General features: G+C 33.7%; 1 protein-coding gene across 4 annotated transcripts; it reads right to left on the bottom strand.

The window, feature by feature from the left end:
- Positions 1–13,044: 13,044 nt before the first annotated feature.
- Positions 13,045–114,985, bottom strand: Las (lipoyl synthase, mitochondrial). Of its 4 annotated transcripts, none has more exons than XR_013013702.1 (12): positions 114,300–114,985; positions 106,979–107,142; positions 100,007–100,100; positions 94,144–94,224; positions 84,804–84,960; positions 66,147–66,204; positions 55,065–55,193; positions 47,716–47,861; positions 30,096–30,166; positions 27,097–27,140; positions 23,692–23,803; positions 13,045–13,687 (listed from the first exon to the last, which is right to left on the bottom strand). XR_013013702.1 is itself a non-coding variant. In XM_076454275.1 (12 exons), exons 1-11 carry the CDS (start codon positions 114,414–114,416, stop codon positions 14,612–14,614), a joined length of 1,137 nt encoding a protein of 378 aa, XP_076310390.1. In that variant the 5' UTR covers positions 114,417–114,985; the 3' UTR covers positions 13,045–13,687; positions 14,585–14,611. The 4 variants fall into 4 exon arrangements, 3 of the variants coding, with proteins under 3 accessions (XP_076310390.1, XP_076310376.1, XP_076310381.1); XM_076454275.1 differs by lacking the exon at positions 27,097–27,140 and adding an exon at positions 14,585–14,619; XM_076454261.1 differs by lacking the exon at positions 27,097–27,140.
- Between the last annotated feature and the right edge of the window lie 11,499 nt (positions 114,986–126,484).

The following is a 126,484-nucleotide window of genomic DNA, read 5'->3' as shown; positions in this document are numbered from 1 at the left end:
GTCATTCAGAATCTATACTGTCACAATAATTGTATCAAATATTAGTTAATAAAGTATTTCTTTGTGTTGCAGATAAGAAATCAGAGACAGATATGCAAGCGAGTGTACATTCGAATCCTTTTAAATACGATAAGTTAGCGAAAAACACATAAAAAAGAAATAGTTCCTTATATAACAATTTGTAATATATAAGAACAGCTGTTTCGTTTTAGTAATAATGCGTTCCAACAATGGCTTTTATGTTGCTTTACAATAAAAGTATAACCTGATACAACTGTTTTTCTTTGTGTTGAAAGTATAAAATGAAATGTTTCAGCTACATTAAATATATATATATATATATATATATATATATATAATTGTTGGCTTCCACTTTAGAGTTTCTATTACCTTTTTTTATTACTCAAGTTTAAATTGAGTAGATAATTTTAAATTTAATATTAAATTTTTGGCACTTGGCCTGAGGTTGGGTTATCTCATACGTCACAAGAGAAATCAAACGTGACGTGACGCGATACAAACTAACTTTCTAATATGTTAGAGAAATTGACTATCGTGGTATATATAATTATCTTTAATAATTTTATTATTATCATCTTATTGGGCAGACAGTGATCGAGCTATTCTATCTAGATAAATGCATTTTAGTTTTACGACTCCTCTTATTTAGATAAATTAAGCGTGACGTGACTTTTCATATAGGTTAAATAACGTGACATATAGTGGCATCTACAATTAAATATATTAATTTTATTATTATTATCGTAATGGGCAGTCAATAATAGAACTAATCTAACTGGATAAATGCATTTTGGCTTTTCTGTCTCCTCGTATTTCGAGAAACAAGAGAGAGTGTGTTTGAATGTTTTGTTTTGTTTTTTCACAGTAAAGCCACATCGGACTATCAACTGTATCTACCAAGGGGAATCAAATCCCTGGTTGTAGCGTTGTAAATCCGAAGACGTGCTGCTGTCCCAGCGAAGGATTTTTGGTTTTGGAATTTCGCACAAAGCTACTCGAGGGCTATCTGTGCTCGCCGTCCCTAATTTAGCAGTGTAAGACTAGAGGGAAGGCAGCTAGTCATCACCACCCACCGCCAACTCTTGGGCTACTCTTCTACCAACGAATAGTGGGATTGACCGTAACATTATAACGCCCCCACGGCTGGGAGGGCGAGCATGTTTGGCACGACTCGGGCGCGAACCCGCGACCCTCAGATTACGAAGCGCACGCCTTAACGCGCTAGGCCATGCCAGGCCCGAAAACCCCAGCGAAGGATAAAACAAGGCTTTTTTATATGTTGGACAACGTGATGTCTACTGGCATATATGTAATTAATTATAATAATGTTATAAACATTCTAATAAGAGCGTCTCTGTGTGTGATCGCTACAGCTCCAACAAAATCACAAACAGACATACAGACACTCTCTATAATTGTAATATCCTAATTATTATAACATTACAGAAGTCTGATGAAAGTTGCCTCAATTACTTTGCAGGTGGCTAATATAAAAAAAAAAGTCTGAAAGCAGCCAACATAAAAGATGTCTTGTAATGGCTACAGCTCGTGCTCAAGAAACCCATGAACAACAAAAAAGAAGATAAGTGATAGCTGCTGAAAGAATAATTGAAACTGCAGAACAGTGAATAATTGCACAAACAACAAACATAGATGAAATGGCTGGTTTTAGAACAACTCAAAACGCAGAACACCGAACAGTTGAACAAGCTGCAAACAGAACAGCAAGGGCTGCTGCCAGAAACCATTCTTGGAGGGATAAAGAGAAGTCTGCTTTTGCTTACAATCTAGTCTTGGATTATGCTTCTTGTCCTTCAGTTTCAATTGGCTCCCCCCCAAGTGGCACACTATTAGAAACCTCGTGGTGGACAGAGAACAGAGAGCTCATTGTGGAGTTTTGTGCTTAAATCAAACAAACAAATCAATTGGATCCATGTCAGTTTTATGTAGTCACTACAATGCACTGAAATGGAAAGAAGAAACTCCACGGATCTGCTGCAAAAATCTTCTGCCTCCTTTCACATATTATAATTTATCTCGGACGAGTCTCCGATTTATCACGTTACGTATTACGATTTGAAATAAACGAAATTTGAATTTGTATTTACAAGTTAATTGAATGTTGATATGTATCAAATTTATTGTATTTGTCAACAATATTGATACTCACAATTTTCTTTCTTAACACAAACAAACATATTTTAATATACAAACAACAGTACAATTTATATTAATGTTTATTACAAATAATGATTTATATACAAAAGTTTTACAGACAATATCAAATTCCTCTATCTCGTCTGGAACTGAATACTCAGTCATAGATTCACAAAGCGCGAATTTCTTTTATGCTGATACACAGATACACTTCACTCAACGGGAATGCCAGCTAATCTTCACATGTGAGTCTTTCCGCTGAAGTTATGCGATGTCTTTGTAGAAATATTAACGTTCGAAGTTGATTCACTGAAGTTTGTAATGTCCTAAATCTATAAACGTTCCTGGTTTAATTTACGTAGTTTGCGTATTAACAACCATTTGTCACAATTATACCTTTCGAGGCTTATAGTATACTGACTGTAGTAGATCAACAGTATTATTAAATTCTCTCTTGGCGCGTCGATTTATTATTTTTAGGCGAAGTTCTTGAAAGTAGTCAACGATGTGAAACATATACACTGCTAGCCAAAATCTTAAGACTAATGAACATAAAGAAAAAATGTGATGTTAGACTCAACCACTTATTCGAGTAGAGCTTCGAAAGATGAAAATAAGAAAAGAGAAAATAAAAATACAAACTTTTTTAGCATTTAATAGGGAAAATGTGAACACTATGAAATTAGCTTAAATACTAGCTGGTCCAAAGTTTAAGACCATACTGAAACGAAGCGTTAAACGGTAACTACGTAACGAAATTTAGTCATTTGTGTTCAAGCATTAGCGTTGTCAACATCTCCCACTGACATTTCCTGTGTTATATTGGATAAAAACATGGCAAAGGCTGAAAAGTTGACAGAGTTTAAAGTGGCAGAATTGTCGAGCTGCAAAAGCAAGGTCTCTTTCAACTTGTCATCGCTGTTGAGATTGGGCGTAGTAAAACTGCTGTTGCAAATTTCTTAAAAGACTAAGGGAATTTCAAGTGGTCGACCCAAGAAAATTTCGCTGGCGTTGAGCAGAAGGATTCGACAGGTTGTCCAGCAAGACACCAGCCGATCGTCGAACCAGATTAAAGCCCTTAAAGACGCAGAATGCAGCTCAAGAACAATAAGACGGCATCTACGAGAGAAAGGCTTTTAAAACCGCAAACGTCTTCAAAGGCTATGCCTCCTTCCACGCCACGAAACAGGTCTGTTAAACTTTGCTGAGAAGCACCAAATATGGGACGTAGAAAAGTGGAAGAAGGTATTGTTCACTGATGAGAAAAAATTAACCTCGATGGTCCAGATGGCTTCTAACATTACTGGCACGATAAGGATATCCCACCGGAGACATTTTCTACACGACACAGTGGAGGAGGTTCCATCATGATCTGGGTGCTTTCTCCTTCCATGGAACAATGGAGCTTCAGGTTATACAGGTGCGTCAAACAGCAGCTGGCTGCATTAGCATATCGGAAAAAGCATCTTTATTAACGGAAGAGGACAACGACTGGAACTTTACTACAATTCACAATGCTCGCGAGACAAAGGACTTTTTCATGGCGAATAACATGATTTTTTTGGACCATCCAGCGTGTTCGCACGAACTGAACCCCATTGAAAATGTTTGGGGGTGGATGGCAAGGGAAGTGTATAGAAATGGACATCAATACCGAACAGTGCATGATCTTCGTGAAGCCTTCTTCACCGCTTGGAATAACATTTTAGCTAGTCTTCTGTAAACGCTTATATCGACTATGCCAAAGCGAATTTTATAGTGTTCACATTTTCCCTGTTAAATGTTTAAAACGTTTTTTATTTTTATTTTCATCTTTTAATACTCTACTCAAATAAGTGGTTGAGTCAAACAATGCAAAATGCATATTTTTTCTTTTTGTTCATTGGCCTTAAGATTTTGGTCAGAAGTGTATTATTTATTTTTACACTCAAGAATCGTCTAAATATTTAGTGAATAGGCGGGATTTTCACAATAAACATTTAACAATATATGTTACATACATTTATAAATATATAATCAACCGAACCAAACATAGATATGAACATAAATGTATGACAGTAAATCCATTAAACTCCCCTGGTTGATCTTTCTGAGACTATTACTACATTGTTGACAGGCAATAATCTAAATGTAAATCATTTCAAAAATACAATTCTTGTATCCAAAATTACATCTTTTGATACATGCCAACGTTTGAAGTGTACAGTCAGGTTAATCATCGGATTGGCAGCCTGTAGTTACTACTCAAAGAAGATTCCATATTTCTACGGATCTACTTTACTGGCGACAATATCAAGGAAGTAAAATAGCGCTGCAACAACATTATCCAAACAAAGTTGGAAATTGTTTTGCGTTTGCAAGAAATGTTACGCCAAGAAACAACTTGCAGAGCTTCAAGCACACAAAGGAAAATATGACCTCTGAGTATAAAATTGTCACTCAAGTGGGCAAGAATCCAGTTGATGAGCAAGAACGTTGGTTCAGTGTACCACAACATCAAAAGTGGCTCTCATACTGGCTGCAGAACAGCATGGCAATTGAGATGTTTTACTGCAGCTTAGTGACAACTCTCTCCAGAGAATTGCACAAACACGTTATTCACGTGATGTACTGCAGTATTCACTTATTTTATGGAAGGGTATAGATGTGTATCATTTTGAACTGCGACAAATATATATTGTTACAGGGCTTCTAACCCAAATTAAAGTCTTTGCCATGAATTTTTATGCATTCAGGAAGCTGCTGAGAAAAGGAAGTTTCAATTACCTACACTGATGCAAGGATCTCTTCCAACAATTTACTGCAGACATGTATGAAAACATTTGTAACAGAACAGCTGCAAATTATTCACAAAAATCAAAAGAAGGTCCGAGTTGAAGAAAATGTCTACCTGTGAGATGTTATGATCCATGATAAAGGCATTGCCAACATTGGCCAATTCTTCGCATTGTCTTCCAGTTTCATAGGTGGTCCTCGCTACCTGCATGAGCATACTCAGGATGCCATGATATATGAATTCATTATATTCACTTACAAACAAGCTTAGGGGAAGTGTCAAATGGACTGATGCTCAGCCAAAAACCTTATGATCGCCATGATTTGCTAGCAAGAGTATTTCGTCAAAACCTGAAATCACTGAGGGCAAAACTTTTAGAACTCATCACTGCTAGACGTATACCATTGAATGGCAAAAACGTGATCTCCCTTTTGCCCAAATCTGTTTGGGCTTCTAGAGAAACTTCATGTGCACGATGTGGATGACTTTATCAGTGCTGAATTACCTGACCCAAATGTTAATCTACTGCTCTTCAACAGTCAAAACAGATGGTGCGTGGTCCCTGTGGAAAAGCGCATTTGACAGTTGATTTTTCTACTGGAGACTTTGCAGCAAGCCTACTCTAACTATTAAATGGTGAAATGTTCTCAACAGAAATTATTGATAAAATAGCCACAACACTTCATGAGTTCAGACAATCAGTTTTCCTAAATGTTACTTATCATTTCCATGATCACAAGTGGCTGTGTGAGAAAGCCACCGTTGGCACCAAAGAATGACGCAGTCGATACAACAAATACAGTGCACTTTTCTTATTTACTGCAAAACTAAAAGTCATTTGACACTAACTAGGCTGTTGATAACCCCACATAATTCCTCAATTCTCTGGTACTATTAGATGTATCACCACACAATCTAGAGTTTAAAATTTGAGAAATAAAATTTCAAACCTTTACTTTTTATTTCATTTACCTTATTTTGTATAAACATCCTATTTATGAAGTATTTTATTGTAAATTAATTTTTTGTACAAGTTGCTTTAAAACAAATTAAGTGCGTAAGAGAATTGTGTTATATTTCAAGTAAGAAACATTTGTTTTGCAGATAAACTTTCTTTGATTAACATATCAAGGTTGGAATTGCCGTTACAAAAACAGGTGAATCTCGAGTGATCTATCAGATGTCTTGTTTCATGTCTGTGATTCCGGATTGCCAAATTGGGTGGACTTTAAAGCATCTCAGGTGACATCAGTGATATTCACATGTGCTTGTAGATGAGAACGGTAAAATGCTATTCAATTTTCCCCATATAGGCAGAATTAGTCACCAACACGTGTTTTTATATACAAAGTACAATCCAGAAGCAAGAGAGATATGTAGACGATCATTTGTGTTAAGGAAATGTGGGTAAAATTTCCTTATTAAAGATCTAAGTTCTTCAGAAAGTAAAACATTTTGTTTTCCTTAGAGGGGTGGGGTAAAGCGAAACCCTAAATCCCAATTTGAAATGGATCCCTGTTTAGTTTATTTCATTTATCATTAAGAGACCCATGCATAAACACACCTTCCATTTGCTTTAGTTTAAAGATCCTCTCATCATCGAAATGTTAATTAATACCACCAGGTTCATATTCCTGTTAGAACCATTGTTTATTACAGAATGGATACAGCTGTTTATAGGCACATGGTGCCATAATTCATTGATTAATTATCTAGCATTTCGGGTCACGTATACAATGGTACAAGGGTTTAAGTCATGGACAATGTGTCATTCATGATGTTTGGAAAAAATGAGGCAGTAAATGTGCTTACAGCAGCAACATATTCTTTTTCCTCCATTACTTTCTTTTGTTTATCGATGATAATAAAAGGGCCTGTATGTGAACATTTGTGTGCATGACTGCCACAGCTCTAAGAGGAAAGAACCTAGAAACTTGAAACTACATGCAAACTAAGGAGATTCTGAGTGTGTACTTGAGTACTACTTTCTTAGGTTTGACTCAAAATGGCTTTGGTCAATTTTTTTTGCCCTATGGCCCTTAAGTTCCACAATCGTGCTTCTTTAAGGTCTATAGAAAAGTACCATATTTTTTCTAATTCTCGCTTACTGAATGAGCAATATGTGGAGGTTTTCTGCCCAATTCTGTTATAAAAGAACAAAATGGTAAAAAACATACCCACCTGCCATGCCATTTCAATTCATGAAGCTTCATTTTCCAGTTCAACTCAGCTTTGCCATGAGTATCAACAGGGCAAAGGGGCAATCACTTAAGGTTGTCTGTCTCAATCTGCACCAATTTTGTGTTGGTTGCTCCAAGGGTGGTGGTGGCAAGAATCTTTTCAGCTTGACACCAGATGGGAAAACAGACAACACTGTTTATCCTAAGGCACTACAGTGATAAAATATTTGCAAAACACTGATAAAATGTGTTTTCTTAGAGCAAAGCCACATCAGGCTATCTGCTGTGTCCACTGAGAGGAATCAAACCAGTGATTTTAGCATTGTAAATCCAAAAACTTACTGCTGTTCCAGCAGAGGACAATAAAATGTGATAGAATTATGTAATATAGAATGTGATGTGAAATTCTCAGTGCAAGTTGTTTTATTCTACAGTAAAATTGATGACTACTATAGGTTTCTGGAAAAAAAAATCTTTGAAAATATTCTTGGCTGTATCTCATATCTAAAATATATTCAAAATACAGACACAGTCGACTAGTAAAATGTCAAGCAAAGCTGGGTACTTTGTTTAGTACATAATAAAATAAAATGATTCAACACACTATAAATATGGCAAAAAACTGTCTACTTATTTCTATTGAAACTTTCAGTCATTTATCATACTACAGAAGGCATGAAACTATTTTATAATTACAAAATTCTTTCTCACTTTCTAACTTCAAGTATATGTATAATGACATTTTATAGGAAGATTTATTCTGTATGAAACTGCAGTTATCATTTGCTACAAATGTTTGATGAATTTCCATATACAAACCTATTTTTATAATTATTTAAGAGCACCATCACATGTATTTTACATATACAATTTGAACAAAAGTTATCTATGGCAATATACCTATATGGTTATCAAAGATGTGTTCATTAAAGCTATTGGATGCAATAGTTTTAAAAGTGTGAATACCATGCAAGATGTTACCAAGAGCTTAGTTGGCATTAATACTCTAGATTCACTATATATTACCACACACACTGTTTTTTTAACCTAAAATTAGTTGAATGATACAAAATATTTGAAACATATTTTCTAATCCAAAAATCTACTTGATAAACACTAAAAGTTACAAATTCCTTTCAGTTTGCAGAGGTTTCTGAATTCTTAGCAATCATCTCCAGTAACACAATAATTTTAGTTACTGAGATTCATAACAGGAGTTGTCCTAAGTGTAAAAACCTGGTAAAAAATAGGCATATAAAAACAGTAGAAACTGAGCATCTTTTCATTATTAAGGTTGGAAAAGTAAAGGACAAAATGCACTTTCAGTCAATGAATTATAAATAAAATAACAATCCTAACTATTGGAAGGGTATATTAGTTCCAGTTTCTCCACTAACTGAAGGAGTGGTATCTCTGGAATGCCTCTGTTTCACAAAGCGTTACTTGTTCAGATGTATGTTGCTCCTGTTCCTCCATTTCCAATAAAGAGATATACTAAACAGTCCTCTCATCATTGTTCAAGATTTTGCCTTTTATCTCTTTGTTTCTGGATTAAGTCAGTGTTGCAGCAGTTTGTTGATTACATAATTTAGCTTTCTCAATATGTTTAATGCACTTTTTGTGCCAGGTAAATGCTGAACCTCAAAGTTGGATGAATTAAGTCATCAATAAACAATATAAGGTCCAGTTTAACCATATACAAGGAACTTATATGACAATGAAGTATATCACAACCACGTCTAATCTCCTTGCTCAACCATAGGTTCTTTATCATTCTTTTTACATCTTCCCTTTCATCACTTACCAGTTTCACTTTCCTCTTGTTGTCGAGTAGGCAATCATACTTTCTAGTCTTTAAAGAGCATAATGATCTCTGATCTACTCAAGTAGTAAATTCTTGGTCAAGCAAACAGTGGCAAAACTGCTAAACAAATGCATAATTACAAGCAGTTTTCCTTCCTCACATTATTCTTCAAATGGTAGTGGAAGGCTGGTGTAGGCTACTTTACATTCAGCACTGTGACAGCATTGATTTGATTTAACTGGCATCCATATCCAACATAAATGGAACAGCAGATGAGCTAAATTGGAGCATCAAAGAAGACAGATTTTATTAACTGAAATGATTTTACATATCTCCAGTCTGTGTAAAATAAGCCTTCAATTTATTTAATGTTCACAATAGTGTACTATTGTTGAAAGGTTTAGCACAATATACATCTTAGCTTCACACCACATGATAAAACTTTGAATTTCCTTCTTGGAACTTTATAATGAAGAACAAGCAATAATATAAATTTTCCAAAATTAATGATATTGTAGGGATGGCAATAACAAAAAGTACAGAAACACAGTAGGAATGAATACACAAAATCATACAAAAATTCCTACAGAAGTAGCAAGTAAGTATTATGTCAATCTTAAAACCTTATGGTTATTAGCCACTGTAAAACTGTACTGCAATATCCAATTTAAATGCTTTCATACAAACCTGAACTGGTACAACTAATATGAATTCAACATTCAGTTGCAGTAAAAGTTATTCATCAAATTATTTGGCTACTTATACTGTGATATTTGTATGGTTTTGTGTAGTAATTCCTACTTTGTTTCTGTACTTTTTGGCATTTCCATCCCTATATCATACTTAATTTTTGCAAATTTTTTATTACATCCCCATTTTTTAAAACAATTTCATTGAAGCAGTTTGATAAGTGATCATTTGTTTTATTTTCATAATTCAATGGTAATATATACCATTGCTATCATTTCAGTTTTATCAGATTCTCTAATTTTAGATTACACTGAGGGCCAGTGAAGCTGTAATGATTCTTCTATATCAAGGGAATATTTAAAGAACCCATATTTTACAACTTCACCCAAACTCATAGCACGTGCATACAATCAACTGCACGACATATTAGGCCTGGGTCATGTTGATTAATAAGGAAGACATCACAGAGATCCCAGTCCAATAAATACCATGCTTACACACACAGCTGCCAGGTTCAGCCCCACAGAAAATTTTAACAAAAGTAGACTATTTTATAATGTATTCTTTTGATAATTATGAAATTTGTGTTTTTAAACTCAGACATCAACAACATACAAATGTTTCCTTCAGTTTACTCATATTATGAGTAGACATAATATGAAAATTAACCTGAATTTTCCAGGTGCATAAATAATTGATACCTTGATTATTAATTTTGACCATTCTTTCTGTGTTGTAATCATGATCAGAAGTAAAACATTTATGTAAGATGGAAAAAATATATGATTGTGAATTGAACTCACTACTAATTAGTAGTTTTTTTCTTTTGTTATTTCCCCACAAAAATGCATGTGGTAGAAGAACAGATTATTATTATTTTAATATAAGCTACAAAATACTAGATAATGGCAATTATATGCATCAATAAAGCTAAAATCCAACTTTAGCAATTACTTGTAAGCATCATAGAGCAACAGACTGAATGTCACAGTCATTTTTCTTTCACTCTTTCCCTACATACAATCTGTACAAGTATTTTTCAGCAAATATGAAATAACTTCTATGGTTTGTTGTGAATGAACTCAACTGTTAGAACAAAAGTGCTAGATATGACAAATTAATGAAGACCTGAAATAAGTTGACAAATAAACAAGCTAAATGTTCATGTCACATACCTTGTAGCTCAGAAAAGTTATGAGTATAGTGAAGTTTAAGTATGACATAGTGTGAAATGGCAGCAAAACACACACAGGGAAGCTGTGTAATATCATTATAGAAAATCTTCAACAAAAGGGACTATACATCATGTTCTGCAAAACTGACACATAAAATAAAGCTTAATAGCAACTAGGCTAATACAGAATTTTGTAAACCTGTTTTTGTTGCATTACATGCAAAGCTACTTGAGGTCTATTTTGACAGAATCCTTAATTTGAAATGATACTCTAGAAGGAAAGCAACAAGCCAATACTATCCACTTTCAGACTTCTCTTTGTCAATAAATAATGGGATTGATCATCATATTATAATGCCATGTCTACACAACTGAAAGGCATACTTGATGATGAGATTTAAATCTACCCCCAAAGATTGTGAATCAAATGCCCCAACCATCAAGCTACAATTTTATAAGATACTAGGTAATGACCTCTCTTATGTTTCATTGGGAATGACCAGTCATGAGGGTTGTGCTAATCATTATGAGCAGGTCTGACATTAACAAGTTAATTAATATGAGGATTGTGCTAGTCATTATGAGCAGGTCTGACATTGACAAGTTAACTAATATGAGAAATGTGCTAGTCATTGTGGACAGGTAGACTATTTTATAACAAGTTAACTAATAATATAAAAAGTCTGACAGACAGTCTTGATTATAGTCTGATCTGAACAAGTTACAAAATCTTCAAATCAAATTCTCCAGTAAAGATGAATAATTTGTGATAAGTATCTTTAAATAAAATTTGTTTATTGTGATTATGCACTCATATTCAGTTTCTTTCTTTTATTCTTGCAAACTCAGATTAGAAAATAAAGAATACTTTTAGAGTATATATCTTGATGAATCTTGTAATATTCAGTGAATCCACTTTATCACTTTTAAGGGAAAATAAGTGCTATCCAAAAATTCATTTTCTATATAAAGTATGTTGTGCTATCCAAAAATACAGCAAAATGAACTATTTTCTATATAAAGTATGTTGTAAACCCCAGCAGTAATTACTTGGACTAACTGCCAGAATTTGAGAATTTTTTCCATGATTCATATCTTATTCACAATCCTGTAACTAATAAAGCCACAGACACACAAACAATTGGTTTATAAAAATGTGATTTCAAATGTAATAAGGTCAATGCGACTCTGTTAATAATTTTATTGTTATAGTTAAAATAATCTTGCAAATGAGTAGCATGTCTTTTTGTGAGAACCTACTCTCTTACTTCAGGAATATTCTAAACTACCTATGAAAAAGTGAAATTAGAAAGGTACTAAGCACTCTTGATTTGTAGAAATATTTCAATGATTTATACACAAGTGTGGTTCTTTAGAACAAAATGCCCTCTTTGGTTAGCTAAGAATAGACCAATGATATATCAGGTGTACGTGTCTAAATTTGTTCTACAAATTTTTGAATGATTACTGAGAATGCTAAGATAGTTATGATAGTTTTGGAGATTTTTTTTTCTGTTTAAGTCTCACACATTTCTATTTTGTGCACTAAATAATTTTAAATTAGCCAAAAAATTGAACAGACATAATAGAATATCAGTGGATTCAATTATAATTGTTGTAAATGAATTATATTTTTGAAATTGCTTGATGTGATTGCAAGAATATAGATAAAACCTAATAGCTAACAAAAATATCAAAATTAAATAATACGTTGAACAATCACCAAGTTTTTTGACATTTTTATTTAAAAAAAGATGATGTTTTGAGATAGTTGGAAACATCATCCGTCTTCAAACAAAAATATAAAGAATTGTTTGTTTGTTTGTTTTTCATTTTGCGCAAAATTACACGAGGATATTTGTAATAGCCGTCCCTAATTTATCAGTGTAAGACTAGAAAGAAAACAGCTAGTCATCATCACCCACTGCCAATTCTTGGGAGACTCTTTTTCCAACAAATAGTGGTACTGATCATAACATTATAATGCCCCCATGACTGAAAGGGCAAGCATGTTTGGTGTGATGGGGATTTAAACCAATGACCCTCAGATTCTAAGAAGAGTGCCTTAACCACCCGGCCATGCCGGGCCAAAAATATGACGAATATAGTGATTATTCAACCTGTTATTTAATTTTGATATGATTGCAAGCACTGTTGTCTTTGTGATTTAAGATTGCATCAATACTATTGAATTAAAATTCTGTTTCTTCACTTAGGTAAGCAAGCAGATCATATCAAAGGGTATCATTCTATTAATTTATTAATATAAACACTTCTTTGTTTCATTCCAAAACACTATCATAATAGCATATTTTTATATTGAAGTACTGATACTTGTATTTGAGAAAGAACATCTGGTGAAAAAAAATTTAATCCATCCATTACGCAATTTATATTTTAATTCAGAACAAATACTACTCCGACTAAAAAGCATTCTTATTTTCAGAGTCTTCAGTTATACTACATTCATAAATGCATCTTATAAAAGAACATGATGATCAAACCAATGTGTGTGAAAGTTCCTCATGTTTCAAACTGTTTTTAAACCTCAAAAGCTCTTGCTAAACTACACAACATAATCTTTCACTGCATTCTTACCTTTACAGAACTAAAAAGGTAAAAATTAGGGGAAATTATTTTTATTTTTATTAATACAGAATGTCATTCAATTACTGTTTTCTGTAACCTATCAGTTACACAAAATATATTATTCAAAACATCTACAAAATAATCCTGGCATACAAAATAACTAAGATATACATTAAATACTAGTTCAAGTTTCTCTTTTTTTATGCTATATTGTCTTTACCACACATTGCAAATCTTCCAATGTTAGTAACTTTGTTGTCTTCTTTTCTGGACAAGATTCTTCAAGTAAAATTCCCCTTAACAAGTAAGTAAATATGTTATGAATACATCAACTTAATTAAACACTGAAACTCAAACTAAATAAAATGTGCAATGCTCAAATTAAAGTTTTGTTGTTGAATTTGGTTTACAATGGTACAGAATGTTTTTTTTTCAAGAAGCTTTAATAAACTACTAACAATAGATTTAAAAATATACCAAAACTTAAACTTGATAAAAGAAAAATACATACAACTGTAGATTAAACAGAAAGTTACTTAGAGTATGACTGGAAAGATAAAAGTATAATCATTGCTCCAAGTATACAATATTTTTTATGTTTTCATACAACTCATAATAACAAATTCTATAAAAAGTTTTGATTTCTGAGCAAATATTTTCTGATAATTAAATAATCATTAATTTATAATATTCCACTTACATATGAAGAATTACAGTCTAATGTAACAAAACTATTGTTACAAAACTATGTAGCTCAGTTCAAGCTATAAAAAAACATGTGATAATTGATTGAATCACCAAGAGTTTACGTAATTATTTACCTTACTTTTAATATGAAAATGTATTCCAAGATTTAAAATATATTTTCATATTAAAAATAAAGTAAATTTTAGATTCTACTCTTACAATAACACCAACAAGTTTACTTTTACATTTTATAGACACATATAAGTTGGTCACAATAGCAATAGAATTATAAAGAAAATTATCAATTTATCTCATATTTCACAGGTATCAAGCTTTAAGATAAAAACTAAAAATATTTGGCACCAGATTGATGTTACTTGCAACACTGGAAACATGTTATATTCAATAACTGTTTATCAATAATCACCCTTTTATATGAAGTTCACATAAATATACTACTACAATGTTTTAATTTACTAAAATGTAAAATGCTATAAAATCTTTACCTTATGAACTAAACAGCTGGGACAACATCAGCCTACTATAATGAATAATAAAAACAAGGAAAACGTTACTAGCAACAAATATCTACCAATGTAGATTAGGTCAGATTTCTCAGAAATACTGTATGTAGAAAATTCCAAATTTCAAATTGGATAAAGATGCAAGACAATCTTGTGCTGGTAAAATTACAATGCTTCTGTTAATTCAGTGTCAACTGAAAAACATAAAAGAGGCAGCACTGGCTCACTTGCTTTAATCTCTCCTTTCAATGAATTTAATGTTTATTTATAAAATGTATGGGAATATCAAAATGTAACTTAGTAAAGAGGCTGTTATATTCAGTTACATTTTTATTGAGAAAAAAGTATAAATGTCTGGAAAATGCATATTCTAGAAATTGTATTAAGAGTATTAAAATGAAAACAGATAGAAATTTAAAATAAACTCAAATGAAAAATTATAGCTATTAATAATAATTTTATGTCTTCAAATATACTTGCTGGCTTCTGTATTCATTCTTACTCAAATTAGCTGTTGCAGCCAGAAAAAGTGTTTTCCATACATATAAGAATAGGATAAGAAGAGCAATGAATAATGAAAGTCTGTGCTAGACAAGGACAGAAGAATGAATAAAAGTAATGCTGCATTTTCAAGTCATATCACAATTCTACTGCAGTATTCCATATCCCATAATTACCTATATCAATGTCTATTCCAAAGAACAAATACATATTGCTGAGAGCACTGAATTCATACAAACTTGTAAATGTGTATGTGTCAGTTTTTGAGATGGAAACCCCAATTGAGAGAATACATAAGGATACATGATAAAACTGTCAGCTTCTATGGAATAGCTACTGTAGCACGTAATGTTTACCTTAGCAAACAAATTAGAGTGTGTCAACTGCCTTTGGATATCCAGTTTAGAAACAGCATTAACTATGTGCCAAAAACACAAAAAAAAAAAAAAATTCCTGACTATACCTTGCTACAGAAATATTCTAAACTAGCTATGAAAATGTGAAATTAGCAGTTATTTCATATGTCACAACTCCATCAACTGCTTTATCTCAAGACCATTGAAGGCTACTAGTAAAACGTCAACACATATGACTGCATCAAAAAGTTAACTATGAGGCTATAATTTGAAGAAATTGTCTTCCTCAGGTGACATGCAAGATGCCATAATACTAAACAAAGGCTCTAACAGCCAAATAACATGAAATAAAATGAGAAAAATTACAATACATAATCACAATACAAAAACTGTATTAAATGATCAAATGAATTTTACCAGTACTAATACTTGTTTTGTCATCACATAATAGTGACACAGGCTAAATACAATGTTCTACAATAAAATAAATCTACTGTGCTAGACAACAGCCAAACCCAGTAACCAAGTTGTCAAAATATTGCATCACTGTACATAAGCCTAAGCACATATTTTTTTAGAAAATAAAAATACATATATATAAAGAAATAAACTATTCTGCTCAGATTCATAATAACCCAATTTACAATGTGTGCTGAGAAAAAACACAACTATCTCTGTATACGCAAAGGAGTTACATGTGTACACTTACATGTACCAGGGAGAGTCTGATGAGTACCATAAGTGTTGGATATATAAGGCTGTTCAGTTCAAGACTTATTATCTAGTTTATTTAATGATTACTTAGTTTTTATAACAAGAGTGTTAAAAGTTAATCATTTTAAAAGTGATAGTCATGACATATTTCATTACAAAACTTAGAGTCATACATTGTGTACAGAGTTTGATTGTTATACTAAACTTTTGTAATATTGTTGCTGTCATCTTACTTGAGCTCCTTGGTCTCTCTCATTATATGTTATACTGTCGTCATTAGAGGGCTATGTATGTATAGATTTTTCTGTTGCATGTTATAAATATGTGCAGATATAAAGAGAATAATAAATTAGCCATAATGGGTGCACGTGCACTGCAACATTGTAACTTCTATCCTAGCCAGCAATAGCTGAAAGGTCAATATAATAAAAGTAATAAATATATATAAATATGTAATGTTATGATATTTAAGCTATTTTTGTTTTCAAGTTATAATTTGTTGTCATTCTAGAAAGCAAAAAGCAAAATTTATACTTATTTCTTAATTTTTTATTTTGTAATTACAATATTGGTCAAATCTATCGAACATGTACAGAGATTTTGATTTGCTAATGAAAATAACAGATAAAATAGAAAGTTTTTTCTAAAATAACATTTAATAATTATACAGAAGTTATAAAGATTTCACATATGAAATTCGATAGGTTTTTGTGTGTAAAAGTATATGTAATCTTAAAATTAAAATTACCCTGCATGTTGTCTGGTTAACATTCTGAAAGAAAAGATGTACAAGAAAATCTTCAATTAAAATACCTCAGTAGTTAATTTAAAGACCTGATATTTTGTGTAGAAAAATCCTTGTAATGTTATTAATAACCTGCAAAATTTTGTAAACCTGGGCATATATTATCAAATATCACAGTGTAATTATTCTCATGGGTACCTTGGTGGTTATGAGCTGGGTGGATTACACTCCACCTATAATGAAAGGGTTATAAATAATAATGCAATAAATTTCTGTGTATATGTTTGACTTGTTTTTAATATATATTTTGAAACAAGTAAACTGTATGCTGTTCATTTATTATTGAAATTTATCACCAACAAGTCACAGACACCTAACATAAAGAATCCTGGCCCCTATAAAAAAAAATTAACAATGCAGCCAATGTAGAGATATACAACCATTTAACTAGATATGGCAAGCAATTCTTATGAAATCTTCAATGAACACTTTGCCACAGAAAAATCATTTGATAGTTTGGATAGCAATAATTACAACACTCCTTGGTTGTGCAAAGTGATATTCTATGCATTACATCAAATGAAACCAGCTGTCCTAAGTAATAATTACCTAGTAGATCTTTTTCAATGAAATGCTATTATATCTTGGAAAATAAGGGTAGCAATGCCCTTTCAATTCGTTTTAGTAATCAAGTAGTAGTCACAATCTAATGTATACATTTTACAGTGAAACACCATTTTATAGCTTGGAAAGCAGGGAATACTGATTTCTTTCATCAGTAATCTAACAATTTGTGATTGTCCTAACTGGTGTCTGACAGTTAGTCCCAGCTGTAACAATATTATGAGATTGCCATTACCATCTTATGTCTCTTTTCTAGGCACTTTCTCATCTTGTAGAACCAGTTAAGTACTTTCAACATTTTAATCCTTATCAACTGAATCTTACAGAATAGGGAAAAATACTGTCATTATTCTGTAAGTCATTGGTCTTAACATTTGATTTCTGGACTTTAGCTTGTTATGTGTTAACATGTTTAAGCATGTCACATGACCATTCTAATTTATATGTCAATGAGTCACCAATTTGTTGAAATACATGATAAAACCTATCTCAGTAACAGCCAAGCTGTATCTGTGCTAATGGGATGTACCTAACAAAGCCATATCACCTCCATGTTAGAAGGACTGGCCTTAACTGTTTCATCATAATATCTCTTCTGTCATACAGATGTTTTTCCTAGTTTGGATGTAAAAATCTGTGCACATCAACCAATGAAAACCATGGGAATGAACCATACCTGACATCCACATAGAACAGTATTTCCTTATTAAACATGACTGTATTCTATTGGATCTACTCCATTGCAATGTTTAGCAGGTGTTAATCTGTTTAAAGGTATATTTATTACTTATGTTTGTTTCACTGTTATGTAATCTGCTTCCTCACTTACATCAACATATTCAACCAACATATGGCTTAGCTTTGTCTGCTGTGTTGAATGCAGATTACTTCCACAAATCCTCAACTAGCAACCTCAGATGTGTACGCAACATATATATTTGTTCTTGGACATATTATAACAGAAGCAAAATTAGTGACACTGTTAGTCTTGGTTACCCCCCCACTTTGCTCACAATGCTGATAACCATTTCAGCAGAAAGCCTGGTAGCCAAGTTCCCATAATTATTCATTTCTTCTCAAACAGATCTCTGTTCGAGTTAATGCATTCTGCTTTCTGAACAAGAAAAACTGTATTTCAAGCACTATCATTCATCTGCAGGAAGCCACACAACACAGTTTAGTACATGAAGGTTCGCTGATTTCCCCCACAACATAAACTTCTGCAGTCCACTGTTCTTGGGCTTATTCTGACTGGTACTGGATGGCTTTTCTACAGAAATGAGGTTCCTGTGTTTCCTAGGTAAAACTAATTGATAATTTTCACAATATTTCTATCTGTGTAATACCACTGCCAGTACCAAGGTAAGAGATGACATCCTTTGTTCTGCAGTTCACACCACCTAGATATAGTTAAATGAATGCCTCTATAGTAACATTTAGTAAATCTATTTTTCCATAATGAAGTCAATTTTATTTGGTCAGTTGTGATTTTATCCAAAGTGTCCTGTCATCTCTTTTATCTGAAGCATTTGTGGCACTCTTGGTATTTCAAATACTTCAAATATGGAGTAAGTATATGCAGTAAGAAGAAGCGTGATATATGTTCACAAAGGCATAAAACATAATTATATAACAATGATTGACTAAGAGAGTTAATTTGATAAACATTCCTGTTATGCTAACTACAAATGACACTATTAAGGTCATGAAAAGTGTTATAAAAGCCTCATTAAAGAGACTGGAAATTAGATTGAAATTTACAGTTTGGCATCACTACAGCAGTGAGGAAACTCCAGTGAATGCTTACATTATCTTGTAGAAAGTTGCCAAGAAAGGAAATAAGTCACAACTTTGATGTAGTATCCATTTCAAAAGTGTGTGTATGGATACAAGTAAGAAGGCTGTCAATTCACTGACTTTATTTGTAACCAATGAACAAATGGTTTTGGTTCTAGTTCTGAGTGCTGTGAAATGATCAAAGAAAAACAACCAATTAAGTGTCAGAACTACTTACAGGCAGTTATGTACACTACAGTGGTACCTCGATTCTCAAACTTAATCCGATCCAGAAGGCTGTTCAAAAACCAATTTGTTCGAAACCCGAATCAATTTTTCCCATAAGAAATACTGTAAATTAAATTAATCCATTATAGACCTCCAAAAATTATGCATTATGAAGCATTTTAAGTAAAAATATTGCTTATTTATACCTGCATAACAATACTTACATGCATAAAGTCAACCACAAAAACTATAAATCCAATAAAAAAAAACAACAAATGAAAATTTAACTGCACTTTACCTGTGCTGTAGGAGAGTTATTATTGTTTGGAAGGGGAGTCACCTTCCATAAAAACGTGAGGTAACTCTCCTTCTGGGGTTCTTTCTCTTTTCTGTCTCTTTGCACCACTACAACCTGCTTGAAACTCACTGGACCTATTTTTCTCTAAAAACTTGTCTGGTGAGGTTTGTTTCTGCCTGCATTTTAAAATGTTTCTGAAGTAAGACATGGCATTGTCATAGAAAAGGTTTATGCTGTGGTTTGCTACAGCTTTGTGAGGGTGAAATTATTCCACAAAACTTTGTAACTCTCCCCATTTTCCACACATTTCTTTGATTAGTGAACTAAGAACATCCTCCCTTCCCTCCTCCTCATCTGAAGACACTTCCTCAGTTGCCTTCTGTTGCTACTCCTTCTGAAGGTCTTGGAGTACTTCCGTGGTGAGCTCAGTGTTGTGGTCTTCCACCAACTCCACCACATCATCACCACTCACATTCAAGCCCATACACTTGCCTAGTGAGACAACATCCTTGACAACAGGCTCAGCCTCAAAACCTTCAAAGTATCTATCTGCTACTGAGTCTGGCCACAATTTCTTCCAGGCTGAGTTCATGGTCCTCAAAGACACTTCCCTCCAGGCTTTGTCTATGATCCTCAAGCAATGGAGCATATTAAAGTGATTTTTTCAGAACTCTCTGAGGGTTAACTCTGTGTCAGAGGTCACTTCAAAGCACTTTTGAAACAGTGCTTTGGTGTAGAGTTTCTTAAAGTTCGATATGATCTGCTGGTCCATAAGCTGAATGAGAGGAGTCGTGTTAGGGGGCAAGAGCTTCACCGTAATGAAACTGTACTCCTCCACCAACCCGTCCTTCAAGCTTGGTTGGTGAGCAGGTGCATTGTCCATCACAAGAAGGGCCTGGAGTGGCAACTGTTTTTCCATAAGGTAACTCTTTATACTTGGGGAAACATTTCAAATACCCACTCCATAAAAAATTGCCTGGTTACCCATGCTTTACTATTAGCCCTCCACATGACATTTAGTTCACTTTTCAGGACATTATTTTTCTTAAAAACCCTTGGGTTCTCAGAATGATACACAAGCAAAGGCTTAAGTTTTAAGTCCCCACTTGCATTACTACATAACAACAGAGTTAGCCTGTCCTTCATTGGCTTGTGTCCTAGCAGTGACTTCTCCTCCTTGGTGATGTAGGTCCTCTTTTGCATTTTCTTCCAAAAGAGGCCTGTCTCATCACAATTGAACACTTGTTGGGGAATAAAACCCTCAGCTTCAACATAGTCCTCAAATTCCCTAACAAATTTATCAGCAGCGTCTTTGTTAGAACTGGCACCCTCCCCATGTCTCACCACACTACATATGCCACTTTTCTTCCTAAACTTTTCAAACCACCCCTTACTAGCCTTAAATACATCACTTGTATCAGCACTCATTCTAGGATTGTTTTTCAGGAGGTCAGCATGCAACTGCTTTGCTTTCCCACAAATGATGGTCTCCGAAATGCTATCACCAGCTAACTGTTTTTTGTTTACCCAAATTGACAACAGTTTTTCTACCTCTTTCATTGTTTGTGATGTTTGTTTCATAAGCACTGTCACTTCTTTTGCAACATCAGCTCCTTTGATGACCTATTTATTTTTCAGTATGGTGCAGACTGTAGACTTCGCCATACCAAACTGTATAGCAAGGTCAGACACGAGAACACCACTCCCATACTTCGCTATGAGATCTTTTTTCACCTCTATTGTGGCTCTAACAACTTTTCTTTTTGGTTTCCTGCTTTCATTATCCTTCTTTGACCCCATGGTGGCTTATTTAATCAGAATATTTAAAAAACAACAACAAAGAAAAAAAAAAAGAGAACGTTCACAGCAGATTTTAGAGGGGGTGTGGAATGAGCAACAGGTGTGGGTAAAATGTTTTGGGCAAGCTGTCGTGGCCCAAACCCCTGAAATAACCTGACTGATGACCCGAACGACCCTTTGACCATTTTTGACAATATATTCGAAAACCGAATTGTTCGAGGGCTGAGGTACCACTGTATTTGGAAGACTGTTAAGATACTAGTAAAAGTTTGAATAGAAACTTATGTTTGAAGCCCAAAAATCAGTAGACAAGAAGTCATTGAGAAGTCACCATGAGTTGAACTGAAGTGATCATCGAGTTTTCAAGAAGTTGCAGCCTTTGGCAGCAAAGTCTTCAAGGCCAATAGAAGAATCAAGACTACCCTTAAGATTAATCTACCCAACATTTCTCAACTAAGCTCTCTGTGTGTAATTATTGCCATCTTTCCTAGAATCAAGTAACATGGTTAAAATACCTATATTTTATGACATCCACATATATACTCTGTTATACTGAGAGAGATTTGTTAGTTTATACAAAGTTATTCTACCAATTGATTGTAACATAGGATATTCTGAAAGACATATAAGGTATTTTATTGTGTGAATCTTAGTCTCAGAGTCAGATTCTTTACTTTAACTGTAAATTTCCTTGAGTTAGTGTTTGTGTGCTCCATTCACCACTGTATTCCTCAATTTAATATAAATAATTTGTAATTGGTAGTACTAATTGAAACTCCAATAGCTAGCCTACCAAGCCAGCCCATCATATATCAACTAGGGACTCATATCTCTTGTTCTTGTACCTTTATAGGGATCAACTGCCACCTAATTCTAAAAGAGCTAAACTGACCATAAACACTTTTGACATTAACTGTTCACTGGACTCTTTTCAGTCAGTGGATGAACCCAACTTGAACTATATTAGTTTATTGGAGCTGATATAACAAAATAACTGCTCATTGTCAGCTCTTCTGTGTCTGTTGTGCAGTTGTTTGAATCTATAATACTTGTCTACTTTATTGCATGGTTAGGTATTGGAAGTTCACTTTGAAGTGATCCAAATGTCAGTATTCAAAGATGTCTTGGTTTTCCCCTCCAGAGCAATGTCCAGGAGGAAATATTATTCATAACAGCATAAATAAGACCAAGTATGCTCTGTCCACTCACCAGAGAGGCTGTGTGTTAGCTACTAGAAATGAGTTTTAATTCATACTTACCTACAGGTACTTTATGTACAATACTTCATGTTTTAGTGCAAAACATTCTTCACACTGATCAAGATAATAAAAGTTCTGTTTTTTACATGGAAAGTAGTATTTAAGATATTAGCACAAAGCTATACATTAAGGACAAAATGGTTCTAACTATATGAAGCTGAGTGTAAAAAAATGTGGAGTGATGCCATAGCAAACCTCCATGACAAGCTGGAAATGTTTCAATTAGCTTTCAATGGATTGTTTCCAGTGTGCCTTATTCCTGTTGTTCAGTAAAAAAGGAAACTGGAATGTTTGTTAAAAACAAGATAGAAATAATTTCTTTCAAACTATCAAAAGAAACTATACTGAGAATTGTTAAAGTACTATAAATGTTAAGTTGATAGAACTAAAAAAATAAAAGTTAAAAATTATTCCAAGTAATTATTCCCATGTCATAAATATAGTTGTCTATATGGAATATAAAATTTTATTGGAGTTTTTCACTGGAAAGGGAATTTTTGATTATATAGCAGTTCCCTCTATTCAATAGACTGATATGGGTAAAACATTTTGTGTTAAAGGAGTGACATTAATCTCTGCTTTATTAAGATTCTTATTCTTTAAAGAGTTGATGAACAAAATTTAAATATAAATACAATCACAAAATGTGTAAATGGCAATTAAAAAAGTGAAAAATTGCAACAGTTAATATTCTGCTACTAAGAGTAGTAGGCAGTACAGATAAAACCAATCAGTGTAATAATTTTAATGTAAATATTTTATGAGAGGAAAAGAAATAAGATATCCACCTGCCCTATAGGAAGACCTCACCAGTGGTCCACTGGCTGTGTAGGCAAAGCCCATAGATTCTCCTACTTTTTCCCAATATTTAAACTTTTGAGGTGTGACATACTCTACAACCTAAAATAAAATTTTAAAAAATTATTATTTTAAATGAAAAGTTGAAATTCAACAATAATTCTTATTTTAATATATACACAAATATTTATAAATTTATTTTTAACTCAAATGTGCAACTACAAAAAGAAATGGCAAAAATTATAGTCAATGACCAGAGATACACTGAAATGAAACTACCTTATATTCTTTAGTTTATCTTATGTAACTCATTTAAACATGACTTTCTTGAACATCAATTTACATTTTATTTTCTATTTAAGAAAAAAAAAGAATTTACACAAGAGTAAATAAAATCAATATTGCAAAGTTTTTCAGTACTTGGAAACAATGTTTAGACAAAATTAAAGCACCAGAAACACACTGACATAAATTACATGCCCACTTTGTGCAATAAGACATTTTTAAAATTGTTTCAAGAACCTGTATTAAACAATATAATACCACAGCTGGCAAGATATAATATTTAGTAGTAATATATCTCTAAATGATAATTAATTTGATAATTACTTAATTCTCATTTACACACTTTACTAGACACATACAAGTTTGCTGTAAGTAGAATGTGTGCTAGAACTTCAATTACATCTTGTCACAAACCCTTTTGTAGTTGCTATAGTGGACAGTTCACAAGTGAAAGAAAAATTATTTCAGATATGTATATAGGATATAGCATTTTGTTGTTTTTCATTGGCAAGAGAAACAAAAAACATCAATTTTTGGTCATGTAAAATGTTAAGTTTTTAAAAATTTTTGTAGATGTGTTTAAAGCAGAAGCATTGTTATACAGTTAAAAGATCTGGGGCTTAAGTCCATAGGTGCAGGAATTTTTGATGTTTCATTATAATATTGTCCATAGTTTCTGTTCTGATTTTTCAAGATACCAACTGAAAATCTGGAACACTGTCATACAAAATCATGGCACAAACCCTGTGCCAGTGTCTAATGATGTTTTTGTTTGACAGTTCACTTCTGGCACATTAGATTTGAAACATAGTGAAAAATCACTATGCTACAATATGTGCTAATCTATGTTAAGAAAACACATTGGTTCAAAAAATGAAATAAAGATGAAAAGGACATAACCCTACATCCCAAGCTCTTTTGAAAGATGGACCTTTCTTCATCATCAATGGTTCTGACTATGTAAATATGTAAACCTAAGTGTGAAAAACGTGGAGTGATGGTTGTATAACGATTTGAATCATGCAATATTTATGAAACTTAACTTCATAACTAGAAGATATCATTTTTTATATACTTACTACTCTTTATTTACTGTTCTGTGTTTTAAGAAAAGTAACAGATATTTTAGAACTTGTTTGTAAATGCTAACAATGTATACATACATATATAATGTATTATAAGTTGAATGAGACTAGATTTCACAAAATACTACTCCACTAGAACACAGCTAAGATAGCATTCACTCTGTATAGGTCAATTTTATATTCTTGGATATGGTAACACAAGCAGAAGTGAGTCACAATATTGCAATTTCTGTAATGTTTGTCAGGTACAGCTGAAAGGTCAATAAAATAAAAATAATAAAGAAATATATATATATATTTATGTAATACATATAATGTATATCTATTTCCTAGTTTTTTATGGTTGTTATGAGGTCAGTCAAATTGACCAAGCTACTGTACAAAGATACAATAGTGAAAATAGCAGATATTGTATATAAAGTTTTTTAAAAAAAGGTTGATAATTATCTGGAGGATTATATAGATTTTACATGTGAAATCTGAATTTTTTTTAATATATAAAAGTATATTTAATCTTAAAATCAAAATTGCTTTGCATGTTGAACAGTCAACATTCCAAAAGAAAAAATGCACAAGATAAACATTTCTTTAAAACTCTTAGCACTTTATATAAAATCTGATATTCTATGTATGAAAGCTTTGCAATGTTTTCTGATAACCTGTAAAACTTTGTAAAGATACACATACTGTATTAAAAGTTATAGCATAAAAACAGTAAAAATAAAAGTTATGAGATTGTCCCCTTGGACCCAGCCTGTAACAAGAGAGTTAAGGGGGTACAGTGACAAATTCACATACTTTACTTCAAGAGGTACCACATTGGTGTAAAAAGCTTTAAATAATTCTCTTTTTACATCAAAAGTCCACATAGGCTGGTTCAATTATTTTAGAACCAAAATGACAAGATGAATTATTCTTCTCTTTCTCTGACTTCATAATACAAACTGTGAAACTTCACTTTAGGTTTAGTAGATCATTATATTTTATAACAAGGTCACTGTCTTCTGATTCTGCATCTGTAACATCTATATCTGGATGTCTATCTATGCCTCAACAGCTGCATCTGTTGGGTCAACTTTCCTCTCAAAGTACCTCTTCAATAGATTGGCAGAGTATATCATGGCCCTCCCATCTACTTTCATTTTATAGTCCATTCTGTTGTTCACTTTCTACATTTCAAAAATGTCCTTTCCACTGCAGGATGAGTTTGTTGTTATTTGTAGGTAGCAGAACCAAAACCTTCGGTCCAACTTTGAAATATCAATCTTTGGTCTTCTTGTCATACAATTACTTCTAATTGCTTCAAGGTGCATACAGGCTCTCTCAAGTGAGTTGACAAGTCTTCTTCTCTCTAGTTTTCTAGTAGATTGCTATCTTTCAGACCACACTGCTCATCTTTTTCTATCCATACATCAAAAGTAGTCAACACAGTTATGTAGCATTATTTTGAACTCTTCAATATTTTAGTAACCACTACAACTGCATGTACATATGCCTATTTCCTCTGTTGTTTACATCTTTTTTCACTGCCTTTTGCCATTGTATAATCCTGACTAGTTTGCCAAATGTATGTTTTAAAGAGGCCATGATTTTTTACAATAGGTATCTGTGATTTGTTGGCAATAAATGTCAACAATAAAAACACAACACACAATCCACTTACTTTAAAATAATAACACAAAACAAGTAAAATGTATATACAAAAACAGATTGTTTACACTATAGGTTACCACAGTTGTATCTCAAGCATTAAATATTTTTTTTCTTGTCAAAAGTCCACACAGGCTGGATCAGTTACATCGGAAACCAAATGACTAGACATTATTTCTTCTTTTCTCTGTTATCACAATACAGTCAGTGATAAATCCAGTTATTTTACTCTGACAAAGAAAACTTCTCACTCCACTTCTCCTTCTTGTTTTGTTCATAATGATTATAGACACAATTTTTTACAAATTTAATTAAGATAAAGGAGTGTATTTTCATTAAACTTCAATAAATACATTATGCTTCTAAACTTCTCACCATGAGAAATAAACCTGGAAAGTGTATTACCATAATCCTGAAACCTGAAAAAAAAGAAAATTATACAGCCTTTTTTAATATTACATAATTACAACCCAAGAAAATGATATCACATTTAGGACTAAAGTTCTTGGCAGATGTGTCCCTAATACATTTGTAACAAAACTGAGAACTAACTTTAATATTGACATTTTCCTCTCCACAGCAGAAGACTCTCTTAATTAATAAATTTTACATACTTCAATTTACTTACTGATTATTATATTGAACTATTATTAGAGTGAAAATTGTAATGCAGACAGTGTTATTAAGAACATTATGAAATGTATTTGCCACTTGCATTATTACTTTCCTAATAGAGCAATTTATAGTGAAGCAAATGAGCAAATTCTACTCCTTGAATAACTGTAAGACTGAAAAATGTATGGAGGAGCTGCAGTTACAATTGAATTTGGTAATAAGTTGAGAAAACATATACACTATGAATTTTCACCAGAAAGGAATGATTTTATATGTTATATAAAGCTGCTACATGTATTAGTTTGAAAGAGTAAACAAATCTTCAGACAGTTGCATATTAACAAATGGTACATGAATTTTTATTATATTTACTTATATTTCTCTTTTAAATTGTGCTATGGACCTCTTTCCACAGAAATGTATATAGAGGAAGAGCTCACTTTCTTATGCAACATACAGCTGGTTGCATTAAGCATAGGATGAATAGAAATTTCATCTCACTTCAAAAGTTGTTGCTCAGCATATTGCCATGCACGAATTGTCAGACATGATAATATTAATATGCTTTCTGATTATGCATTTTATATGCTTATGAATGAATATTATCAATATCACAGGATGAAGTATTTTGAAAAGCATGTAGTTTTTCAGAATATTTCAAAATAGTATAAGGTGCAATTGAAATACATGAAAATGCTGACAGTGAGTTTATAACCAGAGGCAAGAAGTAAGTTCCAAATTTGGATATGAAAGGAATCTCACAGAATATGATATGTTAGTGTTAAGAATTTCTGTCAAAAAGTGTACAAAATTGGCAAATATCATGCAAGAAATGTCAGACATGGTACTATTAGTAAGCTTTTTGACTACTTGTTTAAAGTTCAGTATTTTAAATAAATTATATGAAAACTGTGAGAGTATAATATTGAACTTGGAGAATTTATGAAACCTAATACAGCAACAAACATGTATACTTCTGCCAATATTTTTTATGTCTCCAGCTCTTGAGAAACAGGGCAGAACTAGTTAGACAAAAAACACAATTACTATACAATATACTATAGATAAGCATTACGCTATTAAAATAAATAATTGTGGTTTCTGCTTACAATCTGTATCATTCTAGAAATATAAAAAAAGAAATTTAGATTTATTTTCTAATTTTTTATGGTTATCATGAGGTTAGTCAAGTTGCCCAACATAGTATGGAATTAGGATAGAGAAAATAACAAATAAATTACAAAGTTTTTCTTAAAAAAATAACAAAAAACAGTTGATATTAATTTAGGAGGTTTTAGAGATCAGGCAAACAAAACTTCATAATGTTTAGATGAGGAAAACTATTTTTAATCTTGATATACAAATCACTTTACACTTTGAGCAGTCAACACTCTGACTCTATATAATTGCAGAAAAAGTTTTAGTAAAAATACTTTATTAAAAATTCTGATTTTTTGTTTACAACAAGACTTTTAATGTTAAATGAAAGCTTGCCAAATTTTATGAAAATACATAAGTACTTTCAAAGTTATACTGTGTATACAACCATGTAACCATGGTGGTTACAAGTTGGTGTAAAATACAGGAGCCTGTTGCAATAGGGTTAACAATTTTTAAGGGACTGTTGTTATTCATGATAAATTGCAATATTTTTCTTTTGATAAATGATTCATAACAAGTAAGTCATTTGATCTTTACTGTCAAATAGTTTAAAATTACACAGTTTACAAAACCTCATTTGATCATAAAATGAGGTACACATGCTTATGTTTACATATTTTCCAAGTTTACATGAAAAATAAACATTTCACATCACATAACATTTAAGAATTGTTTTACACCCCACAGTTAATGCTATACTAGTTATCAAATTATCAAAGGTACCCAGTAACACCAGCTTAAAAACTAATGCCATAAATAAGGAGCACAGGCTATCTACTTTTACCATTGTGAGCTGTAGCATGTGAACCATTCATCTACTTGTGCCATTTGGAGAATCAGCATAACTTTTATTTAGTTTCACCTTCATGCATTTTGCTATCAAACTCCTCACTGATTTCTGCTTGCATTTATGGCATTGAGGCAGTAAACTGAAATGGTTGATAAACCTATTCATTCATTTAGTGGCCCGTCTATTTAAATCTGATCTTTTAGGGATATCCACTCTAGTTTTTCTACCAAACTTCATGATAATTGATTCAGCCAGTTACTATCAACAATTTGTGATACCAGAGAGATGGACAGCTGTGTTTTAGATGTAGATATGTCAGGACATAATTATCCTAATTTTGTGAATAAACAAAAGTTTAAAAATATATTAAATATCAAAATGGAAGAAACAAATACATTCATATCATAATTGTTAACTGTATTATTTAAATTAAGCAACAACAGCAAAAAAAACAAACAGTTCTTTATTTCTGTAATTGTTTAATATTGTTATATTTAGATCTTCCAGTGTATCCAAATAAAAAAGTCTAAAAATATATTAAATACCAAAAGGGAAAAAAACAATGATTGGTTGTTTGAAGTTAAGCACAAAGTTATACAATAGGCGATCTGTGTTCTGCTCATTATGGGTATAAAAACTTGGTTTCTAGCATTTTAAGTTCACAGACATACTGCTGTGCTACTAGGTTGTGGAAAGAAACAAATTAATTCAAAAGGATGTTTTCAATTGTTTTATGTTATATTAAGCAAAAAAACACTTTACACTTTTTTATAACCATTAAATATTGTTATATTTAGGTCTTCCTTACCTTCAAGTGTCTCTTTGTTGGTTGCATGTACTGGCCAAGAGTAAGACAATCAACTTCTACAGCTCGAAGATCTAGTGAAAACAAAGAATTACATTGTAAAATGTTAAAATGTTTTTCTACGTTATACAAATTTAATGTGAGAAATAAATAATTTTTCAATGCCCAAGTTCATTAATGAACAAAGTCAAAAAGTATTAACTGATTTTTAGGGAGAGTCAATTTTGTAGCCTGAATTATACTAAAATCATGACAGCTTAATATATTATGTGTGTATTTGAAGTAATTCATAAAAATTACAAAACTAACAAAGAGCATACAATACTTTTGCCATAAGTATATGTTTCTGTTGTGTTAAAAAGCAGATGAGTTACACATTGATTAACTCTACATAAGTCATTATAATTGGAAAATATAGCCCACTTAATTTTGACACAACAGAATAATCAGATATAAAAGACATGGAACTGAGAAAACACTCAGTCACCCTCTCAAGCCATCTAAATTTTGGAAAGAAAAGAGGATTCAGGAAAAGATCATCTTGTTTATATAGTTATATCCACAACAAAATTAAGAGCAACAGTTCCCACAAGTGGGAGTGAAAAGTAATATGCCAGAAGAACAGAAAAATAACACTGAGCCACTTCTTTCAAAGCTGTACAATCTTAAATTCAAGACCACAGAAGTAAAACCAATGAAATGAGTCAGAAATATAGTGATGACAAAATTCCAATAGTGTGAGCAATTCCAATAAAATAACAACAGAGGAATGGTCCACTATACATGAGATAGCTAATCCATCACCATGGCCTGAGTTCCAAAGACATAACAGACTGAACACTGAATGTGATAGTAGTGGGCCTGAGAAAGAAGGCCAAGGACTATGAAAAACAAAAAAACAGGAGTGAGTACCACCCTATCAGGGGATGGACAATACAACAAAAGTGTTATCTACATGAATCATGATAATAATAATAAAAAAAAGAGGCCATAATGACAACAGTCAGGAAAATAATAACACGCCTATGGAGTAGTTAACATTTTCAGAACAAAGATACAGAAACCTCTCCCCTGGAAACCAGATGAACACGCATTCAAAAACATACCCTACCTGAACACAGGCAGTGGTAAAAATATTAGTATGGTAAGGCTCTTGCCTTCAAATGCAAGGCAACACAATGTGCCACCTGTGCTTCACTCATCATGGATATGGAAATCCATGTATGTAAGTAGAATGAGCCCATCAACTTACTTCAAAGCCCTCAAGGGCTCCCAAAAGATACAGGACTAAGTAAGGTAGAGAAGAGTGATGTCTAGGGTTGTGTTAGATCAAGTGAGTCATCATTACCACAAGAGGGAACAAAAAAAGACAGTGAATTCCGAGGCATGCCTACAGTCACAGGCCAGAAACTATTGAAAAGGTATTATGGACATATCCAGGAGAATCAAGCATGAAATGAAGAAGACACAAAAGTCACAGTATAAAAAACTACATGTCTCAAAGATATAAAGAAGTAGGCTGAACCTGCCACACATACAGAAAGACCCCAAATTGAATGACATACAGGGGAGTGTATGTGTTAAGACTGAATTGGTGAACTTAATCATCTACCCCAAATGTGAAGACTCTTGAAAGAGAAGGTAAGTCACGGGTTAGAAAGCTTCACTGGAAAAGACAAACAGAGGCCAAATGCCTGTAAAAAACAGAACAATTTGTGATGACATAAAATCCACTTGAAGTAAAAATGTATCTCACAATGTCTGGTATAAACATTAAAACTTTTATTAAAATAGGGAACAACATTTTGATCTTCTTAAGTCATCTTCAGGTTAACCTAAGAAGGTCAAAACGTTATTCTCTACTTTATTTTGATTTCAGTTTTAATACCAATATCAGCCATCTTGAGATACTATAGAACAATCCACCTAAGAATGTAACTGCTGAGTGAAAGACCCAAAGAAAATTGATAGGGCCATAGTCAATTCAAAGAAAAGGGCTGAGAACTGAAGAATTGATCAATGTGAAATAAAACAAGGAAAAGTGGAGAAAGTGTCTGAGACCTCAAACTGGATTATTCACCTCAAAGTAAGAAAAAATGTTAATCAGGAACTGAGGGAAGACCAAAGATTGGTCAAATGGACAAAACAATGACTAATCACTAATTACATATCTCTTTGGGAATGACAAAGGGATGGGAGTAAATACCCAGAGTGACGTAAAGAAATTATCCTATGGAATTTAATACAGTTAAGATAGGGAGTAGACAAACAAGAAAAAAAAGAAACAAACAAAAAACAACAAAAAATGAGAATGCATCTGGGAAACTCCATGGGTTGTATCAAAAGAATTCCATAGCTGTAAACAAAGGGAGAGCAGAGCTCCCATATGACTGAAGCTAAGAGGTGGCACCAGAAAATAAATTGCCTCCAAAACCTGCAATAGCTAGCTCTCCAAGACAGAAACCTTAACAGTAACCAGGAGAGGGGATGATTACAAGGTGCTGTGAAACCCGATGGATCACCTGTTCTCAAAAGCCTAACATCAAAGGATTACTGCTGATAGGCTGCATCATCAAGATACCAAAGATACCCCTAAAACAAACATATCATAAAGAAAAAGTGCAAGACAGAGGGCCTGAAGATTTGATTGGTAGAGGAAAATGTCAGAAAGTAAGGCAACCTAATGAAATACATTAACCTAAGTTAACAAGAATAAAATAAAAGAAAATCAAGAGCAAGGTGGAAAAATGCATATACACAAATTGCACCAACCAAACTGCTAGAGTCAAAATGAAAAACCTCTGAAAAAAACAGAAACTGTGGGACTGATCAAAGAAGTTGAGAGAGAGAGAAAGAAAAAAGATGAAAAATAGAAGATATTAAAAGTGAAAGAAAAGCTTCAAGTGATGAAGGCTCATGCAACATGGGAGCTCAAGGATCAGCAAAAAATAACTAGAGAAAACAAAAGACTTATACCTGTGGAATTCAAACAGTGAAGAATGACGGTGAGAACACCTGATCCTCAACAAAATAAAGGAAACAAAAACAATTATGGAAACAAGTGAGGTAAGACATGTTACCACATAGGACAGTTGGTTGGTTGATTGATTTAGTGTTTTGTGGCACAAAGCAGCTATGCTATTGATATCTGGTAAAAAAGGTAAAAGTAAATTCAGTAAAATTCATAAAAGAAATTAAGGTAAAACAAAACAAAGTTTTAAAAAAAAGCATAAAACCAATGTTTACATCTAGTCTACAATGTCAAGAGAAAAACAACAGTAATTTAAGTTGTAAAGGACTTTCTGTAGTGTGACTGTAATAATCATAAGTCACCAGGAAGACTAACAGGTAAGGACAAAAACCACCGTCAGTCACCTGAAGTTTGCCTTTCCAGTCCTGGTTTCGAGTTATTTAATGTTATGACCAGTTTCTAATTTCAAATTGAACAAGATGAATTGTGATTTTTAAAAGGGAGCCACATTAAAAAGGTGTTATGTATAAATTAAAAAACTTAAATGGCACGAAAAAGAACAATGGGCTTTAAAAAAACTAAAAACATTACCAAGGTGGACAGTGTCACCATCACTAATAACACTGTCTAACGTTATGAACAAACTTTGGGACAGAACAGGCTTAAAATAGTACCACCATTGTGAATTGTAACGATGACAGGAAAGTAAAATGTGGTTTATTGTGATCTGAGTGTTACACAAACTACACACTGGTGCATCAGTTCCAGATAAAAGAAAACAAGGAGTTAAAAAACTGTGACCAATGCATAGTCTAGTTAAATCAACTTCCTCTTTCTGATCCTTACAGTAGCAAGACAGCCAGAGTCCAATACAGGGTTTAATTTGGAAAAGCTTGTTTTTTACGTTGCTCACTCCAAGTCGACTGCCAACTGGCACGGAGCCGAGCCTTGAATACAGGACCATAGTCTATGTATGGGACAGGCACAACGGTGATAGTGCCAGAGCAGATAAACTTAGCTGCAGTGTCCGCGAGCTTGTTCCTGCTAAAATATACGTGGCACAGTAAAACTAGATAGAAGTAGATGTTAAAGAGAAATGGGACAGTTGGTTTTGAATATCAGCAAAAACAGGGTGTGAACCAATGTGAAGCAATTCCAGGGCCAGTAGAGAACTAAGTGAGTCAGTATACATTGTTCAATTTCAGTACTGCTTAGCTTCTACGTGATCCAGGGCAAGAGAAATAGCATACAGTTCAGCAGTGAACACAGAAGCTGTAGAGGAGATTCTGCATGCAACCACTGAACCACAACAAACCATAGCAGAGCCCATACAGTCACCTGATTTCAAACCATATGTATAAATAGGAATGGAAGGATGGTTTGAAAGATGTTCAGCAAATAGCAGACAGTATTTCCAATCAGGAGTGTCTACTTTTCTCAGATGACTTAAAGATAGGTCACAATTGGGTACTGTAAGAAGCCATGGTGGGATGGGCTGACCAGTGGATACAGCAATGTTATCCAAGGACAGACCTAATTCATCCAACTGTGCCTGGATACGAAAGGCCAAAAGCAGCAATAGCAGACCATCTGGTCTGAAAGAGCATGGCCGACCAAGGAAGGAAAACACAACCCCAGGTGGAATGCTTTCGTAAGGAATAAAGTTTTGAAGTATACAGTAAAGATAATTGCAAATGGCAGATGTGAAAAGAAGGTTCATGAGACTCTATGTATAAGCTCTGAACTGGGGGAAGTGCGGAAAGCCCCAGTACAGAGCAGAAGTCCTTGATCCTGAATATGGTCTAGCATTTCAGGCCAATGGTCTGGCAGAGCCATACACCAGTGATCCATAGTCGAGTTTCGATCAAATAAGAGCACAATATATCTTTAGCATAGAACGTTGATCCTCTCCCAAAGTGGTGGAAGAAAGGACACGGAGGATGTTCAGTGCACTTGTACATTTGACCTGTAGCTGCTTGATGTGTGGTATAAAGGTTAGCTTACGGTCAAAGATAAGCCCCAAAAGATTAGTCTAAGAGACCACAGGCAGCATAACTTCACCCATACAGAGTTCAGGATAAGGGTGAATACCCTGTTGGTGGTAAAAGTGCATGCAAACGGTTTTAGAGAGAGAGAAGGTAAAGCCATTTGCTGTGGTCCACTTCAGTAAACAATTGAGGACAGTCTGTAGCTGCCGCTCAATATACCTCATGTTCGACGACTGACATGCAATGTGTAAGTCGTCAACATAGAGCCTGTTTGTAACAATGAGAGGGAGTTGTTCAGTGATGGCATTAATTTTTATACTAAAAAGTGTGACACTCAAAACACAGCCCTGAGGGACTCCAAGTTCCTGTAGAAAAGAACGGGAAAGTGTTGAACACACACAAACTCAGAATTTCCTGTCCATAAAAATTTTTTAAATAAAAATGGGCAAATGGCCACGTAACCCATGTATAAGGACGTCTCACAAAATTCCATACCTCGATATTGTATCATAAGCCTTCTCAATGTCAAAGAATATTGACACAAGATGTTGTCATTTGAGAAAGGCTTCTCTGATTGAAGTTTCAAGTCAAATCAGATGGTCTGTGGTGGAGCGCTGTCGTCAGAACACACGCTGAGTGGGCGAGAGGAGATTGTTTGATTCGAGGAACCAAACAAGATGAGCATTAACCATCCTCTCTAAGGTCTTACAGAGACAGCTCGTCAAAGCAATTAGATGGTAGTTTGAAGGAATCTTGGTATCCTTTCAAGGCTTGGAGAAAGGTAGGACAATAGCCTAGCACCAGGCATGAGGAAAAACATTCTTCTGCCAGATCCAGTTAAAAACAACCAGAAGGATAGTAAGAGAAGCAGGAGATAGATGGTGCAGCATGTCATAGTGTATATCATCAAGTCCAACTTATGTACTGCCAGACCGATGAAGGGCCAGTATGAATTCCACCAGTGTAAAGGGACAATTATAATCATAAAGATAATCAGCTCAAAAGAAAAGAGGTGATTGCTCTACCTGAGTTTTGATGGCTAAGAAGGTGGAAGAAGAAGCAGAAGTGCTAGATAACCAGCAAAAGCTTTCATCTAGTGTATCGGCAATGCTCTGGATATCAGCCACTTCCTGGCCACCAGACAGCAAGATCGAGAGGGGGACAGAGTGATATTGCCCACTGACCTTTCAAATTTTGTCCCAAATGACCAACTTAATCCAAGATTCCTTCTGGCTTTGACATCTTACCCATCGAGCATGTGCATGGGCCCACTGGAAAGCGATGCAGTTCAAGAGTGTTGGATATTTATGTAAAGTATCCCATGCCCATTTTTGAGCCTTCCATGCATTGTGGCAGGCAGGATTCCAACATGGACAAGGATATGGTGGAAAATGTGTAGAGGTTTTAGGAATACACTGAGCAGCTACTTCTATAATACAGTCATTTACTGCCGCCACACAGTCGTCTATTGATGGCTTACAGACAATGGCAGGATCAAATTCTGCAAGAGCAGTGAAAGACGGCCAGTTTGCCTGATCCAGCTTCCACCGGGACACGCGAATCGGGTGGCATTGACCACAGCCAGTCTCTCTCAAGGTTATAGGAAAATGATCACTGCCTCGTGGATTATTGTCAACCGTCCATAAGAAATGGGAAAATAATGAAAGGGAGCAAATTGAGAGATCAATAGCAGTAAAGAACTGAATAGGTGCATGGAAATAAGTAGAAGAACCAGTATTGAAAAGAGGAAAGTTGTGATAAGAGAGCATACGTTCTACAGAGCAACCCCTCCTATCAATATCAGCACTTCCCCAGAGGGGATGATGTCCATTATGGTCCCCCAGGATGAAAAAGGGAGATGGCAACTGTTCAATGAGAGCATCAAGGTCTGATTGATCATATGTCTCTCCAGGTGACAGGTAGAGAGAACAAATGGTATGACCCAAGGAAACACGGGTGGCTGTGGCCTCCAAGGGTGTGTTGAGTGGCAAAGACCAAGTGGACACATGCTGATCAACAAACAGTGATGTCGAGAAAACACTTGTAGAGAAATATATATGTAAAAACGGCTCGTTTGGGTTGAGAAAATATTTTACATAGAAGAGCGAACAACGTTTCGACCTTCTTCGGTCATCGTCAGGTTCACAAAGAGAGAGGTAACTGACCGAAAGCTGGCCACATGTTTGAAAGGGGTTGTGTAACTGAGTGTCGGAATGTAGAGGGCGAGCTTAGATGTTTGAATAATTTTATATTATTATTATATTATTTTTTAATATAGATATAAAGGTGTTCCTTTGTATTGGTTTATTTTGGGCTTAAGTTACTGTAAGGCTTCTTTAATTTTCGTTTGTTTATGTTTGTTTCTTTATTTAGTATTTGAGTGTTTTCTATGGTTATGTTATGTTTATTTGTCTTGCAGTGTTCAAAAATGTGTGAAGGTGTTTTTTTATGTTCTTCAAATCTGGTTTTCATTTTTCTACTTGTTTCTCCAATATAGAAGTTGTGGCAGTTATCACATTGTATTTTACAAATAATGTTGGTGTGATATTTGTGATTGTAGTTTTTACATTGTATAGATCTCAGTTTTATGTCTGGTTTTTGAATAAATTTGGTATTAACTGGAATGTCATATTTTGTTACTAGTTTTTGCCAAATGTTGGTTATTTTTTTGCTGATAAACACATCATTACACCCACCACTATACTGATACAGATATGTAGAAGACACGATTGAGGGATTCACATCTACAGAACACACACTTAATTTTTTCAATTACGTTACCGTTATACATCCCAACATCAACTTCACACGTGAACAAGAAGGAAGCAATCAAATATCATTTCTTAACCTCAAAATTACAAGAACCGATACACAATTTAAAACAGAAATCCACCAAAAAATCATCCATACTGGACTATACATTCCTTGGGACCGGGCACATGAAACAAAACAAAAACTCAACATACTAAGAAACCAAATAAACACAGCCATAAAACTATGCTCACCAGATAAAATTAACGATGAATTAGACAAAATAAAACAATACTTCATCAACATCAATAAGTTTCCACCACAAACAGTAGAAAACATTATATGCACACACCTGGACAGAAAGAAACAAAAGTATATATATCTGACAAATCAAAAATTCACAAAACCATATACTGCTGCATACCATATATTCCCAACATCAGCAAAAAAATAACCAACATTTGGCAAAAACTAGTAACAAAATATGACATTCCAGTTAATACCAAATTTATTCAAAAACCAGGCACAAAACTGAGGTCTATACTATGTAAAAACTACAATGACAAACATCACACCAACATTATTTATAAAATACAATGTGATAACTGCCACGACTTCTATATTGGAGAAACAAGTAGAAAAATGGAAACCAGATTTAAAGAACATAAAAAGACATCTTCACACGTTTTTGAACACTGCAAGTCAAATAAACACAACATAACCATAGAAAACACTCAAATACTAAATAAAGAAACAAACATAAACAAATGCAAAATTAAAGAAGCCTTACTTATACGACAACTTAAGCCCAAAATAAACCAATACAAAGGAACACCTTTATATGTATATTAAAAAATAATATAATAAATAATAATAATAAAATAAATAATATAAAATTATTCAAACATCTAAGCTCGCCCTCTACATTCCGACACTCAGTTACACAACCCCTTTCAAACATGTGGCCAGCTTCCGGTCAGTTATCTCTCTCTTTCTTTGTGAACATGACGATAACCAAAGAAGATCAAAACGTTGTTCACTCCTCTGCGTAAAAAAATTTTCTCAACCCAAAGGAGCCGTTTTTACATATATATTGATCCACAAACAGTTCCATCCCTCTATGCACTTATTCACCACACAGCCTGTCATTTCTGAACAAAGAAAACTGCTGAAAGGTGACTGTATCAGCAGGTTTCAAAAATGTTCCCTGTAAGGAGAGACAAACAGGATGGTAGGAAGCAATCAGTGTTTTGATGTCATCTTGAACAGAACATAAACCCTGACAGTTCCATTGTTTCAGGGTGGCCATTTTTATTTATGTGTAGGCAAATTGGGCAGAGAACCCTTCTGTTTATGACCACATCTTTTTTCCTTATTTGAGGGAGGTCTATCGACCTCCATGGATCCTGCCCTGGGTCGATTGGGCAGGTCTTTGTTATTGGAAGAGGATTCCAGAGACTGAGGACATGAACGAATGATTGTTTTGCATCTTGGGGTGAGAGAGGAAGATGGATTCGAGGAAATGCCTGTACCTAGAACCAAAGGATTTGGATCTTTGGGTTTTGTGGAATGTACATAAGGGACAGAGATAGGTCTCAAAGTTAGTTCATCAACTTTTTTAACCATGGAAGTCAAAAGACTTTTCATTTGTTTGGAGAATGATTCTTTAGGAGGCACAGAGAGATTCGTCTGCATTCCCACTGTAGTAGTAAAACGAAGTGCAAGCATACGTCCGAGATGAGGTGGTGGACAGCAATTTTTGAGCCTCAGGGTAGGTTATGTTATGAATCCTTTTCAACCACTGCACCTCTTTTTCTTCTAACCATTTAGGGCAAGAACAAACATAGGACAGGTGAGTGCCATTGCAATTGACACAACGAAGGTCCGTTTCAAACTCATAGGCATCATGGTCCTTGCCACTGCAATGAGCAAGACATGACGTCTTTGAATGACCAAATCAATGACACTGGAAACTTCAGAGAGGGTTTGGAATGTATGGCTGTACTCTGCAATTAAGTTAACCTGCCTTGATGGTGGCAGGCAGAATTGGAGACATAAATGTCAGAATGAGGACATTGGTCAGCACCATAATTCCATCTTTGCGAGTGGAGATACACCTCACTGCAGAAACTCCTTGGGTGGAGAAACCAGCAAGAATCTCCAACTCTGGGATGTTCTTCAAATCCCTCTCAACAATAACTCCTCATGATTAATTCAAAGTAGCATGAGATTTTGCTGCATTCATTTGCCTTTGAATGCAAGAGGAGTTCACTGTGTTGAGATGTGGACGTTTCCACCAATATGTCACCAGATCGAAGCTTTTTTACTGACTTTGGAGAGCCAGCAAGTCCCTCTAGTCCCTTCAGAATGAAAAAGGGAGACATTTGCACCTGAAGGTTTGTCTGAAAGTGAGTACAATGTAAGAAAATGAAGTACAACAGGTGTTGAAGATTCCTTCTCAGAATCTTCAAGATGTGGTAATTTACCTATGAATTGTTTCTTCACTATATTATTTAAGTTCTTATTTGGAGATTCATAATAAAAAAAGGAACATTTCAGTGCCCACTGTTCCCACCCACCATGGAGCCTTATAAGAGGACACACTACAATGTCAAACAAGGAAACTGCAGCAACACCAGGGTTTCATAAGCACTATACTCAAACACCAGCATCAGATATAATGTCCACAACACCTGTTGAAAACATCCAACACTGGTACATGGTTGACCCTAGCCCGAGTGGACCAGCTGATTGACCCAAGGGGGGCCACTTCAAGGCCGCCTGTCTTCAGGAATTCAAGGCCATAGTGGTGTGTTAGGGTTGGACCCTTCAACCACCAGGATCCTCTCCTACCCTTCACGAGTTGCCACACACGGCAAACACGTGGGTGGATGTTTAGATCCCAGAGGAGGTAAACTGAAAGAATAGGACTTTCCCTCGAAGGTCCCCTCACCACATACAGGAATCCACATCAAGGGGTATAGGACAGACTCAGCTGAAGTAACAGAAGCAAATGCTGGGAATCACATCAAAAACCAGAATGGAACTAACCACATGGTGCATGACAATGATAATACCACTCAATGCCTGATGTTTCCAGTCATAATTATAGTGCTGGATGACAACTGAGAGGGAATGTCCAATATCAGATGTCAAAAACATGGAAACTTGAATACATGATTTAGTTTAACTATGAAACTGATTTTGTTGGAGTTTATTATGCTGAAATATCAAATATATCACAGACTACAAGTTGTTTTTTTCTTTTTTTCCAGAAATGAGCCAAGTATGCTGACAGTGCATAAGCCTAACGATGGCTGTGAATATAACAGGACAAAACCCAAAACAACAGGAACAAATAATTGGAACATATGTCCCAAAAAAATAAATTTAAGTAAAAGAAAATCAAATTGAAGATGATGAAAATGTGGTATCATTCTTACATATAATCAAGAAACTTATGGAAAGACATTAAAAGGTAACAAAATTTTAATATAATAAATGCAGATCTACAATAATTCCTAAATAGATACATTTGCAGACAAGCAGTGCCAATAAAAGAATGAGCCTTTGTTCAAATGATAGCACATGAAGGACGAGCTGTCTTCACAGTAATGGAAGTCTACACTCTAATGATGATTACATCCACAGTCTGGCACAATACAAACTGAAATGTGTAGGGACAGAAACTTTGTTCCAGGCTTGTGGCATGTACAGAAATTTACACATTAGTGCACATCTTTGTTGTGCAGAGATGTTGTAATGGTCTAAAACACAAACAGTCACTTCAACCAGGGTTGAAAAACAAAAACAAATTTATAAATTTTATAATGCACTTGTTTGAAAGTTCATCTTGAATTTCTTTGATTCTCAAATTTAATAAATTAGTTTTTTGTGTTTTAATCCTGATTGTAGTGGTTGTTCATGTTTTGGACCTCTACACTGGCACCCAAACAGGGACCCTTTCATGTTGGTTATTTGAATTTTGCCTTTTGAGTGGATTGTTTTCAGTTCAGGACAAAAGAAACACCATGCAATTTGACAGTGAACATGGTAATTAGCCATGGCAGGATGGGCTGATCATCGGATTCAGAAAGATCATCCAATTACAGGCCTGATTCAGCCAACTGTGCCTAGATATAAAGATCAAAAGGAGATTTGGCACACTGTCTATTCTGAAAAAGCACAACCCAAAAACCCACGAGTTAAAGTCTTACCTTAAAATTAAATATTAAAAAATACATCTAAATATAGATTTTAGTGAGTCACATGGTATGTTGAATGCAGACTGTTTAAAATTAGATGTTTGTAATGTCAAAATACTAAGTCTATATTTTTGTACAAATTAGGAACTTAAATTGCTAATATTCACAAGCTAGAATATAAAATAAGAAACTCGTATCTTTTTATTTTGCTGAGGTATGGCTTATGTACTGAATCATACACAATGGCATCATTCAACTCTTTCCATTTTTTAAAGCAGTCCTTTATAATATACTTATTTGAAAAGATAGCACGTGGATAACTAATCAACAAATTAAAATGTCCACAGAGTGGCTTTTCCCATTATTTTAACCTTTGAAAACTATACAATGTTCTTTTGATCCAAGTTTTCAAGAAGACAGATTGTTTTCAGTCTGCTTGAAGTGTCATTGTTTTTTTAATCTAAATACATCTTACTTACTTAGCTTAATAAGTTGTAAGGAATTCTATGCTATCAGTATAATTGTGATTTTTTAGTTACTTTGGTCTAACTTACACTGTGGTACTCGCTTCAGGTGGCACTGACCATGACTAATCTACCTCAAACTTATGATAAAATGATCAGTGCCCCATGGTTCACTGGGTTCACTGTCAATCTTCCACGAAAAATGAGAAAAGAAAGTGAAGAGGAACAGATAGTTCAATGCCAGTAAAGTACTAACTAGGACAATGAAAACAGGTAAATGAGCCAGTATTGAGGAGAAATAGGTTGTGATCTGAGAGCATATGCTTTAAAGAATGACCACTCACACAAATATTTGCACCACCCTAAAAGAGATTGAATTCATTAAGTTTTTCAAGATGAAAAAGGGAAGACAGCAACTGTCTGAGCATCAAGGTTGTTATATCATAAGTCTATCTGGAAGACAAGTAGAGAGAACAATGATGGAACAACCCACTGAGATATGGACAGCTACAGCTTCCAAGGAAATGGCAAAGACAACATGCTGGTTAGCCTCCAATGCTCCATCTCCACTGACTTGTCTATCACACAACCTGTCATTCCAGGATAATGATGAGAGAAATTGACCAAGGCCTTAATATCATCCAAATTAGAATAAAGTCCTTGACATTTTCACTGTATCTTTCTGTTTGTAACCATGACATTTTCCTTTAATAGAAATAAGTCTGCTGATCTTCATGGAATCTGCCTTGGGTTTACTGGACAGATCTCTGTTAAAAGAAAGAGACTCCAGTGACTAAGGGTGTATGTGATTTTGGAGCCAAAGGAGATGGACCCAATCAGTCACTGAAAGCAATGGTGAGGACAGAGACAGAAGTATACACAGACTTGTTAACATGTGCAACCATGAAGGACAAATAACTTTTCACATGGTGTGAGAAAGATTGATACATCTGTCCATACTCCCTTTGTAGCTGTGGGATGGAGAGAAGCAGGATATGTCCAAGATAGAAAATGGGGCAACAATTTCTGTGCCTCAGGATAAGACTTTGTTTATAGTATATGTTTACACTATACCTCTTTCTCCTCCACCCACCTAGGGGAAGATCAAATGCAAGAGGAGTGGGAATCATAACAAATAATGCAGTGAAAGTCCAGTTGACACACATAATATCATGGTCTTTTTCACTGCAGTGAGCACATGTCAGAGAACCATAATAAGATGCCTTCAAATGTCTGAACCACTGTCATTGGAAACACTTGAGAGAATTATGCATATAAGGTGGTACCTTACAGTTCAGATAACCTGCCTTCAGGCTCATGTAAATGTCAACATAAGAACACTGGTAAGCAGCATAATTCCTTCTTTACAAGTGAAGATATGTCACACAGCAAAATCTCCTTGGCTGGAGAAACCAGCAATAATCTCCATCTTGGAAATGTTTCTTACAGCCTTCTCAACAATCACTCTTTGGAAGGAATTCAAAGTTGCATGGTAAGTAGCCTCAATAGGTATATTCTAAATGATCTTTGAATTCAGGAGGAGTTCACTGTGTTTTGATATAGATTATTTCAACAAGATGCCCCCAAAATGTAGCTTCTTTACTGACTCTGGAGAACAAGTAAGCCTGTGTAACCCATTCTGAATAAACAGAGTAGAAATTTGCTCTAAAGGTTTGTCTGGAAAAATGAGGTACTAGTGCAGAAGGGAGTGGAAACTGTTTTTCAAAGTCTTACAAACAGTTATTTTTCTTTATTTTTCAAGCACAGCATTATGGAGATGCCAGTTTCATGGGAACTACAGATAAATATCAGTATTAGAAACAATTTCCACAACACCCAGTGAGAATGTGCAACATAAGTAGTTCACTGGGTATGTTTACCTGGTATAATCAGTTCATTCCATACTCTGCCATAATTGCTGAAACTTTATATTAATTATGAAAGAAGTGTATCAAGTATAAATGGACCTTTCAGTGTGAAAATGCATTTCAAAAAAAATAAAAATAAAGTAAGCTTCATGTACATCCCTTGTCTTACAACTTTCCAAAAATGAGCAAACATTTTTTTTTTATCTAAAACTTTGGATTGGGAGCAGTTCTGCATCATAAAATTACCATAGCATAACATAATGTTTTGGGACAACATGGAACATATTGGTCCATCTCAGCTGTTCTATTTTATAGAATAAAATAATTTTTAAAGAATCTCAAAACAAGCTCTTATAATTCATATATTTATCAAGTTTTTCTTTAATTCATTTAAATTCTAAAGGCCAACCACTCTGAAATAATTTATACTTTTGTCCCCTAATCCTACTATTCTTACTGTTAAATATGAAGAAAGATGATGCATCAACACAATCAATTCCCTTTACAATCTTAAATATCTCAGTCAGATTCTTCCCTTCTTTTTTTCAAGAGAAAGCAATATGAGACATTTCAGCCTCTCCTCATTTGACAACCCCTCCATTCTAAGCACCATTCTAGCAACCATTCTCTGAACCATTTCAAACAAATCAATGTATTTCCTAGGGTAAGGAGACCAAGAATGAACATAATATTCCAAATGGGATCTGACCAGTTATCTATACAATGAAATTATAACCTCTTTAGAATTGCATTCAATATTTCTGTAGATACAACCTAAAATCCTATTTGCCTTGCCACTAGCAACAACACACTGCTTGGATGGTTTAAGAGATTTATCAACTATTACACCAATATCCTTTTCTTTCTTGATACTGTTCAGGTTATTCCCATCTAAATTATGCCTGTAATTCAAATTATGATAACCCACATGCATTTTCTTGCATTTATCATAATTTAAACACATTTGCCATTTATTTGACCAAAATCAATAAATGATCTAAATCCTTTTGTGAATCAGCTGCATCCTCTCTGCAGCTAGCAACAACCAAGACCTTAATATCATCTGCAAATGTAAGTTATTGACTATTCCGCCTTTGTCTATGTCATTGATGTAAATGAAAAAGAGCAAAGATCCTATGACTGAGCCTTGAGATACTCCACTTGTGATATTAATCCAATTTGACTTAACTCCATTTTTAACAACCCTCTGCTTTCTTTCATCCAGCCAATCTTCTATTCAAACTGTTTATCTCCCACACTTTTAAACATAATTCTTTTTATAAGCCTTGTATGTGACACTTTGTAAAATGCTTTCTGAAAATCCAGATACACGAAATTTACACCCTTACCTCATCTACATAAGCAGTAACCTTTTCAAATAACTTCAAAACATTTGTGAGGCAAAATTTCCCCTTTATATAAATCATGTTGGCAATCCAATAAAACTCTACACTTTGTTAAATGACTTTGTAAAGCATATTTTAACAGACTTTCCAAAACTATTCACACAACTGATGCAAGACTAATGGGAAGATAATTATTGGGAATATTTTTATTACCTCCCTTGAATAAAGGAGTTACATTAGCTAACTTCCAATCATGTGGTACCCACTGCCTACCATTCAAAGACTGTCAAAAAATAGAAGTAAATGGCTCAAACATCTAATCTTAAACCTCCTTTAAAAACTCTTGAGAAACTATTATCTGTTCCAAGAGAGGTATCATTTTTTAAACTTTGCAATTTTTTCTTAACCAGCTCAGAATAAATGTAGTCATCTTGTTTGATCTCATTTTCATTTATCAGCTGCTCAAGATGTGAAATACTGCTCAAATCTTTGTTAGTAAAAACTGAAGAAAAAACAAAATTTAACAACCCAACCATCTCATAATTTTCAGCTAATAGTTTTCCTTTATCATCCCTTAAGGGTTCTACCTTTATTCTATTTTTTTTTTTTTTTTTTTTTTGCCTTTAATGTATTTAAAGAAATCTAACTGTTAATTTTTACATTTTGAGTCAAACTTTTTTGATAATTCCTTTTTGATGTCTTTATTTCCTGTTTCACCCACTTTCTTGATAATCTATAATCTTTTTAAGTCTCCAGTCATACCTGCTTTTCTTCAATTTTATCCCTTAAACTCTTTGTGAGGCAACCTGATTTTTTACTTGTCTTGCCAAACCCAGTAAAATCATCAGAAATATATGACTTAATGATAAAATTTAGAGAAAATTTCTTAAAAGAGAAGTTCATACATTAAATTCTATAAGATTTGCACAGAATACTTCATTAAAAATGCCACATCCTATACAAAAAAATATACAATAATATGTTCTTAAACTACAATGTAATATACATGTAAAAATGCAGGAAAATTTGCCAGAACTTGCTACCCAATGTTAGGTAACCTTGAAAGATAGAAAAATAATCATGTATTTCCTTACCTACAGGCAATTTGTATAAATAAGAAACCATCAGAATCAGAGTGAAAAAAAATCTGCTTTGACAAACCATAACTACCAAATTAAACATTTAATTTAGAGTAAAAAAATGCCAGGTATATTTCAAAAAAGAAAATAAAACATTAAAAACACAAGCAAACATAACCTGAAACAGTCCTATGAAATGCAGCTAAAGATTACCTAGCTAAGGAGAAAGTCCTAGCTCTACAGTGAAAATACATTAATCTTCTGTGTGAGATTAATTACAAAAATGGTACTGAAAAAAATATTTTCACTGGACACTTGTATTTATCTATGAAGAAAACAAACATATTTGCTTATACTGGTATCATGACTATCCAAGATATCAGTGGAAAAAAACATCAGTGTTTCTCTAAATGGGTAGTTAGTACAAATATTTTTTTGAATTTTAGTCATTTTTGTAACATACAACAAGTTGTGATCTTAAGTGACACTCTTATTTCAAATACAAAAAGCTTACATTTATATTTGTAATTTGTTTATTGGCAATGTATATGGATCTCAATACAACAAATGACTAGTTAGTTTCATTAAATCCTTTTTAAATACAGTATTTGAAATCATTTTTTAATTCTTATAATATTAATACCCCAATTATGAAATTTATTTTGTATTGTTGGCTTAGTATATGAACTTGACACTGACTTCAACCTATTGAGCTTGTTAAATATTTTAAAACATACTGAAATTGTAGCTAAATGTATTTTAATCATGAGGTTACAACTGATTACATAATACATTTCAGTTTTAGTGTACTTGTTTATGACTTTAACTTTTCCACTATTAGTTTATTTATTTATTACAGCTATCTTCTTACCATAACAGCTGCAATAAAATTGAAATACTAACACATGACTGAGCTCTAAATATTGTAGCAAGAATATGAATATAGATCACCTTCCATAGTTTTTTTTATTTGCTCATCATTTTCTCCAAAACCTAGCATGAGTGAGGTCTTTGTAACAATATCAGGCCGAACTTGCTTTGCTTGATGCAAGACCCCAAGAGACTGGTGATAGTTAGCTCGTGGATCTCTCACGTACCTGTTCAAATAAAATGTTTTAACTTTTTATAAGCATTGTTTAATGTGGATGTTACTCAGTTATGCAACCAATGCATTATAAGCTCAGGAATAAATTTTATTTATCATCAAAATTACAAAAAAAAAGAGAAACAGTTACAAACTGAGTGATAATAAAAACAAATAATGTAACCTTTAACTCTAACTCTGTAGTCTTAAGTACTATATTAACATTTAATCACTTAGGTACAAAAGTTAATTAGTCCTCACAGTAGTCAAATATACAAATAAAGGGAGAGAAAACAAATTTTCAGCTGAAGACCTCAATTAGTTCTTCAGACAGCTAAGGCTACATGTTCATAAAATCTTTTGGTTAGAATAACTGGGAATTTGAAAATAATGGATAAGAAAATATTAAAATATACACAAAAATAATAGAAAATGGATACTGTACTTTATCAAAGATATTTAAATTACAAAAATCTTTCATTTCTTTCTGTATATATTTACAATTCATCAATTTAAATATTAATTAGATAATTAAAACTTGTAATCATACTTTAATGACTGTTTTCCATTTACAAGTTTTTAGTAAAAAATAACATAAAATGTAATGTTATAAACACTGAGACCTGAACATAAAACCAATGATTCACAATGAAAAGGAAACCTTCATATTCTACTTCTGAGTTTAACATTTGTTCAATAACCCTACATTAAAGTTTGAATGTTAACACTTATCTATGTTTAGTGACCAATAGTGTACAAAATCATGCATTCAGAGAGCCTCCATTGTTTTGGTACAAATTACGATTAATTTATTTTGTTTTCCTGTTATAAATTCTCATGTATGTGTGCGAGCGCAGATAATAATATGTATCAAAATACCAGAATATGGATTTTGGTATTTGCAACAAAGATACAGTAATTAGAATTTAATTTTTATTATCAGTACTTACATAAATATATATTAAAGATTTGATTTCTGATTTTGCTAAATTAACATTAAATTGAGATAATTTTCTATTATAACATTCAAGCAGTTTGTTACTACCAACACTGATAAAGTAGATTAGTTTTGGATTCACATGTAGTCAATGTTTATGCACAAATTTTATTTAATGAAATGAAAAATACATAATAAATAAATATAATTATACTAAATATGAAAGGAAACAATTAAAAATAGTAGTATACTTTCTAAGTATATATATTTCAAAATTATCTGTTTACACAGCATCAGTTATTTAAAACTCTTATTGCATTGAAATTTTTATTCATTTAGTAAATAAATTTACTAACATGTAGCTACTATTTAATTTATCAGCTTCTGAATTTTCATGCAATTATTTATAAATATATTTTCACTAAATTATGGAGGCTAACTTTTCCACAAAATACTTTTTAGTATCAGTTAATAATACTTATGTATTTTTATATTCTGCTACATTGATTACTTTATTTCTATTAGCAAATGAAATTATGAACTCTCTAAAATCTGTTTAGTAGGGCCTTAGGAAGAATAAAATAATAACAGTAATTATTAAGTACATTATTTAGATCTTAATATTTTTTTACTGAAAGAAGAATCAATTTCCTCTTTTTTTTAAGAATAAAAATTTAAGTTTCCCATATTTGGTCTATCCTTTCTCAGTATTATAGTTTCTTATATGTTTTTGAAGAAATGATTATCTAACAATTGTAAAGATAAACAACTATGTTTCAATAACAGTATTTGATTCTAGATAAATGTGATTTACTAATACATTAATATTTAATGAATATCAGAACTAGAAAAGTATGAAAGTCTGTAAACTCTTAATAACATTAAAAATGTCAATGTTTTAAATAAGGAATCCTTTAGTCTTTCAAAATTTGTAGTGCATACTGGAGGGATTTACACATTTTGATAAAAGTTATGAAAAAATGACATTCACACTCCACATAAATATAAACGAATACACCTTTATTTAAACCAACATTTCATCTTTGTGAAGATTTTCCACTTGCATCAGCACACTTCTGTGAAAGATGAATGTGTAAAAGTAGCTAACAAGGAGGGTACTCTGCATGTGAAACTGGATGCTTTTGCCAAGAATCAAACAAAATCAGACATAAAGATGCAGGATGGGAAGATTGGGATGTAGAATATGGAATCAAGGTTAATGAAGAAAGGAGGAAGAAAGCTGAAAAGATACAGGTAATGACAGGAGCATACATTGTAATCGTAGAAACCAAGGCTGCACTGGATCACTGGGTGTATTCAGAAGGATGTGACAAGGAGTGGAATGGTCAAAAGAAACAATCCAATGAAGTAACTGGATTAGAGGGTGCACATAAAGTTATTTGTGTGACCAATTCTGGCTGAACATATCAAATGCAAAAGCCTATGGATGCAGTACAGGTGACCAAAAGAGGGGAAACTTGGTATTGAGGCTCATGAAAAAAACATTCACTTGGAGAGAAGTTTATTGGTGGGAAAGGTCCCTGACAATGAACAGATCTTATGACCACTCTGTGGAATACATCCAGTCTGGGCAAACAAAATGATCCACAGCTAAATTGAAAGTACCCAGCACCTGATACATGATAAGGCATTGGTCCAGCACAAAAGATTTAATGCCTGTAAACAAAGATCTCTCGTAAAGCACTCCAAGATGGGCAAACTGAAGGTAAGGTGAAGACTACAGTGCTATCAGGATATGGAAATAAGCACAGGAAACATCCATTTTTGTCATTTATTGTGGATAAAGCCATCTTAGCAGATGGAAATAAAACCTCTAGAAGGATGTTGAACTGGTTCAGTTGCTTACTGCAAAAGTAAATCTTGAATTACTTCTGGCATGTCACAGGATCTTGGGGAGGAGGAGAGAAAACCAGGTGAAGAGAGACAGAAGGGGAGATTATACTGCACCCAAGTTTAATCAGTGATTTGTATAGAGAAATAACCATCCCTTTGAATATGTAATAAATATATCTACAAATACTCCATATAATTCTATTAGCTTTATTACTAGTAACAGAGCACTGCCTTGAAGATTTGAGTGATGTATTCACTATTTGTGAGTACTCTTTTATTCAGCTGTGATATTCAGTAGGCTCCAATGAACAGGGCTTTGAATACATTATAATAAAAATATTTTGAATGTTATATCAACATATCACATGTCAATCACAGCTAATATAAAGTTGCAGCAGAACATAATACATTAGAACCACTGATTATAAAGATATGTTCAGATGCAAGATTTAGAATTTTGAAAATGGGGATATTTCTTCTACTTAATGACACTGGAAAACAAAAGAATATGGATCAACTGATGAATCAGGACCATCCAGAAAGAGATCTGCAATAAGTTGCATCTAAACAAGTGCATCATCTTGTAAGAGATGAAAATTTGAGAACACAAAGGTCAGTAACAGAAGCCACCCACATGCCCAAGAGAAACGTATACAAAACATAATCAAGAATATCTGTTTGTAAATGAGACAAAAAAAGTGTAGGTTCACCATAATAAAGCTTATAATCGTATCTCCCATATATAGACCTTGAAATAGACAGTCCAAAGAAACCAAAAATGTTTTCAAAGAGAAAATAAGATCTTAACATATCCCCATAAGATAAACCTCACATTCTTAGAATCATCTTAGTAGTCCTCTATTGAACCCTTTTCAATAAGTCAATATTATTTCTCAGGTAAGAGGAACAGAAACGACCACAGCATTTAAAATTAAGACCAATTAGTGATCTATATTAAAATAATTACCTCCATGGAGTTGTAATAAATACTTATAAACACAATCTAAAATTTCTGTGAGATTGAACTCTTGAAATAAGCAAAAGGAAACTGATGTTCATGTACTCTGAATGTGATGAGCTCTGCAGAAGACAGTCTTGTGACATAGCCCTTTGAAATGGAAACTATGCTGCAGAGCTATTATGAAGAAGCACGGTTGTCACACAGAACATGACTAAACATGGTGGCATGGACTATAATGATATAGTGAAGGCCCAGAATTGTTTTCATATAACATAAGCAATCTCTGCATATTAAATGTGTGAACCACATTATAACCATCTAAATGTATATTATATTACCAATATTTGTCCAGTTACTTCTGCATCATTCTGTAGTACCTCAACATCCTCAATATAGGTAGAAATACTCAACAGTTCAAATTCACCCCAAAACTTTGTTGTATAACTTACCAATTAAGCCTCTATTAATACAATCGATTTAAATAAAAAAAATATTACAGCTTTATTTAATTCCAGTATAAACGGAATAGTAAGTAGTTTCCAAAACCAATAACAACAGATTTCAAGTTTTTTACTTTAAATAACTAACTTAAAAGCAAGAAATTCCCTCTTGTATCTGTCTGTTACTCTATTCACCACCTGCCTATCTTAAGGATGATTCTAATTAGTGCATATACAAAACATATTCCAATCTGTGATGATGAGAAAACCCACTTGAAGAGAAAATTATATATTTAATAATGGCTGAAATGAGTAGAGAGGCACTAATAGAGGAGTGAACAAATTTTCGACCTTCATCAGTCATCATCAGGTTCACAAAGAAAGAAAGGGTTACTGACCAGTAGCTGATCACATGTTTGAAGGCGGTTTTGTAATTGAGTGTAGGAATGTAGAGGGCGTGCTTAGATGTGGGATATATTTATTAATGTATGTATAAAGGTGTTCCTTTGTATTGGTTTATTTTGGGTGTGAGGTGTTGTATAAGTAAGGCTTCTTTAATTTTGTGTTTGTTTATGTTTGTTTCTTTGTGAACCTGACAATGACCAAAGAAGGTCAAAACGTTTTTTGCTGCTCTATTAGTGCTTTCTCTACACATTCTAGCCATTTTTAAATATACAAAACATATTCCACTAAAATTTTCTTGTATCAGGAACAATTTACCAACTAAGTGTCCACAATAATGGACTGTACTAAAAAAAAAGAAAAGATGTTATCTATTTACTATCTATGCTTGACACTTCTACTTTTATAGGATTTAAATTTTATTACTTTAAATATTATAAATTTGTCATAAATTCATAAATTTTCAAGGGACAAAAGAGTCTATTAGCCCATCAAGGATATCTATTCCAGCTCTCAACTATAACCACCCCAAAGTACTTATGTATTCATCCAAACTTTTCTTGAACTCAGTTAAATCTTCTACTTTTACTGATGGCAGCTCATTCCAAAAACCAACCACCATGTTTGAAAAATAATACTGCCTAAACTGCCAAAATTTGAATTTATGATCCAATGCCCTATCGTTTTCACTACTAGACATAAAAGCGTTTGATAGGCCTATATCATAAACACCCTTAATAACCTTAACCATAATGAAATTCCATATGATTTTCTCCTTTCCAGAGAAAAACACATTTAGAGATTTAAGTCTTTCCTTATAGAACAATTCCACCATCCAAGCTATCATCTTCCCAGGCTCTACTATGAACCTTTTCAAAATATGTAATGTCCTTTTTGAGAAAAGAACCTCAAAACTGTACAGAGTACTTTAAAAGACCTCATAAGTGATCTATCTGTACAGTTAAACAATAATATCTCTTGTCTTGTATTCAATATTTCTATAGATGCAAAATCCTGCTAGTCCTACTACTAGCTACAATACACTGTTTAGACGACTTAAGTGATTTTTTTGATCAACCACAGTATTTAACGTATTCCCATTTAAACTGTAAAAATAATTTGATTTGTGAAAAACCTATATGCGTCAAATGATTTAAATCTCCCTACAACATCTCTGATACAGTTAGCTATCTCAAAAATCTTAATGTCATTTGCAAAATTCAAAATTTTGTTAATCATTCCAAAGTCAATAACACTAATATAAATCAAAAACAGCAGATGACCCAGCACAGAGCCCTAAGGTACACCACTTGTTAAGTGTGACCAAGTCTGATCTAAATCCATTTGTTACTACTCTTTGCTTTTTATTCTCTGAACAATTTTCTATCCAATTATTAACATATCTTCCACACCCATATATTTAATTTTTGTAAAAAAAATTTTGGTGGGCATCTTATCAAATACTTTCTGAAAATCAAGGTAAACCAAATCCACAGTATTTCCTTCATCAACTCTTGCAGAAATATCTTCAAAGAATATTAGAATGTTGTTAAATACATTCCTTTAGTGAAACCATGCTGACTCTTTGATACAATATCACACTGCATTACAACTGTAAAACCATAGAAATGAAATATATTTATTGTTTTTGATGTAGAACTATAACAACTTCCAAAAGTAAATCTGGCTGGATAACTTTGACTTGTATTACATTTATAAAGACAAAATCATTTCTAAATGTATGCAGTTCAAATTGTTTCATAATTTTTTGATCATCCATTTTACTTAGCTAAAAAAATGTTTTACATTGGGCATAAAATTTATAAATTTCTGATAATGGAATGTTTTATATTTTCTTTCCAATGAAAATTATTAATACAATCAGTTGCATCCATCCTGTCAAATATCAAACACTAATTGGTAGTTTTATTCCACTGTAAGTCTAATGATAAGCAAATGGACATAAATACAGTAAAAAACCAACTCATTTAAATCATATTTTCCATTGGGATGCAAATATCATTGAAAACCTTTTAAATAGTTCTACCAGGGTTGATTGCTAATTTACGACATGCCAATCCTAGTAACTAAAGTTGAACTTAACACTAAACTTTCTGGTAAATGGCTCTGGGAACATACTCTTGTAAAAAAAAAAAAAACAACATATGATATGATACTCTCAAATTCAAATGCCAAAGCAAATGACATACTTCCACTGTAATGTAATACCTTAAAACTATCAAACATTCTCATTACACAACCTTACTTGTATATGCAGAAACAAGCTCTGTAAGGAACACAAAAAAGTGACTTCAAACACACATTAATTATATAATGTTTATATTAGTACATATGTGAGAGAACAGCACTGCCAGAAAAAAAATCTTGACTTGAGGTATAACTGTACATTTAATAAAACTATATGTACACATAACAGAGGCTTTGAAATACAAAAATAATATGAGTAATCTTACAAAAACAAAAATGTTCCTAGATGAAAAGTAATTTTTACATTCAAATATCATAAATCTTGATATCAGCACATTGAAAATTTATCTTATGCTACGGGAAAAATTCAACTGAATAAAAATATTCACTAATTTTTTCTATGCTAAAACATACTTTTGGTATTCTTCAACTGTTTCAATATTGTGAGCAAAAACATCCAACCCAGACAGAACAACTGTTTTAATAGCTTCTGTATTTCCTTGAAAATCAGGTGTTAGACACTCCACTAATAAAGAGGCTTTCCTAGAAAAATAAAGATTCATTTTACCATATTTCTCAACAAGAATGTAAATTAAATTTTTTTCTACATCTTGCCATAGTGAATATGGATAAATTTTGATCTTAAAAGTACATGATGTACAGGATGTCTCAGAAGTCTGAACCCATAGAAAAAAATAGACATAATATTTTTAAAATTCAACAACCATATTTCTAATGCCACTTGTACATCTTTCACAAAAAAATACCCCAATGGCACAGTGTACTAAGAACTGATATGTTAATTGCATTCAATTTAATAAACAAATAGTGTATTTCTCCCTATGGATCCAGACTTCTAGGACACCATGTATATTGTAAATATGCTTGTTTTTAATCACAGAGTTGGATGAGCTATAACACAAACAAGAGGAAAATTTTTTTTTTTCAGATTTAGGTCATTAATCTTTTTATGATAATGAAAAAATATATTTTTTCCACCACATGATGAAAGCATATACACACTAATCATTTAGTCTGAGAACATAATTTTGTAAGACATGTCACAGAACTAATCCACTAAACATTTTCTCTATTATTATGTATTATGAAATAGACTTTCATAAAAACAAAATACTTTATCTTCACAATTATTGTACTTGATTTAGCATGATGTATAAAATTATCATTAGAAAAGAAAAAAATGCTACAGATACTGTTTTCAGCAGAAATCCAACAGCACTGGTTTTGTGTTATACTTCAACTTGTAAAAAAATTTATCAAAATCTACAAATGTTATGTGAACTCTTTCATTATCTTCATGAACTTTTTTTAAACAATTAATATCATTAGTATATGAGATGTCTCAATATAAAATAGAGATAAGTCCAATGACTTCTACAGTTATTTTATATAAACCTTTCTGCTCTTTGAACTAGTTATTAACACCTTATAATCTGCATTGTTTTAATCTTATTTTAATATTATGCATTTCTTTGATGACAGTTAAACACTTGAAAGTAAAGCTTATGATTTAAAAGATTCACTAGATGATATAAAGTAGTGAAATAAAACATGTAAAGTGTGAACAGTAAGTTTCCTTGTTTACAAAAACTAAAGAGAAATTCTGATAGGTAAAGATGAAAGAGACACAGTGTAGATATATGCTTGCAATTAAAAAGTGTATATAAATTCTCATAAGAATTCCTTAGAAACTATTCAAATACAAATGAAACTAAAACATTCATAAACATGTCTGTAAATGAGTATGAGAAAATGAGGGAACACTAACTCTTTAAGCTTCAGATTTATAAAAACAAATTACAGCTTGTGATGATAAATAGTGTACATACCATATTACGCTGATGACACAAACCATAAGGTTACAAGCTCATCTATTCATTTTAAAATGTAATTTTCAAGTAATACATAAGTAGATTTTTATCAAATTACTAAGCACAAGGTGATTGTTGACACTGGCTAAATATTTCAATAAGAGTGACAAATTTTGATCAGTTTTTTTGTTTACAAAGGATAATTCTGATAAAAATATGATCTTGAGATTAGCACCTTTCTATTCAGAATTAAGTGGATATATGAGCATATATATTTATTATTTTTTATTATATTGACCTTCCAGTCATGCCTAGCTAACATTACATATTTTGCATTGACATGGTGTATGTGCACTTATGTTAGGTATCCAGTATTATAGAACTGACCTTTAGTTTTCCCTGTCTTGGTTGCATATTAGTGGACTAGTATTTTCCATTATACAGTCATATTTCTATTATTATACATTATATATGAATATAGATTAATACTATTTATAAATATGTTGTTAAACTTATTTTTCTTAAACTATAGAACAACAAATTAAGAAGTAAAGCAAACAATTATTTTTCTTATTATGACTTTTGTACTTGGCTGCTGCTGGACATAGCTGCTAAGCCTTTCAAAATTTTGCATGTGAAGAATATAAATAAACAATTTTTTTGAAATGTGATATATATATACACACGTAAATAACCAGAAAATCATAAGTAACTACACTGATACCACATAATTTCACTATAATTTATTTAAATTTTAAAAATATGAAACTTCAAGAAGACTAAAGAAAGCACTTAACTCATTGAAATCTTGGATTGACATAAAGTTGTAGCATTTTCAAAGATTAAATTGATGGGAAAACTACTCTGGAAGTATTCTAAACTATTGTTTGGATATTCAAATGTCAAATATCAAAGTAAGAGTATATAAGGGGCCATTTCAAAACATGGAAAAAGTTGAATGGGGCCTCAATGTTTGAAACAGTACATAACCCATATCTCAGCAAAATAAAAATTTATGAGGTTCTTATTTTATATTTTAGCCTGCAAATATTAATAATTTGAGTTCCTAATTTGTACAAAACTACAGACTTAGTATTTTGACATCACAAACATCTAATTTAAAACAGTGCTGCATTAAACATAACTTGTGATTTACTAAAACCTCTATTTAAATGTGTGCTTTTAATATTTATTTTTAAATTAAAAAATTAACTCACATATAATATTAAAGTTTGAATTATAATCTACAATTTGATTCCAAACTTACTGATATAAATTCATTGAATAGTAGCTTAATAAAAGTAAACAAAAGCAATGACGTGGTCTTTGAATCCCGACCTGTTGCAAAAGGGTTAAGTTACATTCAAAACAAAAAATCAGCTGGAATTTCAGCTCAGTTGTTTATGTTTATTGATGAAAGAAATGCACACAGGAGACCATCAAATCCTATTCTGAAATGCAGACTGATCTTAATTCAGTCAAACAAAAATGGCAGGGAAGAGCAGCAATCCCCTTCTTCTTTACTCATGTTAGTCTAGGGTAAACATGTTTAACGTTCAAAACACTGCAAAAAAAAAACCTACAAACAGTGATGCTGAACACCTCATCTCTATAGGAGGCATTATTGACTTTAACAGCTGCACAGTGCAGGCTTAAAAATAAATATACCTTGTCAGATAACACTTGATACTCAGTAGGATCTGTATATCTGAAAATGTCCATGTAAAGAAAAGGGGAATCTACTCACTAACAGGATAAACTGGAAATCAAGGTGGTGAAGGGATGTAGATAGTAACCTGCAGAGTAGCAAACAGCCATATAATAAAGGATATGTGAAATAAATGCATGGAGAATAGTCTACACACCAGCACGAACTTTATCTTCCAATGGAGAACAGACTTCATGATAACAAGAAATCCACTTGAAGGAAAAATGTATTCTCAAGATGGCTGGTATGGGTATTAAAACTTTAATTAAAATAAAGTACAGAACAATGTTTTGACCTTCTTCTGTCATCTTCAGGTTAACCTCGTTGTATTCTCAAGATAGCTAGTATAGATATCAAAACTTTAATTAAAATAAAGTACAGAACAACATTTCGACCTTCTTAGGTCATCTTTGTTAACGTGAAGATGACTTAAGAAGCTCAAAACATTACTTAACAATTACAAATATTTTCAATAGTATAAAACATTCAATTTAACTAATACTGTTAATATACTGTGAAGAATATGATGTATTTGACTGTATTTACTCAGTAGGTTGAAAAAAAACAAGACTGCATCAAGGTGTTTGTTCCAGAGTCAAAATATTTGTTCTTAGAATTGTCTTTTCAAAATTAGGGTGCATTCTCCACAACGTAGTGTCTCACAAGGCATAAAATACAGTAAGTGGTGCAGAAAAAGAGCTTCTGCACCTTGAGCAGCAAACCTTCCTATGCAGCCTTAAAAGAAAAAATCAAATGTGAAGAGAATAGCTCATATGCAAAGGAACCAGAAGCAGCCAGTCATCCATGTAATGGTGGAAATGAAGGCTGGTGGAATGGAAAAAAACAGGTGAATACCTTGACTATACAAGAAGAAACACAGGGAGCCAAAGCCAACCCCAATAGAAAAGCCTGGAGTTCATAGGCAAAACATTGGTGAACAAAGTGAAGAAAATGCTGTGATTTTGGGACAATGGGAATAGGTAGAGGTCAGCCTCTGAAAGATACAAATTTGTCAAACAAAGACAAGGAGTGAAAAATCCATCAAAGAGATAAGCAGGGCTCCAGAGTTAATCAAGAAAATGGCTCACAGAAGAGAGACTGATGACAAAGCACTAGTCCCCGATCTCTGTGGGAGCTATGAACAAATAGGAAAAGAAACCAGACTGCAAAGAATCCCTCAGCACCCTTGTGAAGCAGATCTAGAATTGTCTCAGAAAGATGCGAGCAGGAAAACAGATGAGGGGAAATGAAACAAAGAACTAGTCTTTCATAAAGAACCCTCAGAACCCAAGGGTCTATGGTGAAGGAATCTGAAATAGTAGCAAAATATAAAAGCCTGATCCAAACTGGACCTATTCCCCACATATTCCCCAGGAGTGCCAAATCCATCGATGAACAAACCATTGGGTAACCTCATAGAGCTGTGTAACTGGCATTGGTAAAAGACAGAAAGAATGGGGAAGAGATATGAAAACAGTTCAGGAAGAGATTGAAGCAAATAGCAAGTCAATGAAGACAAACTAACTGCAGTTGAAACAGCAGTGGCAGTAGTAATGTGAAAATTAAAATGCATTTAAGTTAAGAGTGGAAGGAGAAAATTGAAACAGAGAGCTCCAAAAAACCTCATAGTGAAATAAAAGACATATAATGCTACCACTCACAAATGAAAATTTCAGAACTCAAGTGTAGCAAGCATAAAGAAATTTAAGTTCTCTAAAAAAAAAAAAAAAAGAAACTGATTGAAAATTCCATAAATAAAAGTGCAAGTGGAAAATGTCTTAACACACCACAAGTGCCAATCAAGAAGTGATTTTTGGCTAAACTGCATAGTGGGGTTTGTGTCATGCTGCTATTGGTTGAGAGTTGTTGCATGCTATCATGCAGTTACTTCACATGAAAGCAATGTGCACATATTTACACATAAATAGTGCAATATAAGTCAGGAAAGGCTACTGTGTGAAAAGAAGTAAGAATATGTTGAATATACATTTCCAGTGGTTGTTTGGTGTTTATTGAGACAAAGCAACTAGGCTATTTGTGCCAAACAACCAGTAAAATCCATAAAAATGTTTTAAAATGTAAGAACAAATAACATTTAAACTAAACAATGTCTAAAATCCAAATAAAAGATTTAAATAGAATTTACAAAAGCCTAGGCTTGTAAGACTTTAAAAGTACCATCAAATTGGACAGTGTCACCATTATCAATGACGCCATCCTACATCAGGACTAAACCCTCAGAAAACATATCTAAAATGGTACTGCTGCTGAGAGTTGTAATAACAGCATGACAGTAAAATGTGAGGTACTATGACTTAAGTGTCATAAAGGCCACACCTTAGTAGATCAGTCCCAGATAAAATAAAACAATAGGTTAAAAAAACTGTGACCAATGTGTACATAGTTAGAACAGTTTCCTCCTCCTGATTTTCATGAAAACAAGACTGCCAACTGGTGTGAAGCCAAGTCTTCAATAAAGAACCATAGTCCATATATGGAACAGACATGGCCACAATGACATCAGAACAAACCAATTTAGATGCAGTGACAGCAAGCTCATTCCTGTGAATAACAACACAAACTAGGTATCCAGAAAAACTGGACAGAAACAACAGAAATATCATGAGTAAGTTGTTTTTTTGAATATAAACAAAAACATGGAGAGAACTAACATGAAGTGATTCCAGAGCCAGTAGAAAGTTAATACATTCAGTAAAAATAATATAATTGTTGTACTTCATAGCTTCTAAGTGATGTAGAGGAAGAGAAATGGCATACATTTTCACTGTAGGAAAATGTTAACTTTCAAGATAGTGCTGAAAAAGTTTTGTTTTCCATTGAAGGACAAATTAATACAAATTTGAATACTCCAATGAATACCAAATAAATAGAAGAGAGTAATATTTATAATTAAACATTCAAGAAGAAATTAACACCCAGTTCACTTGAAGACAAAATTAAAAATCACAATAATGTAAGATCTTTCACTTGGTGGATCTTTTTTTCTTTCTGTGAATGATTAAGTAACATGAAGTGTAAGAAAAAGTGATGTCATGGTACACCAAAGCAACAACCTGCAACTGTTTTTAATGAGTAGTTGCAGTTGTGTGTTTCATTTCTATTGTGAAAGACAAGAAATGAAAATAATAGAAACAAAAAGATAAGAAAGGGTTTGTTTAAAACAAATGTCAAGGAAAACTATACTGAATATTGGTAAAGTAAATTATAAATATAATATACAGATCAGTTAAAGAGAAAACGATAATCAGATAGAACTAAAATATAAACAAGTATTGAAAATTATCATAAATAAATTATGTTAAGAGGGATTATGAGTAAAAATATATGTTTCAATTTTCCTATATGAAAATGTATTTCCAACAGATTCAAGCTTACTCTCACGTAAGTATTCTCATTCATAGCTGCTTTCTATATGCTCCCATCCATCTGTAATTGACTATTATGAAAACACCAGTTTCCAGTGGGAAGGAAGGGTGAGAAGTGTGAATTAAGGTAATTATCTATTGGATATACTTTTCCAGTATGAGAAAATTATATCTTCTGATATGACACTTTATCTATCTCATATAAACAGCTGGAATCCCACACTGAATGGGCAGAAAGACCAGTGTTATGGAAAGAAAGAAACATGCTTTGAAAGGGTCTGAAGAACAGTGCCAAAGAGATCTCTGGAGTTGAAGATCATACATGGGAGACTGCACCACTTCTGCACTAGGTATGCTCTTTGCCCAGTGTCGAAAAAGGTGTTGCAGATATGGGTTAAAATAGGCAGTAGCAAATCCAAAAGAAAAAGAACTACACTTGGATAGTGGTTTGAATTACACTATACATGAATCTTAATCCCATAATACACAAATATGGATGTGTGTAAAAGCATGTCCTCCAGATGCATAGCAGCTAGGGTGTGATGAACCATACACAACAAGTCAACTACATTCAAAACCCAGGCTGCCAAGAACTAACATCCACACAGCAGCAGGATGAAAATCATACCATCAGTAAGTCAACTACAATCCAAAACCCAGCCACAAGAGAACCAACATCAATGTGAGAGTAAGAAAAAAAGAAAAATGATTATATCACTGGCAAGTTGACTTTGAACCAAAACCCTGGCAACCAGCAGCTGAAATCTGTGTGAGATTAGGAAATAAGATCATACCTGTGGCAATCTTGTACCTTCTGGTCTGTTAACAGGGCACATGATACCAATGTGAAAAAACTGATAAATCAATCCAGGAACTTGACATCCAGCACCAAAAAAAGAATTCTGTGTCATGCAAACCATCTTATTCAAAAATCACAGGAACTACTTAAAGTGCAGTAACATCCTAGAAATAACAAGAACATCATTGAATTGTGGAAAGGGAAGAACAGTGGTAACCTGCAAACACTGCCACTGTGACCCACAATACACACAATGTAACAATAATATAAATGGATGAAGTAATAGAGACACCTGTAATATACATGTGAGGACTTATGTTGATTAATTCATTTCTAAATCCAAAATTCATCAACTATGAACTGACATCTACGTGGAGGTAGAATGAGGAATCCAAAATGAAGGAGTAAACTACAATTTTGATGACTCACTCCAATGTTAAATAGTGGAGGATGTTCCATCTCCTACAGTAACAGAACACCACTGGCCTATTCTCATCTGAAAGGTTTCTGTCATCATTTAGGAAAATATTTTATTAACACATTCAGAATGATGCCTCCACAGACCACCACTCCAGAAACCTGGAACTGGAAAATGAATAAGGATTCTAAAACTCCAATGGAAGAAAAGAGGGGAGAAAGTGTGGTGAAGAATCAGGAGAAATGATAACACCCGAGACAGTGCAATGGGTGACCATAAAATCCTACTTTGAAAAGCAGACCATACTGATTTATTAAACAGAAGGCATGGCAAGGATGAGCAGGTATACCTTTCTGCTTTACCCATGAAGTCCATGAGTGAGTACAGTCCAGGATGAATATATATATATATATTAATTAAGCAAGTACATCACAAAGTTAACCCTGGAACACGTCATCTCAGCAGTGTGGTTTAAGTAGCTGTAGAACTGTAAGTCATCACGGCCTTACAGTGCAACTTTTATTGGTTTAAGTACATATTGACTACAGAGCAGAATTGATAAAGAAAAAAATAAAGAGAAAAATATATATGTTACATGGTAACTTACCCAATGATGGTCTCACAAAAGCAAAAGAGTGAAGGCTGGCAAGGGGTACATGATAGTATCTTGACAAGGAAAAAACAGCTTCAAAGTAGAAAATGGAAGAAGAATACATGAGGTGTAGTTCCAATGATCAACAGATGAAGTACCTCCAAAGGAAGACAGGTTTGATATGCAGGGAAAAGGAAAAAGATATACAACTGGAGTGATGACAATAGGAAGTGATGATGGGAAAAAGGATACAAGAATAAAAAAAATCAAATCATAATCCATATCCAATAAGTCAGGGAAAAAGGGAAAACAAATCACAGACCAAGCAGTGGATTAAGTAATGAAAAATTAGGAAATGGATTCAATGGAAAACAAAGAAGCTACCCAAAGCATGAACTGGACTGACAAGGTCATCTGGAAGTGACTGAGAAAAAACATGGAAGATAGCAAAAAATGAAACAGTCAAAAAAGAAGGCAAGTAATAATTGGGATCAGATAGCATGGACTCCATGGGCCCAAACAAAATAAATTATGGATAAGAAGTATAAATCATAAAGTAATAAAAAATTAATGGTTGAAAATTTGGAAGTGAAAGAAAAAGACGTAATACACATTATGTGTGTTGAAGATCAACAAAATAGTTAACTGAGCTAATGAGCAATCCATAAGTATTGTCACAGGTAAATTAAAATTTAAGACACTTATGAAGCCTAAGCTAACAAGATATTTAACTTTATTAATGATTATTCCACAAGTAGAACTACAAGTAAGCCAAAAATAACAGACACATGTTAAACCTAATCAAACAGTGCAGGATAAAGGATATCATTAAGCTAACAAAAAAAAAAACAATGAAAATGAAATAAAGAGTAATTTAGTAAATGAAATAAGTGTATTTTAACAACAACCTATGTATGAGATATGATGTATGGAAGAAAACCAATATAGTTAATAAAATGATTTATAATATAGTTAGATGAATTACATGCAATCCTAAAAATAACAGACCCCTAGTATACTTTGAATAGAAGAGAGAGAATACAACCAAGTCTAATTTCTAACTTGAACTGGACTATGAGTATTGCCAATCTAACAAAACTTATGTTATAAAACTCAAAGAATTACAGATAATATTAAAAATAAAATTATTCAAAAAGCATAACAATGTAACATCTTTCCAAAGTTGGGAGACTGTATGTCCAAATGTGCAGGCTCCAAAAATTTTCTTAGGAGTATCACAAGCTGAAACCTGTGTAAATGTGCTAATAGAACACAATACCTTTGAAGTGGTAGCATACAATTCATGATGTAAAACAAATAACCAAATGCAACTGTGTTAGCAGAAACAAATAACAATGTTTTATAATGAAGTAACAATTTTCATAACCATGTAAAAATATAAAATAATTCCATTTCAGAATAAATCAATAAGTTATAAATATCACTATTGTATGATAAAAGAGTAAACCTGTTGAGAAAAACTAAAATAAAAACTTGAAGAGACCATAAATTAAATGCTACAACAGAAGTACTGCTAAACAAGTGTTTTCTTATGGCAAAGCCACATCGGGCTATCTGTTGAGCCCACTGAGAGGAATCAAACTCCTGATTTTAGCGTTGTAAATCTGGAGACATACTGCTGTACCAGTGGGAGGTACTGCTAAACAAGAAGTGACAGTTTAGTAGAACTGAACACAGGGAGTCAAATGCATCAAGAGAGTATGTCACACTCTTATTGGTGGAGGGTTGTACGATGATTTGCATGCAAGATGCATTAGAATAACCAATTGCTGATGGATGAGAGCATCAAAGCTTGTGACATGTATAAAAGATTTTGTTTGCATATAGAGGGCAGCAATGAATGAAAATATCTATTTAAGTGATTGAAGGTAAAGTACTGTATCATAATTACACCACATATGAGAAAGAAATAAGAAATTTTGATTTATCAAACAAGGAATTAATTAATGGTCAATGATGACTTATTCAAGAATCTATGTTTACTCCACAAAGTTGGACTGTATTTACTTGGGTATGACCCATATTCTATGAGATAATACAAAAACATAACCAAGTAAGTTCTCTTGAATAACCACTGTAGTACGTATCTTTTAGTCTCCTTCAACTTCAGTTTTAACAACAAGATCCTGTGAACAGAATGAACATCTTTTACTCTTATAATGCTATGCACACATCACATACTGTCCTACAAACACAATTAGCAAGAGGATAAAGCACTCTTTGTTGCATAGTAAGAAATTGACAAGCCTCTTACAAATGTGTACATTTTAAACACACAATACACCTGTAAAATGAATTATTTTAAATGCTTCAACACTATACTCATGTTTCTAGTAACTATGTGACACATAAAAACTGACAACTGCTTCTAAGATTGGGTAGTCACACAGTGCCTGACTCCAGCTTCTGAAAGAAAGTGAAAGTATGTGTGGTGTACTGAACAGATAAAGAGGGCTTTGCCAAGAGAAATGGGGGACAACTAGCAATCAGTATCTTCTAACCATCTGAGAGTGTGGTTAAGAAGGGTATTTTTTTTCAAGTGTATAATGAATAACTTATTCTTTATGTGCATATTTTTAGTTTTTGAAGTGATAGAATTCAGATCCTATTTTGTTTCAGAGTGGTATTTCAAATTTAACTTAAGTACAACAGTTATGACTGAAAGCTTTATTTCAACTTAAAAAGAGCACAAGTTGTTTCATTGCAGATAAGGAAAATATGTATGCCTATAATTACAAACCTCATTTTGATTTTTTTTACTGTTTCGGCAAAATGTGCTGAACCCCCATCAAGAAGATCTGAAAGTAGAATTATATGTGTTATTAAAGAATTATTACAATAAAGTTACCATCATTTCTTTAAGTGGTGTATCTTATTAAATTTGTTTTTACTTTAAGCAAAATCATCATATGGCATTTAAGCTTAAGAATACCATGATTAAAAGATTAATAATGTATAATGCAACTTGAGCTTAAAATGAGAAGCTTTCTAACTTCCAAAACCTGGAAGTCTGCAAAAATTTCAAGCTCCTGAGGCAAGTCTGGCTCTATACATGAAAAACAATAATACACACAAAGAAAAATTTGCATATATCTTCTAAAGTCAACAAGTTGGTGTGTTTGTAGCATACCAAATGCAAAGAGTGTAGCTACCCCCAGCTACTATCTGATTTGTCAACAAGGAAAACAGGCTTCTCAAGGTACAAATTATCTTTGTCATAAGAAGACATGAATAACAATCAATTATTAACAAACTTACAGCATGCTCTAGTACGTGTTTAGTTATTTCCTTGTACATCCACATTAGGACTAATTAAAAAAACAGAGTGTAGCTCCATTTCACTATTTTTTCCAGGCTGATCCAGTCATCCTTAATAATAAAACTACCAAACAAGAAAATCTACTTTAATCTTATAGTGTTTGAGAAATATAAATAATTCACCCTTGTATCAGTGAAGCTAATTACCCTATAACTACCCCCTTTCATGATGAGATAGCCTATGAAACATAACACACGTTTAACAAAAATAAACATTAAACAAATCCCTTTAACATGACATACAAAAAATGATTATGTAACAAAGACAAACTTGTATCCCTTAGACCAAAAATAATACCCAATTTTAAGACATATAACATAAAATACATAACAAACAAAAACAATATTAAGCTTAAATCTTTGTGCATGAGCAAGGTTCAAAATGTGTATGCCATGACCTTTAACAGCATGTCATTCATCACTTTATTATAATGTCAGAATAAACAACTATTCACTTTACCATACACTACTAATTTAGCAACAGCATTGTAGAGGAGGGTAAATACCAAATACACTATACAAGGAGACTGAAAAAGCCAAAGATGACAGAGTAATGTCATCAATTCACAGATATATCTTGAACACTGAATAACAAGGAGGATCCCATGTAGGCTGGCTCCAAATAACAGTTGATCATTAGCTTTATTATATGAAGTACTCTCAGGCAAAAAATTTCTGGGAGGAAATATTGGAAGGGAACCAGCTCTGCTCTCTTCTCCTGAGAGGATAAACAAGAATAAGTATAGAAACACTCAGGAGTAAGTTTCCATGGTCCATCACTCCAGTGACCGAGAACTGAGATTAGTAAGTATTCTCATGCTCCACTTGAAAAAAAATAAGGGATGTTTGAAAACCAAGATGGAGAGTCTAGAGGAAAGTCACACAGGAGGCAATGCAATGGGTGACTGTACTTTCCTATTTTGAAAAGCAGACAAAATCTGATTATGAGTTCAAAGATTCAGCAGGAATGAAGTTCACGAGTTATGGTCCACTAAAGATATAATTATAATATATAGATAAACACACGAACAACCAGAACAGTGCCCACTGGTCTTACAGAAACACCCCATCTCAACTGTAAACATTTTATAATTACTGTGTTTAGTATGGGTTTGAGATGAAATTTACCTGACCAGAAAACATCCACCATGGGGCAAGACCTGTAAAAAAAAAAAAACTTAAAAGAAGCCAAAAAGAAACATTAAAGAAAGGAAATGAACACTTACCTTAGTTATAGGTAAATTGATCTTTTCAGAATCATCAAAGGAGGAAGATGATATCCACCAGAGGAAGAAACAGTCAGATCACGTAGATAATAAGTGACAAACAAACTGGAAGTTGTACACATACAAGAACAGACAATTTCTTCCAAGAGAAGATAAATGCAAGTAACTAAAGACATGGTAATGTGATGAATTAATGTTAAGAGATATTGTTGAGATGGGAAACTTCAATGAACAAGTCTGAATATACTATCCTGATGAGTTGATGAACCCAACCAGTGAGAGTTAATGGAGATAGATTGTGAGAAACAGAAGGTTTACAAAGAACAAACAGTCAAAAATGTAAACCTAGAAGAAAACAATACTAGCCAAATAACACTTCAAGAATCAAACCAAAATCATCTTCCTGGGCTGCATACATCTTAGGCAGCAAACACTGTTCAGGGTAGAGAATCACACAAGAGTAATGGTAACTGAAGCAAGAGAGATTAATAGAATAAATATTAGAATGACTGCATCCATAGGTAAGGAGAAAAGATAATATGTCTTAATCCTCTCTCTATGGGCATTCTTTACAATTAAGGTTTTTAATGACTTATATTCAAAATTTAATTAAAACTTTTTGTTTATGTTATACCAATTAATATAGCATAAAATCATACCTACTAATCCATATTTTAATAGGATATAAGTTTTAAGTTTTTAATTTTAAAAGGAAATAATTCAAAAAATCCTGAATTTCCACTTGTATGAAAAATGACATCTTTTCTCTAGACATTTTCTCTAATTTATCCATCACCCTTCCAATAAGTATGAAATATAACATAAATTACTCATTATCAAAATATCAGACAAACCATACTTTTTATAGCCTTCAATTCTGTTTGGTTATACAGCCATCAAGTAGAAAATCAGAGCCCTCTTGCCACACTCATCTGTCACAGCCTCACTTTCTGTGTTTGTTAATATTCCTATGTTACATTTAATAATATATTATTTATAACAAACAGAAAGTCAAGGATTTCATCTATAAAATGACATGTTATGTTATGCTGTTTCCTGAACAGAAAACTACGAATTTCTTTTTTATTATAAGCTTTGTTGGCATGGAAAACACGTTGACTAGCTTGAATGAGAATGTACGTTTCTTTTCATAGTTAGAAAACAAAAATATTATAGAATAATCAGGAGGTACTGTCTCCTTTTTGTATGTTCTTACTATATGTTCTTTGGTGCATTATTTAACTAAATAAAAATTATTTAGTACAATAATACTGCTAGTATAAAAACAATAGGGCTAATTATCCCTGACAGTCAACAGCAAAAAAAAAAAAAAAAAAAAAAAAAAAGATGATGATGACCCAGTTAAGTACTTTTTTGGTTGTTTCTCATGTTTATTCATTATTTGATATCATAAAAGAAACTAAAATGTAAATACAGTCAAACATCGATATAAGGCGCTAGTTGGGGTCCAAAAAATTCGACCACGTTGTATCTGATTGCGCCTTATACCGATTTGATTATATATTTTTTTTACCCTTGGGGTGAGTGATAATGCAAAATTTACGCGTTCTGTAGTGAAATAAAGAAAAACAAACAAAACTACTTACACCAATGATATAGCATTTTTTTTATTTATTTTTATTTATTAAACTCAATTTAAGACTGAAATTAAATGTAAAAGCAGAATTCTAAAGAAATTTATCGAATTCATTACTTTGATGGGGGCTGATATTCTAAAAGTAGTTCCGTCAGAGCAATCATGTGATCGTTTTTACGATTAGATGCTGATTAAAATTAGTTCAATTTTAAAAGTTAATACATATAGTAATTAATTTTGATAATTTATTTACTAATTATTAAAATCTAAGTACAAACTTGAGTCAAATAATTACCAGATAAAAAAATGTCATGGCAAAGTTTAAAATATGAATTCAGTACTGAAACAAAAACGGGCAGGCCGGGGTTTGATCACAATATGCGGCGTGAAAACCATACAAAAAGATTGAAGTGGATTTGGTTTTTGATTTTTGATCACATTAACTGGCTGATTACATTAAGCAGTGGTAATATTAAGCGGCGGCCTCTGTAGAAACCCCAAAAAATTTGGGGCCTAAGAACCCATCGAGCCCAACTGATTATCGCGCTTTATCGATGCATTTTATATCGATGTTTACTTGTATATGGATATTTCTCAGTTAGGTAGCATTACATTTGGATGGTTGGTTGATTTAGTATTTAATGGCACAAAGCAGCTTGGCTATCTGCACCAAACAACCAGTAAGAAGTTAAATGTAAATTTAGTAAAATTCATAAAAGGAAATTTAGGTAAAATAAACAAAGTTTAAAAAAAACAAACATAAATAGCATAAAACCAATGTTTACATCTAGACTACAATGTCAAGAGAAAAGCTACAATAATTCAAGTTGTAAAGGACTTACTATTGCATAACTGTAATAATAATAACTTGCCAGTGAGACAAACAGGTAAGTACAAAAACCACCATCAGTCACCTGAAGTTGGCCTTTCCAGTCCCAGTTCTGAGTTATTTGACATTATGGCCATTTTCAGAAAGGAAAGTAATAAAAAGGTTTTAAAAGACCTGTAGAAAAATTATAATAATAACTCACCAGAATGACTAACGGATAGTTCAAACAGCAGTGTTAGTAACCCACAATTGGCCTTTCCAGTCCTGGTTTTGAGTTATTTAATGTTACGGCCTGTTTCTAGCTTCAAATAAAACTAGATGAACTGTAATTTTTAAAAGGGAGCCACACTAAAAAGGTGTTATGTATAAATTAAAAAACTTAAATGGTATTAAAAACATTAATGGCCTTTAAAAAACTAAAAACATTATCAAGGTGGGTAATGTCACTATCATTAATAACACTGTCTAACATTATGGACAAACCTTGGGACAGAATATGTTTAAAATGGTGTCGTCGTTGAGAGTCATAACGATGACAAGAAAGTAAAATTGGCTTTTTGTGATCTGAGTGTTACACAAACTACACACTGGTGCATCAGTTCCAGATAAAAGAAAATGATGAGTTATAAAACTGTGACCAATGTGTAGTTTAGTTAGAACAACTTCCTCATTCCAATCCAAGATGGCCAAAGTTCAATATAGGATTTTATTTGGAAAAGTTTTTTTTGCATTGCTCACTCCAAGTTGACTGCCAGCTGGCACAGAGCCAAGCCTTGAATACAGGACCAAAAGGAATATGAAGGCCAAAATGAGCAATGGCAGACCGTCCGTTATGAAAAAGTATGGCCCACCAAGGAAGGAAAACACAACTCCAGGTGGGATTCTTTGGTAAGAAATGAAGTTTTGAAGCATATAGTAAAGACAGTTGCAAACAGTGGGGGTGCAAAAAAGGTTCATGAGACTATGTATAAGCTCTTAAATGGGAAAATGCAGAAAGCCCCAGTGCAGAGCCAAAGTCCTTGATGATGAATGGGGTCCAACATCTTTAAGGCTGATGGTCTGGCAGAGCCATAGACCAGTGATCCATAGTCAAGCTTCAATCGAATAAGAGCACAATATATCTTTAGCACAGAATATCCATCCCCTCCCCAAGTGGTGGAAGAGTGGACACAGAGGATGTTCAGTGCTCTTGTACATTTGACCCACAGATGCTTGATGTGTGGTAGAAAGGTTAGTTTATGGTCAAAGATAAGCCTCAAGAAGTCTCAGAGACCACAGGCAGCACAACTTCACCAATACTGAGTTCAGGATCAGGGTGAATACCCCATTGGCAGCAAAAGTGCATGCAAACAGTTTTAGAGAGAGAGAAGTTAAAGCCATTTTCTGGGGTTCACTTCAGCAAACAATTGAAAGCAGTCTGTAGCTGCCACTCAATATACCTCATGTTTAACGACTGACATAAGATGTGAAAGTCGTCCACATAGAGCCCGTTTGTAACAATGAGAGGGAGTTGTTCAGTGATGGCATTAATGTCCTGTTCATTAAAAAATTTTAATAAAAATGGGCAAATGGCCTCATAACCCATATACCTTGAGGTTTCACAAAATGCCATACCTCCATGTTGTATCATAAGCCTTCTAAATGTCAAAGAATGTAGATAAAAGATGTCATTTGAGAAAAGCTTCTCTGACTGACGTTTCAAGTCAAATCAGGTAGTCCATGGTGGAGCACTGTTGTTGGAACCTACACTGAGTGGGCAAGATTAGGTTGTTTTATTCGATGAACCAAACAAGACGAGCATTAACCATCCTCTCTAAGGTCTTACAGAGACAGCTCGTCAAAACATCTGGACAGTAGTTTGAAGGAATCTTGGAATCCTTCCCAGGCTTAAGAAAGGTAGGACAATAGCCTGGCACCAGACATCAGGAAAAACATTCTTCTGCCAGATACGGTTAAAAAAAATTAGAAGAACAGCAAGAGAAACAGAAGATAGATGGCATAGCATGTCATAGTGTATGTCATCAGGTTCAACCGATGTACTGCCAGACCGATTATGGGCCAGTTTGAGTTCCACCAGTGTAAAGGAACGATTACAGTCATAGAGACAATCAGCTTGAAAGGAAAGAGGTGTTTGCTCTGCCCGAGTATTGATGGCTAAGAAGGTGGAAGAAGAAGCAGAAGTCCTAGATACCTGGCAAAAGCTTTCATCTAGAGTATCAGCAATGCTATGGGTATCAGCTGCTTCCTGGCAAGATTGAGAGGGGGACAAAATTATATTGCCCACTGACCTATCGAATTTTGTCCCATATGAATTTGGAACTGGTGGTTGTGAACTTAACCTAAGATTCCTACTCACTTTGACGTCTTACCCACAGAGCATGTGCACGAGCCCACTGGAAGAATGTTTTTTTTGGAGGCACAGAGAGATTTGGCTGCACTCCCACTGTAGTTGTGTAGCGAAATACAGCAGCATATGTCTGAAGTGTGGTGGTGGACAGCAATTTTCGAGCCTCAGTATAAGTAATGTTATGAATCATTTTCAAATGCTGCACCTCTTTTTCTTCCAACCATTAGGGCAAGAACAAAAGTACGATGGGTGAGATCCATTGCAATTGATGCAATGAGGGTCCATTTTACACTCATAGGCATCATGTTCCTTGCCATTGCAACATGCACATGTCAAGGAACCAAGACATGATGTCTTCTCGTGACTAAACCACTGGCACTAGAAACATCGGAGATGGTTTGGAATGTATGGCTGTTCTCTGCAATTAAGATAACCTGCCTTGATGGTGGCAGGTAGATGTGGTGATGTAAATGTGAGAATGAGGACATTGGTTGGCACCATAATTCCATCTGTGCGAGTGGATATACGCTCCACTGCGGAAACTCCTTAGGTGGAGAAACCAGAAAGAATCTCCGACTCTGGAATGTTCTTCAAATCCCTCTCAACAATAACCCCTCATGATGAATTCAAAGCAGCATGAGGTCTAACCTCAATAGGTATATCCCAAATTGCCTTTGAATGCAAAAGTTCACTGTGTTGAGATGTGAATATTTCAACCAATATGTCACAAGATCGAAGTTTCTTTACTGACTTTGGAGAGCCAGCAAGTCCCTCCTGAATGAAAAATGGAGACATTTACCCTATAGGTTTATCTGAAAGTGAATGCAATATAAGAAAATGAGGTATAACAGGTGGTACAGATGGTGAGGAATGCTGCTCAGAATCTTCAAGATGAGGTTGTTTACCTATAGACTATTTTTTCACTATTTTATTGAGATTTCTAATGGAGTATCCATAATAAAGAAGGAGAAATTTTGGTGCCCAATGACCACACCCACCATGGAGCCCTATGAGGGGATGCACTACAATGCCAAACAAGTACGCTGCACCAACACCAGGGTTTCATGAGCACTATACTAAAACACCAGCATCAGATACAATATCCACAACACCTGTTGAAAAGATTCAACACTGGTACTTAGTTGGCCCTAGCCCTATTAAACCAGCCAATTGAACAAAGGGGGGCCACCCCAAGGCTGCCCATCTACAGGAATTTAAGGTCAAAGTGGTGTGTTACGGTTAGACCCCTCAACCACCAGGATCCTCTCCTCCCGTTCACAGGTTGCTATGCATGGAAAACACATGGGTGGATGTTTAGATCCAAGAGGAGGTAAACTGAAAGAACAGAACCTTCTCTGGGAGGTCCCCTCACCACTTACAGGAAACCACACTGAGGGAAGTAACATTAGATTAGGTAGAATAAATAATAATAATATAATAAAGATATTTCATGAAGTACACACATAAGCAGCTAAGAGTACCTCATGGGTAATGTAATTCTACAGCACTGAGCTCCACATTCCCCAAGTGATTTACAACTAATAATGGCATGAATAGTAGTAGTTAAATGTACTTAAAAGTGTAATAAAACAATAAAATTTAAGCATAAATAGATGAATACTGCTACAAGATAAATGAATGTAGGGTCTTTATACCTGTCCTAAAAGACAAAAAAAAGGATAACTTAGATTTATTTGAATTTCTTTTTTTGTTGGTGTTTGCCAGTTTTGTTAAGCAGACCAATCTTGCATAAAACTATAATAGAGAAAATATTCAGTTTTACTGAAAAGCATTTTAAATGTAATTAGGAGGTTTTAGAGATTATCCAAATGAAATTTGAGATTTCTGAGATGAAGTAAAATATTTTAATCTTAACATGAAAAATCACTTTGCACTTGGACTCGTAGAAACAAAATATTTTATATATTAACTGACAATTTTTTAGTTTATTAAAAATACTTTGTTAAAAAATCAGATTTTTTGTATGTGAAAGACTAAATGACTGAAATTCTGTCAAATTTTGTGAAGATATGTATACTACATATATTAGTAGTATCAAAACTGTGATGACTAAATTATCACAAAGTGGTCACATAGTAGGTCGAGCATATGTCGAAAGAGGTAAGGGAAAGATAGTATAAGAAACACATAGTAAGATGTTCAAAGGGAGAATATGAAAGAGCACAGACGACCACATTATGCTTCTAATCTGATACAACAAAGAAATGTGGAGGACAAGCAACATGGAAGGAGTGGAAAAACAGAAGATGTTCAACAGGGCAATTTGATAATTGAATAAATTCAAAACACACAAGCCTTAGTCAAACAACCAGATGATGAACTGGGAAAGCTGATAACAGAAATGGACAGAAGCTACAGTGAAGAGACCAATATTGTTGATAAATGGTCAAGGAAGAAGGACATAGGTTCAAGATAGGAAAGTTACTATATGAAAAATCAGCCCTTGAGGTGAGGTAAGGGAGTGGACAAAAGCCAAGCATGAAAATAAAATTTGGAGATGTCAGAATGAACAATGTCTGATCTAGTTTGATGGAGAAGAGATTAAAATAGAGGTAATAGCAAGGAATGTTGCACAAATAAAGGCCAAAACAAAAGAAACTAAGTCCTTGCAGGTCAATATGAATCAAATATCAAAAAGAGATAAGGAGTGTTTTGGAGGAGGGACAAAACTTTGGATAGGTGTCACATTAGAAGATAAGCATAGATGTGAAGAAAGGTCTAATCCTCACTAAGTGTGTCTACATCCAGTTCTGATGGGTGTGGAAAGAGAGACCCCAAGAAATGAAGTATTTTGTTCTGATGAGTGGCAAAGGCATGGATAAGCAGTGTCTTCAACTGAGGACATATCCACTAAAAAAAAACTATGGATGAAGGGACCTCTTCATATGGAGAACCTGGTTGGGACAAAATAAACAATCTGAAACAAGATTCATGGTTCCAGAAATTTGTCAGCTATTTCAGGTATAAGCAGGTTTCTTAAAAAAAGTGGTCAAGAAAGGTCATAAGATTTCTTTCACTCTAGCTTTCTTATTTCATTCTCACTGCCTTAAGACAACATCTAGTCTGTCCATGAAAGGTATGGGTATAAAGCTGTAACCTTTGCATGAATATAGACACATAAACAGCAGTTTTCTTCCAATGGTAGGTCAGGTAATATCTTGCAGTTACAGCTTTCCATATTTTTAAATGCAAACAACTCGTCACAGGGGCAGCACTAACCACTTGGGATACATCTGAAGCTACCATTTTACTAAGTAATGCAAGGCACAATAGGATCTCAATCAGATAAATCAGTTTTGCATTTAGTTCTCTTGTAAAAGCAAACATCTGTTATTGAAAAGTAGATAAAAATATAGTTTTTGAGCATACTGAGTAAAGAACATTCCTTTGGATATGTCATGATTTCAATAACTCAAAGATCTCAGAAGTACTTTTGGATAAATATCTTGGACAAAATCTGTTTTTCAATGAACCCAAATTCTTCCTCTATGGAAATTTAGTTCAACCTGAAAATACCACAGTATTCTGACATAATACATTACATGAAGCACATGGTCTGCATGAACTACTATCCATAGAGAGGGTTATCAGTAAGCAGCAATCCTTTACCTACAATAACATGGTTTTTACCATTTTAATGCACTCACAGCATGGAAGCATTGTTCAGTAGCATATCACAGGAGGTGCACTGGATTTTCTAATTTGAAATCTGGCACACTAACTGCTAGTCTATGTCTAGATATATATGCAAAAGTAACCATGCTGACACAATTTTTCACAAAGCCATATTTTACATTTATAAATACACATAGATTTGTACAGACACACCAAAGGCATTAAAGAAAATATCTGCCTAAATTAAATCAGATATCATTATTATTATGGAGAAATATGATAAAATAACAGTTGCTAATTTTATGAAGATAACAAGTTACAATTTTTAAAACCCTGTAGAAAATAAAAATCATAATTAAAAAGAAACTGCTAGTAAAATAACAGAGTCAAATTAATTCTGTGTTTACCACAATAAATATTTAACACACTACTGTAAGCAAAATTTGAAACATATATGTCAGGAATTATTTTACTTATGCACTAAACCATAATATTTATAAACTATAACCCCTACAGACTATACATATTGGCATTCTTCAGTCTTACATATAAATTCTCTTTTAACTGTAAATATTTGAAGTTTATGAATTGTAAATTTACATTTTTTAACATATTTCTTCTACAGTTTCTCACATTTTATAACTTTAAAAATACACTTTTCCAATTTTATTATAATTTTTGTTTCAAAATTTTGCTATGTCCATCACTTCTCAGACCATATTCAGACAAACTAAAAATTGGAAGCATATGACTTTATCTCAGCAAAATAATTTGCCCTTATTTGATAGATGTTACTACACTAACACTTATAATCACCCAGAAAATAAGTTTTCATCTGACTTATTAAAAGTTCCCATCAAGCCTGACATAATGCCTGCAGTTTTGGGTCCACCCCTGATCTTTTTATTTTTACCAGGAAATAAATACTTTTGAAATAATATCCTGTTTTTATTTGTCATGCCATTGGCCAAGCAATCTGATCTTGTTTTTATAGATAGATAATCTCAAAATAATTTTGTGTGACTCTGTTTGTTGCCTTGACTGTGGTACTGAATTTTAATTGGCCTAGATTACTTATGTTACATGGACAGTAATAAAGACATTTTCAAACTAAATTCCCATAAACAGACATAAATATTTGTAACTGGGAAACAAAATAATATTTCAAAGTTTAAATTACAAAATAGAATGTAAATTATTAGCAAATTCAGAAAGAAGAGCTTTAGTAAATTTGATTGTGACCAATATATGCATGATGAACTACTTTTTGCATGAAACAAGTTTGCATTGGTTGCCATAGAGATTGTCATTGTTTAGTGGCACACTGTGAACATGTCTCAGTTTGCCCAATTAAAAGAAAAACAGTACAATTCAGTCACTACAAGTAAACTTTTATTGTCTAATTCTGTACACAGAAAACCAAAATAAAGCATCACCAGCCAATAACCCTTGTAGATTATTTAGCTGTTAACATTCCATGTACATTTTTCAAATATAAAGGACTGACAATGGTGATATTAAAAAATACTCATGTTCTGATCCTAGCTGACCAACTTTATAAACTTGTTTACTAGAAAATTCTAGTCAACTAAGAACAGTGGCTAGAGCAATTTGACCTGATTCTTGGTAGTGATAATTAAACATGTATCACATAATGTGATCCTAAGTCGTATGTAAATGTAATGTAATTAACTTAAGGCCTCTTTATCTTTATCACATTTTCTTGAATCTTTAAAAAGATTTTAAAACATTGGTGTTTTCGATCTGAACAGTATCCAATTTACATTTTGCCTGAGTATATTAATTCTGAATTATCAATAAAATCTGGTAGTACCCAATACCTAAAAGGGTTTATTTAGCTGCTGGAATCAAATAATGAGATTGTTGATACTTTTAAAATGAACCTATGATGGAGTATGTTCATTATCAGCATATTAATACCCTGGACCCTGTTATCTGTATACTGACATGCTAACTACCTAACTATGCCCAGTCCCTTATTAACCCACTGACTGCTGACAAGGATTAACAAACATTCAAAATTTACATTACTGCATAGTATTGTGGGATGAGCAATCATCACTCTACTTTGGGTAGAAACCAGAGATGTCATTAAAAGTGATTCAGAATTCTTAAAAGTAAACTTCGGAAGGTGTAGATTTATGCTGTCTTGCCAAGTAATTTTGCAAAATGTTTCTGAAAAAAGAAACTTTACTGACTCAAGACATGTTTCAACAAAAATTACGTATCTCTACGTGCAATAAGTAAGTATCAGCTTCCCACTGTAAAAAATAAAATTCAAACAATACAAAATCTGAAAAACACATGAAGGCTATACACAGTCTCCATCATGCATAGAAGCTGTTAGTGGGCTAAAGCCATGTCTCTATTATTTGTTTATAAAACTGGATAAAAAAAGTTACTAAAAAAGTTACTTTGTATTAACAAATTTGTACCATGAGTCTATTACATGAACACATGGTTATGTTTCAAGAACAAAGAAAGGTAAGAGGTAAATATAAAGCTTAGCTATATTAACTTGATGAATAGAGTAACAATCCATACAATTTGTATATACAGTAAAATTAGAAAAATTATAATGTTATAACCTTTTTAAAGTATGGCACAGGACATTTGTACTAGAATCTTATGATAATTACTCGTTTGTAATTTACAAACAAGAGTAAAATAGTACTGAATTTTTTTACCAGGAAATAAAACACCAGTTTCACTATTTGTTAAAAAATTAAGTCACAAATTTGCATAAACATAAGTGTGGTCAGTATGGTCTTAAACATTTGACCAACTAGAATGTAGGCTAATTTCATAGTGTTCACATTTTCCCTATTAAATGCTAATAAAAATTTATTTTTATTTTCCCTTTTCTTATTGTCATCTTTCGAAGCTCTACTCAAATAAGTGGTTGAGTCTAACAATGCAAAATGCATATTTTTTCTTTATGTTCATTGGCCTTAAGATTTTGGCCAGCAGTGTATATATATTTCTCCAACTCTTTCTAACTGTACCATTTCATTCCTTTTTGAATCTTCTCAATGTTTTTTAAAAACCAAGTTTACATCAAATTTTTGTTACAATGTCTCTTCCTAAGGTGTTCTTTCATAAGGAAAATCCAACTTCTTCACTGAGATTCCAATTGTTGAATGTTGGCAACAAACCAGTTTTGTTGGATAAACTGGGGTATGTTTATAACATAAAGTGAAATCAAACAGAACTATGATTATTTCTGATCAATAAGACAGCTTTTGTAGTCTTGTGTCATGCACACAAAATCAAAGTAGTTCATCAAATGCAATTTATGTCACAATCAAATTTCTTAAAGTTCTTCTTGATGTTCTAAATTTACTTATAATCAATAACCAATTCTGTAATTTAAACTTTGTCATATCAATTTAACTTTTCAGTTACAAGTATTGAATGTCTATATAATACAACAATATAGTTTGAAAACATTGTATTACTGTGTATGTAACATTGCTAACCTTGTCCAATTAACTTAAAGTACTGGAGCCACAGCAGTCATCATATCACATGAAGTTACCTGTGAGCTTCTCCTGTGTAAACAAACAACAGATGATCACATGAACAGCAAAACTATGAGGGCTTTAATAAATCATAATAAAATAAATTTTATGGGCACTTATGAGTGTCAGTGTAATGTTGCCCATCAACTGTTTATAAAATAAAATAAAAACACTACAATCCAATCCCACATTCAAATTATCAACCAAATACACAGTAAAGTGGTTTTTATTTGTTTTTAAAGACAAAATAATTTACACATATGCACTATAACAATTACTACTTTTCCTTAACCAGTGGTAAAAAGACGTGGAAAAGTCTTATTTCATTTATTACAATAGTTATAACTTTCCTATGATGAAAACGTATTTCCAATAAGTGCTTAACAACTCTCACATACATACAAAGCTATTTTTGTTCAGTGCTACCCTCTATTTGCAACATTTTTTTACATGCTACAAGCCTATCATTCACGTGGTTTAACTGATTTTTGCATGTAAATTATCATGCAATAGACCTCCACCAATAGAAGTGCTACATACCCAAATGACTCTTGACTAACTCTATGCTATTCTACCTATCACTTAGAATTTAGGCAGAAATTTAAGTTCTGGTTGACAGTGGGGAGAAAGGGTGGGAAGTGTGAACACAATTAAGTACCTGTTGGAAATATTTTTTCAGTGTTAGGAAAACTGTAACTTCCACAAGATACCTCACTTCCACTCACATACCGAGCTAGCACCCTACATTGAATAGGTGAAAGGACCAGTGTGAGGGAGAAAGTAAAAGCATCTGAAAGATATCATAAAGAAGGAACCCTTGAATTATAGGGCTATACATGGAAGACTGCACCACTTCTATACCAAATATACTCTCTGCCCAGGCATGACAAAACTGAGGCAGATCTGGGCAGAATACTGAGGAGAACATCTCAATGGGAGAGAACATAGATTGGACAGTAACTCTAACATCAATATATAATATTTTTAATCTCACTTAGGGACAGAAGGTAGGTAAATTAAGAGATGTGCCCCATGTGCCCAAGACAACTACATCCAAAACTTGACTGCCAGGAGTTAACATGTATGTGGAGGAACATAGTGTCAGTAAGTCAATTACAATTCAAAACTCAACCACTAGGAACCAATATCCATGAAGAGATAGGAAAGAGAATTATACCAACTTCACCTAAAGTTTAGTGGACCAGAGGGATAAATCCTACCAGCAATCTATACACAGATTGACTGTGCATATACTATTAAATATATAATGGAGTGATATATCATATATATATATATATATACACACATTTATGAACAGAAGCAAGAATTATGTCCCTGTAATGTGCTATGTCCCATTCAAATCAAACAGAGTAAACTCACCCATATGCAGAAATGTCCATGGCATAAAGACATTAAGATGTAGCGCAAAAATAAGAAGCACAGCAAACAATATGTGCACCTACTGTGACCCATAAGACTGGAGTAGTGCACTTGAGTCAAATTGATTGAGGGACCAGGGACACTCTGAACACATGTGAGGACTTATGTGGATTGTTCATCTCCAAATCCAACACTCAATTGCTAAGAAACAATTTCCATGCAGGTATAGAACAAGGGATCAGAGTCAAACGGGTAGACTGCACTCATGCCAGCATACTACATGTTTTAGTACATTATGTTGATTGGTTCAGCTGCAAATCCAGTGGTCTTGGACAGGCATGTTTATGAAACAAGTATATCATGAGGAATAACCCAAGAATGATCTTATGGAACACTCTATCTCTAGTTTATGTGATTATAATGAATAGTGTGCATTTTGTGGCCATGAAAAGTTTGAAAGTTAAGTCAACATGGACTTACAGTGCAGGTTTTGTTCATATAATTCTAAGAGAGCAAAGTATATCTGAACAAGCACACTCACTACAGAATGAGATCCTGTTCGAAATATGAGACAGGCCCCTGAAAATAATATAAATAATAAAAGAAAGAAAGCATACCCAGTTACAATCACAATGAAGTTTGAAGAATGGCAAAAGGTGGAAAATGATAACCCAATAGTGACAAAACAGTACCACAATGCAAAGAGTGAAAATAAAAGTATATGGAGTGGTCCACATATTCGCTTGAAGAATTTTCTGAAAAGACAGTGGAGATGAGATGCTGGAGAAAAATTAAGGTGCCTAATCTAATGTAAAGACACATGAAACAAATTAAAGGAAGAAAGAAACAAAGATGAATTGAACAATCAAATTAAAAGCTATATCTAATTGGTAAGGGTGGAAGGAGAGAGATCATGAACAGAGGAAAGCTGATGGAAAAAAGTTGTGTGGGTAATGTTAACAACAAAGAACACAAACAGGACACAGAGGTCTATATGGATCAGACTGAGAATCGAGATTGAAAATGGTAGGAAGAGAAATTGGCAAGAAGGTGGAATTACCCTTCCACACTGCTGAAGGTTTGAGAAGAAAAGATTGATCCAGGTAAAAAAGAATGTTAGTAGAATGGTACAAAATTTGTGAAATGTCAACAAAGAACCACAATAGGAAACAAATCTGACTGGCAACATCTACAGGCCAAAAGAAGAAGGAAATATTCATCAAGGAATAGAAACATGAAACAAGATGAAAAAGATTCAAACAGAGGTAAAGTAAGCCAATGCAGCACCACACTAACATCCCAGTCACAAAACTGCATGCCTTGAAGGTCAACTAATCTGGAAAGAATGCAACAATAGTGATAAGGTATAAGAGGTAAAAACTTTATGGTACTAAATAAAGAGGGATAAGGTAGTCTCATTAACTCACAATCAAAGACCCAGAAGTCCCCAAGTCCAAATAACCAAGTGAAGAAATTCATAATAATAGAAATATTGGGATGAGCAGGAGAAAACCCATGATCCAAATGACAACAGCAGAAAACATTCCATTTACAAATGATAAACCTCCATGAAGAAAGGCAAACAGAACAAGCTAAAAAAAGAACTACTTCACTGTGAAATACTGGATTTCTTGCCAAGGAGCATATAAAAACCAGATGTGAAGATGAAATGTTGGAAGGACTAGATGAGCTCCCTGGGACTGAAATTGCCATAGAAGGGATGGAGTTAGGGTAAGAAGCAATGGTGAAAGAGATTGGACTTGAAACAGCTGTGGAAACCAGGGCTGGGTTAGCCAGTAAGGGGCAAATGGAGTGGATGACAGAAATCACTCTGAAAAGGAGCTGAATGGGAGGATACTCATAAATGAATTTCCCTATCCAATCTTGACTGCATGTATTAACAGCCAGTGCAAGTGGATGAGGTACAGGAAGCCAACACCGAGGTAACTTTGTATTGAGTATTGTGGCAAATGCATCCAGATGTGGAGTACCCTACTGACTGCATAGCCACTGGAAAACTTGAAAATCTAGAGACCACTTCTTTGGATAAATTTAGTCCAAGTGGGAAAGATGATTCATGACAAGGATGAAAGCACCTTATACATGACACACAAGGAGATAAATACCATAAGTTTGGGCCTCAAAAAAAGAGAAGATCCAACATTTAACCACATAGGGAATGAGAACTGGTGCTTCCCTTGTGATTGATATACACTTTCATCATAGAATTATTAGAATGGATCATAACAAGATGACTAATGGTGAGCAAGATGAAGAAAATGCTCCAAAGCTTGATCCTGGATATAATTATGGTAAGACTGCTCAGTTAGCAACCACTGACCTGAAGCAACTCAACCGACAACCCCATCCGTGAAGCAAAGTGTGAAAATATGTAAATCCAGACAAAGAGAAGGAAGTGAAACACTCATGATGTATTAATCTTGTCCAACCACCAATGCAGATAAATAATCTACAATGGAAGGAGAAATAGCTAGATGAACATCCAAGGGATCCCACACAAGGTTCCTCTGATTCTAGAGAATCCATTAAAGAGATCTCATATGAGCATGACCCATGAGAATAAGTGCTGCCATAGAAGACCACATCCCCGAAAGAACAAGGACCTTCCAAGCAGTAACGGGGTTGAGAACTGTCAGCTCCACTGAATGGAGTCAAAGAGGAGAAGGTCAGGCATGTCTGAGATGAGAGGAAATGAATAGTGGAATATTAGGATAAATGTGAGGGTAAGATGAAGATTAAAAAATTGGGCATAGAATAAACAAACAGGATAATTAAAGTCTACCTCCCCCAAATGGACAAAACTGGTGAGATTTAAGGAACAGAAAATCAGCCTGATGGTAGGTTAAAGCAAGCTAATCCAAAACTCATAGAAGACAAGTCATGTTAGTGCCTTCATGCAACTGAAATATAAAATGTTCAGCATGGGCTCCAATATCAAAGGAAAGAAAAACATAATGTACCGAGAGAAAGACTTGTCATGGAACAAGGAAGGGAAAGAATTACAGGAAATCAGGAAGAGGGATAAAACAGAATACAAATGTGAATTCATGTCCAACAAAGCCGTATGAGGTCTAGTTGATCCTGCACTGTGGACTCAGGAAGACAAGGCAAATTCAGGTTGAGGAAAAGGCTGTCCTATATTTAGTCATCTAAAACAGGTTTGATATGTTCAGAAGGAAAATGAACAACATCAGTTATCATACTGTACACTCAATAACAGTAAAATGGTACCAGGATTAAGAAAAAAAAGAGAGCAAATCTAAACATCCATATACAAGCATTGTCAAATGAGAAGCAATAGTTAGTTAGAATAGCACAAAGGCAGTAACAAGTCAGGTGGGTTTGCAGCATTTGAAAAATATTTTGCAAATTGAGGTAAGTATTGAACAAGAATACCTATGTATCTGAGCAGAAGTAAAGTATGTTGTTGGAACATGAATGCATCACAAAGTTGTTAGAATGATCAGTAAGTAAATCTGACGACAAATTAATTTCTCTTACCATCTCTATCAACAGATGTTAATACCACATAGTCAAGATCTAATGCTACAATTGCCTTTGCAGTATTCTCAGGTTCCTTCTTATCAAGTGGAGGGAGATTTTTTGATGTCTTCACAGAGCAAAACCGACAACCACGGGTACATGTATCACCCATCAACTATGGTGACATGAAATAATATGAATTTAAAAAATACTATCAGAATTTTGAAACAAAATTAACAACATTATTTAAAAGTATGTTAATATTTAGCTTGGTAATGTGAGTACAGAAAGACAATGTTATACAATTTACATAATGTTACTCTTGCAGAAAAATATTCAATACAATATTCTAAAATGTAGAATGATAAACTTTCCAAAGAAAGCAGTAAAGGTAATAATATACATGAACTTTTGAATGTTATTACAAATACATTTTTCAATAAATAATAATCCTGGACAATGTAATAATTGTATTAACTGAATGTTATCAATTAATGAGGCTGTCAATACAACAATGAGCAAATATTGCTAACTGCCCTATAATCAGCTATGACTCTATGGGTCAATGAGTAAAAATTAATAACATCACTGTTTGATGAATTGCAAACAACACAAAATTAGATATATCAGACAAAATGTACAATAAATATATTTTGAAAAAGAAATATGATACATTCAGTACTTTAATACTTAAGAACTTTAATCTGAAAAATGAAAAAAAAAACTTGTTATGCTTCTTATACTTTATATCAAGACAAAACTTTCATTTAAAAGTTTTAACAATTTATTCTAAAGCAGCCTTACATTTCTCTTCTTCAGTATTTTTAACAGATACTTACCAAATACTGATTTCATTTGACATCAAGAAAGCATTTGAATTTAACCATTTATAAACTAACTTTGGAAGAAGAAAAGTGAGTAATGCATGACATGAATAAAAACTTAAACAGACTTAAAGGAGAAATTGAGTTTTTATTTTGTAAAGGTGGTCAATTAGAGGAATTCACAAAGTGATTACATTCAGATGATGGATTATTCTTCCTACTTTCAGCTTGTTTTTGTTAAATACTTTTCAACTACCCTTCATCTAATATGATAGGTGGCTTTAGATATAAAAATTTAGGAGTTAATTTTTAAATCCACATTGTTATATATATTTTATATATATTTGACAGAATATTATATTTGAAAATATATATTTGACAGAAATATATATTTCTTATGCTACATGTTTGATTCTGCCCGTGGTACACAAACAGTAATCAGAAAAAACCTGACTTTTGTCAAACCAACATATGGTCCGTATCAAAGTGGAAATCCCAAGTTTCATTTGACGTGTCTGAATTGAGATCATGACAACTCCTAGATCAGATAAAAAAATGTCTAAACAGTTATATATATATATATATCAAGTTTTTTTCAAAAGAAGGTCAAAGCAACAACATCAACTGATGGTGGGAAATCCACTTCCAAAAGAAAAGACAGCTCTGAAGAAACTGAAGCTTGCAGCAGTAATCAGACTGTTGGTGTGAAAAAATATATACCCGTGATTTTCACAGAATTGTTAAAGAAACTTAGTTTTCACAGTTTCCTTGGCTAGAACATGTTTCCCAACAAAATACATTTCATTGCAAATTATGCAGGGACAACAAGAAGATAAATATTTATGCTACCACTGGGAAAACTGCTACTAAGCCTAAAAAAGACAACTTGGTGAAGCATGCACAGTCAGAAGATCATTGCAGTGCAGTAGCATCACAAGTTTTAAGAAAGACATGTCAACTGCTGCTGTGAATGTATATGTGGGGTGTAAAGGTGGCATTCAGGCACAGATGGCCACATTACTTGTACAAGCAAAGGAAGCCATCCCAACTGTGAAGTTTCATTCCCTCCTTTCACGACAAGTATTCAATGTAAGAATATTCTTCATTCTAGTATTAATAAGATATTTTGTTTTCTACAGTATTTTCTTAAAACAAAAGGCAATTTGACAATTTTCTAAAAGTGAAACATTTTGAAAATATCTATAAAAATTAAGTAGCTAGTCAACTATTCCAAATATCTTTGTTTATTACTTTAATTGGTGATCTTATTTCAAAACACAAGTTCTTGTATATATTTTTAACAGGGAGTGGACTCTCTTAGGAAACTACAGACTCAGTCACAAAGTGGAACAGGGAGCTTCATATACACCCACAGCCAGTTTCTGGATGATATGTACAGTGCCCTAAATCATGTAGTTCAGGATGAAATGCAGGCAGACTTTCGAGCATCGCCTTTCCCATTTTTTGCTCTTGAAGCACATAAAGCAACTGATGCAGGAAACATCTCTATACTGATAATTTATACCAGGTATATTTTATCATTAGGTGAGGTTACAAGTCAATTCCTTGCTGTGCGTGAGCTGACCAACACTGGGGCTGATTCTATCTACAACACAATGCGCTCAGTCATGGCAGATCGAGGATTGTTTGATGTTGACTTGGTTGGACTTGCAACTTATGGTGCAAATATCATGGTGGGAATAAAAACAGGTGTTGCTACAAAATTTGAGGAGGAATGCTCCTGGATAATAACAAGTCATTGTTTGGCACACAGATTACAGTTGGCAGCTGAAAAGGCAGCAAACCAGGTGCCATACCTTGTGAAGAACATTTAAGTTTTAACCAGTCTGCAAAAAGTCTGAAATATTCTCCCAAGTTGTGTCGGGTTCTGGAAGAAAACAAAGCATTGTATGGAAAGTAAAGCAACAAAATCAAGCAAGTGTTCTTCACACGATGGCTCTCTTTAAATGATTCCATCCAAGCACTAGTCAACTGTATTGCAACTGTGATAAGCTGCCCGCAGATCGCAGCAATGGAACGTGGTACTCCAGGCCGAACCTTGCTACATGGTCTAGTCCAGCAAATGTCAGGTTACAGCTTTGTCATGATGACACATTTTTTGGGTGACAATGTTGGCATTCTTGGACTTTTGTCAAGATCTCTACAGAGAGCTGATTTATCTTATGATCAGGCTAAAGCAATTATTCATGTTAATTCAGTCACTGGTACACATCCCTGGTCTTTACACACAGACTGTACTGAAGGAACTCCCACAAGCTCCTGATGCCAGTGGTTACACTTCTTACAGAAGCCATGACATCAAAGATATTGATAAACAAAGTGAAAAGTACAGATCTGCTGCTGAGTCATTTGTTGAAAAGACCACATGTTGCATTCCCGGACACTAACATTATATCATTTTTTTCAATATTTAGCCCATGTCACAGCAGAGCAGTATCTGATGAGGATGATCTGAAGGAACTCATTCAGCACTTCTCTCCTTTCATCAATGAGGATGAGGCACTGACTGAATGGCTGCTATTAAGGAACATAATGGAACAGAATGCTAACAAAAAGAGAAACATGAAGAGCTTCCACAAGGAATACATCCACCAGACCCATCAAACTTTTCCAAATCTGTCTCAGCTTGCAGCAATTGGATTAATAATTCCAGTTACATCTGTTGACTGTGAGCAGGGAATTAGCAGGTACAACAGCATGAAAACAGATGCCAGGAGCAGTCTGTCTGTGACCAAAACAGAAATGTTACTGAACTTATCCATGGAGTCCAAACCTTTAGATCATTTTAACTTCGACTCTGCATTCAGATACTGGGTCACTCACAAAGACAGACGTGGGTACCATTCCCTGTTGAAGAAATGTGCTTCGGAACCTCAGGTGTCAACTTCTACCACATCTTCTGTTGAGAATGATTTGGCTGAAGAGCTGCCATTGGATTTATCTACTTACTAGTCATGCTACCGTATTCTAGTTTTAAGATATTTTTTTTTGTTTCTGTGTTATTTTGAGAAATGTAACTCTTTATTTTCCTCTTTATCATGTTTATTTTGGTATTTTGTTTTTTTGGTGGGGAAGATTGCTGGGGAATAAAAAAATAGTACAAAGCTTAATGTCTTGTAGATTTTCACATAATTACAACTATTTTTTACTGGATGAAATTGATGCATATTAAAGTCACACACCCCACAGTTTTGGCAACTCAAAATTGTGGCTAAACAACTGTCACTGTGGCTGAAAGAAAATTACTTTGTTTAGCCACAGTGGCTAAGAGAGTTATTTTTCTAGTGGAAGCCCAGCAATAGAATTACTGGTGATTATGAATTAACTAATACTAGATCTCTCAATGATAACACTATAGTCTTTATTTAAATGTTCTTTAATGGATTTCAGACAATAACTTACTTTAGCTTATAAATCCAGCAATAAATCTGTATTTTGTATGGTGTTTTGTCATTTAGAAATACTAAAAAACTTAGTTATAATACTGTTTGATTTACTTGAAAGTACAACAGAATATGATAGAACTGAAATGTCTTTATTTATAATACATGCTGTATTGGTTTTAAAATTATTTATTAATCACATTACCCAAACATTTTAATGTATTCAAATTAAACCTTAGTTCATGATGTAAAGCCAAATGTAGAACTTTTTTTTTTTTTAAGGATGTGTGAAATATCTACAACATAAATAATCTACAGTCATGTGAACAACTTATGAGACCCTATGAAAGCCTGTGTATTTTTGTGACATTTTTGGATATATAGATATGTAATCTTAATTTGAACAATACTGAGAGATTATAGGAATATAACTAAACAATTAACACTGAAGAAATGACTTTTCAAGATCTTCTGTAAATGTAATTCTACAAAAATGCATATTCTAACTGAGGAAAAGTTAGGACACCCCCACATTTATTCCCACTTAAAATGGCTCAAATCACACACAGATGTATCACACCAGGTGCTCATTATTAGAAGATCATTACTCAGCATTTTGAATGAGGCTTGTCCTATTTAAACCTCAGACATTTAGTTTGGTGTGCTCCTGACTGTTGAAGTGAGAGTGAGTACCATGGTGAGAGCAAATGAGCTGTCTGAGGCCTTCAGAAAGAAAATTGTAGCAGTGTATGAGTCTGGTAATGGATATAAAAAGATCTCAAAAGATTTTGAAATCAGCCATTTCACTGTTCAGAAAATAGTCAACAAGTGGAGGGCTTTCAAAACAACTGCCAACATATCCAGGTATGGTCGTCCAAGCAAGTTCACCCCAAGAGCAGACCACAAGATGCTAAAAGAGGTCTCCAAAAACCCTAACATATCATCACAGGACCTACAACAGGCTCTGGCTACTGTTGATGTGAAAGTGCATGCCTCTACAATCAGAAAGAGACTGCACAAGTTTAACTTGCATGGGAGGTGTGCAAGGAGGAAACCTTTGCTCTCTATGAGACACATCAAGTCCAGACTGAAGTTTGCCAGAGAGAATGTAGACAAAGACCAGGACTTCTGGAATAATGTTCTTTGGACAGATGAGTCCAAAATTGAATTATTTGGACACCAGGACAGAGAACATGTTTGGTGTAAACCAAATACAGTGGAGCGCCGTTAAGCCACGATATTTGGGGGGTCAACCTGTTTAACTGTGGCTTAAGTGGTCTGGGGCTTAAACCTTTGTGGAAAATTGAGGAAACTACTGGTACATCATCATCAATGGAGTGATTTCTATTGGGTTTGTGGCCAATATTTATACAATTCCACAAAAATATCGGATTATCGAATTAAAAATAATACTTTAATTATTGATCACTTTTTTCATGGATTTACCGCTGATTAACTTTAATGTATGGAGAGGTGTGATTCGATAACAATGGCAGCCTCCATAAAGCTGGCATAGAGAGTGGATAAGGTAGATTAACGGTCGATTTCTATTGTAATATATTTTATTTATTTCCCAAATTAAAGCAAATCCTTTTTAAATATCCCCTTGAAGTTATAAAGCCAGGATTAAATTCGTAAGCTGTGTTCTTAAATTCACACGAGTTCACACGTTCTTAAATTAGTGGTGACAAGACTTACTACAGCGGCTTAAGCGATTTCTCAGTTTACTGGTTCGTGGCTTAATGGCGCTCCACTGTACAGCATTCCAGGAAAAGAACCTCATACCAACTGTGAAGCATGGAGGTGGAAGTGTCATGGTTTGAAGCTGCTTTGCTACAGCAGGACCTGGACAGCTCACAACCATAGAATCCATCATGAATTCTACTGTGTATCAGAGGGTGCTTGAGGAACATGTGAGACCATCTGTATGAAAATTAAAGCTAAAGCAGAACTGGACCCTGCAACATGACAATGACCCAAAACATACCAGTAAATCCACCAAGGACTGGCTGAGAACAAAGAAATGGCAAGTCCTGGAATGGCCGAGTCAAAGTCCAGATCTCAATCCCATTGAGATGATGTGGGGTGACTTGAAACGGGCTGTACATGCAAGAAACCCCTCAAACATCTCACAGCTGAAAGAAATACCAACTGTGGCCAAAACAAAAATGTTACTGAACTTATCCATGGAGTCCAAACCTTTAGATCATTTTAACTTTGACTCTGCATTCAGATACTGAGTCACTTCTCATACTGAGGAGTGGGGTAAACTTTCTTCAGACCAATGTCAGAGACTGGTAGATGGCTACAAGAAGCATCTCACTGCAGTTATTTCAGCCAAAGGGAGTCACACTAGCTATTAGGGGGTAGGGTGTCCTAACTTTTTCCTCAGTTAGAATATGCATTTTTGTAGAATTACATTTACAGAAGATCTTGAAAAGTCTTTTCTTCAGTTTTTATTGTTTAGTTATATTCCTATAATCTCTCAGTACTGTTCAAATTGAGATTAAATATCTATATATCCAAAAATGTTACAAAAATACACAGGCTTTCATAGGGTGTCCTAATTTTTTCACATGACTGTGAAAAATAACTTTTTCTTACTCAGAGCATGTTCATTGTTGCTATTACTGAATTTCTTTGAGTAAGTAATTTACCTAGTTCATAAACAGAATTTCTTTTAAATTTTCCCTTTTACTTTATTTATGTAAAACTTTAAAGTGTGAAGTAATAATTTGCATTGTTGGTATATTTCCAATTAATTTTTGAATATTCAAGGAATTTTAGACCTTTACTAATTAACAGCTGTATATCTTTATCAGTGATTACACCAAAATTACCAGTGAGTACATGATTAATGGATGAATAAATGTAAATGGATAAATTACATTCATATTTACAGGACAAAATGTTTTGTAGTAGCACTTAAAAACAAATTTAATGATAAATTATTAATTTCTACACCTATTTAATTTTGATAATTAATTTAATAAATGCAAGTATAGAGATGAAATAAACACTCCCCAAATCTGTTAACTTTTGTATTATCTATGAACTGTTAAGCTTTACCAAAATAACTTTGTAAGTAAGTCAATCAACTTACCTCCTGAAGTTAGCATTCCAGACCCCAAATGATAGTGTTTTACTTTTTTATGTATCTTTTCATTTACTTTTTCTTTACTTTGGAGAACAGTCACCTTCCCAGAACTGTCTGCTGGCAGTGAAGGTACAATATAAATGTGAGACATTAGGGGCTTGAGCACTCACATATCATTCTCCTAATTTCTATTATTTTAATTTCTATTGCTGTTCCTTTACTTTATTCCATTACTTTATTTCTTTATATGAGACTGATGAACAGAGGCCAAGACTGATAGACAGTATCCCCATTGCAATGTGGGTCCTATTTCTTCAGTCATCTCCAAAACCTCGAGTATATTTTATATCCCATATTATAGCCTGTACCTTGAGGATCTTTTCAATTGGTGCAGCATTTTTCATTTGGCTCTTTGAACCAAATAGTAGGATTCACTATCACTCTTATTATATATACCTACAGCAAAGTGTATTCTGCTGCATCATATTTTGAACCTTGTAAGCTATGCTCTGTACCCTGACACACCACTAGGGTATGCCTGAAAACATAAACTTACCTAAATACTGTTAATAGTTGAAGTTGTTCCTCCCTTGACAGATCTCAACATTATTTTAAAAACCAAAGAAATATACTTATTCTAACGGTTATTTTGTAATATAAATTATGTATACTTGTAGTTTAATAGTAGATATTATGTACGTCAAAAAAGAAAAAGAAAGACTGCAATACTTTATGGCATAGTTAGGTGTCAAACTATTAAAAATCCATATGTATGAACAAGTGTGCACGTTACCCACTAACAAAATAAAACACATAATTACAGCTGAAATTTAAGATATCAAAACCTCCATAAATATTATGTAAGATATATATATATGTATATTTATATATATTTGATTCTCCACTGGCTTACAGGGTTGATGATGTTCTTTTAGGGACACCATAAAGGCAGAGTCAAAATCAGTAAACTATATCTTAGCAGATATTCTAGCCTACCAATTTTCTTGTTACAGTACATACACATAAAGGGAGCAAACTACCATAATATAGCATAATTTTTTTTCGTTCTTGGCCATCACTGATTAAACCAAACTTATAACTTACATAGTAGTATATTTATTCTTATGCAGGATTACATAAGATTATGTTTAGTGTTCCTAGTCTTCCTAAAAACAATGAAATAGATTATGTATAGCTAAACTATTTTTCCCACAGCACAGAACCACATAAAATTAGATTTAACATATTTATAAAAGTCAGAAACAACAGATACATGGATTAAACTCTCCAATGTACACAGTGCAAAGGACTTAGTTTCATACATCTCCATCCTTCTTTATAAACAGAAGAGTATACATTTAAGTATACATGTGAACATTTCAGTTTTTCGTAGTAAACATGAAGTATTGTGTATAAATTCCACTTCAAAGAAACCTTTCATTCACAGCATTCACTAAAAACAAGAAATTTAAATGAAACTGAGAACATTTATCAAATGGTGGTCATTATATAAATTTATCATGCTCGTTTAATTGAGTAGTATTTTTTAGAAGCATAATCAATGCTATATAATAAACCTTTTGGAGCTACATGAAGCACAACATTACTTGGTAATCTTTGATGGAGTTTTCTAGAGTTATAAATAATACACAAAATGAAAATAAGCATCAATAGTTCACGCACAAAATATTTGAAAAAACATTTAACATGGTGATGCAGAATTATTAGGCCAGCTTTTAATGATACTAGTTGCACAAGCATTAGTTCTATCTGTATGTGTAATCTAGATTACTTGACTAAATGAAAAGCACTAATTTTTACTAAATAATTTAAGTAATTTTTTAAACTACTTTAATACACATTACTATGTAACAAACACTAGTACTTCAATCCTGAAAGCAAAACCACACAAAAGCAAAAACAATTATGAAATGATTTAATAATGAAAACATTATTTCAAAAAAGGCTGTTTTTTATTAAATCAAACCCATTCTTCACAATTACTTGAAAGCAATTAATTACAGTACACTTGCCATAATAGTTGCTGTAGCAATACCTTGATCACCTCCACCCCAACACTCCCCAATGTTGGGACAACGTGCTTCCTCACACACCTGGAAGAAAATATCTGATGATCTACACTAATAAGATACACATAAGATATCAAAACTTAAAATATGAAAAAGGAATGCATTTGTCCCAGACAGTTATTGCAAAGACATTAAAACAAGACTCATTTCCAACATAAAATCTTTGAAAACTATATTTGGAAAATATCTTTGTTTAAATCAGCATTTAATTTTTAAAAAACCACTGTAATGATAACATGTATCAACATGTATGCTTTAACTATTAATAAGCTTTATTGAGCCTCTTACACTCTAATAAAATTAATTTCATAGAACTATTTTGTCTCGTTCAACCTATTCCTTTAGCAAGTATCAAAATTTTATATTGTAGTTTTCTTTAACTCTAATTCTCTTTAATGTAGTTTATCATATGATGTGGCTCTTGTGTTTCATTGACAACTTTACTACAAGTTAGTAGTTCATCTCCCTTCTCCAAATGTTTAGCTGACCATAAAGTAACTTCTTCCCTTCAATTCTTGTCTTTACAGAATCTCATCTGCAACTAGCTTTGCCACTCTAGAAAAGTTTGCTAGCAGAAGTAATAATTTATCTATATTGAAAATACATTTCTGATAGGTACTTACCTCCTAACATAATAGCTATTCTCATTCACTGCTGCTCTCTATATGCATGTTTTTTGCATGCCACAAGCCTTGCCCTCCCATGTACCCTACAATTATTTTGGTGCAGTTGCATCTTGATTGCAAATAAATATGAAACAGCTTTCATCAACAACAGTTAGACATACTCTTCTGATTCATGTGACTCCCTCTATTCAATTCTACCAAACTATCATTTTGAGTTCAGGCAGAAAAGTAAGCACCAGTTTTCAGTGGGGAGGACACGTAGGAAGTGTGAACAGAGGTAAGTAACTACTGAAAATATGTTTTCAGTACAGGAAAATTATAACTTCTGATACAGTATGTTGCCTCTGTTTACATATAACTAGAATCCCACATTAAAGAGGTGGAAGAATTGGTGCAAAGGATAAAAAGAAGTGTCCTGCAAATATGTTCAAAGAATAACTTATACTGATGATTCTATTACCAGAGAATCGTATATGGGAGACTGCATTATGTCTGTAAAAATATACTCTTCACTTAGTGTGAAAAGAGGTGTTGGGCACACTGGTGGAAAAAATGGAGAAGCACTACCAAAAGAGAAGAAGAAAATAGATGGACTGAAATCCAAACTACATGATATTATAACTTCAATCCCAGCGAAGAGGGCCTGTGGATGAATCCTCTACAGATGATAATGTGGGAGAAAGCAAAACTGGGTATGATCCAACATGTAAAACCTAGGACACAATGGACCATATGCTGCAGGTCAACTCCAGTCCAAAATCAAGTGGTATCAGGAATATAACCTCTGATTTATGGTAGGAGTAGGGTCCACACCCTCTTCAAGTCAAATTCAGTAGAATGGAATTATATGCTTTGCAAACTGATCTACAAAATGGATAAATGTACACCATCCATGACTAACCATACACCCAAGAATCTGACATCAAAATGATGGCATTAAGAGAAGTGTCCTTGGGGAGGTCATATCACATTAAAACTCAATTAACAGTCACTGTGCAACATCAACCTCAGGCCATGAAAACTTCTTAAGTTGGAGACCACAAGGAGAACCATTGTCTCCTTCAACTTTACCCTCTTGTTTTGGGTGATCATGAGACAAACTGAATGAGGAATAGTAAGAACACAAGCAACATGTGTGAGGAATTATGTGGACTGGTCTTGCTCTAAATCCAAAACCAGTCACCAGGAACCAACATCCATGTAATGGCAGGTTAGAGATCCCAATCAAAGGGATAAACTGCAACCGAGTTAGAGCAGGAAAGGTAAAAACTTTATGGTACTTGAAAAAATGAAAAGTGTGGAATAAGGCAGGGAGAGAGAAAAACCCTGATTAAACACCAAGTAAGAAACTCCGTAAGATGAGGAACATAGGATTAAGCAGTAGATGAGTGTGATGGTTAGTTTCCCATGTGAAATGAACTAACAGCAGCCAGTTGTTCATGTAATGATATAAGTGCAACCCCTGACAATGTAAATGTCAGGAAAAAGTCTTGACCAGCTGAGAAGAGACATTAGCAAGCCCAAAGGGTAGGGTGCAAGTTATTATAAACTGCTGTGTGATAAACCAACTGAAGATAGAGCCTCAACAGACAAGATATTCAAATGTGCAGGTAAGCATTTGTGATGTCTACTGTGGTGATCTAAAAACCCAGGGAAAAAGCCCATCTGAGGGTGAGAAAAACTTTATGGTAAATGGGGGTAGAGCCCAAAATTAATTGTAGTGGGTCAAATTGATCACAGGTCACAAGTCACTGGATTTCTTGGGTACCTCAAATAGTCTGGAATAAAAACCTGGAGAAGGATGAGAGACAGGTTTCACAGAATTCTGTGAGAGAAGATTTTGTACTGCTTCAGATGAAGGTAATCAGGGAAAAGCTATCCCTTCCAAAACCTTCAGGGTCTTGATGGATTACCTACGAAAGGAGGCGGATGGTAGACAAGTACTGTAGGAGAGTTGATATGGTAAGATAAAGGCAGGAAAGATGGGTGTTGTATAAACAAACAGGATTATCAGGATTTGAATATCAACTGTAACTGTTGAGAATCAAGAAATGGACATTGAGCTTAATAGTAAGCTAAATCAAATTGATCCAAAGCCTGTGGAGGGCGATGCATGCTAGTACCATAAATCATCTGAGAAGCAAAGTGTTCTACATGAAACTTAATACTCAAGGAAGATAAAAAAAGAAGAAAGGAATAAAATAGAAAATACCTGAGAAATCATGTCTAAAAAAGCTGTATTAGGCCTAGCTGACTCTGCAGTAGGGGCATGGGAAGACACAACAAAATCGAACATGAAAACAAAAGACTGTTCATCCAAACAGGTTACGTATGTTAAGGAGGAATGGGAGCAACATCAGGAGAAGCAGGATGACACAAATAATGATCAGTCTCATGAATGATGAGAGCTGATAAGTTCTTAGATGAGTCACCCTTACTGGTAGCCTGTACAAGTGTGCTCAAAGAAGGCATTATCTCTGAAGTGGTAACTTGTACTTTGGATTTCATTAAGCAAAAATGAATAATAATAAAAAATTCTGTGAACAAATTGAAAATATGGATATATACATTATTAGAAAATTTGTTAACTTTAAAAAACAGGAAAAAAATCCATTCATAATTAACATTTAAAAAAAAGTACAAAGTTGAATGAAACACAAGATTGAAAAGAATAACAACAACAAAAATCTTGACACAAGTACTGACCAAAGGAGAAGTGACAGTTCAGTGGACTCAAATAGAGGGAGTTCATATGCATCAAGAGAGTGTATTGCATTCATATCGGTGAAAGGTTGTTGCACGATGATTTATGTGTGAGACACTGTTAAATGATGATTATAATATATGTGGGAACTCAAAGGTTGTGTCATGTAAAAAACCATTTTGCATGTAGAGAAAAGCATTGAACAAGAATAGCTATTTAAATGAGTGAATATAATATACCTTATTTAAAATGCCAATTCCTCAAAACAAAACCTTATTAAACATAAATACATAAGAGTTTGAGCAAAAATTAATACAAACAGATCAGAAAAAGCACAAAAACCATGATATGTTGATGTCACAGCACTAAACTTTGCTCCTTCCTATCTACTCTGTGGTAATTTCAGACACAGATACAGTAAAAATGAAAGAAGAGAAAACTAAATGCATAGCTTCACATAATACAAGTGACCCTGAGGTTATCTTGACCACAGAAAGACAAAAGGTGTTACTCCAGGTGAATGACACAGAATGTTAGGTAGCTATTAGCTATAAGTCTATACTTTTTTACAAATTAGGAACTCAAATAACTGATATTGACAAGCTAGAATATAAAATAAGAACCTCATATCTTTCTATATTACTAAGATATGACTTCAGTACTGAATCAAACACAGAAGCCCCTTTCAATTCTTTTCATTTCATTTTTTGAATCACACCCTCATATGCTCTTACTATAGTATGTTATGTGAATAATCAATCAACAGCTTAGAAATATTCTAAGAAAATATACAGTTCAGTAGAATCAAATAGAGGGAGTTCATATGCATCAAGAGAGTGTATTGCATTCATATCGGTGAAAGGTTGTTGCACAATGATTTATGTGTGAGACACTGTTAAATGATGATTATAATATATGTGGGAACTCAAAGGTTGTGGCATGTAAAAAACCATTTTGCATGTAGAGAAAAGCATTGAACAAGAATAGCTATTCACAGATTTTAATCTGTGAGAAGGCTATCACATTCTTTTGAACCAAGATTTCAAGAAGGTAAGTTGTGTTTTCAGTCTGCTCAAAGTGTCATATTTTTTAAAATCTAAATACTGAATAACTTTTATATGTGTAGTGCATATAAAACACAGCCAAGAAAGGGAAGACTAAAGGTCAGTTTTATGTTATTGGGTAAATAACATAAGTGCATATGCACCACATGAATGAAAGTTATTTAATGTTAGCTAGGTATGACTCACTAAACTTAATAAATTATAGTGGAATTCTATGGTATCAGTATAGTTATTTGCAATTTTTTTGGTTATTCAACTGTATATACAAAACCTAAAAAAAACTTTTGTTTGATATCTTACACTTGCAAAAGTTTAAAAGGCTTAGTAATCTATGTCCAACAGCAAATGAGTTCATAGATCACAGAGAGAAAATGTTTTGCTTTACTTCTTGATTTATTGTTCTGTATTTTAAGAAAAGTTTAACAATTTATTTCTAAATTGTAACAATCCATATACATAAATAATAATACAAATGTGACTGTATATTACAAAATACTAGCCCACTAAAACACAGCCAAGAAAGGAACACTAAAGGTCAGTTTTATGTTATTGGGAAGGTAACATGAGTGCACATGCACCACATGAATGAAAGTTATGTAATATTAGCTAGGCATGACTAGAAAATCAATATAATAAAATATAATAAACATATAGTTTTATGAAACTCAGTTACACAGACTAAACATTTGTGTTTTTGTGTTATAATATGTAGTCACTTTAGCACAAAAAGCATAATTTATATTTATTTCCTAATTTTGTGTATGATGATGATGAGGTTGGCTAAGTGATGGGACATAGAATATGGAAAATAACATAAAATATAACATTTGAAATGTATTCAAGAGCTTTTAGAGATTACACAAATAATGTTTGAGATTTTTGGGATGAAGCATAGTTTTTTAATCATAACATGAAATCACTTTGCACTCAGACCAGTAATGAAATAGACTAGATATTTTCACAAACAAACTTTTAGTAAAAATATTTCATTAAAAATCTGATTTTTGTGTACAAACTACAGGTAATCTTTACTAAAAGTCTACCAAATTTTGTGAAGATACACATGCTGTATCATAAGTTATAGAAAAAATACTTAACATACAGAAATGTGTAGACAAAGTCATGCATATTATACTGAACCTGTCTCAAAAGGATTAATACAAGGAGGTGGGGAACACATGGTATGCTCATATGTATCACTACTATATATTACAAAATTATAACCTAATTAGATGGAAAGAAGCATCTCAGTACAGGGAAACCTAAGTAAAGTAAACATCAAAGATAAAACAGCAAATATACATTTTAGCAGCAGCAATTACTAACTGATATCAATATTTATCTAATTTTCACATGGTCTTAAATAAACATACTTTTCGTGTTGGTTTAAAATCAACAAAATGAAGACTTACAGTGTTGAGCCCAAGATTTCTCAAAGTTAACTTTAAGTTATCATAATTTCTACCAACTGGTATCTTTCTTTTTAGCCAAGGAGGTAGTTTCAACCTGAAAACACAAAAATCGTAATTAATTTTGATTTCAAACATCATAAAGTTTGAAAAAAAATGCCTCAAAGATTAGTTTTTAAAAATTGTTAACAAAAATGAAATATGAAATTTCAAATTGATAATGTTTGTTGCAATTGTTAAGAAAATGAATGTAAACTTTCATTTTTGAATTATAATTGCAACAGGCAATTACATACACTCACCCAAAGCTATCTAAACCTTGATTTGCATTCTAAGAACTGCTATACATTTTGTACAGCACATCAGTTTTTTATACCTATTCATTTGCTACGTCACTGCAGCTACACGTGCTGAGTATGTGCCTACCCTCCAATCATACTGAGCCACCTGTAACAGCAGAGATAACTCCCTATACTACTGCAGCACAATCCTAAATTTTGTGAATTGGCATATACAAGACAGAAACACTAGCAAATCAATGGATAGGAAGAGTGAGAGGTGGAATAGAGGAAATAAGTGTCTTTCATAAATGCATTTTCAGTGATAGAAAATGTTAGCTTACAAAACAATACTACATTCCCTTACCCAAAGCTAGAATCCCACATTTTAGAGGTGGAAGGGGCAATGAAGGTGTAAAAGCAACCAAACAAGTAGAAATAACAGTTGTGCCACAATTAAAATTGGCACACCTATGGGGTATAGCAATATTTCTGTTATAGGTATGTTCTTTGCCCAGTAAAGAAGATAGGAAGACACATAGGGTGGAATTGAATAGAATACATAGCTGAAGCTAAAGTATTGTAAATGTATATGAACAGGCCAAGTGTAGGCTGCCCAGGCAGAAAATATCCAGGAGAAACACCTTGGATAATATGAAGTATATCATATGTGGCCCATCCAGACAGAAAATACCCAGTGGAAGCACCTTGCATAATATTGCGGGTTTCATGTCATGAACAAAAGGTATTGAGAAATTGACATGCCCAGTCCATCTGGATAAAAACCTCCAGTGAAAATGTCTGTGTTAGTATTGAATATGACAATTGTGGTCCATCTGGGCAGAAAACAACCAGTGGAGCCCTTGCATAAAAAAAAACACAAAAAAAAACAACAGTATGAACAAGTGCAATCAGCCTAGTCAAGAACATCTGGGAGAGGTGCCTTTTGGTTATTGAGAATAGCAAATGTAGTTTATCTAGGCAGTTAACATCCAGTGGAAGCTCCTTGTATTAATAGCATATGTCAAGATCAAAAAGTGCAGTCAACCTTGGGAAAAAAACATCTTGCACTGTGTATATTAAGGTAGTGCACAATACAAAGAATAATGATGATAGCCCTCCTCTCACAGAGTGGGTACACATTAATAGAAACTTTTGATTAATGTACAAATCACACTAAAAAGGAAACCTTCATGGTCCACCACTAAAGTAACTGTTAACCCAAAGTGGCAAGGACCCCTAGGCTCCACTAGAAATAAGAGAGAGGAATATGTACTAAGAGGTCTGGAGGAACAATACACCAGAAACAGCACAATGGGTGTCTGGATTTCCATATTTCAAAAAGCAAAAAGACCCTACTTGTAAGATTCATGGGTCAGCAGGAATGGGCAAAAACTGCCATCTACTTCACTAATGAAGTCCATGAATGATGGTATAGAGCATATATATATATACTGATTTTTAAAAATCACATAGAGATACAGATACATTACTGGAGAGGTGGCCAGGGGTCTTACAGAAACATCCCATCTAAACACTGAATATTAGAAAAACATGGAAAGTAGAAAAATCATGTATAGCTGACTAGGTAAGACCAGCCACTAGGCATAATGCTGAAATACAAACAAAGTACCTGAAAAAAAGAGAAAAAATGCAAATAATATAATATACCCTCTTATCCTAGTCAAAGGCAAACAGACATGTAGAGAATCACCACAGATAGAAGATGATACCAGACCAAAGAAGACACAGCTAGGCCATGCAAATAATAAGAGATTAAACAAATGATAATCTTTCACCAACAAGTCAGAATGAACTAGTCATACAAGTTGCCAAATCCAGCCGGTAGGGGTAGTATAAAAAAGATAATTGGAAACAGGGGAATTCCACAGAATAACGAGGCAAAAACAGAAACCACTGAAGGAATCAGTATAAGACATAACAACAAAGGGAATTTATTGCACAAAGATAACGATCTGGACCTGACTGAGAATATAAATGGGAAATGGAAGGCAAGGACATAGGAGAAAATGAAAAACAACTTTCAGGAGCAGCAGATGTTTTAAAAAGAAAAGAGCAATCAGGACAAAGGAGAATATAAAAAGAATGGTAAAGTGTGTAGGCAGAATTAATAGCATAAATATCAGAATGATGACTACAACAAGCTGGGATGAGAAGGAAATAGTTCTTACAAGAAAAATGATACAAAAAACACATAGCAATAGGTTCAAAGGAAGAATAAAGCAGGGTATGCAGAACTACATCAATGTCCCAATGTGGATGCAAAAAGGGATGAGATAGACAAAGAAAACCACAAATGAATGAAAAAGGAAGGAAATAATATAGGACAAAAATAATTAAGAAAACAGAAGAAAGAGAAGGCACTGGGCAGGACATCCAGGTAATTAGAAACAGTGGAGAGTCCCCTGATCAAATTACAGGAAAAGGTCTTGAACAGATAATTAACAGAAAGACAGAGAAGATAGAAGTCATGATCAATGTACCATTGTTTGAAGGGAGACCAGCATCTCTAATACAAAGAGAAAGGTTGAATGGTATAAGTAATCTAAAACACTAAATAAGGGGCAAGACTCTGAGAAGAGGTGATATCATAGACCAAACAAAGGCCACAGGTGAAGATGGAGTTTGGTGATGTTGAGATGAAAAAAGTCTGATCAAAGCTGTTGGAAGAATCACCTGGACTGAGGTAATGGTAGGAGCTGTTTTGCCAATATGGGCCAGAGCAAAGGAAATGAGGACTGAGCAGGCAATAATAGAACAATAAGCAGTATGTGACAAGGAGTGGTTTGGATGAAGGAAACCACTTTGAATATGAGTCTGATTGGAAGGTAAACATACAAGTGAAGGTCCTTTTCCAATCCTGACTACTTGCATCCATTCTAAAAGCTGAAGAATGTAGTACTGGAGATTAAATGCAAGGAAGTTTGGCATTTCAGTGACTGACAAATGTATCTATATGTGGCATGTTCCTAGTTGAGAACACACCTACTGAAAAACTGGATGATGAATGGTCCACTCTGTTGGTAGGACTTAGTTGAGATGGGACAGGTAGTCTACAATCAGATTCATCCAAAGACCTGAAAAAATAAACAGCTAAGGGAGAGGTAGGATTCCATGGTGAATTAGTGTGCTACCAGAAAGATATTCAGCCAAGAAAGATCAATGATGGATCTCCAATATCTCATCTTTTGGGGGAAAATAAACAGATGCAAGTAAAATCCCAGGATAATTAGCACCATTCATTTGATAGCTACTTTGTGAAAAAGGTCTTGATCCAACTCTGTTAAAAGACTGTATGAGGCATGATCCCAAAGAAAAAAAAAATCAGAATAGAAGTAAGGGTAAGGAGCCTATATAAAAGATCCTCTTTACAAAACCTGTAAAACTCATGGACCTATTGTAAAGAGTTCCCAGACAATTGAAAACTCTTGTAACCTGACCCCTACATGCCCTTAAAAAGATATCCCACCACCATTAATCACAACCCCTGTATGAACAGAAAAAAATGAGTATAAGAAAGAAAATATTGGAGTATGGTAAAAAATGGAGAGAGAAAAATGGGCAGTGGAAAACTTAACATGTGAAAGTTGGGCAACAATAGCAGAATAAGATAAATGAGAGGCCAGGATCAGAAGGATAAACACAGCTTTGCCACATTGACCAATGACTCTAAAGACTCAAGGTGACCCCTAAAGATTGTTTTGTGAAGAAATAGTGATGACAATGATCTCTCTAATAAAAAGGCAGAAATGCAGAAGTAGTACTATTTTGAAATTTTCAACCTTTTTTTATTCATTTGTGTCCATAGCAGTACAACAGAAGTCATATCAATCTCCAGGCCTATCTTATCAAGGATAATGTAGTCCGGAAACCTAGTTTTTCAAATTCAAATTTGCAATTTGAAATATGAAATATTATCAAAAATATCAAATATAATGTTCCAAAAACTGATATACTTTATCTGACTTCCTAACAAAGTCAAAAATAAGTTAACAATGGCAAACAAACAAAGAATATTTACAGTTTCATAACCTATTATCTCAAAGGCTTTAGGCTCAATCACATTCCATACATTTAAATATTCTCTTTCTAATGGTTAGAATAATCCTTCAGCAAATGTCATAAACAATTATTGATAATTTTGTAAAAAATAGAATATATTTGGAAATACATGGCACTCAGCTTTCAGTTTATTACTTGTATATCTGTGAAACAAAAAAGTTTTGATAATAAAATTGACATTTTAGCTTGGGAATATACACTCTTGTGCAAATTAATTGAAACAAGACAGAAAATTACAATTTTTTCAATTTTTTGCATTTTATTTCTGAGACTCCAAATCTTACTCACAAATTAATACATGATATGACAGCCTTTATTTTTCAGAAGATCATTAATCCGCTTTGGCATCGATTCCACGAGTTGAATGAAATCTTTACTAATTTTTGGATTGTGGTACCACACCTCAATTATGGCCTCAATTAGATTATCTTTCATAATACAGTCTTTTCCCTGAAGTCTTTCTTTACAAATTGCCCAAAGATTTTCAATAGGATTTAAGTCCAGAGAGTTTCCAGACTAGTCCAGCACCTTTATCCTTGTTGTAGTCATAAAATTCTTCACAAGTTTCGATGTACAGCACGGAGCCAGATCTGGAAATCTCTTTTTCAACTCTGGAACGACTCTTCTCTGCAAAACTTCAATGTACTGTAGTCCTCGCATCATACCTTCTACGCTACGTAAGCTTCCAATGTCATAGTAACTGATAAAACCCAAAATATCTTCTTCAAGGGATGTTTTACAAACTGATTGATGTGAGATTCTTGAAGTTTCTCACCTGGAGATCTGCGAACATGCACACTTCTTTGACCCTGTATGAAGAAATGAGTCTCATCACTGAATAACACCTTCCTCCATTGTTCTTGCATCCAATTCTTGTATTTCAGATTCCATTGATACCTTTTTTCTCCATTGAGTTGGTAAGAAATTGTTTTTTGACTGGCCTCCTTGCCCTTCTAACGCAATTTCGAATAACGTAATATTCCTCAAAATTTTGTCATATATTCCAAAAATAGATCGACCGTACTGCAAAACACAGCTAATGACACTGTCTGTGTGAAAAAATGACTATTAAAGGAAGTCAGTGGGTCCAGCGAGCCTACACCGGCCGCCATGCTGAAAATATTGTAAAATGACCATTTGTTTCAATTAATTTGCACAAGGGTGTGTATATATATATATATAAAATTATAAAATCCCATGAAATATCAGGAGGTCATGTACAGGTAGAAGCACTTAAAATGGGCAATACAGTGCGAAGAAGACACAGTGATATATGCAAAAGGCAACTGAGAATTTATTGCATAATCTCTTTTGAAATTAGTAAATTGCAATTTATATGAACTTTTGAATTATAAACTACATTTTGATGCCAAATTTACTGACATACATTGATAATGAAATAGTTTAACTAAATTTTAAATGTAACCTAGTAAAACTATCATGACAAGTGCACTTTGACATACCCATAAGTATAGCAATGAGGGAAGTATGGGAGTTTTTAAACCATATTTCAGGAATTTTGTCTAAAATGAAATGTACAGAAAACTTTGAACTTAAAAGAAATGCAGCACCTCAATTACTTAAAATCAAATTCTTTTAACTTTCTTGTTTTGTTGTAAGCATTCGAAAAGGTAGAAGTTTTGGAATCCCATCAAATATCTGAATTTGTACTTTTTAATATAAGGTTCTTTCTGTTATGTACATTCAAACTAATCATATAACAGCTTCACAACATTATTTATAATTACTTTCATATTAAAAATTAGCAAAAAAACCACAATCTATAACACCTTTTATTATACAAACTTGTTCATTCTGCAAATTCAGGTGGTAAAGTTTCTTTGTAATTAATATATATTTAAAATAATTAAGTCTATTTGGTTATCTACTCAGTGCAATAAAAGATAATAAAGATTAACTATTTCCCAGTAATACCTTTACAATCTTATACAAGCATAATTTTCACTTGAATTACCTACTTTTTAACTGATAGTTCTACAACAAATGTTTAATGCATAATGAATCTACCTAAACTATAGACAGTATATAACCACATTAGTAGCTGCAAATTGACAGGTTATATTAATAAAATAGAGGAAAGGCTGTCTCACTACTATTATACATTGCTTACATTTTCACAAACCCATAATAGTATACAAATTGTTTGTTTTTTTCCTATTTAATACATACTTACAGTTGTTTGTTGGATGAAGTTTTCACTGGTAATATACAAATATTTGTATTTTTGCTACAGGCAAGTCTACATCAACTCAATGACTCGATCTTTAGCCACCAGAATCAAGAAGCATAAGTATAACAGCCCTATCAATAACTTTTGAATTTACAGCCACATAAGCAAAGACTACAGCAAATAACCAAACAGAATAACAGACTCAGCAAATGATATATGGATGCTACGAAAAAAGGAAACACTCCTAATTCATAACTTATAACCTAATATGAACAATCAACTAGCAACATCACTGCATCTCAAATTATGATCAATTCATTGTGCCTGAGTTGAGCAAAAAGTGAAAACTTCATCCAACAAACAACTGCCACAACAGTGTGGTTATTTTCTGTTGATAAACAAATACTATGGAAATATGCACACCTTGTCGATTCACCTTTTTCTCGTTTCAGTTTTTCTTTGTAATCTGTATACGTTGATCCTCTTGGAACAACTCCTGCTATAAAATCTTGTAGGTCAGGTCCACCATCTATAGGCTCCTTCTGAAAGCCCGTATCACATTGACAGGAAAGATGTATTCCTAAAACCTATAAAGTAAGTGATACTTCTTGGCAATTATTATAAATTTTAATTTTTTCTTAACTTTTTGTTGAGGAATAGTTAAATGAATTGTCTAGTAACAAGTAATGCAATCTATGATTTATTTTACAAAGCAATGATGCAAAAGGTTAACATAGTCCTCACCGAAAAAAGTATTTCAGACAGAAACTTATTTCTCTGCAAAGAGCTATTCCCTCATGCACTTCTCAAGAATTCTGTATGTCACAAGTGTTAGACATAAATCCCACTAAAACACATACTGTGAGACTGTAACAGGCTAATAATCATTAGATAATAGTCCTCAACAAATTAGAGAACAATGTATTCTCCATGTGCAATAAACCCTGTTAACACTATCATTAAAACACACCAATTCTTGATGAAGTAAAAAAACAACAAAAAAAACCTGAATTACAAATTACAAATGCTTCTGTGGATGGAATTTTTTTTGTGTGAATATTTCTGTATGACACACATACATGTCAAATAAAGAAAAGACATATACATCAGTGAATGTCTAATGTAAATCACATTGGAATGATTCACTAAATAAAGAAATCAAAACATTAAAGACAGAAATGCATTCCAAGCTACAATACATGATGTAGAAATCACTGGTTTGTCTTATCTACACAAAACTGATGTGAGCACAGCAGAGAGAAAGGCTACAGAAAATTTACATTATCTACACCTACTACAGGAAGTTACTTCTAAAATACATACAGATAGGCTACCATTTAATTGGTTTTTACCATAACTAATTATTATTTTAGTTCTGGTTTTGGACTGATAAATATTGGAAATAAATCAATTAAATGCAGGATCTTCGTGTAAAGAAAGCATGTAGTGCACTTTATCATCATTTTATCATAGTTCAGAAATGATGTATAATGTGTAATAAGATTATTTTAAAAGAGAACTCATTAGTGATGAAGTAATAGCATTGTTCAAAGATATTCTAAATTGAATGTTAACCAGAATATATAAACTAAACAAAGTCTGGAAGTTTGTTATGTAATGTGCTGGGTGATAATTTGTTTGTTACGGATATAGATCTAATGCCTATCATTAAAGGTTTAATCCATGAAGAGTTAATTTGCTCAGAACAAAGAATTAATGCTTTTAATGTAGAAGCTTTTCATAACAGTTTTGGTACTGTAAACTTAAGTTAATGGGATGTTCAAACATTTTGAATTAAAATGTTATATGTTATTTTATATCTCAGTCTCTAAGTTGATTATTTATTCTTACCATAAACTTCCTCAAGCTACTGACTTATATACTCCACTCACAACTGCATATAACTTACATTTTTATTAATTAATTTGCAACTGGCATTAAATTTGAACCCTAAATGACTAGCCCACACAAATGGGTCATTCCATATCAAATCATCCAAATTTTGGAAAATTTTCCAGGTGACCCTCTCAGAATGCCTTGAAAAAATTCATGTGTTCATCTACCCATATAATGAAAAACTGCTCAAAATTAGATCAATATCGCTAATACTTTCTGATTATACAGCCCTGTAAAATTCAATTAATTTTTTTATTTTTGGCAAATTTGTTTTAGGGCAACTTTGGGGGCTTAAAGCTGCAAGAGTAATGGTGGTAGAAGGCTGAAATTTGCTACACTGACTGAATTAATCCCACAGAATTTAAAAATGGTCTCAAACCAAGTTTATCTCTCTTAGGATTTGTATACTGAGGCAGCAAAATCACCTGAAAGCCCAAAATCATAATAAACATTGGGTTTATTTAATAAGCCATAACTCTAAGACTTAATATGATACAAAGCTGAATTTTTTTTTTAATTTCCTATAACATATCAGTTGATGAATCAGCAATTATTGTAATTAAAAGTCTATTAGATCTCCTGTAAATAAATTTAGTTGCATGCAACTTTTTATGATTTTGCTAAAAATAGCATAAAATTTATAAATCCCATTGAAATATTCTAATCAGCCTTTACCATATATTCTTACATCTCTGGACATGATATCAAGATATCAGTGTTGTTAGCATGTGTGTTCTGTCAGATTGTCTGAAACACGAACCAGTAGCTGTTCATGCTTTCATTACCACAATATTAAGCAATGTTAAACAGAAATATCCAAACACAGAAAAGAGAATCTATTTCAGCAATGGTGCAGCTACGTAATTCAAGAATTTTAAAAATCTTTGCTCCCATTTTGAAATTATTAGTTGTCTGCTTAATGGCAATTTTTTGCCACTAGTCATGGAAAAAATCCATGCGATGAGTATGGGGGGTATGGTGAAGCGGCTAGTCGCTCAAGCCTTCAATTGCCAATAAATAATCAAATTTTAAGTGTCTCTGATATGTATCATTGGGGAAAGGACCACATTCAAGGCATTCAGTTCTTTCTTGTCAATCAGGAATCAGTCCTGCAGAATTGTATAAAGTTTGATCTACTTGAGCACTTTGAAAAATACAAAACTGTGTCAGGTATTAGGTCACATCATAACTTTATTCCTCACTCTACCAACAAATTCTATATGAGAAGGCTATCAGATGATGATGTGTACACAGTTGTAACTGTTGGTAGTAACAGTGAAAGTGATGCTGCAGCAGCTCAAATATGGTCTAATGATAGCAATGACAATTATCAGCCAGGGGAGTATGTGGCATGCATATACAATCATGAATGGTATGTGGGAAACATAAAAGATAGATCACCTGAACATTTAGATGTGTTGGTGTCATTTATGAAGAAGTCAAGAAATGAACTGTTCTCATGGCCTGCAAGGTCACGTAAAGATGAAGGCTGGATTCCTTTCCAACATATTCTTTGTCTGATAAGTGCACCTCCTATGCAAGGCAATAGTACTTGCCACTATGTTCTAAGTCAAAGTGATCTCAACATAATCAAACTCCAATTTCAAAAATTTATTCAAGCTGTCTGAACAAAGCAATGTTTATTTGATGTTGTTAAAGCTAATTTATCGCCAAAGCAGGTTTTGAAACATTTCATTCTCACGATTATTGCAGTTTAGTGTGACTATAATCTTTCTCAGTTATCCCCTGTTGTAGCACTGTGCTTTTTTGTGTCTGATTTACCTTTATATTTATTATATTATGAATCTTAAACTCAGCCACATCTGCATAACTGTAAGGCACACACAATATATTTGCATTGTCGTGTGATCTAATTAGTTATGCCAATAAACTTGTTCAGAAATGAATTAATTCTTTCTTGTTTCTTACAACTTCATTATTTAACATTGTAGAAAATGCAATGATGTTGTCCTTAAATTCCTCTGTGGATTCTGCTACTTCATTATGGTAAGCTGAATTTTCAAAACTGAACTGATCCATATATTCCTAAAACTGCTGGAATCAACAAAAAATTACAATATCTGGGACAAATAAAAGGCCAACAGTTTTTGGAAAAAACTAAAAGGTCAAGTTCTATGACATGACATAAAAAATTCCAAAAGTCAAAAAAGACACCAAAGATCATTTACATACAATACATTCTTGAACATTATGAATAATGAAATATACTCTGGAATACTCCAAAATAAGATAGAATGTGCTAGAATATTCCATAGAAATAAGTTATAAAATGTCAGAATAATCAAAAATCTTCCAGAATTACATAGAATATTCTGGAACATTCTAGAATTTTCATATCATGAAAATATAATGTGAGCTAAAAAACACAATTTCAACTATTTTAAGCAACCATTAAATTATTATAAATGGATAAAATTGGGTGTAAATTATTAAGTTATATATTGTAACAAAATGAGGAAGTGAAAGCATTGTAAATCTAAACTTCAAAAATTAAGATCACCATCACATTATACACACCCCTCAACTGCTTATCTCATAAAGTAAATGACCAACAACTCACCAAAACACATGATTAGATCCTGCCCAGCCAGAGCCAAGAGATGTTCCTATTATTGTTGCATACCAAAGCTTTTGTCACATTCCACTTTTGTAGATTCTTTCACTATTTAATATAGCATCTTCTCTATAATTTGGCAGCCTTTCCTCGCAGTTGATGGGCAAGTTAGTTCACATCAACTAGCACAAACTTTAACTACTTCACATATTTGCATGGGCACTGTTAAATGTTTGTCTAACTGAAGAACCACACATAATGTGTACAGGAGGGAAGACTTCTTGACCAAACATTAGCATTTTCTGCAAATAACCTGTAGATATCCATTCATTTTCATTGTACAACATCACATTATCAGGTAAATGTTCAACCAAGTATGTCAAACTGAGATGAGCAAACAAAGTAAGCATGAACTTGGTACTTGGTATCATCCTACCACTAAACCATTCGATTGAGTATGATAAAGGTGAAGTCTGTGACATCACCACACCCAAAACACTGTACAGACTCTGAGAATATTTGGCTGTTAAAGTTAGTTTCTTGATTTAAATGGAACTTTAAATAAGGCTGTCCATTGCTCCACCTGTACATCAATCATGGACTGTGCAGGCATATCTATCAATTAATGGATAAGCCTCTGGCTCTATGTGAAGTAGTTGATGATCATAAATAAATATAATAGGCCTCTAAACATCTCTTAGCTGTGGCTACGAAATATTCTAGACCCACTGTCAGCCTATAAGTTATTCAACAACAATCTAAGTAAATACATTGTGTGGGTATTTTTTTCAAAGACACTTTTAACTTTAAATCTATTCTTTCTTGATCAACAAACCATAGTCTTAATGGTCAGTTTTGATGTAATCTTCCTCTTCAGAAAAGTCCTAACTAACGATGTGTGTAACATAGCTTTAGAACTTCACATCCTAGACCCCAATCCATTAATACACACCCATCAGCAACAAATTAGCATTTCCTACAGAATTCACTTCCACCAAAACTAACTTTACAATCAATGGCCAAAACTACTTTAAAATATATGGCTTAAGTATGGGCAATTTCATGTCACCAGTTCTAGTTAACAGTTTCATGACATAGATTAAATTTTAAGTGATCAGTTCAGCCTTACACCCACAACTATACTGGTACACATAAAATTGAAACTCTATAGCCCGAATGCTTTTGAAAGGTAAACAAAGAAGGTCAAAACATTGTTCTGTACATTAATTAAAGTTTTAATACCAATACCAGCCATCTTTAGAATACAATATCCTAGACTATTCTTTGTAAAGGAGAACCAAAAATTCTTTGCTGGAGTTTACCACCTGTTTTCATTAATATTTCCTCTAGGTGATACACACCATACATTAATCATAATACTGCTGAACACATTGACTTTTTGGATTGAAAGTCAGTCTCTTGACTTGAAGTTAGAAGCAGACTACCCTGCTGTTTGTTAGAAAACTGAAACTACCAGACCCAACTTCAAATATAAAAAGAATCAAGAGAATATGAATTAGAGAACATCTAGATGCAAGTGATCACTGCTTTATTAGGTTCAGTGTTTGCTGCATACGGAGATAAGGAATAAAGATATTTAGGTTACAAATTTTGAAAGGAATAAAACAATAATTATTTGTTGTGAATGGAGCAGCTGTGTTATTTGGTAACACTGATCAAACAAGAACAATTTTTAAAGGATAAATTTTTTAAAACATTCAAGGTAAATGTATTCATTATGAAGAGAAAAGGGTAGCTGCAAGTGAAAACCAGATTGGCTCACTTAGTTTGAGAAATAAAATTAAAGAAAAGCACCATATATTTTAGAAATTTAAAATGACTGGTAATACAGGAGTTTTACAAGATTATGGCATATCACAAAATTTAGTGAAACATGAAGTTAGGACATGGAAAAGGATGTATGAGAAAAGGTAGCTGAAAAATGTGAAATTTAACAGTTAGAGCGTTTTTACGTACATAACAATTAAAAAAATGTTAGCATGGGAGTAAGACCCTTGAGCAATGATAGAGGAATGCTAGTATCTTATGATCATGAGATGGTTGAATTATCAAAATTTACTTTTTCTTCAGTTCACATTATTAACAAATATTTAAGCAGCATTCTAAATCATGAACAGTTGATAAATGGAAACAAGATCAAACAAGATGACTACATTAATTCTGAGCTGGTTGATAACAAAGTGAAAATTTAATAAATGATAAGGTACCTGGGATATATGTTTTCCAAAGGGTTTTGATGGTTAAAGAGTGGATATGTTAACTGCTTACTACTGGTTTTCATTGATCTTTGAAGAATGTACAGGTACCAGTAATGAAATATCACTGTTTTTTCTCTTTGTTGTATACAAGAGAGGTTTACCAAACATTCATAACCCTGATTATTGTGTGGGAAATATAAGAGCTCACCTAGTTCACGTACAAATGAATTAATTAACTTTCATCCTCATAACATTTTAATGGAGGTCCAAATTCAGATCTGGTAGCCTATAATTTTTGGTAGGTTGATAATGGAAAGATCCCTATAACCTGGAGAGTTGCTGCTAGTGTTAGGCTGATTTTTAAAGATGATAAGATATTCTCAAAATTGCAGACTCTTACATCTCTAGTGAAAATAATTTATAACTTCCAGTATACTATGAAGATTGATATATTTTTCTCATGAAGATAAGTTTTGTGTGCCACATAGTTTGCAATTTCCACACTTTCATACAAAGTCCTGAGGCTTTGTATGCAGTGTCAAAATATATAATTTATGCATGTATTCATCGATATAAAAGCTCATAAAAATAAGCAACCAGTGACTGGTAAGCAAAGTTCAACTGACTTAATTAAGTAGTAAATTATAAATGACAGCCAGTGGCTACCCTATGTGTGTGTGTGTGTGGTTGAATAAATTAATAAAGTTCACACTCACAGATTATTTCATTTCCTTCTCACTGCCTTTAAAATGAGGAGAGACAGGAATATAAGTTAAACATTCTATTTATATTTTTACTGAAATACATGAAAAACCAAACTCAAGCCTTGGCCATATGCTCTTAACTTTAAACTTTGAATTGAAAGTTAATTCTTCAGACTGTATAAAGTAAATGCAACTTGCAAGATATCATTATCATTAAAAAAAAAAAAACATTATACAATGTTATTTATCATTATTGTACGAGTATGGCTGCAACTGATGTATTGGTAGTTACACAAAACATAATAGTAACAAGAGAAATATGCGTGATAACATACACAGAATTAACTCACATTCGTTTTGTCTTTGAACCGTTTTGTTACTGAATCTCTAAAATCAACCTGCGAATGTGAAAGTTGTGTAGGCTTATGCCTAAAAGTAAATAGATTGGCTTTACCCAATCTGAACATTATCAATATGTGCGTTGATATAACAACTCTGAAAAGATTAAATTATATTTTTATAACTAATACTACAAATTAAAATTTGGAATTCCAAAACTATATTACACGGACTGTTTCAAACCTTTTTTATTTTATATATAACGCATTTAAGAAAATTCTACACATCCAGTTGCTGTTTACTCTCTCTTTCTAAAGCAGTACAACGTTAAAACCTCAAACAGTGAATGACTATTTATTGTGTGTCTCGTTTATCGACTCATAATTTTATTTACTTTTTGAAACTTAATTTTTTTTAAATCTTCATAGTTTCATTATCGTTCTATCTCATAAAAAGAGAAAATTAGCACAATGGCTGGAAATTTTCATCTTTCCAGTTTTTATAGTCCCCGCTAAAAAAAGAAAGAAAATTAAAAATTGTTAACATTTCAATATCTTAATTTATTTCATTAAGAGTAAGTAAAATAGGTACGGCGCAGCTAGGATAAAACTGAAAGTTTACAAATTTATGAAAAAATATACGTATGTAATAATATGACCGTTTTGTAGACGGGTTTTCTTTACGTCAACGAAGCCACGTAGTGAGCAAAATTGACCCCATAAGGTTGGGTATCAAACTGAGGTGGAATAATTATGATGTTATTCTCTCAAGTAAACCATATTGGAAGCACACTTCCTTGTAAACTTAATCACAAATGGTAAAGTTGTTTTTTTCTTGAGTATCATTATATGCAATAATTTGATACTTTAAACTTCATCAGTTTTTCGTTTTGGTCCACATGTAGTTCATATCATCATGTTCGACTGAGTAATCATTTAAACTTTTAGAGTTACAAGGTGAACACCTTGTAGTTCTATTCCTAACTCAACGCACATAGAAACATGCCATCATAAAATTCTTTTCGGGGTATATGAATATAAAATATCCTTCTATGTACTCTGAAGACGGCTGATAAGGGTATTAAGTCTTTAATTAAAATAAAGTGTACAACACCGTTTCACTTTCCTAGGTTATCTTCAGGTTAAACGAGAGCTCTATATTTTATTTTAATTAAAGTTTTAATATGCATTCTAGCTTTCTTTTGAATATATATTTTTCTTCAAGTGGGTTTCTCGTCATCATGAATATCTTTTTTTAAATCTTTTTTCAATATTTATAACAAATTTACTGCTGCACATTTATGTTAGTGCTTAGTGTATATATTTTTTTCTTGTATAAAATGTATATAACTGACTGTGTATTGCACAATTCTCGCCTGTTCTCCAAATTTGTAGAAGATTCTGGAGCGTTAGAATCAAGAGTGTACAATGTGTTTATGAAATACTAGTGATTGACAGTATTGTTGCCAAGCCAACTTTGGTGAATGTTCTATAGTCTTCAGTGATTTCTATAAAGAGCAGCTAGTGAGAGACAGTAGAACAGTATTATTATTGGACATTTATTGCCAGTGTGCTATAAACCTCGAAAGCCATAATTGTGATTAACGTCAACTAATCAGAAAACTACAGAATTTGACCAGGAACGTTTGTACATTTCGAATATTACGAACTGTTCGACTTCAGTGAATTACATCTACGAGGATATTAAATATTTCTGCTACGAAAAGTCAGCTTGTAAGGAGTAAGGCCAAACAAGAACCAAGCTATCTAGCTTAAGCGAAATGTAACAATATCAACTCAGAACTGATTTACTCATCGTGAACCTGGATCGTCGATGAAATATTCAGTTCTAGATCGGATATAAAGCTGAGTATTGTTTATAAGTTTGTAAAATTTTGGACATAAACCATAATTTGTAACAACTATTAGCAATAATCCTTACCATAAATTGTATTGTTGTTTTGTTCGTATATTAAAATATTTTTGTCTTAAAATAGAAAATTGTGTGTATCAATCTTGTTATAAATATTATAAATTTCATATATATTAACATTTAATTAACTTCTAAATTAAAATTAAAATTTCTGGCTATTTGAAGTCTTAATACCTAGTGCAGTGGTACCTCGGTTCTCGAACGACTCCCTTCTCGAACAATTCGGTTTTCGAACATATTGTTTGAGAAAAAAATGTCTCGGTTGTCGAACATAAACTCGGTTCCCGAACCAAGCTGTTGTGGCTTGAACCCCCGAGAAAACCCGACTGATGACCCGAACGACCCTTCAACCATTTTCGGTCCACGCCAAGCTTGCCCAAAACATTTTACCCGCACCTGTCGCTCAGTCCACACCCCCGCTAAAATCTGCTGTGAACGTTCTCGTTTTTATTTTTATTTTTTGTTGTTGTTTTTCTAAATATTCTGATTAAATAAGCCACCACGGGGTCAAAGAAGGATAATGAAAGCAGCAAACCAAAAAGAAAAGTTGTTAGAGCCACAATACAGGTGAAAAAGATCTCATAGCGAAGTATGAGAGTGGTGTTTGCGTGTCTGACCTTGCTACACAGTTTGGTATGGTGAAGTCTACAGTCTGCACCATACTGAAAAAAATGAGGTCATCAAAGGAGCTGATGTTGCAAAAGGAATGACAGTGCTTACAAAAAATGGGACAGTTACAAAGTTTTATGGAAAATTTTCACCCTGAGAAAACTGTAGCAAACCGCAGCATAAACCTTTTCAATGACAATGCCATGTCTTATTTTAGAAACATTTAAAATGCAGGCAGAAACAAACCTGATTATACAAGTTTTTAGAGAGAAATAGGTCCAGTGAGTCTCAAGCAGGTTGTAGCAGTGCAAAGAGACAGAAAAGAGAAATAACCCCAGAAGGAGAGTTACCTGACGTTTTTATGGTAGGTGACTACCCTTCAAAACAATAATAACCCTCCTACTCTCCACGTTTCTCACCACCTTTCACTTACGCCATCACCTCTCCTCAGCATAGATAAAGTGCAGTTACATTTCCATTTATTTTTTATTGTGTTTATAGTTTTTGTGGTTGACTTTATGCATGTAAGTATTATTATACAGGTATAAATAAGCAATATTTTTACTTGAAATGCTTCATAATGCGTAATTTTTGGAGGCCTGTAGCAGATTAATTTAATTTACAGTATTTCTTATGGGAAAAATTGATTCGGTTTTCGAACAGTCTTCTGAACCGAATTAAGTTCGAGAACTGAGGTACCACTGTATACGTAACATAATAAATCAGAGAATCGTCCGAAGTAAATTATAATACGTAATATAGAGTAGTTAATGCAAATATATTCTTTGTCTTGACTTGAATGACGAGAGATTTAGAACCTTATAGAAGTTCAAGAAAATTGTTGAAACAGCAAATTAGGACATCAAAACGGTTGTATGAGAAAAGATTGGTTGAAAATGTAAAAAATAACACTAAGGATTTCTTAAAATAAATTAAGGACAAACAAAATGTTAGAATGAAGCTAGGACCCTTGAGGATTGATAAAGGAAGGCTCATTTTTGATGATTAAGAGATGGCTGGGTTATTAAATTTTGTTTTTACTAACCAAGATTTAAACAATAATTCAAATATTGAACAGTTAATAGATGGAAACAAGATCAAACACGATGACTGCATTAATTCTGAGATTTTTAAGAACAAATCTGGAAGTTTAAATTACAGTAAAAATCCTAAGTCAGATAATATTTCCCCAAGTGTTTTGATGAACATTAAGGATTGGATAAGTAAGCCAATTGCTATTATTTTTTGGTACCTAGGATTGGAAATTAGCTAAGGGTGCTCCTCTTTTTAAGAGAGGTGATGAAAATTGTCCCATTACTCTTACTTTAGCTATGGAAAAAGTTTTGAAAAATCTGATAAAAGATGATTTGCAAAGTCATTTATCAATGTTTAGATTTTTATTGGATAATCAACATAATTTCACTTAGAAAAAATCTTACTTTACAGATCTTTTGAGATTCTTTGAAAGGTTACTCCTTTTGTCAATGAGAGTAAGGGTATAGGTTTGGTGTATCTAGAGTTCATAAAAGAGATATGTTGTCTGTATAGGTGTAGGAGATGAGTTAGTAAATTATATAGAAAGTGGCTGGAAAAAAGAAAGCAGAGGGTTGTTACAAATAGAGTTCAGTAAAGTGGATTACTTCAGGACTCTTTTTGATTTACATCATTCACATAGATGAAGAAATGGCCAATAAAATACTCAAATTTGCAGATGAAATTAAGGTCTTATGTGTTGCTAACTGTAAAATGGCATATGGGTTTTAAATACAATAAATGCAAGATAATGACTTACCATAATTTGAATTATAAATATGCTTTGAATAGGAATGACCTTAACAGTGCAATGAAAGAATAATAGTTGATCAGTCTCTTAAACCATCCAAGCACTGTGCTGTTCTTAGTGGTAGAGCAAAGATGATTTTAGGTTGTATCTAAAGAAATATCGAACACAAGTTTAAAGAGGTTATAATTTCTTTGTCACTGGTTAAGCCACATTTGGAACACTGTATTCAGCCTTAGGTTCCTTACCTGAGAAAGAAACATTGAATTGTTGGAAAGGATTCAGAAAAGTGTGACTAAAATGGTGCCTGGGATGAATAGGTTGTCATGAACGAAGAGACTAAAATTTCTCAAATTGTCTTTTCTTGAAAAAAAGAAGCGTTAAGGAGGATCTAATTAAGGTGTTTAATAATGTAAATGGAATTGATAGTGTTGATGTATCGTCTGTTTCATACTTAATAGTAAGAATAACAGAACTAATGAATAGGAGTCAATAGACAATTTAATATTTCTAACAGGATGATTGACCTTAGATTTGGTTTGCTTTGTTTTGAATTTTGCGCAAAGCTACTTGAGGGCTATCTGCACTAGCCATTCCTAGTTTAGCAGTGTAAGACTAGAGGGAAGACAACTAAACACCACCACCCACCACCAACTCTTGGGCTACTCTTTTACTGAAAAACAGTGGGATTTACCGTCACATTACAATACTGGCTGAGAAGGCGAGCATGTTTGGGGGCAGGGATTCGAACCCTCGACCCTCATATTATGAGTCGAGTGCCTTAAACACCTGGCCATGCCAGGCCGTGACCTTTTGAGTGGACTATCTTGGGATGCTGTGTAGACAACAAATCTAAGTGAGTTTAAAACAGTGGTTCTTAACCTGGGCTCAATCGAACCCCAGGGGTTCGGTGAGTCAGTCTCAGGAATTCGGCGGATGTCAAGTTTGTGTGTGTCCGTTCCGTTCACCCCACTCATATGATTCGTGACGCCATGCTCCACTTGGCCATCATTGGCTGCGGCTGATCACTTCACATCACCTGGTTTTAATATCTGTGATGCAGGGAACTCCGTGCGCATAGCAGTCGACTTGTGACTGTATTAATCGTGTGTCATTTGTGATTTTTCCCTAATATTTCAATCCCTTCATACTAACTATGTCGACCCAAAACAGAAAGTGGTCGGACGAATACGTACAATATGGATTCACGTGTATAACGGAACATGATGGGAGTCAGCGTCCTCAATGTATGATTTGCAATGCCAAGTTGAGCAATCCTAGTCTAGCACCGGCAAAACTAAGAGAACACTACCTAAAGCTGCATGGAGATGGGAAATACAAGAATACAACGCTTATTGAATTCAAGCCATGTTTTTATCCAGTATAACACAGGAAATGTCAGTGGGAGATGTTGACAACGCTAATGCTTGAACACAAATAATTAATAACTAGGTTCGATGAAAAGGCTACTTTGCCTGTTCTCGGCTTTGTACCCATAGACAAACCGATCCTCATAGCATCGTACGAAGTTGCGTACTTGATCGCAAAGCAGGGAAAACCCCACACCATTGGTGAAGCACTCGTAAAATCAGCTGCGTTGAAGATGGCAAATATCATGCCGGGAAAAGCTGCTGAAAATAAGTTATCCCAAATTCCTCTTTCAAATGACACCATCAGCAGCAGAATAGATGACATGAGCGATAACATCTTGGCTCAAGTAGTTGCAGATCTGATTTTAAGCCCAGCAAAATTCAGCCTTCAACTCGACGAGACCACCGAAGTTTCCAATCTAAGCCAGCTTGTTGTATTTATGCGCTATGTAAAGAACGACGAGATAAAAGAAGATTTTTTTTATTTTGTAAGCCTTTTATAACAACAACTAAGGCAGCCGACGTGAAGAAACTTGTGGATGACTTCTTCAGAGACAACGATCTTTCGTGGGATATGGTTTCTGAAGTTTGTTCGGATGGAGCTCCAGTCATGCTGGGACGAAACTCTGGTTTTGGTGCGCTAGTGAGAGCCGATGTACCACACATGATGCATGGTTCATTTTGTGCACTAATAAAATATCTACTTATGTTTGAATTTGAAAAAATCGTATTTTATATTTCCAATTACGAATGGTTCAGTGAATGCAAGCACGAAACTTCCGGGGTTCAGTACCTCTAACAAGGTTAAGAACCACTGGTTTAACAGAAATTTTGTAAAGTACAAGAATGATAAAGGTCTGGCTTTAAGAGTTTTAGATTCTATGTTGTCCCAGAATATTATGTTATGTTGTGACATCAGAAGATACCATGGATATTGTCATTAAAAGTGATCTTACTGAAATGCTATGAATTTAAAAAGGAAGTATTTGTTGGAAGTTTATGGAAGTCAAACCTGACACTGCAGAAACTGTACATTAGTTTGCAAAACATTTATACTGATACTTTACCAGATGGTCTGACGTAGCCAGATGTGAAAATAGTTTTGAGTTGCTAGTAGATCAACTAATATGTAAACTGTTTATAATCACATGCTCAATGACATGTCACTGTTCCTAAAGGAGAGATAGGACCAAAAGATGTTGATGAGATGATCAAGCTAGTAGAATAATATGCGGAAACCCATGGGGAGAGTATAACTGGCACGTTTAATAATATATAATTAAATTTAAAACCAGTGATGGCTGACTGGTAGCAAGAGTCTATCAAGGATGACAAAAGGTTACTAGATAAGAGCGAGAAGAGATGCAATGTTTTTTATTAAATGGGACTCATTACAAAGAAGTGCAAAGTCCAACACCAGCAGGAAACATCAGGAATGTTAACATAAAGCAGCTGGAACTATTTACAAACACAAAAGAAAGAGTGACAGTCACTATGAATGATACTTTCATAAGAAACAGAATGAGGACAACTAGTTACATTCACCACAAGAAGAAATTGTCATTTGCATTATTAAACAGTGCAATAAATCATAATATGCCACTAGGCAGAGGCTAGGTAAGGGATAAGAAAGTGAAGGTCCTTGAATACACTGAGCGCAGCAGACAGAACCAATCTAATATTTAATGACCAGATAATGAAAACATTTATTATAGCAAAAATAAAAGTGGACACTTTTTACTATGCGGGAGACCTTAAGGCTATATCTATGGAGGCACCTTTCTATGACTTGGTGATTGGTAATATATCAGACAGTACACTTTTCAAGGAACCATATAGAAAAGAGACTGATAAGGCATTTGCGGTTGCCACAAGAGCTCACAAACAGTACAAGATTCGATGCAGGTATTGAATGAACTATGGGTAAAAGACAAAGAGTCAGAAGTAAGAAACACATACCAGTATGTGTTGGGCCTCAGCAAATTGGCAGGTCTTCTCCAGTCAGAAGCACTTCAGTGACAAAAAGGACAAGTACCGACATTTGATAGTCTGACAGCTGTTCTTAGTTCTGCTCCCTTAAACAACAACAAACTACTCTGGAATAGAAAGGACCTATTTAAGTATTGGAACTTCTCAACAGAACAGAATATAAAGTGAATGGGAAGATCAATATCTATAATGCTAGCCTTTAAAAAGGTACCTAAAGATAGAGATTTAATTGGTGCATTTATTAAGATAAAGATCGATGTTGCTAATATAGCTGTCATGGATGCAAAACCAGAAAACAGTGACTTTATCATAAAATATGAAGATCTACTAGATCTAAGACCTCTGGGTGGAGGTAAGACATACAAAAGTGTCAACATCAGTAAAGGACTGACTGGCAAGCAAATAAAACAGCTACGAGATCTACGGTGCCGTCTGCAAATGTCTTTACAGACAGATCAGATTAGACAAAGCTTGTGCAACAGAAGATCGAGACTTCTACCAGAGAGCCAGTCAAAGTGAAGTTCTCTTATATGTTTTATGTGATGAAAGACCCATTGGTGGAGGAAGGTGAGGCAATGTTAGAAGCTGGAATTTTCAATCCTTCAAATTCAATGCACTATTCATCAGTGGTAATTATGAAGAAGAGGGGTAGACCAAATTGCTTTTGCATAGACTTCTGGAAGCTGAAAAAAGTTCGATTCTGAACCTATGGGAAACCCAGATACTACCATAGAAAAAACTAAATGGGACCAGGATCTTTTCAGAGATTGACCTCATTAAATGTTACTGGCAAATCTCAATGTAGACAGCATTTGTAGCATCACACAGGTGTTACCCATTTCAAAGAACTCCATTTCAGTTAGTCAACTAAGCAGCAACATCTAACCTCATAATGAGAACATGTTTCACAATACCACCAACATCAACCATGATGTGAATGACATTCTGACACACACTGCATGATGGGAACACCATCTGAAAGAAACTTAGAGAGCTGTTTATACGAATGGGAGCAGCAAGTAAGATCTTTTCTGAGACTAGCAAGATACTACAGGAAATTAATTTCAAACAATTCTGAATTTGCTGTACCATTGAGCAACCTGACGAAATAGGCCTCCCAAAGAGATGAAGTGGAAACAATCATACCATTAAGCTTTCCAGAAGTTAAAGAACATGTTTGGAATTTTGCCTATTCTTAGAATGCCAGATTTCAACAAACCATTCGTTCTTCAGGCTGATGTTTCTGATGCTAAACTTGCGGTAGTATTCTTACAAGAACATGAGGACAGTCTGTTTCCTGTAATATATGTAAATAAAAAGCTGTTGAGCATTAAGGAGAACTAATCCATGCTTCATCAAGAGTATTTGGATATCGTATATACCATTCAGAAGTTCCAGAAATGTTTACGTAACAAGAAAACTTAGTCATAATTTAGAGGTGCAAAATCGACAGTTTGAGGATTACGAGGTGTGTTTTATACCTCCAGAAATATGGGTTATGCATTAAAACCATTAAGGAACTTGCAAATGTCGTGCAGAATTTGTGTGTGAACTGCAAACAATCATTGTAAATGTTAGTTTAGTTATCACCATTAGATTCCATCTAGAACATAGGGCTGCAATCGCTTGCGGATTCTTCAACAAGTATTTAAGTGAGTAGGTTGTTAGCCCACTGCACCTAGCCGTCCCTAATTTAGCAGTGTAAGACTAGAGGGAAGGCAGCTAGTCATCACCACCCAACGCCAACTCTTGGGCTACTCTTGTACCAACGAATAGTGGGATTGACCGTCACATTATAACGCCCCCACGGCTGGGAGAGCGAGCATGTTTGGCGCGACGCGGGCGCGAAGCCGCGACCCTCGGATTACGAGTCGCACGCCTTACGCGCTTGGCCATGCCAGGCCAATCCTTGTATATAGCGTAAAAAAATTAAATATTTTTCTTGAATAAGAGCTTATTGTTAGATATATAAAAAGTTTTAGTGTAAGTGATAGTATTTAATTTATTTTGTGAATTAATTTCTAATGATTGTTTAGCTTTCAATGTTAGCAGTATGGAAGATTGATTATTTTAAAAGTGTTAGTTATGTCAAAGTTTTGGGACGTAACTCTGTACGATTCATAAATCGTGTTTGCAACTATATTGTTATCCGGGCCTCACTAATATTGTTGACGTCACCTTACTTGAGTCTTTGGTGTTTTTCTCATTACCTTAATTGAGTATTGTTAAGTCATCGTACCAGGTGGTGATTAGAAGTTACACTAACTAATTTAGATAGCTGAATTGGACCCTTCATACAAGAAAAATTCATATACTGGGCTACTAAATAGTGCTCTTCTACCATAATTGGAGCTAGAATGCAAACTCGAAGAAGTAAATTTATTTAACTTACCCCTAAATGGTAGTACCTAGTTTTTCTTATTTTTATTTTTGAATTATTTTTGTCTTTTTTACTTTGGATAGCAGTAACATTCCCACAACTATATGCAGATATAGATGTGGGACATTGTGGGTTTGAACACCCACATCTCACTCTCCTAATTTCAAATTCTGTCATTTCTGTTGCTATTCCTTTATTTTACTTCTTTATGTGAGACTGATGAATGGAGATTAAAATTAATAGATGGTGTATTCCCACCACAATGAGGGTCCTACTTTCACAATCTCCTTCAAAACTTAGGGTACATTTTATATCCCACATTATAGCTTGTACCCTGGGATTTTTCAATTAGTGCAGCGCTTTTTGGTTTTGTTTCGGTTTGTTTTTGGTTGTAACAAACTAATGTATATATATATATATATATATATATATATATATGCATGTGTGTACAGGTAACGGTGAGCATAAGTTAAGTAGAGAAAAGTGAGAGATGATTAGATAGATTTAGACTGAGCGATTGGCGGTTTAAATGGAATGGGCGAGTTATAAAGAAGTTAAACATTTAGTGAGAAAATATTAATTCAGTAAAATTCAAGATAAAAAGTAAGTTATAAAGTGTTCAGTCAGAAAGAAAGTAAGTAAGAAAATGTGTGAAATTATCCATAGTGTTTGTGATTAGCCATAATATGTGATATTTTAAAGTGAATTTCACAATTTAATATAGATAATGAGAAAAAAAATTGTCTTTTCAAAGGATGTTCTAATGTAATTAAACCAGTTAGCGTGAGTTTTTACCAAAATGAGACAATAATTTAAAACTCGAAATACAATTGTGGTAATCCACGGAATAACGTAAGTGAGCCTATCACAGATTGAACATAAAAACAATGTAGAGAAAAATAGTTCATTTTGCCAATTGGATTCTAAAGTAATTGAATCTCTCTGACTGGACTTTTGACAAGAAAAAATAATTAAGTAGAGTTTTAGATAAAACTATAGTTTTTTCTATATACGTTTTACTTGCTTTCCTTACATTATTTAAAAAAGAAGTAAATTGTGTGTTGTCCATTTATTGTTCCAATTTGTCACCAACAAGTCACAGACACCTACTGCATAAAAATCCTCATCCTAATGGCCTGGCATAGCCAAGTGTGTTAAGGCGTTCGACTCGTAATCCGAAGGTTGCTGGTTCGAATCCCGGTCGCACCAAACATGCTCGCCCTTTCAGCCGTGGGGGCGTTATAACGTGACGGTAAATCTCACTATTCATTGGGAAAAGAGTAGCCCAAGATTTGGCGGTGGGTGGTGATGACTAGCTGCCTTCCCTCTAGTCTTACACTGCTAAATTAGGGACGGCTAGCGCAGATAGCCCTCGTGTAGTTTTTCGCGAAATTGTAAAACAACTTAAACATTCAAAGAAACCTAGCATATCAGCTTCTTAAAGTGGTGGGATCACTACACAAGCAGAACAGAATGGTACTAAAGGTGTACATGCCATCTCTTATACGGAAAACATACTTAGTTCTGCTTTCGCCTAGACTGATTTATCAGTATCTCGATATCATTTGTAAAGTATTAAACCAATGGACCACTTCCAATGAACTCGGACATTAACATATTCAATAATGAAAAAGGCATTAATGCAAGCTACCTTTTTCACCCACCTAAAATCAAAGCCAAAATCTGTGTATACTTTTCTCCTTCCTCACAATCAGTTCTGGAGACAACTAAACACTCTTCAAAGGTTGTACCGCAATACTGACTGATATTATATGTGATCTATCTGTCTCAAGAATTGTCGTGTTGAATTCAGCATTAGCTAAATTCATTCTCTAACTGAAATCTCTCAAATATATTCTTCCCTGCAGGGACAGCAGTAAGTCTACAGATTTACAATGCTAAATTCAGAAAGTTCGATTCCCCTTGGTAGATACAGCAGATAGCCCGATATGGCTTTGATGTAAGAAAACATTTACACAAATATATCAAGCCGATGATCTCTCCATTAACTACATTTTAGATTATGTAAACTAATTCATGTACCTTCTTGAAGTGTCTGCTATACTAAAACATTTACCAAAGTCCTGCCTGCTTCTGTACCAACCATAAATTTTGTGTCTCATTCCTGTATCCCAA

Source organism: Tachypleus tridentatus, chromosome 1 (assembly GCF_004210375.1).
Source record: "Tachypleus tridentatus isolate NWPU-2018 chromosome 1, ASM421037v1, whole genome shotgun sequence".
NCBI lineage: Eukaryota > Metazoa > Arthropoda > Merostomata > Xiphosura > Limulidae > Tachypleus > Tachypleus tridentatus.
The sequence above is the reverse complement of the archived record's forward strand: the minus strand, read 5'-3'. Positions and strand labels throughout refer to the sequence as shown.

Excerpts from the sequence above, each read along its gene's own strand:
- Las (XM_076454261.1), bottom strand. The coding sequence starts at position 114,416 with ATGTTCAGATTGGGTAAAGCCAATCTATTTACTTTTAGGCATAAGCCT. Across the intron at positions 94,225-100,006 it reads GAAATCTTGGGCTCAACACT|GTGTGTGAGGAAGCACGTTG; the intron begins GTAAGTCTTCAT and ends ATTTTCTTCCAG. Across the intron at positions 30,167-47,715 it reads AATAAAAAAAACTATGGAAG|ATCTTCGAGCTGTAGAAGTT; the intron begins GTGATCTATATT and ends TGTTTTCACTAG.